At 43.2% G+C, this 109530-nt stretch overlaps 2 protein-coding genes across 3 annotated transcripts in view; both read left to right on the top strand.

Moving 5' to 3' along the window:
- The first annotated feature begins 13833 nt into the window (after window positions 1–13833).
- On the top strand, window positions 13834–86209 carry LOC308303669 (disks large homolog 5-like). Of its 2 annotated transcripts, XM_080748117.1 has the most exons (37): window positions 13834–14605; window positions 29863–29931; window positions 32617–32785; window positions 35254–35397; window positions 38274–38457; window positions 41438–41697; window positions 42199–42511; window positions 43938–44168; window positions 49396–49580; window positions 50273–50398; window positions 51474–51606; window positions 51988–52115; window positions 52893–52953; window positions 53727–53841; window positions 54402–54505; window positions 55361–55453; window positions 55894–56373; window positions 57178–57531; window positions 57978–58187; window positions 58426–58546; window positions 58857–58992; window positions 59179–59303; window positions 59789–59872; window positions 66422–66584; window positions 69806–69874; window positions 71874–72036; window positions 73723–73856; window positions 74431–74595; window positions 75497–75683; window positions 76188–76336; window positions 77869–78039; window positions 78844–79040; window positions 79736–79879; window positions 81210–81337; window positions 81797–81906; window positions 84379–84488; window positions 86079–86209. In XM_080748117.1, exons 1-37 carry the CDS (start codon window positions 14248–14250, stop codon window positions 86180–86182), a joined length of 6177 nt encoding a protein of 2058 aa, XP_080604243.1. In that variant the 5' UTR covers window positions 13834–14247; the 3' UTR covers window positions 86183–86209. The 2 variants fall into 2 exon arrangements, with proteins under 2 accessions (XP_080604243.1, XP_080604242.1); XM_080748116.1 differs by lacking the exons at window positions 13834–14605; window positions 29863–29931; window positions 69806–69874 and having other exon boundaries at window positions 32659–32785.
- Window positions 86210–102696: 16487 nt separating this feature from the next.
- The window catches only part of LOC308302668 (calcium-activated potassium channel subunit alpha-1a-like), a gene marked incomplete at both ends in the record, with an annotated part of 159590 nt that continues 152756 nt past the window's right edge, over window positions 102697–109530 (top strand). The window contains one exon of the mRNA XM_080746953.1: window positions 102697–102939. Within this exon, the coding sequence (XP_080603079.1) occupies window positions 102697–102939 (243 nt within the window). The remainder of the gene's footprint in view (window positions 102940–109530) is intronic.

The raw sequence follows: 109530 nt of genomic DNA, 5'->3' as shown, positions 1-109530 counted from the left end.
AAAACTGTTTTCCTGTTGTGCGAAAGCTTTGGGTCGATCCCCACCCCACCCCTCTGGGAATTATGGGCCATAACTTTAAGTGAACTGTTCGCCAGTGACATTGAATGACGTTTGGCATCACAGAAAGGATCATCAATATTTTAGTGAAACGGAACAAAAACAGTGGCGAGGTTTCTGCAGAGAGACACTTTAAATAATTCATGTGACTGTTGATAGACTTTGACATGGGAGGCTTTGGGAGGCACATAATATTTATCATGTTCTGGATGAAAAGTCACACTTTCTGTGGAAATCTCTGTTGTCTTTTCTTGACCTTCAGTTTACCCTAACCACATTAATCCTGGTGTCCCTATAATTTGGGAATGTCGTTAATATTTTCTTTAGTAAAGTAATGGTTGAATTTCCAACATGTATAAATAAATATGTAATGTGTGGTGAGGTGACATTTGGTGGCCAGGGACATAATCCTGCTTTAACCTTGATGAGTATAAGCAAATTACAAATCCAAGGATTACATGCACAGCACAACATTAACATAATGAGATACAGCGAGCGATCATAATTTATCTCTTTTATAGTGTTCTCCTTGGTAAGTTTCTGTACTAGAGAGACATGGGAAAGACAGAATATTATTCTCTCTTTCCAATATTTGTATAAGTATTCATAAAGTCATACTGTCAGGGGTGTCGCACCAAATTCTGGGCCCTGGGTACTTTGACTACTGAAAAATAGCAGATATACAAGCTCACAGCGCGCCACCGAGTGCCGCGCCGCGAGCTTGTAGATCTGCTATTTTTTGAAAAATCGTGAAGTTTTTGCAAGTCTTTGAATATTTAAAATCCTTCTAAGGTTTTTGGAAAAAACTATGTTTCTATGTCAGTCAACCTTTTCATGTGAAGGACCCCCAAAATTATATGTATTTGTCCACGGACCCCCATATCAAAATATTTAGTTTCAGGGACCCCCCAGAAGCAAAATTTGAGTTACAAATGTTCGCTTAAAAATATAGTCTACATATATTCAAAGATTTGCACACGTTCACAACTTTTCAAAAATAGCAGATACAAGCTTGCAGCGCGGCACTCGGTGCCGCGCTGTGAGCTTGTCGATCTGTTATTTTTCAATAGCTAAAGTATAAAATAATTCCAGGCCCTTCCACCTTGGGCCCTAGTAACTCAGTCCCACTTTCCCACCCCTTGTGACACCCCTACATAGTGTATCTGTGCATATCCTTATGCTTGTTCAAACACACATATTATATACATCCTTTACCCGAACCAGTTATTTCACTGCAAGTGTTGCATTACATTACATACTGTACTCGATACAGTTAGTGCATACACAGCACACGGAATAGTCCTCCCCATTTGTGACATATGTGTGGTATAGTTTAGGAATTTGCATATGTGAGGGGGTGGAAGTAGCGTTATCCTTTTTATTTTTATTTTCTTTAATAATTGTTTGTTTTTACAATTATTTCCTTTTGTTTGAGCATGTTTTGTATAATTTCTCTAATATGTTTCGTTGTGATAATGCTATATTGCTGTCTCCCTCTAACAACCTCCTCTCTTTCCATGTGTGAGTCTGACTGCGAACTGATAGGATAACTAGACGCCGGTGCTGGCCAATGTATGGGGGACTGACGTCATGACCAGCCAATGGGCGGCTGGCAGAGTGGGAGGCGGCCCTTTAAGAGGAACGCCAGGCTCAGTCTAGGTTGACAAGCAAGGGGCGCAGACGTGTGTGTGGAGCAGGCTGAGGGAAGTGACTCAGGTGGCCGGCTGTGATGAGCAGAGAGACAGGCACAGGCCGAGCCAGGCAGTAACTGAACTGAACCTTATTGAACTAAAGTGCTAGGACCGAGTAGCGCTTTACCTTACAAACCCAGCGGATTCCAGACGGTGATCCGGGTGTCAGCGGTACCAGGCAGGGTCCGGCCATCCAGAGACGAGCGAGAGGGTCCTGACGAGCCGAACCGGCTACCCGGCTAACGAGAGGGGTCGTTGTGACTACTGTGGTGTCGTGCGAACTATTCGCAGCGGCAGGTCACAAGCCTGCCTGCGTGTGAGTATCCAATCCTGTACACCACTGTCACTAAAGTCACTGGCCTAGAGTTGAGCTGTATAGTCGTCACGACAAGGATACTGGCGTATTCTTTGTATTCACAGAACGGTGGACTAAAGACGTAGATGACCAAAGATGAGCTGTGCGCCGCTGTGTGTGCCATCCCACCTGCTGTAGAAGTCACTATTCCCACCTGCTGAAACGATACTCTGCCTATTATTTCATATCTGCTTAGTTATATAACATTTATTCGTCCTTAAATCTGCGCTCCTTGCATTATAATTAATTATCGTAATTATTATACTATTACGATTTGAGGCCTTAACGAGCCGGTACCATAAACTAAGTGCACTTTAATTGTCACCAAGAACGTTACGATAAGAGCAAGAAGGGGGGTTTGAATTAATGTTTTATTGTTGACAGTGCTCTTATTTTTAGTTTTTAGTTAGTTGGCGCCGTAGGATTTTAGGGTTCCCTTTTATTTTATTATTGTGTTTTTGGCGTGATAGAGGCCGCTGTAACCTAGTAATAAAGATTGTTATACTTTTCTAAACTGTCGTCCTGGTCATCCTCTCCTCATGATTTATATTGCTCTGGTGTTCCGTAAACGAACTTGTGTGTCCCTAAAGGTTGTGCCTTTTGTGCACTTATTTTCCTCTTTAAACGAGGTGGCGTTGTCGGAAACTTATAATTATACAATCTGCTAATGATAATACTTAATAATATACAACAAACCAAAAAGGTGTATTTACAATTATTTATTGGCAAATTCAGTAACAAGGTAATGACAAAGGTACCAGTTTAAACACTGGCGGTTAATGTGAGTTGGGCCACCCTTACATAAATTGGCGTTTGTAGCGGCAGGATCGGACACAGAGCAATATAGAGGAGAGAGTGAATAAGTGTGTAATTGTGAACTTGTTAATATGATGATGATGCCGGTGTATCCGGGCGCCCCGTGGCTGCCCACGTTTGGAGGTACAGAGGGTGAACTTAAGTACAGGGAATGGAAAGTACAGATTAAAGGGCTATTGGGGACGCAAGATGTTAATGAGGCTAAAAAGGTTGCCATTCTATTACAAACCTTGACTGATGAAGCTAGACGGCAAGTTAATGTGTTGGATGAGGGGGATCGAGATACTGTGGCCAAAATCTTTGCTCATCTAGATAACGTGTACAAGGAAACAATCCCTGTTGCAAAGGTACGCTCACAATTTTATAGTTGCGCACAGCGCCCTGGAGAGAGTGTCAGTGCCTTTATTCTGAGACTTAGAGAATTATTTTGTGGGTTGCGGCGTTATGATGCGACTACAGCCCCCTCCGAGGCCGTCTTGAAAGACCAGTTTCTTATGGGGTTAACTGAGGGCCCACTTGGTCAAGCACTGAGAATATATGCTCGACGCCACCCTGACGAAGACTTCGCCGCGCTGCGACAGGAGGCCTTGACGTTGGACACGGAACATGGAGGTACGCCAGCTACTGAAATCGCTTGTCATGCTATTAACCCCGTAACTGTCCCTGTGCCACCACAGACCTCTGCGTGGAGAGATGAGCTGAAGCGAGAAATAATGGAGGATGTCAAGACGCAGTTGCACGGTATGACGAAAGAGTTGATGAGTGAACTCCGACCGCTCATCCAGGCTGCCGCTCCTGCTGTGCGTCCCCAACCACCGCCGTCTGAGGCGTCCTATGTGCCACCTGCGCGCCGGTACGCGCCACCTCAGAGATATGAATGGGATGGGGAGGGGAGGCCCATATGCCGTCAATGCAAACGGTCAGGACATATAGCTAGATGGTGCACTACTAATCAGCCGTCGTTAAACTAAATCGTCCTGTTGCCGAGGTCCAGGCAACAGGAGTCCCCTTATCTGTGACACATACTCGGGCCAATGATGCATTTATCGGGCAATGCCCCATGATTAAAGTAAAGATGGGAGGCGTTCACTTAAAAGGGTTGCTTGATACGGGGTCCCAAGTCACTTTAATGCAACAGAGCTTATTTGAAGAACACTTCTCTCAAACTGATTTAGGTGCAGGGCCACTTGTGTTTAAATTAAGAGCAGCAAATGGCCTTGACATACCGTACACTAGTTATGCGGTATTTGATTTGGAGCTAGAGGGAGTGCAAGTCCCAGGGCGAGGGGTCGTAATTGTTAAAGATGAACACTGTACGCAGCCCTTGATTATTGGCATGAACGTAGTGAGTGCATGCTGGCGTACACTGTTTAAATGGCCTGGGAGGGTTGCGTTTCCCCCGCGTCAAGCGAACGTGTTGTGGCGAGACGCATTCGCTGCCTGTAAAAGAGTTGAGGCTGTGACTAATGATGACGGGTCTTTGGGTTATGTGTGGCCCGTCAGTCGCCAAAGGATTCGGGTCCCCGCCCGCAGTGAAATGGTTGTATGGGGACGCACACGTCGGGGACCGGGAGGAACTGACTTTGAGGCTCTGGTCGAGGCGCTACCAGACATGAAGGAATTGGGGTTGGCGCGCGCCTTGGTTACGGTACGGGGCGGGCGGGTCCCTATTCGTCTCTGTAACCCCTTTCCTTATAGCCTGACGGTGAGGCGCTATCAGAAGTTGGGGAAACTGTACCCTGTGCATGATGCTGATGTTCGGGGAAGTCAAGATCTGAGCCTGTCCATGTCCGCTGATGGCCTGGTGGATGTTGCCCTGGTGAGCGCTGCGGAAGACGGACCCGTGCGCACCCTATCCCAAGAACTCGGTGGGCTGGCTGATCGCACTGACCTGCCCGAGGGAGAGAAAGAGGGACTGCAGTCCATGTTGCTGAGATGGGAAAAGGTGTTTGCTGTACACGATGAAGATTTCGGGCGGACGGACGCCGTGCAACACCAAATCCACACAGCGGGCGCCGCACCCATTCGTGAGCGACACAGGCCACTGCCGCCCTCCATGTACAAAGAAATGAAGGCCTTGTTAGGTGACATGTTGGCGAAAGGAGTCATCGCGGAGAGCTGTAGTCCGTGGGCCGCACCGATTGTGCTGGTTAAGAAGAAGGACGGCAGCTGGAGGTTCTGCGTGGACTACCGTAAGTTGAATGCAGTTACCCATAAAGACGCGTTCCCTTTACCTCGTATTGAAGAAACATTGACCAGTTTGACTAAAGCACAGTGGTTCTCGACTCTTGATTTGGCCAGTGGGTATTGGCAAGTAGGCATGGATCCACGTGATCAAGAAAAGACTGCCTTTACGACCCCACTGGGTCTGTTTGAATTCAAACGAATGCCCTTCGGGCTGTGTAATGCGCCTGCTACGTTCCAGAGACTCATGCAGCACTGTTTAAGTGGACAAGTAGCTGAGTCTTTATTAGTTTATTTGGACGATATTATTATCTACTCCCCTGACTTCTGTTCTCATCTACAGCAGCTGGATCGGGTGTTCCAGCGACTATGGAAGCACGGACTGAAACTGCGCCTTGATAAATGTAAACTGTTACAACGTGAAGTGCAGTTCTTGGGGCATGTGGTGGACCGGGAGGGAGTGCGCCCCGACCCAGACAAGTTAGTGGCGGTGCGAGGGTGGCCAATTCCAACCACGGTGCGGGAGGTTCGTGCATTTCTGGGTCTTGCAGGCTATTACCGCCGTTTTGTAGAATCATTCGCTGCTATAGCCCGTCCACTGAATAATCTCTTAATTGGGGTCCCCGTTGATAACAAGTCCTCACAGAAACCGATTATATGGACGGCAGAATGTCAAGCTGCTTTCGATGCGCTAAAAGGTGCCCTCACCCAAGCTCCGGTGTTGGCCTATGCTGACTATGAGGAACCTTTTGTGGTATATACGGATGCGAGCAACCGGGGGTTGGGTGCAGTGCTAGCGCAAATCCAAGATGGGAAGGAACGAGTTATCGCGTATGCGAGTCGTAGTTTGCACCCAACAGAACAAAATGATGCTAATTATAGTTCCTTTAAATTAGAGTTATTGGCCCTTAAATGGGCTGTAACCGAGAAATTTAAAGATTATTTGGCTGGGGCGCGGTTCACTGTATTTACCGATAATAACCCGGTGGCGCACCTCCAGACAGCTCGCTTGGGCGCTATCGAACAACGCTGGGCGGCCCAATTGGCTTCTTTTACGTTTGAGATTAAGTACCGGCCAGGCAAGAACAATGCTAATGCTGACGCCCTATCTAGATTTCCTGTAGACACCGGGGCGGTCGCGACGGTGGAACTAACGCCCGCAGCAGGAAATGCTGGCTGGGCTGGTGCTGAGTGGCTGCGAGCACAGAAGGATGATGAGGCTATCCAGGTGGTGACGCGGTGTGTGGAGAGGGGCATCCACCCTACGTTGACAGAGAAGAGGAGCTGGACGAAAGAGGCGGCCCAGCTGTTGCGCCAATGGACGAAACTGCGGGTGGAGGGGGGGATATTGTACCGTAATGTGACTGACCCTTACACCCAGGAAGAATATTTACAAGTTGTCTGTCCAGGTTCCAGGAGGAAGGAGGTGTGGAGAGAGATGCATGTGGCTGCGGCACATGCGGGGGTGGACCGGACGCTGGTGCAGCTCCGGCGGCGTTTCTACTGGCAAGGCATGGAGGGGGAGGTACGTCGTTTCCATGAGGGCTGTGTAAACTGTAGCTTACAAAAAACTAGGGTCGAGCCTAGAGCCCCTTTACAACCTTTCGAAGTCTCGTACCCCTTAGAAGTGGTGGCTATTGATTTCCTTACCCTGGGTCGACCTGCCGACACCTGTCAAAATATCCTTGTAGCCACAGATCTATTTACTAAATATAGCTGGGCCATACCCACACGTGATCAAACTGCTCAGACCACTGTTCGGGTGTTATGGACCCATATTATACAGCCGTACGGTTGCCCCGCCCGTTTTCATTCGGACAGAGGCGCTAACTTCGAGTCTGCGCTCATGCAACAGTTATGTAATAATTATGGTATTACTAAGAGCCGTACTACGCCGTATTATCCAGCCGGAAATGGTGGCGTGGAACGCTGTAATCAAACGGTACTTAATTTACTACGCTCGTTGGACACTGATAAGCATGGCCGATGGCCTGAGCATCTGCCTGAGTTGATTCATGCGTATAATAACACTCCTCACAGCGCCACTGGCTATGCCCCGGCGTTTCTAATGTTTGGCCGCCATCTGCGGCGCCCTGTAGACGTGGAACTGGGAGTACAGCCTAGGCAGGACAGATTTGGGGTGGGGGACTGGGTTCAGCATCACCAACGGCGGTTGAATGATGCGTATCGCACCGCAGGGCAAAGGATGGAAAGGATGGCAGAACAGCGCAAGCGCATGTATGACAAGAGGGCGGGTATCCCACCGTTGGTATCCGGAGAGCGAGTGTGGGTGAGAAATCGGAACAGACAGGGGCACGGGAAGTTGGCTTCTTGGTGGGACCCAGAACCCTTTGTTGTACTAGAAACAGTGGGCGAAGCTGGGCTAGTTTATAGGATTCGACCAGAAAAGGGTGGGCGAGATCGAACGGTGCACCGTAATGCCTTGAAAGTCTGTGTAGCGCCTCCAGAGGTGCCCCAGTGTCCCGAACCGACACCCCAGCAGCCAGTCGTGGGGCCGGTGTGGCAGCAGTGTTATGGTTTTTTCCCCGTAGCTCAACGACGTTCAGGGCGGGCTAATTTTGGGCAGCCGCCCGTACGCTACAGCCCTGGTTGAGTTGGTCGCAGGGACTGCTAATGATTTAGTAGGGGGGAGTGTGAGGGGGTGGAAGTAGCGTTATCCTTTTTATTTTTATTTTCTTTAATAATTGTTTGTTTTTACAATTATTTCCTTTTGTTTGAGCATGTTTTGTATAATTTCTCTAATATGTTTCGTTGTGATAATGCTATATTGCTGTCTCCCTCTAACAACCTCCTCTCTTTCCATGTGTGAGTCTGACTGCGAACTGATAGGATAACTAGACGCCGGTGCTGGCCAATGTATGGGGGACTGACGTCATGACCAGCCAATGGGCGGCTGGCAGAGTGGGAGGCGGCCCTTTAAGAGGAACGCCAGGCTCAGTCTAGGTTGACAAGCAAGGGGCGCAGACGTGTGTGTGGAGCAGGCTGAGGGAAGTGACTCAGGTGGCCGGCTGTGATGAGCAGAGAGACAGGCACAGGCCGAGCCAGGCAGTAACTGAACTGAACCTTATTGAACTAAAGTGCTAGGACCGAGTAGCGCTTTACCTTACAAACCCAGCGGATTCCAGACGGTGATCCGGGTGTCAGCGGTACCAGGCAGGGTCCGGCCATCCAGAGACGAGCGAGAGGGTCCTGACGAGCCGAACCGGCTACCCGGCTAACGAGAGGGGTCGTTGTGACTACTGTGGTGTCGTGCGAACTATTCGCAGCGGCAGGTCACAAGCCTGCCTGCGTGTGAGTATCCAATCCTGTACACCACTGTCACTAAAGTCACTGGCCTAGAGTTGAGCTGTATAGTCGTCACGACAAGGATACTGGCGTATTCTTTGTATTCACAGAACGGTGGACTAAAGACGTAGATGACCAAAGATGAGCTGTGCGCCGCTGTGTGTGCCATCCCACCTGCTGTAGAAGTCACTATTCCCACCTGCTGAAACGATACTCTGCCTATTATTTCATATCTGCTTAGTTATATAACATTTATTCGTCCTTAAATCTGCGCTCCTTGCATTATAATTAATTATCGTAATTATTATACTATTACGATTTGAGGCCTTAACGAGCCGGTACCATAAACTAAGTGCACTTTAATTGTCACCAAGAACGTTACGATAAGAGCAAGAAGGGGGGTTTGAATTAATGTTTTATTGTTGACAGTGCTCTTATTTTTAGTTTTTAGTTAGTTGGCGCCGTAGGATTTTAGGGTTCCCTTTTATTTTATTATTGTGTTTTTGGCGTGATAGAGGCCGCTGTAACCTAGTAATAAAGATTGTTATACTTTTCTAAACTGTCGTCCTGGTCATCCTCTCCTCATGATTTATATTGCTCTGGTGTTCCGTAAACGAACTTGTGTGTCCCTAAAGGTTGTGCCTTTTGTGCACTTATTTTCCTCTTTAAACGAGGTGGCGTTGTCGGAAACTTATAATTATACAATCTGCTAATGATAATACTTAATAATATACAACAAACCAAAAAGGTGTATTTACAATTATTTATTGGCAAATTCAGTAACAAGGTAATGACAAAGGTACCAGTTTAAACACTGGCGGTTAATGTGAGTTGGGCCACCCTTACACATAATTCCACAACAATCCAGTAGGTTTTCTTGCTAAGAGCTGTATGAATATCCCTGCAAAACAGAGGTTACGTAATTATTTGAATTGTTAAAGCTGCTCAGAACTTAAGTGGGACCACACCATGGGGGCACAGTGTGTACCGAATTAGGCTTAAAAGCTGTGCAGAGTAGCCTATGCTTGCATGGTTTTCTAATGCAGTGGTTCTCAACCTTTTCAGGCCGCAACACCCCAAATAATCATACTTTAACTGGGGAACCCCCTCCCCCCACCCTGACAAGCATTAAGAGTTGAGGCATTACATTTTGTATAACATAGTTCTATTGTAAAAAACGCAGATCTACATGCAACACAAACACAACGCCTCGCGAGCATGTTTTCACCATGTTCAGCAATTTCAGCCTCTAATATTTGACAATTTGTGACAAATGTTTAATTTGTAATTTTAGAGGTATTTAAAAGTCCTGAAATTGTCACTTTAGAAATGTGCAGATACCCTCTACTTAAACTTTATGTTGGTTTGTTTACCGTTGAGTGAGAAAACAATGTTGCACATTAAGTTAATCAACTGGGGACCCCCCAAAATAATGGGGGTCCCGACACACAGGTTGAGAACCAATGTTCTACAGCTATCAGTGGTGGGAAAAGTACTCAAATGTTTTACTGAAGTAAAAGTATCAATACTGCAATGAAACAAAGTAAAAGTCTGCAATTCACTTTTTTACTTGAGTAAAAGTACAAAAGTAATGGTATCAAAATGTATTTAAAGTATCAAAAGTACTCATTATGCAGAATGTCCCGTATCACAGGTTTTCAAATGTATAAAGATCTTTTGAAAATAGCAGATCTAAAAGCATTGAGAGTACCTCAAAATTGTACTTAAGTACACTACTTGAGTAAATGTATGTACTTGGTTACTTTACACCAGAGGTTCTCAACCTGTGGGTCGGGACCCCCAGGGGGGTCGCCAAATTATTTTGGGGGGTCCCCAAATGATTAGCTTTAGGTGCAACATTGTTTTCTCACTCAACAGTAAACATACCAGCATAACGTTTAAGTGTATAGAGGGTTTATGCACATTTCTAAAGTGACAATTAAGGACTTTTTAATACCTCTAAAATGACAAATTAAACATTGGCCAGATTATCAAATATTAGAAGCAGAAATTTTGAAAATAGCCGATCTGCTATTTTCACAATAGAACCGTTTTACACAAAATGTAATGCCTCAACTCTGGGGTGGGGGGTCCCCAGTTAAAATATGATTATTTTGGGGGCCGTGGCCTGAAAAGGTTGAGAACCACTGCTTTACACCACTGACAGCTATGTCAGTCAAGCTCACTCTGGTTCTCAAACTGTTTTGGCATCCGTACCTGCTTTCTGGAAATCTTAGTTGGAACTGTTACCCCCGCGACCCGATTCCGGATAAGAGGTTGAAGATGGATGGACCTGCTTTACCTGATTTCTTAATGCAGGTACTATACACCCTTTACACGAGTGCAACATTTTGATGAGAAAACTGCAAATGAAAACCATAGCTAGCATATGATATGAATGAATATCAACCGAGAATTCACCCAAATTCTCACATTTTCCACTTTCTCTCATGTATACCCTCTGAAGTACGTCCACATGTATGTGTGCCCCCATTTCACAGCGCTATGAATGGTATATATCAGTGTTTCGAAAACAAAGGTTTGCGCCCCATTTTTGGCCATTGCCAAATTAGTCAGGGAATATTATCAGAATACCTGTCAAAGCTGGGAATAAATTCCTTACCAAACAATTAATTCACCAACGCATCTTAATTAATCTTAATTTGACAGCTTTGTGACAGCTTTGTATCTTAATTTGACAGCTTTGTGAGGGGTCTAACTAGGTGTTTTTTAATTATTCTGAATCCATTGCAAGCATTTGTTTTGCACTTGAGCTAAATATGGACCCCACAAAACTGTGAAAAGTGATGACTCATCACCATCGTTTGTGGGACCATTTGTAGCCCAAGGAATGTTTTTCGTGCGAAACAAATGCTTGCAATGGATTCAGAATAATTAACAAAAACACATAGTTAGACCCCTCACATCCAACTTAAAGCAAATGTTTTTGAGTCATTTTTTCCTTTATAGTGTATAGTGAGTGAATGAGAAGTTACCCTAGCTGTCAAAGATTATCCTGAGGATTTTGAATTTCAAACTTAGTTAGATATGTTACTAGAAGACACCTTTACGAACACATTGGTGAAGAAAATGTTTGGTAAGGAATTTATTCCCATTAATATCCCCTGACTAAATCCGCCGGTTCTAAAAGAAAAGAACCTCTGGGAACTCAGATTGAAAATAAATTGCCCTTGGTGGATTTGGGTCAGATCCCACTCACCTCGAAGTGTTGGGTGACCAATCAGGGCCCAGTATTGGTCTGGTCTAACCAATTGTGTGTTTGTTTTTAGTTTTTTTAAACTGCCCTTTGGGAAAAATCAAACCTCGGTTCGAAGTGGGGCGGTGAATTTGAGCAGCTGTACCCTATGTGAGTGAGTGAGTGAGTGAGTGAGTGAGTAAACTGTGCCTGTGAGTGAGTGGTGAGTGTGCCTGGCCTGCACAAAACAGCGCCCCTCCTTTAACTAGTGTGTTGTGTGTGGCCACTCAAGGTATTGCCAGGCTACGGACACGGCCAGCCACCCAGCCACCCAGCCACCCACCCACATACCCACGGACATACCTGTCTATTGGGAGCGCTTTCACCGCTCCAAAAACCTTCCTTATAGAAGTACCAGACTCATATCCACGCAGTGATATAGTCTGGCTACGGCTACGTGAGGCTAAAGTAAATATGCAGTTTGTTTTCTTTTGTTTTTTTATTTTGAATAAAATAAAATAAATGACAATAAAAAAATAAAGGAAAAAAAAACACTGGCCTGTATTGCATATCAAACTGGGGGTCGTTTTAATGTAAAAGGTGCGAGAAACACTGATCCAGAGACTCTCTGTTGTCGCAGATGTAGCCTCGGAAACCCAGGCATTTTATTTTGGCGATAGGAAGAAAAAATATCGCAGATGTGACTTCTCTCTGCCTGCAGTGTGTACTCCTTTTAGATCATGGGTTATATGGAGCAGAAGACAGTGCATGCAGTGCACATGTGTCACCGGGAACAAACCAGGAAAGTGGAGAACAGTGCTTTGTAATTTCATGGTACCATAGGTTACTGGTGCTCAATGTGTGGTCTGGGGTCCCCCAGGGGTCCTTGAGGGGGTTTCAGGGGGTCTCTAGCTAAACGACTGATAGTTATATAGGCTAATAGGAACTAAATGGACCTATACAGAGTGTGTACAAATGGAACCAAATGGACCCTTACATGTCCAACACTGAGGATTTTTGGAGTGGTGAAAGCACTCCCAATAGACAGGTATATCCGTGGGTATGTCCGTGGGTGGGTGGGTGGCTGGCCGTGTCCGTAGCCTGGCAATACCTTGAGTGGCCACACACAACACACTAGTTAAAGGAGGGGCGCTGTTTTGTGCAGGCCAGGCACACTCAACACACACACACACACATACACGCACGCACGCACGCACGTACGCACGCACGCTGCTCAGATTCACCACTCCACTTCGAACCGAGGTTTGATTTTACAGTGTAGATTGAGGTCCAGAGATAACAAAATAAATAAATGTGGTTCTGGTGAAATGGCATCAAAGGTGATTATGAAAGTCATGCAAAGAAAAAGAGTGCAATGAGGACTCTATAGCTGGAGCCCTTATTCAATGTCCTTTTATATGCTTGCAACTCATGGTTCACTAACATCTCATTGTCGGCAGTGGTTCAGGGGTAGTGTGGCACCTTGGCAACCAGAAGATTCCCAGTTCGATCCCGGGCTCCCCCAGAGTTGGTGTTGAAGTGTCCTAATAAAACAGGATTATGATCTTAACAAAATACATAAAGGTTGAAATGAAAAAGTTTGAGAACCCACTGATGCAAAGCATTGGTTCTCAAAGTGGGGTCCGGGGACCCCAGGGGTCCTTGAGGGAGTTTCAGGGGGTCCCCCAGCTAAATTATAGTTAGGAACCAAATGGACCTGTATGGGTAACTCATGGGTACACTCTCAGAGTTAAACATTGTTTTTAGGCTACAATATAAATTGGTGCCTCAGAGATAGACATATCATTAAATTGGATTCCGTAGCCTAATTATGCATGTCAAAACTGGGGGTCCTTCCTTGAAAAATAAATGGTTGAGAATCACTGCTGCTATAGAGCCATAAAACTCTCAATGTGGGTTCCTTGCTGCATGGCATATCTTTTCAAATGGGGGGGTCCGTGGGCCAATAAGTGTCAATTTGGGGGTCCTTGACATGAAAAAAGTTTGAGAACCTCGGTTAGAAAAAACAGGTGCGTCTGTTAAGTCCCGCCCCCTTTTTACCTTACATGGCACGGAAAACAATGATTGGCAGCCTGGGACTCCAGCTGCTGGTGGGAATAGTAGAGTGAGACATGGCGGAGTTTGCGGCTGCAGAGAAGGGAGAGCTGGGAGAGTGGAGACACTTTTAACAACACTTCTGTCCCAACATGTAGAAAGAGAAGGAGAAAGAAGGGCAGATCTCCCGTCGGAGGAGTCTAGTCGGGGCTGTACTGAGCCGAAGCAGAGTCGGGTTTACGGGGGGAGAGTTTTATAACAGCTCTACCTCGGGACTGGGACGAAGAGTTTATAGGAAACAACATGCATTTACCAGGCTGCTGCTTCTTATTCTTCTTAGTCAACAAACAGCCTTGGGCAACAAACATGGCTACTTCTTGTGTCTCCTTCAGTTCGGAACGCTCTAAAAAAGCGTCCCAACTTCGGCTCCTCTAAACTAAAACAACGCGATCTTCGTGGGGGGAAGAAGCGAAGCGACCAAGGGGGGAGGAAAAAAGGATCTTTTCCCCGCTTTCGATAGGTTTAACAATCGGATCGCCGGGGCCGGGTGAGTGAGTGAGGGAACAGAACAGGGAATATTAATCCCGATGGAGCCCAGGCATAAAGAGTTGCTGGAGAAGTGTTACCAGAACTTGGTGGAGGACATCGCCGACGCGGGGCGCCTGGTGGAGGCTCTGGCTCACTCGGGCGCCCTGAGCCCGGCGGATTGCTTCGAGCTGGAGCACAACTGCTCCTCCGGCTCGGCCGGCGGCGGTCCGGAGAAAGTGGACCTCTTGCTGAAGATGCTGCTGGCCAAGGACCGGGACCACTTCCCCGAGCTGTGCGCGGCCCTGGAGCAGACTCACCCGCACCTGAACGCCGTGCTCCTGCAGAACGGCATGGTTGTTGGTGGGTCATCGGTGGTGGATCATCATCACCACCATCATCATCACCACCACACGTCTGGTGAGGAATCGATCTATCTATATAATAACAACCCTTATTGGAAGTGATCGCTTTCATGAGTGATGAGTCCCAGACCTGCACGGTTCATTTGCACACCCTATGATGACAGTGGTTCTCAAAGTGTATTTCAGGCACTCTCTACGTTCTAAATCGACCATTACAAGTCTGTAACTTTATGGACCCTGTTAGGGTCCATTTGGTTCCATGTGTACACTGTCAGAGTTAAGGGGAGACCTTGGAAATTGAAAGTTTGAGAACCACTGCCCCATGAGTTACTACTAGGTCCGTTTGATTCATGTAGTGGCAGTGTGCACTCTCAGAAGTTGTTACTGTGTAATAATGAATGTGTTATTACAGTCATTCTGTGTAATTAATGGTTTATTACCGTTTTATTTATGATGATGCGAACGTTGTTTTAGCAAAAGCATGTGGAAGGCTCCACAACACGTATATGAAATATGCAAACTATATATCCTACTTTTAATTTCTCCACAGTTAGAAAGGACGAGCAGTTTATGGTATACTTTCGTATTAGTATCCAGTTTTACTATTAACACATGCTATTGATAATCTGACAATTTGATCATAGGGAGGACTTTGGCTTTCCTTTGGGGGTAGAGAGAAAGAGAGAGAAAGAGAGAGAGACACACAATCATGTGACTTTGTGCCTATTCACAATCACATTAGCACTGTTGTGCTTGTGTCCTTGCCCTGCCACTAAAATCCCCTACTGTTAGCTACATGTAAAAGTACTTAATGAACTTTAAAAAAAGACTCTGACAATCAATGTAGTGACAACAACGCCTGGTGCCGTCTATGCTTTTAGTAAAGAGGGCTGGAATCAATAAGCCCTTGTCAATCTCAAAATGAATGGGCTTCTACTCAAATGAGTGGCTTGTTGTGTACTTGGATGGAAATGGTCTTTCTTGTGTTGTTGTGATACAGTATAGTGACTTAATTCAGTGTGTGCACGCACCACACTGGATCTTAAACCTTTTTTTATAAACCTTTTTAGTTTTCAAGGACCCCCGGTTTGGCATGCATTAGGACCCCCGTAACTCTAAGAGGTTCTTCTGTTTGCTTGCACAAGTTTGTGCAAAAATGTATTGCAATGTGTCACATTTGAAAATAATAATAATGAATACTTTTGGTGTTATTACTTGTTAATGCAAGTATACATTGGTCATATAGCACCAAAGTATGCATATTGGTCATACATTGGTCATAGCACGATTCTACAAATCTCTTCTAACTCTTAACAGTTTTCTGAAAAATACTTTGCTATATCAGTGGTGCTCAAACTTTTTCTTGTCAAGGACACCCCCCAAATTGTTCCAGGGACCTCCCCAAATTGTTCCAGGGACCACCAGAATTCCCTGATTCGAGTTAAAAATGTTAGCCTACAGCAGTGGTTCTCAAAGTGGATTTCAGAGACTCTCTAGGTTACGTTATGGGGGTCTAAATTTACCCTTACAAGTCTGTAACTTTGACAGTGTTACAAATGGAACCACATTTGTACACTGTCAAAGTTAAGGGGAGACCTTCAAAGGTGAGAACCACTGTCCTACAGTATATACCGTATTCAAAGATTTACTAAAAACATTTTTTCTTTTTTTCCAAAAATATGAAGTGACATGCTATGAGCTTGTATATCTGCTATCTTTGAATAGCCAAAAATGACACAGATCCTTTCCCAGTTTTTAATGGGTTAATGTGTGTACATGCGCACTGTGCATGTGTGTAGAGTGGTTCCTTTCGTGCACGCTCCCCAGTTACAGACCTGGCCGTAAGGGTCCATTTGGTTCCCCCCCGACTGGACCCCCTCAAGGACCCCCGGGGCTCACCGGACCCCTCTTTCAGAAGCATTTGGTGCTGTCGTAGCATATCGTCACTGTCGGGCATAAACCTTGTATCTCCAAGTTTCAGATTTGTACGTTTTTTCATCAAGTAAAGCCCTGCTTCGTCATACAACACTGTCGCACAAGACTAGTGAAAATAGCAGATCTGCAAGCACACCAGTAAGACTCCCTAATAGGGAGATAAGCGATGGTAGGCAATGGTAGCCAGTCAGGAGGGAATTTGGGAAACGGGACAGATCCATGTTGATGACATGACTTTAGAGATATTGTGTACCACTTTGCGTGATTTTAGGACAAAACCTGTAGGAGCAGTGTCCAAAAAAATGTGTTTTGCAAGATTCTGCCTCATGGTGGAGCTAGAAGAGGGCCATGTGAGAAATGGTGGATGTTGTGGTTTGGCAGCCAAGGAGTGTGTGTGCAAAGTTTGGCATCGATAGGGGCAACGGTGGTGGAGATATGAGTTGGGCAAAGTGTGACGTGACGTGAAACAGACAGACTGACTGACTGGCTGACAGCCGGTGGAGGTTTTGATATTAACTGCGACCTGACGGTCGCAACAATGCCTCGCGATGCGAGGCGTTGTGTGCTTGTAGATCTGCTATTTTCATTACTTTAACTCACTTTAACTCGCTGAGTACAATGTTATACGTACACACACACACACACACACACACACACACACACACACACACACACACACACACACACACACACACACACACACACACACACACACACACACACACACACACAGTCACACACACACTCACACAGTGCTATGTAGAGGGGTTTGTTTGGAGCTGTGAGGAGGACCTGGTTCTTGTTGCCGTGTGCATCGAAGGAAGCCAGGAAATGTCAGAATGACCCTTTACAGCTTGACCGAAATATTTCCAGAGCACGCCTAGAGAGCCATCAGCTATTTCTGTCTTTTTCAAATTCTAATTCCGAATCCTCTCATTGACTGAGCGCACGCACGCACGCACGCACGCACGCACGCACGCACGCAGGCACGCACGCACGCACGCACGCACGCACGCACGCACGCATCTGATCTATGGTTTGCACACTCATCCACCGCAGTGGGGTTTTGTTTTTGGTATGTGACAATATAACAGCCCACAATGTTGCATGTTAGATGGTGTCTTCTAAAGGTCAGGAGAGGTTCATGGCTCATATGCTGTAGGCCTGTATGTCAGTGGGAGAGTCTTTTTTGTTTTGCAGGTCTTTCAGTCTGAGTGTATCAAAAAATCACACCAGTGTGAACTGAGCGGTGGTGTCCATTAATTTCAAGGGTGTGTGTGTGTGTGTGTGTGTGTGTGTGTGTGTGTGTGTGTGTGTGTGTGTGTGTGTGTGTGTGTGTGTGTGTGTGTGTGTGTGTGTGTGTGCATGCACGCTTGCGTGCACATTGTTCAAGGCTGCTCGTCATTTAATGCAATCAGATAGGACTGTTTGGATGTATGGGCTGACAAGGCCAGAAAGTAGTTTTTTGCCACTCAGTAGGCGTTCCCGCATAACTTCCGGGTATGATGATGATGTCAGCGCATACCCTCTATAAAGGCATAAAGCCCCAAAACAAACAAAAGATATATATCCATCCATCCATCCATCCATCCATCCATCCATCCATCCATCCATCCATCCATCCATCCATCCATCCATCCATCCATCCATCCATCCATCCATCCATCCATCCATCCATCCATCCATCCTTCCTTCCTTCCTTCCTTCCTTCCTTCCTTCCTTCCTTCCTTCCTTCCTTCCTTCCTTCCTTCCTTCCTTCCTTCCTTCGACCACCTGGAACCCCCATCAAGGACCCCTGGGTGCCCCCTTTGAGAACCATTTCTCTAGCACAATTCTATTTGGGGATTTTACTCTTTTATGGAAAAAATATCTACTCTGTCTATAATTACATGCTCATAATTACATGATGAAAGTGCTTCACCGTATTGCAAGCTGCAGAAACATCCTTGTGGTTCTGTTTAACATGCTAATGAATTCATCACCAAAGTCAGTGTAAGTCAAATTGCATTAGCACTGTTCCCCTCACTGGCCTCCAGTGGGGTGCCAACACTTTGCGCCCTCACATAGAGAAGTGAACTATTTATACAAATGTTGGAGCGTGTCTTATGATTTAGCAGTAATTAATGCACACTGACCCACAGGCCTTGGTCCGGCACCTATGCCATGCCTTTGTATTTGAAAATACTTGTTTTTTTTGTTCTGTGCCATTGTCAAGCTATCGTGGCATAGACATAAGGGCCAATTAATAACACGACAGCGTCAATTTCCCCACCTTTAATAAAGCGTCAATTGTGCTCTTAATTCATCGTTTATTATACTTGAGAGCTCAAATGTGGGACAATATTTCGCTTACCTGTTTTTTTTTTCTCTTCTGGTGCATTTCACAACCAGGCACTGTAATACTTATTTATTCTCTTGTTCATCCTTAAAAAATATATATACGTTTTATTTCAAATAAGCTGCGTCCTGGTGTCCCTATTTTGGACGTGATCTTCTTCTTCGAAAATGTAAACAACAACAAAACGTTGTTATCATCTGATCTGGTAGAGGCTATTCTTGCCTGACATTGCCGACCGTACGACAAAGTACCATAAAACCAGGGCTTAAAGTTAACAGGGTCACAAAAGGCTGAAGTGCTGTTCGCTACTGTACTGGGCAGACAGGTTCCACTGTGGCACGCCTCCAACGCAGGCTCTGTCCTGGGACAACACTAGCACTTTATTTTACTTACTGTAAGTGAAAGTATCAATACTGCAATGTAGAAATACTCTTAAGTAGGCCTGGGACGATTCACTTACCTCCCAATTCGATTTCGATACATAGGGTGGCGATTCGATTTATATCACGTTTATAGATTCTTCTGCGATTCGTGACTCAAATCACGATTATTGCGATTCTTTCCCACAATTTACATTGCTTTTTTCTATAATTTGAATTTAAAATGTTTAGGTGGTGGTCATAGTAGGACCACAGCACTTAATTCTCTCACAACTTTTTTTGTGCAGGCCTGAGTGTGTGTCTGTGTGTGTCTGTGTGTGTCTGTGTTGTGCTGTAAACTACTTCTGAGCAACGTGTATCAAGAGGTCAGGTCACCAATTGACCTCTCAACAAGCGTCAATTAAGAGCTGTATTCCATCGGCTGTATTTCTCCTAAAATATATATAAAAATAAAATAAAAAAACGATTAACGATTCCCTTACTTCTCGATTTTTTTATTTTTTATTTGAGCAAATTACAGTCCAAAATATACAAAATTATACATAAAAGTATGTATACCTGCAACAATGCAAGCTCTTTTTAGTTCAGCTATTTTCAAATGGCCAAAGTGTATATAGGACTGAAGTGGTTAACTTAAAGGTATATTCAGTGATTGTATTTCATTCAAATAAAGTTCAAATTGGTACATTTTCCATTCATTCTCCTCACTAGAATGTGTGCTGACCATATAAGGACTTCCACCATGGCCCGTGTTACAAGCATAGCTAGATTCGGTTTTCAGAGGTGGCCAGCCAGTCCTCGACCAATCAGGGTAGAGTATGGCCGTAGTTATGTTGATGTTTAGTTATGATAGTCAAAATACAAGTTTTGAGAACCACAGTCGCTCTGAATTAAGAACATCTGCTAAATGCCTAGATTGTAAACTACTGAACTCATAAAATGCCACAGTCTCGTAGTAAATCTGTATCATACATATCCTGAAGCTGGAGACGTAGGCCTACCAATATTCAGTGATTGGGTCTGATGATCAAAAGGAGAACATTATAATGGTGTAAAAAAACAAACATTTCCACGCTGTAAGGCCAGTAAGGGACAAGATGACCCCCGGCCACTTTCATTATCACTGAATACACCTTTAATGTATGTTTTTAGTAAATGAAGTTGTCAAATAACTCTAGTGGAGTAAGTACAATATTTGACTCTGAGATGTAGTGGTCAGATGGGTGGACGCCGTGCATTTTCATTTTTTTAATGATCATATACTTTAAGTTCCTATTTATCGGTATCACTGATGATTTTAGATCAAAAAGTAATTAATATATTTTATAACAATGCTATTCACGTTATTCCTGGCCCCGCCCCCGGTTTCCTGTTCATATCCTGAAAGAGGCGGAGCTGGCCTGAAAAACATCATTTGGTTTCCTGTTGTCCTTGCATTAAAGTGCCAGTAGTTGGCGTTCTAGGCTCTGGGATCTGAATGTACATGGGTTGCCATGTCCGCTTATAATAAGCAATTTGTGTTTCTAAAAAATAGTATAGTTGCTTACTTTCTAATATTTTTTAAACCAGTGGTTCCCAAATCAAGGACCCCAGATTAACATATTTGTCCACAGTTGCAGACCCCCATCTGAAAATATGTGGTGCCAGGGACCTCCACACAGATTTATGTTGTTAAAATGTTTCAAAAATATTCAAATTTCTTTTTTTCCCCTAAATATTTTTTTAAATAGCAAATATACAAGCTCACAATGTGTCGCAATGGGTTACATGTCTCCATTCCGACATGTCTCCTTTTTGACATGTCTCCTTTCCGACACTAACCCTATGCCTAACCCTAACTCTAAACTTAACCTCTGTGGAAGTGTTGCCACTCTGACAATAAGAAGTCAATGTCGGAATGGAGATACGTCCCCGTCGCAATGTGACACATTGTGAGCTTGCTGATCTGCTATTTTCAATTGTAAATGTAAAGTAGTATAGCCTAGTTGCTTCTGTTGGGCTTATTTCTTTGGCAAAATCTGGCAACAGACAATTCCGTGTCACTTCCTTACTTGGGAGGAAGTGAAAAGATGTTTTTTTAAGTACACACCCTCTGTAAAAGAAAATGGCAGCCTCCATAGAGAGGGCCAGGAATATCGTGAATACTATAAATAAAATCATAGTGTTTTGCCAATTATTTGGGGGCCCACTTGCGGTATCCTGGTGGCTGATGAAGAGGAAGGGAGCGGATACATAGTTTTGACTGCTGACACCACTGTTCAAGGCCCAGGGTTGCACCGGGCTCGGCCACAAAGTGAGTCTGATGCATGCAGATATGTTGGAAATGACTTTTAACCGGGCATTGATGCTCAAGGGCTCACTTTTTCACTGTTAACCCATTTAGAACGGGTACACATTATTGTGTATCGTTATTTAATGCTTTAACTGTTTAAAAAATAGCAGATATACAAGCTCACAGCGCGGCACCGAGTGCCGCGCTGCGAGTGTGTAGATCTGATATTTTTGAAAAATCGTGAAAATTCGAATTTTGACCCGATTCTATAAGTGTCTTTTGAATCCTTCTAAGGTTTTTTGAAAAACCTATGTTTTTTATGTCAGCAATCTGGCTATAGCCATCGTCAAAGATGTCTGTTCTTGAAAGACTACTATGTCAGTGGTTCTCAAACCTTTTCATGTGAAGGACCCCCAAAATGATATTTATTTGGCCACGGACCCCCATCTCAAAATATTTCGTTCCAGGGACCCCCCAGAAGCAAAATTTGAGTTACAAACGTTCGCTTTGAAAATACATATATTCAAAGATTTGCACACATTTTCACGACTTTTTTCAAAAATAGCAGATCTACAAGCTCGCAGCGCGGCACTCGGTGCCGCGCTGTGAGCTTGTATATCTGCTATTTTTCACTGGTTAAAGCATTCAATAATTCTAGCCCTTAATAAACTGAGATATTCTATACTTTTTTTATATAACTGTAGAGCTGCGGGGCTTGGCCGCAGTCCCATGGCTTTTGTTTTGGGACCATTCTCAGCTTCTGTTGGGGAACAATAGCGCGATGGCAGCGAATCACAAGGGCGTGTGTGATGTCTTTCTTAGGATATGTCGTTCTCATCCCTGTCTGGCCTCGCTTTGGAAATAATTATGCTTGGGGGGCTTTTTGGGGGTAGAAATGGGCAGTTACTGGGCGAAATTCACTAACATTTCATCATCTCGTGGTTAAGGGAGACAAAACAAAAAAAGGACAAAGGAATTTATTTACCATTGTCTTGATGGCCACAAAAGCTGGTTGCAACAAGTTGTGTTTTTTATTCGTACATTTAAAAGTGTAATTAAAGTGTAATTTGGTTTTAATCATTTTAATTATGCTCATGCAAGGGCAGTTGCCTTTGTTTTGCAGAAAGGGTTTTTTAAGGGGGGGAAAAACACCAGTTAAACAAAATAGCACCCAATAATAGAAGTAGGGGTGGGCGATATGGAAAAATACAATAGCAGATATTTTCCCAAGCTGTATCACGATACACAATTTGATCAAAAAAAAATCCTCTTTGTTTTTATGGTTAATTTTCAAGTTACTTGACAAAAACTAGACTCTCTGGGTTCCTTTTGCGAGGTCTAAATTGAACTTTACAAGTATGTAACTCTGACAGTATACAAATGAAACCAAATGGACCCGTAATTTGTATGCTGTCAGAGTTAAGTGGAGACCTTGACATTTTAATGTTTGAGAAATACTGATTTTGACCAAAATGCAGGTTTAACTGAATTCTGCAATGAATCTCTCTGTATTAACGATTAAACATGGTTTTTTACAAGGCTCCATCAATTGTATCACGATATATACGATATCTCTGAAAAGGCATATCGTGGAGAGAGACATTGTATCGTCTCAACGATATTTATCACCATATCGCCCAGCCCTAAATAGAAGCTTTCACATTGAAGTTATTTTGGGCAGCCTAATCCATATTTGTGAACTGGATCGAGTGGCTTCCAAAAGCAAGGAACCAGGTCATACCAAGAATACATCTGTGTGTGTGTGTGTGTGTGTGTGTGCGTGTGCGTGTGTGTGCGTGTCTGTCTCTTGGCACCCAAATGAAATGTAACTCACAGTAGTGTGTGTGTGTGTGTGTGTGTGTGTGTGTGTGTGTGTGTGTGTGTGTGTGTGTGTGTGTGTGTGTGTGTGTGTGTGTGTGTGTGTGTGTGTGTGTGTGTGTGTGTGTGTGTGTGTGTGTGTGTGTGTGTGTGTGTGTGTGTGTGTGTGTGTGTGTGTGTGTGTGTGTCAGTCCTGAATAAGAAGCTCCTCTGGTGTGGATGGAAAATCACTGTGGATAAAAGCCCAAACGCTCACGACGTCTCTCCCATTCATTATCACTGGAGCAGCCCAGACTCTCTGTCTTGATGACCTCATCGATTGTAGTACTACTTTACTCGCTGCTCTGGCTCTCCTGTTTCTAGCTGGTCCTCGTGTTCACCCATTAGACTGCAGCACAGGGGTCTTCAACGTTTTCAGGCCAAGGACCCCTTAGTTGATGAAGCAGGGACCCCCCACAAACCATTCTCATAGATTCCATATAGTTTACTCGTTTGACAGCACAATCAACAGTTTATTTTGGATTCATGTCAATTTTTGTTTCCAGATATTTAACCACTTGAACCGTCATTACCTAATAAACTTGACCTTTCACTCTGTACTTAGTCTGCTCTTTTTCCAGTGTACACCAAACCTCTTTGCCGAAAATAGCCGATCTGCTATTTTTGGCTACAGTTCTAGGAATATGGACACTAGGCTTCAAGTTGTTAATATAAAAAGGATTGGAAGTTTTGGAGTACCTCCTGTAGTGACTCTGAGGACCCCCTAGGGGTCCCGGACCCCCAGTTGAAGACCCCTGCTGCATCATGTACTGGATGAAGCACGCTTGAAAGAATTACACTTTTTAACCCATTAAAACCGGGAAAGCCTCTGTGTAACCTCTTTAACCATTAATTTATACTTTGTCCATTCAAAAGTAGCAGATATACAGCTTTGTGCCGCGCTATGAGCTTGTAGATCTACTATTTTTGAATATAGACATGGGATGTATGCATAATTTAACAAGTGTTAGCAGCAAAGTTAGGTAATAACTAGCCCTTACCCGTTCAAAGATATGAGCTCCAAAATGATGTGCAGTGTGTGGGTTATGGGATGTGCACTGTGCACAAAGTATATGAGGGATGGAAAGTAACTTTAACTGGTGCTTGCATGATGTAGGAGCATCAATGTAAGAAACCCGTTTCGTTTAATGGCTACAGAGATACTGTTCCCCCGCCCGCCCGCCCACCCGCCTGCCCGCCCACCCGCCTGCACACACACCCACACACACACACACAGAGCTGGTTAAACATTTTGCCTCAAGCTAGATGCAGAATAGATGTGCCTCATGCTAGATGCAGAATAGATAGTAGATACACCATAAAAATGCTAATATACAGCATACGATTTGTGAAAGTGACAAACGCGCTTCACAGTTATGTCAGGTGTGTTTATATGCTAATGGTGATGCGATTTCAGATCAATTGCTCCAGCCACTGAGGAGAAACGCTGTTTCAGACAGACAGACACTCACTCAGACAGACATTCGCAAAATTATAGTATAGATTGTGACAGGCCTATGCAGGGGTGTCGCACCAAATTCTGGATCCACTGCTGGCCCCCAATGAATGTTCTTCATAGGGGGAGGGGGTTTAACCCATATAGACTGGGAACACATTATTGCACATTATTTTGTGCTTTAACTATTACAAAATAGCAGATGTACAAGCTCACAGTGTGCACTGCGAGCTTGTAGATCTGCTATTTTTGAAAAATCTTGAAAATCTGTGCAATCTGTGCTAGTTTTTTTGAAAAACCTATGTTTCTATGTCAGTGGTACTCAAACCTTAAAGGACCCCCCAAATTATATGTATTTGGCTACGGACCCCCCCCCCCCCCCCATCTCAAAATATTTATTTCCAGGGTCCCTCCAGAAGCAAAATTTGAGTTACCAATGTTCGCTTAAAAATACATATATTCAAAGATTTGCACACATTTTCACGACTTTTCAAAAATAGCAGATCTATAAGCAGTATATCTGCTATTTTTCAATAGCTAAAGTATAAAATAATTAGGGCCCTTCCACCTTGGGCCCTAGTAACTCAGACAGTCCCACTTTAGGCCCCTGGGCCTACAGTATGACCCCAGCCATAGACGGCACCGCAGTGAGGGTCCAGGTCCAGGTCAGTTAGGGTCCAGGTCCAGGTCAGCTCCACTGCTTCCAGGGATGTGAGAAGTGAGCGAAGGGTTCCACAGCCACTGTGTGACAGCTCTCTCTCTCTCTCTCTCTCTCTGCTCAAACAGACTCATGGGAAACTTAAGCTACAGCCAGAACAAAGAGAGCTTGATCCATGGGATGCCATGGTTCCTGAGGCACATCACTCTTCTCTCTCTCTCTCTCTCTCTCGCTCTCTCTCTCTCTCTCTCTCTCTCTCTCTCTCTCTCTCTCTGTCTCTCTCTCTCTCTCTCTCTCTCTCTCTCTCTCTCTCTCTCTCTCTCTCTCAGGGATGTGCAGAGAATGTTAGAGAGGCAGGAGCTGAAATGTCTAAAAAGGGCCTTTTGGTGAAAATATCGAGAAAAGCAGACCTTGGAAGGTCGGCTATTTTCGGTACTTGATACCACACTTAACTTAAGCATAATCAAGTGAATACTGGAGATGTGGCGTAACGGCATGGATCTCTACCAGGGGCATAGTTCTGCAGATTTAAAATGACTCCAATACGGAAGTAAAACTTCCTATGATTGGCCGCTAGTTGCGCTGTTTCCCCCCCCGGCCGATCGCAAAAAGAATTGTTCTCCATTGGATCCCATTCATTTTCCCCTTTCGTGTTCTAACCTTATTAACTCATATGCTGCCATTTAACAATACCTTCGTACTCTTTAACTGCCATTCGTCTCCATAGACTTCCATGTAATTTATAGTGCACGGATCATGCACACCCATGCCTAGATAATGCACCACGTGTGTCCACATTGCTCACAGCTTTCAAACAAAAAAATCCGAATGGAAATCCGTTCAGGCATTCATGAGATAGCAGCCATTATGTTTTACACTGTTGTGAGCTTGGAGGTCTGCTACCTGAGTTGTATGGGGGTTGTATGGGGGTTAAACAAGCAATTTCGCGATCGCTATCATGCCTACTAACGTTTTTGGGGTCCCAAAACATTTTTTGAAAAAAAACATTTTTTGAATTTTTTTTTTTTTTTTTTCCAAAATGGCCGAAATTCTCGGGTTCCTCGGGCGTGGCAGGGAGGGACATCGCGAAATTCTCGGGTTCCTCGGGTTTGGCAGGGTATGAGTTAACATTTTCATGAATACTTTATGGTTCCTATCGCTAGTTAAAAATTGCCTTTCAATCACCATTGTATGCGTTTTGTCGAAATTTGGTCCAATTTATTTTAAAATAAATGATAAAGTTGTGGGGGGCGTGGCCAAATAAACTGATACCAGCCGGCTGTGTTCTTCTTCGTGTGCTGTATTTCGGGAGGCTCCGACCACATTCTCCCAATTATCCCTGCGGTTGCGCGTGACCGATGGCAGCCAATAGCATCCTTTGGTGCCTTTACAATCTATGATGGCAACACCCATGCCAAGGACCCATATTGTGTCATTTGCGCTGCATAGAAACCAATGGCTTCACTTTGTCCATATATTTTATACAGTCTATGATTTCTACTGTACACAGAGAGGGAAATTCTTTCAACATAAGATGCTGCATTCAAGTTCAGGAAAGTTTGGACAAGGTTTGAATGCTGCCTTCAGGTATGGCAGGGAAAGGGGGGCATTTTGCATTTCTTTCACCATAGTAAAAACTGCGTTCATTGTCTGGAGAGGGCACTTTTTTTTTTACAGACGGGTAAAAGGGCAGGGGTTCAAGCCCCCTTTGATGTCTATATGTGCACTTGCCTGCTCTCTCTCTCTTTCTCTCTCTCTCTCGCTCTCTGTCTCTCTCTCTCTCTCTCTCCCCCTCTTTCAGTTTTGCACTGGGAAAAAGGAGGGGTGAGCCATGTTAGCTGGGGCTCACTCCCTCCCTCCCTAGTTTTAATCAAACCCCACAGTCTTGCTTTTTAGCGAGTGGGAACACGGCCAGCCAAGGATTGATTTAGGGTGCCGGGGCGATGTGGGTAAATAGAATCGTTTTTCATGCCCCCCCCAACCCCCCACCCCCCGCTCCAGCTCACCGTTGACTGTTAGACCTTATATCAGAGGCAGAAGTTGCTGATTTCACTGAACTATCAGCTGTGCACGAGGGAGCCAAGCTGAAGCTACCTCGTAATGAAATGTGCACACGCTGGCTGTTTTTTCGAGGGTTTTGCTGAATGTCTGTGGCTTCATAATGGCAAGGGGAGACAAGACAAGAGTCTCACAATATCCAGCCTAGAGCTTCCAGGATAGCTCTGAACGTGTGAAGGTGCTCGCTCGGGACTTTTACCTAGACGGCACAGGTTTTACATTTTTTTATGAAAGGGAATAAATTATTTGGATTGCAGCGAGAACAATAAAAAAAAGAAAATCACTTCCGAGATTCAATAGGCCTATGGCAGTGAGTATTTTATTTTAATATTTATTGGAAAGGGACAATGCTCATGTATCAAGATGAATTAAAATGTGAAATGTGCCACGTTTTGGCTAATTTTCATCTGCAGTCCGGACAGAAAGTAACAAGATGCTATCTGCAAATATGTTCTACTTACGTCATGTTCTTGCACTTGTTTCTGTCGTATCGTGGTGTCATTGGCGTCATTTATGAAGTAGGCTGCCAAAGCAGCATGCTTTCAGAGGAGAGGAACTATGTGGTCTGTGAGATCTGTGCTGCTCAAAGTGGGGTCCCCACTGGGGGGTTCCAGAGGGTCCCCAATCACCTATTTCAAAATAGCCGATCTTGGGATGTGTCACCTGGTGAGCTTGCAGATCTTGAAAGAATTGGGAATGTTTGAAACATTTTTAACAACGCAATCTATATTAATTTGGGGGTCCTTGGTCATGGAAAAGTTTGAGAAACAGAGCAGAGAAAAAAAAGAGCAGCTCTGATGCTTCAGTGGTGTGAGTGAGCCTCTGTGGGGCCCAGGGTTTGAGTCCATTCAGGGGCGTCACACAGGGGGGGGGGGGAGTGGGACTGAGTTACTAGGGCCCAAGGTGGAGGGCCCAATGTTTTACTTTAGCTATTGAAAAATAGCAGATATACAAGCTAAAAACTTGGCACGAGTGCCGTGCTGTGAGCGATCTGCTATTTTTGAAAAGTCGTGAAAATGTGTGCAAATCTTCGAATATTATGTATTTTTTAACCTAACATTTGTAACTAAAATGTTGCATCTGGGGGGTCCCTGGAACTAAATATTTTGAGATGGGGGTCCGTGGCTGAATACATATCATTTTGGGGGTCTGTCACTTGAAAAAGTTTGAGCACCACTGACATAGAAACATAGGTTTTTCAAAAAAACCTTAGAAGGATTTGAATTATTCAAAGATTTGCACACATTTTCCAGATTTTTCAAAATAGCAGATCTACAAGCTCGCAGTGCCGCGCTGTGAGCTTGTATATCTGCTATTTTTCAATAGTTAAAGCACAAAATACTGCGTAATAATGCGTTCCCAATGGGGTGCCCGCAGTGAATCTTTGTACCCAGGGCCCAGCATTTGGTGCGACACCCCTGAGTCCATTCAAGCTCCATGGCCTACTGATAATTATCCACACTGTGCCGTCAGGCCCACAGGGCTGTCATCTGAAGTTGGGGAAAGTCCCAACTTATTATTCCTATCCGACCCGGGTCTCCTTTTGAATAAATCCCCTGAAATGTAACCCAAGCCGCCAGGCCTTGATGTCCAACACAATACTGGAAGATACTCATCTCCGCATCTATGATGCAGGATCCGTAGCAAGCATCACAGTGGTGTTAAGTAACTTACAAGTACGTTTGCTCAAGTACCGTACAGTGTTGTTGAGGTACTTTTTACTTTGCCGGAGTATTTCCATTTTCTGTACTTCTACTCCACTACATCTCAGAGGGCCATATTGTACTTTTACTCCACTACAATTATTTGAAAACTTGAGTTACTGGTTAATGGCTGATCTACAAGCTCTTTTCTCAAGATCTTTATACATTTGAAAACTTGTGAAACGGGACATTCTGCTTCTGCAAAATGAGTACTTTCTACTTTCGGTAGTGCTGTACATACATTTGGATTCTGATAAATCTTTACTTTTACTCAAGTAAATGTTGAATTTACGGACTTTTACTTGTAACAGCCGTTTCTACATTGCAGTATTGATACTGCAATGTACTGGTCCAGGCGCATACCACTTAGGCATTGTGAGCTTGTAAATCGGCTATTTCCACTATCAATGTTCTTTTTTAAGTATAAAGTTGTCAAATATGTCAGTAATATCTTTGTGTATTTAGGTTATGTGTCATATCTACCATGTGCAACTTCAAAGCCTAAAATCCTAACAGAAATGTATTTGTCAACGACAAAAACACAATTAAATCGTTAATCGCAATTAGTTCAGTGACAATTAATTGTCATGTAAAATGTCATAATCATGACAGCCCTAACTTGGACTGACTCTTGACGTTTTTGTCTCCCTTCCAGGGTCCACCTACAGCGTCTTGTCCACGATGCCGTCGGACTCTGAAAGCAGCAGCTCCCTCAGCAGCTTAGGTGAGTCCAGCGCTCGTGGTTTATGTGGACGGTATGGATTACATTATCGGACCATCAAAGAAATGTGTTTTTTACTTGCCGATAAAGAGGTTGATGGTTGCATGCTATCAGTGAACATATTTATACTCGACTGCAGTGGAGGAAAAGTACTCAAATTTCTTACTTAAGTGAAAGTATCAATACTGCAATATAGAAATACTCTGTTACAAGTATTCAAAATGTACTTGAGTAAAAGTATTGGAATTTGTAAATACTCAAGTAAATACAAATACCTCAAAGCTGTACTTAAGTACAGTACTTAATAATAATAATAATAATAAAACTTTATTTGTATAGCACCTTTCATGACATGAAATGCAGCTCAAAGTGCTTTACAGAGCATAAAATGAAGCACACGTGCTTAACAGAGAAAAAGTAAAATAGAAATAAAAAATACATAAAAAAGAGATAAGTAAAATGATTACAATAAAGCAAGAAAAAATAAAAGCATAGAACATTGAAGAACAATTTCAGAGCCGTGCGGACGTCAATAGCAGCATAGGGATTAAAAAATTTAGCTAAAAGCAAGAGTAAAGAAATAGGTCTTGAGCTGTGCTTTAAAGCTATCCACCGAGGCTGCCTGTCTTAGGTGTAGTGGTAGTTTATTCCAAGCTGTCGGTCCATAGAAGCAGAAAGCTGCTTCACCATATTTTTTATATGTCATTGTTGGCACCTCAAGTAGGTCTGCACTAGAGGACCTGAGTGGGCGGGTTGGAACATATCTATGCAGGCAGTTATAGAGGTACGAAGGTGCCAGACCATTTAGAGCTTTATAAACAAGTAAAAGAATTTTAAAATCAATCCTAAAAACAACCGGGAGCCAGTGTAGCGACGCTAAAACTGGAGTAATATGTTCTCTTATCTTAGTTTTTGTTAAAACTCTGGCTGCTGCATTTTGAACAAGTTGTAATCTGTCAGTTGTTTTCTTTGGCAGACCAGAGAGAAGTGCGTTGCAGTAATCAAGCCGAGAGAAGACAAAAGCGTGGATCAGCGTTTTTGCATCGTTCAGCGACAGATAGGCTCTAATTCGCGCAATATTTCTAAGGTGAAAGAAGGCAATCTTCGTGACATGATTAATGTGTGTATTAAAATTTAATTCAGCATCAATGATCACCCCCAGGTTCTTAACAGAGGTGTTATTTTCTTTAGCCAGGTTACCAAGTCTATTTATTATTGATTCTCTCTGGGCAGTAGAACCTATTATGAGAACTTCTGTCTTGTCCTCATTTAGCTTGAGAAAGTTCTCACTCATCCAGCATTTTATGCTGGACACGCACGTCAGCAATGGGTCTAGAGCACAGGGGTCGTCCGTAGCCACCGAAAGGTACAACTGGGTGTCATCAGCATAGAAATGGAAATTCACACCGTGAGCGGAAATAAGTTCTCCCAGCGGCAGTATATAGAGGGAGAATAATAAAGGACCAAGAATCGAGCCCTGTGGAATACCAGAGCAGATGTTGTGTTTGTTTGACTCGAAGTCAGCTAGATTAACAGAGTAGCTTCTGCCTGTCAGATAAGAGCAAAACCAGGACAGAGCTGTACCTGACAGTCCTACCCAGTGTTCGAGACGTTGTATTAGAATTGTATGGTCAATTGTGTCAAAAGCCGCCGATTGGTCCAGCAGTAGGAGAACGGACACATCTTTGTTATCAGCAGCCACCCTAAGATCATTAATAACTTTTAAAAGTGCAGTTTCTGTGCTGTGTCCTTTCCTGAAGCCGGATTGGAATTTGTTGTGCACCTTATTGTTCTGCAGAAACACATCCAATTGATGAAAGATAATTTTTTCTAGGACCTTGCCCAGAAAAGGCAAATTAGAGATGGGTCGATAATTATCCAGCACGGACGGGTCAAGGTTGGGTTTTTTGAGTAAGGGTTTAACTACAGCCGTTTTCAGTGAGTCTGGAAAGACACCTGATTGTATAGAGCTGTTTACTATTTTTAGGATATCTTCAATAACACAGTCTACAACCTCTTTAAGAAACGGCGTGGGTATTGCATCCAGCGAGCAAGAAGACGATGTCATTTGCGATATGGTTTTACGAAGTTCCTCTTCATCAATTGCACGAAATGATACTAGGCTCCCCCTAGATTTACTTAGTTCCTTTACACCGCTGCTTGACTGTGGCTCCAGGTTTAGCCTCTTGAGCACGTGCAAGTGATTACACGGATGTGAAAAGGATTTAGAACCCCCCCTTCCACACACACACACACACACACACACACACACACACACACACACACACACACACACACACACACACACACACACACACACACACACACACACACACACACCAGACCTGTCATTCTCAGGGTGAGGGACTTGACACTGGCGCAGTCCATTGCAAAAGTGAACAGGACTCTGATGCAAAAAACTTAATTTTAACCATGTTAGTCTCAATGACAACACACAGCATTGGTTCTGGTGACGGATATTGTCCTTCTATTTTGTGAAAGGGGCTGTGATGTTTCAATTACTTTCTTCTTTTATTTTTTGGAAAAAAAAATTGAAAAAAAAAGGAATTGAAAATACACAGCCCCCTCACACATTAGAACCTTGAGTAGCCCATGCCATCAGTGACATAGTGTTGAACCCTCATGAGTAGTAAGCCCATGCCATCAGTGACATGCTGACACCCGCAGGTACCTCGGGTCAAGCCTCGTCCCCTCCCCCCGCCCACATGGAGGGCCACCAGGTCAACGAGAAGATGGACACGCTGCTGTTCCAGCTGCGGCAGGTGACCCGCGAGAGGGACGAGCTGCGCAAGAGGCTGGCCCTCTCCTCGCCCGGAACCACCTTCGACGACTGCAGGTCGGTGTCCTGAGACAGTGTTTCTCAACCTGTGGGTCTGGACCCACAGGGGCGTCCCCAAATTATTTTTATTTAAAGTTTACGTTTATAGAGGGTATACATTATGCACATTTCTAAAGTGACAATTTAAGGACTTTTTAACACCTCTAAAATTACAATGAAACATTGGCCAAATTGTGAAAATAGCTGATCTACATGCTCACCGTTGCGAGGCGTTGTGATCTGCTATTTTCACAACTGAACTATGTTATATAAAATGTAATGCCTCAACTCTTAGTGCTCGTCAGGGTGGGGGGTCCCCAGTTAATATATGATTATTTTGGAGATCACGGCCTGAAAAGGTTGAGAACCACTGTCCTAAGAAATGTTTCAGTTAGGGACTGGACGATAAGCGTTATCATTTATCGCTATAAAAATAAATAAAAAACTCTCACAATAATTGTATCGTGGAGATTTAAATGTGTCGTGAAATTATCCTCCGTCAAGTCCGTCATGCACTGGAATCAATTCACCTTTTATTTGCAGAGCTGCATATATGGTACCGTTTAAACCCTCGGTTTTACCAAACAATTGGTAAAACGGACCTGGAAATAACATACTTTATTGTCTTTTTTTCCACTCTCTACCAAATCTCTTTGCCAAAAAACATCTACAAGCTCACTCCGCGAAGATAACTTTGGCTATTTATGGCCAAAGTTCTCCAAATATGGATGCTAGGGATTCAATTGGTTAATATAAAAAATGAGAAAAAAAAGAGTTTCTATCCCACAAAGATTTGGAGGTCCCCCTGTAGTAACTCTGGGGACCCCCTGTTGAAGACCCTACTAAAGAATATATTTCAGTACAGCACTACATGTACTTTCTTTTCTGTCCGCCACTGCCCTTCGCACACAAAAAAAAGAACTCGAAGCAACCAGAGTAGGTTACTTGCCGCGAAGTGCTTTGCAAGTAATGCTCAACCCCGTAACACAGGGGGTATAGCATGCAACTTTAATGACACACCACTTACTGTAACACAGCGTTCCCAACGGCGCAACACGCTATGCTTTTATCTCACTTACACCAAGACCCCCTCTTCTTCACATGTGACTCCCCAAGGTCAAGGTCGAGTTGACTTAAGGGTGCGTTCGAAAATGCGCACTCAGCGCACTGGTGTGCCATCTGTTTGTTCTTTTATTCGGTGCACTCGGTGCGTTCACTGCGTTGTCCTTCGACCCGGTGTGCTCAGTGCACGCACTAACCGACCAGTGTTGTTTTTTACATCAAATTTTGATTTAGTTTTAGTCATAGTCTCTTGAATAAAAATGTCATTTAGTTTTAGTCAAGATTTAGTCACCTGAAAAGTTTTAGTTTTAGTCTAGTTTTAGTCGACTAAATATCATAAGATTTTAGGCGACTAAATCTACAGTTGATTTAGTCAACTAATGTATTTTGGCAGGCCTTGATGGCATCGTAATGACTGGTTTTACACTTGGTTGCGTGCTGAAAATAGCAGATCTACAAGCTCACAACGCGTCGCAGACACCTGAGAGCAACCAAACATAAAATGACTCTCTTCTCTACCAGTCCCTCCCTAAAGTTTTAGTCTAGTTTTTATTTTGTTGACGAAATTGTCAATATATTTAGTCTTAGTTTTAGTCATCACAGCTTAGTTTTTATTTTGTTTTTATTTTGTTTTCGTCAGTGAAAAAAACGCAGTCGACAAACATTTTTCGTCATAGTTTCAGACTGAAAAAGGGCACAGCTGCTTCTTAACTGGTCGTTCGTAAATAAGCCACACTGAATGCACTCTACAACATCACCGACCACTGCACTCACTACACTGAGCATTTCTTTCTGAATGCACCCTAAAGTAAACCAAATACTGTTATTTTAAATAGTTTTTAAAATAACAAAAAGGGGAAGGTTTTGGGAAGGTTTCCACCCGACAATTACGATAGAGCAGTGGTCTTCAACGTTTTTAGGCTGAGGACCCCTTAGTTGAGAGACAGATGAAGCAGGGAGCCAGGGACCCCCATAACCTTTTCATAGATTTCGTATCGTTTCATTGTTTGACAGCACAATTGTCAGTGTCATTTTGGATTCATGTCAATTTGTGTTTTCAGATATTTAACCACTTGAACCGTCAATACTTAATAAACTTGACCTTTCACTCTGTACTTAGTCTGCTCTTTTTCCCCTCTGCACCAAAGCTCTTTGCCGAAAATAGCCAATCTACAAGCTCACAACGGTGAGCTTGTAGATCTGCTATTTTAGGCAAAAGTTCTCAGAATATGGATGCTAGGGTTCAAGTGTTTATTATAAAAAAAGGAGAAAAAAAGTTTCTATCACTCAAAGATTTGGAGGACCCCCTGTAGTAACTCTGGGGACCCCCTAGGGGTCCCGGAACCCCTGTTGAAGACCCCTGCGATATAGAGATAAAAAATGTCAAACATTGATTCATCTTCCTCTGTGTGTGCTCTGTGTAGACCCAACTCCAAGGCGGGCCACGACTACGAGCGTCTGAAGCTGCAGTGCATGAAGGCCATGGCGGACCTGCAGTGCCTGCAGTCGCAGCACAGCAGCACGCTGAAGCGCTGCGAGGACGCCGTCAAGAAGGCCGACTTCTACCAGTGAGTACCGACCGCCACCGCTGCCGCCGCCCCGGCCCGAGCCTCATCAATGTTTCAGCGGCTGACGCAGCTTTTGGGGTTTGCATGTTTGTTCCACACAAATCATGCCTGCGGGGTCGTTTTAAGCTGCTGCGTTTGCATGACACGTTCGCAGCAACAGACTGCAACAAAGGAAGTTGTGTGTGTCTGTGCATGTCTATCTTTACAGTTTACAGTTTAGGCATTTAGCAGATGCTTTTAATCCAAAGCGATTTACAATAAGCAGATAATACATCACTATAATAAACAAGATAACATGTCAGAACATCAACAACATTATAACAATTGCATATCAATATCAATCTAAAAAACAATATAATCAGTAAAGAAAAAAAAAGAAAAAGGATTCTAAAAACCTAAAAAACAAATGCTATCTGTGTGTGTGTGTGTGTGTGTGTGTGTGTGTGTGTGTGTGTGTGTGTGTGTGTGTGTGTGTGTGTGTGTGTGTGTGTGTGTGTGTGTGTGTGTGTGTGTGTGTGTGTGTGTGTGTGTGTGTGTGTGTGTGTGATCTGTGTGCGTGCTAGGAGTGAAGCCGTTGTGGATGTCCAAATGCCTCTCAGTTAAGCCATCAAATCCCTCATCTTATCTTAATAAAAGAAGATTAGATTTCATATAAATATATATATGAGATGAGACAGTGTGTCTCGTACTATAAACGCTCATTATATCTGTCTGTATGTCCGTCTATTGTTCGTGAATGTATCTCAAGAGCTTTCCGACCGTCCGACTTGGAATATCTGAAGTATAAAAATGGGGTTAAAGTGTTTAACACATCATTTTGGGGGTCCTTGACATTGAACACGTTTTGAGAACAACTGGCGTAGGAACCAACAGCTGGCCTCAATGCAAACAGACTGATGAGGGATTATCGCCACGTTTAAGCCTCTCCCTCTGATTGTGTGCATCAGAAACAAGGCCTTTATTTACTGCTACCACGTTTGCCTCTGGCTTTTTAGATTAATTGAATGATAATCAAAAATGATATAATAACATCGACAATTAATCAATTTACCTCCTAAGCCCGATTTTACACTTGTCGACTTGTCGTGCAGAAATCGTCAAAATAGCAGATCTTGCACCCATAATTTCCCGGGGTAAGTGGTGGTGAGTGGAAGTCATTTATGTAATGTACCATAAATCACTACTTACACCCACAAGCCTGTTAGCCTGTAGGAAAGCAGTCATAACATAATAATCCATCTCTATAATGGTTTTACAGTTATACAGTAAGTTATCAGTTAAGCCATGGGTCTTCAACAAGGATTAATGGACCCCTAGGGGGTCCTCAGAGTTACTACAGAAAGTTTTTTTCTCCTTTTTTATATCAACCACTTGAAGCCTAGTGTCCATATTCTGAGAACTTTAGCCAAAAATAGCCGATCTACACAGCTCACAACGCCTCGCAGCGCGAGGCGTTGTGAGCTTGTAGATCGGCTATTTTCGTCAAAGAGCTTTGGTGCAGAGGGGGAAAAGAGCAGACCAAGTACAGGGTGAAAGGTCAAGTTTATTAAGTAGGCCTATTGACGGTTCAAGTGGTTAAATATCTGAAAACACAAATTGACATGAATCCAAAATACACTGATGATCGTGCTGTCAAACAATGAAACTATATGGAATCTATGAACAGGTTGTGGGGGTCCCTGCTTCATCTCTCTCTCAGCTAAGGGGTCCTTGGCCTGAAAACGTTAAAGACCCCTGCAGTAAGTTATCAGTTAAGCAGTATTGAGATCATGTTTTTACCGTTGCAGCGCCACTGACAGCAGCAATGCAGTTCATGTCGTCTGGGCATCACTGAGATTAGACCTTGAGTCAAGCAGGGAGTTGTAGCATGCTAGTAGAATAGGGTAGTGGTTCTCAACCTGTGGGTCGGGACGCCCAAGGGAGTCCCCATATTATGTTGGGGGGTCCCCAGATGATTAACTTAACGTGCAACATTGTTTTCTCACTCAACAGTAAACAAACCAACATAAGGTTTAAGTGTATAGAAGCTTAATGAACAATTGAAGGACTTTTTAATACCTCTAAGATGACAAATTAAACATGGTCCAAATTGTCAAATATTAGAGACAGAAATTGTGAAAATAGTTGCGAGGCGTTGTGAGCAAAGCATGTAGATCGGCTCTTTTCACAATAGAACCGTGTTAGAAAAAATGTAATTCCTCAACTCTTAGTGCTCGTCAGGGTGTGGGGGTCCCCAGTAAAAATACGATTATCTTGGGGGTCACAGCCAGCCTGAAAAGGTTGAGAACCACTGGAATAGGGGCAGTCGTTTCTGGAGCAGTTTCTTTGGTCTACAACAGGGTTCCCCAATAGGCGGCCCGCGGGCAATTTGCGGCCCACGGGGGGCTACTGTCTGCCCCACAGCAAGCAACCCCAGTAATAATGGTGGTATAAGAGCAGCAACAACACTGGTATATCGTCGTTGTCAGGTGGAAAGCTTGCATCTCCAAATTTGTATGTTCTTTCGCAAAGTAAAGCCCTGCTTCATCATCCAAGGCCGTCGCACAAAAGTAGTGAAAACAGCAGATCTACAAGCACACAACGCCTCGCACCCGCAAGGCGTTGTGTGCTTGTAGATCGGCTGTTTTCACTATAGTTTAAATCATTTTTAAAATGATAAATGCAAAACGAATGGTTTTGGACTTACAAGATTTTCACCCGACAACGACGAAAACTGTCGCAGTCGCTGGAGTAGCGGGAACACCGCCGTCGCCCCCTGCAATGTTGTGGCCCTCGGCTTGGTACCCTAGACATAATTCGGCCCGTGGGGAAAACTAATTGGGGAACCCTGGTCTACAATAATGGTATCCCATCCATCCCTCCCTGCCTGTCCACAGCACCCTGCACAGTCGGCAGCTGAGCGAGCAGGCGGGGCTGAAGGAGGAGCTGGAGGCCATGAGGCAGGACAACATGCAGCTGGCCAGGGAGCACAACCACGCCAAGCAGGCCTGCGAGGAGCTGAGGAGGCTGCACGACGACGACCAGAGAGAGGTGGCCGACATGAGGATGCTGCAGCAGCAGGTGATGATGAGGACCACCAGGGGTTGGGGTTGGGATGATCCATGAATTGGACGAACGTTGGGTCCAACGTTGAGCGACCGGAATCGGTTCCATCACATTTGGATGAAGCGGTCTATTTCACTCAAGTCAGTCAGTGGTTCTCAAACTTTAATTTCAAGGACCGCGTAAATCTGAGGTGCAGTACTCCGTACAAATTGTCTAATTAAAGGACAACTTTAGTTTTTTTACATCAAGGGTTCATATTTTAGATTGTAATTAAAGAATATAAAAGATGACTGTTATGACTGTTTTTATTCTTTTATTCTATTGTTTTAGAGATTCTTATTTCAATGGTTGAGGGCATGCGTGCAAGTGGCTAAATATGTAATTTTATACAGAATAAGCCCATTCCCAGGATACAACGCAAACTTTCATGGTTGGATGTGACTTATGGGGGCTAGACGTGTTACTGTAAATAGCAATAAAGAAACTGCTGGCTTATTGTGTCTAAAAAGACATATTTAGCCACTTGTGCGCATGCCCCACATTTTAGCACGGTAAATGCAATAAAACAATAGAACGAAGCAAATGAAAACATTTTAACACTCACTTTTCTCTAATTACAATCTAAAATATGAACCCTTGTTGTAAAAAAACAAAGTTGTCCTTTAACACAACTACTGCCTCTTAATCTGAAGGTTTGCTTGGTGCCTCGGTGCCACGCCGTTTCCTCCATAGGCCGCCGCTATTATTTTGAAGGGCTGGAAGGGGGTTGTTTTTGTTTTTTGGATTATCACTTGACGGCAACGATTACGTCATCTAGTCACATGACAGTGTGGGTCCAGAAGGGAAACATGGCTGCGCCCATCCCGAGTCTAGAGTGTGCAGAGTGGAGACCCCTCTTTGTATACAAATGTCTTTTATGAGTTATTGAAGTGTCTTTATGGGCCTCTCAATGGATTTACTATGGAGGAGCTTCACTTCGCGTGCACGCTCGACGTGCGTTGTAAACAAATCGCGGACATTACCGATGCGGGCGGGACCGGAGCGACGTACAGTAAGTAATAATATCTTTACTGTATATACAGTAAGATTGACAGTCCTCACCGTCAACGGCGCCATGGTATTAACCCTTTCAATGACGGTGAGCGTCGTCAACAGCAGCAGAACAGTTAAGAAAGTTTAGAAACAAGTATTTAGAAAAAAATATTAAGAGGGCCCCTTTTCTTTCTTTTTTTCCCTCCTAATTGTGTCGTTTATGCCAATTAATTTCTCCCTACTACACACGTCTGTGTAGCCACTGCTTATATAAAGACTTAATAATGTATAGACAGAAGAAAACACTGTGCTGTCTAGACTTTAGTAATTCTTTTTTGCACCCAGATGACCCAGAGTCTCTGTCTGAGAAGTGACGGCCCTCATGCTTAACATAGGTTTAAGCTTGTGAACTCTCAATAAATTAGTTAATTTAGCCTCTCTTTACCACTAGTTTATTCGTAGACATCAGTTAAGGCAGACTGGTCTCAGTCATGTCTCCATGTATAAGGAATTCTCTGAAATTGTAGACAAACGACCCTGACCATTATCAGGATCACCTCACATCAAGTTAGAACTTAGCCTAGTTGTAGCGTTTGCTGCTGTGCAGAATGCATTCTCTGCTACATTAACCCATTTAGACCTAGAAAGCCTACACGTTGTTATACCTTTCAATCCGGGAAAGCATCTGTGTCATTTTTAGATATTTCTATGTATATAGAAACATGATTATTATATATTTTTTTTAGAATAACATTTTTTATTTTTTCCACAATCTGAATGGGATATAGAAAGCTTTTTCTTGAAATAGAATGTGTTAAACTCAAGAAGGTCAGCTCATTAAATGTTTGCCATCTTATCTTATATTTACAAGTGGCTTAGAGGCCACGCCCACTTCAAGTACGGACATGAAGCCTCTTCAAGCACGGACATGAAGCCTCCACAAAACGGACATGCTTGAAGCCAAGCCAGCCCAATTCGCCCCCCGTCGCCATGGTGACCGCCCTTCATTGGCTCCCACACCCATCCCCCCAGGCTATGGGGCCTGCAGCAACATTCCAACACTCCCCCAGGCACAGGGAGGGGGATGTGCCAACAACTCCACTCATTTCCAACAACAACAGAAAGGCATCAACACCTACTGCGTCCGGCCGTCAAATATGTCCGACCGGAAACGTGCTGCGGCACAATAGTTCCGCCACAATAGTTCCGCCACAATAGTTCCGCCACAATAGTTCCCCCCCCCCCCCAATTTTTTTTTTTTTTTTTTAACTTTTTTTTTTTAACTTTTTTTTTCCTTTTTTTTTTTTTTTTTTTCTTTTTTTTTCCTTTTTTAATTTTTTTTTTTTTTTTTAACTAGATGTGAGCGGCCCGAAGGGCCGCGACCCTCTAGTAGCTTACATGGGGAATGTCTAAATGGAATTTTGATAAGGCTGGCAGGGAAGCTTGCCTCATTGTCTGAACAGGAGTGTTTATGAGTTTATAACAGCGTTAGGTAAACTACTATACCATTGCGTTGGCATTCAAATTGAGATTCAAATTAGCCCGGCGATGTCAATCCAAACTAGATCTTTATTGTGATGATGTTACCCTACAAGCCCATGTGCTGTAATGATTATCGTCCCATCCCAGCTATTTTTGAAAAATCGTGATCTTTCTTTTTTTTGCAAGTGTTTAAATCTTTTTAAAAGCGAACATTTGTAATTCAAATATTTGCTTCTGGGTGGTCCCTGGCACAACATTATGTTGAGTTGGGGGTCCGCGGCAAAATACATTTTTGGGGGTCCTTGACATGAAAAAGTTTGAGAACCACTGATTTAGAAGAAGGATTTAGAAGACATTTATAGACAATCAGGTCAAAAATATTCAAAGAAAAAAAAAGAAGAAATGGCAGTAATAGTTAAAGCATCAAATAAAGTTTAAAGTGGTTAAAATCTTAAGTGACACAGATTTAAATGTGATCTAGGTGATGCGGGAGGGCTCGTCGGACGCGGCGCTCGGCGGCCTCTACGACGCGGCCGTTGACCAGCTGGAGGCGCTGAAGAGGGACTACGAGGCCCTGCGGCAGCGCTACAACGAGCAGACGGCGGCGCACGGCGCCGACCTGTCGCGCCTGGAGCGCCAGGACGAGGAGAGCCGGCGGCTGCAGAAGCAGGCGGACGTGCTGCTGCAGCAGCGGGACGCCGCCATCCACTTCCAGCAGCAGTACTCCTCCTCGGCCAGGAGGTGAGGCTGTGGAGCACGTACTGTAGGCAGGGGTTACAGTTCTCAGTCCTGGGGGGACTGATTTCAGTCTTGAGGATTCCATAGGGGCTGTTTCTGAGATCAGTGCAGATCCGCGGTGTAGGAGTCAAAACGCTAGGCAAGTGATCTCCAAACTAAGAAGCAGTTATAATTTCAAGATATGAGTATTTGAATTGGCCAGACTAACATAGAATACAACAGAACTTCAGAAGATACTTCTATAAAATTAAGTATGGATTGGCACACACACATTCAGTGAAGGCAGTTCAGAACTTCAGGGAAACAACCCCAAATATTGGGACATATATCACATATTGGGACATGGTCTGACTCTGAATTACTCTGAAAATGCTAACCCCTGCGTAGGGCATGTAGACTAAACTTTAAAATTCCAAGGTCTCCCCTTAACTTTGACAGTGTAGAGTTACAGACTTGTATGGGTCAATTTAGCCTAGACTAGTCTGTACTCTGTTGCACCACCAGGTTCGACTCCACGCAGCAGGAGCTGTCCAAGGCAGCGTCGCAGAACAAGGAGCTGCAGCGTGAGATGGAGCGGCTGCAGTCGGAGGCCACGCGCCTCAAGACCCAGCAGCTCAAGGCGGCCAAGGACTGCGAGAAGTACAAGGAGGAGCGCGACTCGGTGTTCAACGAGTACCGGCTGATCATGAGCGAGCGGGACCAGGTGATCAAGGAGGTGGACAAGCTGCAGACGGGCCTGGAGGCGGCCGAGGCCAGGCTGAAGAACACGTCCTCGGAGAGGCGCGTGGCCGGCGAGGAGCTGGAGGCTCTGCGGCAGGTAAACCATGCAACCTGGTGCATGCCGGGAGGAGCAAGGAGGGGGGGGGGGGGGGGGGGAGTGGGACTGAGTTACTAGGGCCCAAGGTGGAGGGGCCTTATTTATTTATTATACTTTAGCTATTGAAAAATAGCAGATATACAAGCTCACAGCGGGCTTGTAGATCTGCTATTTTTGAAAAGTCATGAGAATCTTTGAATATACAGTATTTTCTGGACTATAAGGCGCACCTGACTATAAGGCGCACTGTCAATGAATGGTCTATTTTCAAACTGTTTTCATATATAAGGCGCACCTGACTATAAGGCGCACATAATAGACGATACCGTTGCGTTATGCATCAAACAGATGGAGCTGTGCTAAAGGGAATGTCAATGTCAATGAATGATCCATATATAAGGCGCACTGGACTATAAGGCGCACTATAGTTTTTTGATAAAATTGAAGGCTTTTAAGTGCGCCTTATAGTCCGGAAAATACGGTATGTATTTTTTAAGCGAACATTTGTAACTCAAATTTTGCTTCTGGGATGTCCCTGGAACTAAATATTTTGAGTGGCCAAATACATATCATTTTGGGGGTCCTTCACAATGAAACATATAGCAATAAGACTTCAAACATAGCCGATCTACAGTAAGAGCGAGATCATTTAGCGACCTACAACCGGGTCGCAACGTGGTCGGTAGTTTTCAGCGACCGGGTCGCAAAATAGAGCGACCGGGTCGCTAAATCGAGTGACCGGGTCGCTAAATCACCGACCGCGCCGCTAAATCGACCGACCCGGTCGCTAAATCTACCGACCTGCCTGCAGTTTTAGGTCGGTAGATTTAGCGACCCGGTTGGTACATCTAGTGACCCGGTCGGAAGATTTTGCGCCCTAGTCGGTCGATTTAGGGACCCGGTCACTTGCTTTAGCGGCACGGTCGGTGATTTAGCGACCCGGTCGGGAGGTTGCGTCGGCAGGTTAGCCTACTGAGGTTAGGTTTAGGGTGAGGGTTAGGGTTAGGGTTAGGGTTAGTAGCCCGGTGGTCGGTGGATAAGAGACCACCGGTCGGTGGATTTACCTACCCGGTCGGTGGATTTAGCGTCCCGGTCGGTGGTTTTAGCGTCCCGGTCGGTGGTTTTAGCGTCCCGGTCGGTGGTTTTAGCGTCCCAGTCGGTCGATTTAGCGACCCGGTCGCTGAACACTACCGACCACGTTGCGACCCGGTTGTAGGTCGCTAAATGATCTCGCCCTCTCTCCCGATCTACAAGCTCACAACATGGCGCAACAAAGATACAGTATTTGGTAGAGAGTGAAAAAATACGTTACTTCCAGGCCAGTTTTACCAATTATAGAGGGTTTAAATGGTAAAGGTGAATTGATCCAGAGGATGATTTCACAATAAATTCGATAATAACGATTACTGTCCCTTCCTAAAAACAGGAGCTGGGCTCAGCGCTGGTGGACCGGGACAGGGCCATCTGCGAGAAGAACGAGCTGCTGGAGAAGTACTGCCACGAGGTGAAGGACAAGGCGGAGGCCCAGAAGGAGCTGAGCCAGGCCAGCAAGGACCTGGAGATGGTCCGCGAGGAGCGCGACGTGGCCCGCAAGGAGAGGACCGAGGCCATCATCCAGAGGGACCAGCTGCTGCGAGAGTACTACCAGGCCAGACAGGTTGGTGCCCGAGTGTAGGGCAAGGAAGGGTCTTCAACGTTTTCAGGCCAAGGACCCCTTAGTTGAGAGAGAGAGATGAAGCAGGGATCCCCACAACTTCTTCATAGATTATATATAGTTTCATTGTTTGACAGCACAATCATCAGTGTATTTTGGATTCATGTCAATTTGTGTTTTCAGATATTTAACCACTTTAACCGTCAATACGTAACTTAGTCTGCTCTTTTTCCCCTAAAAGCTAAAAAACGTTTTTGCTGCTGCCTTTTATTGAGATAATCAAAAAGAACAATCATCATCATTCTTCTTCGTCTGTAATTTTATTCTCATCATTAGGAAAGGGCATTTTAATTATTATTAAAATGCCCTTTCCTAATGTGTTTATTTTGCTGTCTTAATGTTTTATGTGAAGCACTTTGAATTGCCCTCTTGAAATGTGCTGTGCAAATAAACCTTCCTTGTACACAACAGCAACAACAAACACAAATAGTTAATAGTTAATAGACACTTAATAGTCCAGGGGTGTTCAACTTTTTCAGGCCAAGGACCCCTTAGTTGAGAGAGAGATGAAGCGGGGACCCCCACAACCGTATCATAGATTCCATCTAGTTTCATTGTTTGACAGCACAATCATCGTGTATTTTCATGTCAATTTGTGTTTTCAGATATTTAACCACTTGAACTGTCAATAGTTATTAAACTTGACCTTTCACTCATACTTTCTTTTTTCCCCCTCTACACCAAACCTCTTTGCCTAAAATCAGAGTTCGAGTTATACTCCGAGAGCTATGGGGTCCCTCTAGCGGCGCCTAAGGCGCCGCCGAAAAATAGGGCCCCCATAGTTATGGGGGTGGCCCCCATAGTTATGGGGGACCTATTTTTCGGGTATAAAGTCGGCTAAAACGAGTATTTTCCTATATTAAATCATATTAAATCAGGTATTTTTGGTATATAGTCTGGATTTCTTGGTACCAACAGTCAGACAACAAGTGCCAGTTTCATAAAATCATTCAGTTCCCAGAGCTTTTCAGTTAATCTACTTAGTTACTTTACACCACTGTCTACAACAGCAAGCAAACATTTTAGCCCGTGAACCTGTCTACAACAGCAAGTATGATGGTTCCCAAACTTTTTAGCCCGTGAACCAAGAGACATTACTACCTTGTACCAAACAAGTAGTGAAAATAGCAGATGTACAAGCTCACAACGAGTTGCTTCGCACTGTGTTCAGTGCGTTGTGACCCATACAACGTGTCCGCCACATCGGTCCAGACCCCAGTGTTAGGAAACAGCTAGCCTCGGAAACCCAGGCTTCATTGGCGATGGTTCTGGTACACCATAGCCATTAGCCACTAGCTAGCCCAAACGTTAGCCTAGCCAGGCAGCACAGCAGCATAACATAGCATTCATTCATCATTACAAGTCTATAGCCACGAGCCCACGACTCACCAGTGAGGACGCCAGGGCTAGCAGAGGGCGATGTTTAATCCCTTCATAGCCTAGGTTGTGTTGTCTTGGTGTTCTGTATATTCCTTTATGGCCGTATTGTTATAATCCACCGAGTCCATGACGCATCAGTTACGCACGGAGAGACAGACGTTCAGACAAGTTAAAAGGGAAGTCCTTTGAAAGCCATTTCCTCTCTGAACAGTGCCCAGAAGCACATTTCAAAACAAGAGCCTTTCTTTTTTTTTTTTGTCTATACACTCGATCATTCAACACATGTTTATTTTGAAATTGTACTGGAAATAGAAGTAGCCAATAGCTCCTACTTCACGCCACTGATGTCAGAGCCTCTACTTGCCGATCGGCAATATTTTCCCCCCCAACCCCCCTTTAGGGGGTGCGGTGGGACGTGGGGGAGGGGGTGCGGCCGCACCCCCAGCACCCCTACTTCCCTCGGGTATGGTCTTGCTAAGACAGCGTTGTTTTGTTTGGTTGTTTTGTTGCTCTCCGGCGTGTCCGCCTTCCTTTGCCGTCCGGGCCGTGGCTAGAAGTGCAAAGACTCGATGCAGTGGTTCCTAGCTTAGCCTATGCCCAGGCCATGGCGAGACCACGCAGCTGGGTAGGTCTGCATCCAGAAAGGTAGGAACCATTGCAGCGAGTGTGTTATAACCCGGACGGTAAAGGAAGACTCACACCCCACATTAAATGCGCCTGATTTATAATAATAAAATTAATAGTAGGATTAAACGGTGTGATGTCATTGTTCAGTCTTACTGTCTAACATGTTTATTTAGTATATCTAGTTAACATAAATAATATAAATTCTTCCAATGGAACATAAAAAAAAAAAAAAAAACGAAAAAAAAAAAAAAAAAAAAAAAAAAACACACTTAGAAAAAAAGAGACCCCAAAAGGGGTTGTTGACTATGGGGTCCCAGACTTTAACTATGGGAGCTAAGACCCCACTGGCTCCCACATAACTCGAACTCTGCCTAAAATAGACGATCTACTAACTCACAACGTCTCGCAGTGTTGTGAGTTTGTAGATCTGATATTTTTGCCTAAAGTTCTCAGAATAAGGACACTATAGGGTTCAAGTGGTTAATATAAAAAAGGAGAAAAAACTTTCTATCACACAAAGATTTGGAGGACCCCCTTTAGTAACTCTGAGGACCCCCTAGGGGTCCCGGACCCTTTGTTGAAGACCCCTGCACTAGTCAAAGTAAAATGTCATGATGGTGACAGTCCTACTGGTTGGCTGCCAGACAGACAGATGTGTCACTAGACTCACTACCAACGGAGGGGATTGATTAATTTTCTCCACTGACCAGTTAATCCCTTCATCCCGTCTCATATCGGGAAAAAGGGAGGGTAACCTCTCACAGCTGCTGGCTTTTCACCAGCCCTTCCCACCATGCTATTCACCAGCAGCAGCACGTACCACTAGTCAGCCTCCGAGTACAACTTTGATGTGTACTTTACCTCTATACTAACTAGCTTTAGTTACTAGCTGCTTTACAGGTGCAGATCATTAGTTATTCATCTATTATGAATGAAAGTAGCTATGGAAAATAGGCAAAGTATAAAATAGGGCTTATGTGGTTAATTATTGTGGGCTCGCCTGAAAGGCGAGACCAGTTTGTTATCTTCATTATTTATAGAGTGAGTTCCGTCGTGTGAGTTCCGTCGCAGACAATACAAAGGCAGGGCCTTTAGCCAATGAGGTGCGGAAAATCTGGGAGTGGTGTTAGCTGGAGTATTGGTTGAGTTTCACATGACAGCACGCTGCAGAATATAGTACGAGTGAGCCCACACTGTTTCGTAGGAACATTATCTCTAGTCTATAATTGTTGTCCAATAACCTAATATACTGTATATGATTCTGTAAAGGCCTGCATAACGAGTGCTTTCACGTTTGCTAGTTCGAGTATATTTTGATGCTGATAACTCGTGTGCTTTGGTTTAAGCGAATGCAAGGACTTTTTACTTGTAACAGAGCATTTTATTACCCTGTGGTGTTTCTACTTACAAGTCCAATAGCCGAGTACTTCTTCTTCCACCACCAGTCAGCCACTACGCGGTACATTAGTGCGCAGACATCTGTTTCCAGAGGAAAGTAATGGGCTGTCCGCTCTGGCCGGCTGGAGACCGGAGGATCGCTGCATTAGGAAATTAACAGCGTTAAGCGGCAAACTGGCCTCTTCTGTCTGTGAGACAAGAGAGCGAGGCACAATAAAAAATTATCACTGCTGTCGGGAAGAAAGCTTGTATGTCCTGAACGTTCCTTTTTTTCGTTATAAAAATATGTATATGAAATAGAGAAAATAGCCGATGTGAGCTTGCAGTTAGTTGTATTACGAAGTAAGGCTTTAATTTACATGGAAAAAGTCCAAATATGGAGATGCAAGGTTTCTGCTCGACAGCTAAACGGAATGTGCTGCCTCTGAAGGGGATAATTAAACCTGTCCGCATTAAAACGGCAAATCTAATTGAATTGATTTAGCCCTGGACATTACTCATGCTGCAATATGACTCAGTTGTTAATCACGGAGGACTAACGGTTTCTGAGCTTGTAGAGAAATATAATAATAATGTAATATATATTTTTTGTAATATCTAATCCTTTACGAATCCAAATCCCTTTTCAGTCATCCTGGTCTTTTCATAATCAGCTCTCCCTGTGTGTGTGTGTGTGTGTGTGTGTGTGTGTGTGTGTGTGTGTGTGTGTGTGTGTGTGTGTGTGTGTGTGTGTGTGTGTGTGTGTGTGTGTGTGTGTGTGTGTGTGTGTGTGTGTGTGTGTGTGTGTGTGTGTGTGTGTGTGTGTGTGTGTGTGTGAAAAGAAATTACTTACAATGACTGTAGTGATGTATGATCCACATTATGTGATAAACATGGCTATCTTGTTGTTGCTGGTTTGGAAAGCACTCACAATAATCGTATCGCAGAGATTTTTATATATTGTGAAATTGTCATCCGTCGTCATACAATGGTATCAATTCACCTTTGATCAACGTAAACCCTCTACAATTGGTAAAACACACCTGTAAACATACTTGATAGTCTTTTTCACTCTACCAAATCTCTTTGCCAAAAAATAGCCGATCACCAAGCTCACCACACGTTGCGATGCGTGGTGAGCTTGTAGATTCTGCCCCAAAATATGGATGCAGGAGTTCAAGTGGTTGATAAAAGTGGCATTTTAAGAGTATCAGGCATATTTTGATTATCGCGATAATATCATAAATCGCAATTTCTTTTATCACAATAATCTTAACACAGGGGTCTTCAGCAGGGGGTCCGGGATCCCTAGAGGGTCTTCAGAGTTACTACAGGAGGTCTTCCAAATCTTTGAGTGATAGGAACCTTTTTTTCTCCTTTTTTATATTAACCACTTGAACCCTAGCACCCATATTCTGAGAACTTTAGCCAAAAATAGCAGATCGGCTATTTTCGGCAAAGAGGTTTGGTGTAGAGGGGGAAAAGAGCAGACTAAGTACAGAGTGAAAGGTCAAGTTTTATAAGTATTGACGGTTCAAGTGTTTAAATATCCGAAGACACAAATTGACATGAATCCAAAATACACTGATGATTGCTGCTGTCAAACGATGAAACTATATGGAATCTATGAAAAGGTTGTGGGGGTCCCTCCCTGCTTCATCTCTCTCTCAACGTAGGGGTCCTTGGCCTGAAAACCTTGAAGACCCCTGTATTCTTAATATGTCATTGTCATAATGGTCCCATCCCTCCAACCTCTACATGCTCTCCTCCACCTCTCCGCCCACAGAAACAGGACTGCGCCACGCTGGACATGGAGCGGGCCAACAAGGAGATGGAGGGGCTGAGGAAGCAGTACGAGGCCATCTCCCAGGAGCTGAAGGAGGCCTCGCAGGAGGCCGAGGTGGCCAAGTGCCGGCGGGACTGGGCCTTCCAGGAGAGGGACAAGATCGTCCAGGAGAGGGAGAGCATACGGTAAATAATGCCTCGTGGTTTGCTGCTTTGGTTTGCGCATCGGGTCGGCACCGAAAATAGCCGACCTGCAGGAACTTGCATATGCCATATACCAGGGGTTTTCAAAGTGGGTGACAGGGCACCCTGGGGTGCTGTGATGCCAGTCCAGGGGTGCCGCGAGATAATTTGATAATATTTGGAATTCATCAATATCACTACATCAATATCACTTCATTATGCTTAGTAAAACAGACCTGATTTGCACTGTACTTGATGAGTTCTTTTTCCATCTACGACAACTCTCTTCACCAAAAATAGCAGATCTACAAGCTCACAACGCGTCACGTTGTGACACGTTGTGACACGTTGTGACACGTTGTGAGCTTGTAGATCGGCTATTTTTGGTGAACCTTCCCCCCAGAAAAGGCATGCTGGGGTTCAAGTGGTTAAACGTCAAGTATAACGTTATTTTCAGTCAGTTCTGATGGAAACGGATATTTCTCCAATAGGATGTAAGATTCAAAAAATTAACAGTGCAATTCAGGGGTGCCGTGGATGAAAATGTTATTTACAGGGGTGCCCTGAGTCAAAAACGTTTGAAAACCCCTGCCATATACGATCTAACGCGACAAATGCCTTCTAAAATGTTTTCCCAAACATTTCATTAGGATTTGGTCAGACTTTAATCCATGAGCATGTGTTGTGTCCGTCAGCACGCTGTGTGACAACCTGCGGCGGGAGCGAGACAGAGCGGTGAGCGACCTGGCGGACGCTCTGAGGAACCTGGACGACATGAGGAAACAGAAGAACGACGCGGCAAGGGAACTCAAGGAGCTGAAGTGAGTAGCAGTGGTGCTTTGGGATTTTCTTTTCAGGGCGGACGGTCATTTATTGACGTCACGTGCACGCGCCTCAAGAGGCTATTTAGATATAAAGGATGTCAGCAGATCTAATGGTGGGAAAACAATAGTTTTCTAGTCTTAATTACATTTGCATTGTTACTTAAGATTTTATGTTCTACTGTCTTTTAATTCATTTAGAAAATACAGCCCTGCAGTAGTCGAGAGAAACAAAGTTTGCCTTGAACGAATCTCAAACACTAAATACCACAGTAATGGAGCCATGTATGAGGACACACACACATCGACACATGCACATGCAGTCACAGCTGGAAACCTAGGTGTTAAAGTAGGCTATATATCACACATTCACCACTAGAAATCTGTTATGCAAAGTAGTAGCCACTGATTAAAGTATAGCTTGTAGTTATCGCGGATTCGCGGGGTGGGGGGTTGTCGCGGCTCTCGCGGGGGGTATGCACTCGTTTACACGCTCGTGCACCGTTCGGTGCCGTCCGTGCGTCCGTGTGGGAATTTATTGACCACACAGCGTCCGGTCGCGTCCGGCCTCCAAAGCGCTACTGGTGAGTAGACTCGCTTCTCGAGTTCTTAATTTTTATGCCATAAATGAAGCATTTCTCACTTATGTTCGCAGAAAGAAAAATGTATTCATGTCTTTTGTAATACTGTACAACCACACAAACAGTACAGTTCAGACCAGACCGGCTCTTTGGTGCCACCCAGTGGTGGCAATGGTCTATGTCACTATAGTATGGTGTGCATATTATAGAGTTTAGGGATGTGCGTTATGACTTTAAATCAATGCCATTATTATTTCAAACTTTCACCTCGATTTTACAATTAATGAACGATTATAAAACAAAACAGCGGGAAATGGGCGAACTACAAGCTCACAATGCGTCACGCTGTGAGCCTATTGTACAATGAAGTATAATTATCTGCTTAATCAAAATAATCGATTTTGTCGTTTATAAAAGAAATTGAATGGGTTATTGGTTCTAAATATGTTTTCAGTTTACTGTCCAGACCTAACAGAGTTGTAACCCTCCCCCAGGGAGAAGATGGAGGACCAGCTGGAGAATGAAGCACGGTATCGTCAGCTCATGGCCCACAGCTCACACGACTCCGCCATCGACACAGACTCCATGGAGTGGGAGACGGAGGTCGTCGAGTTCGAGAAGGACAGAGTATGAACCGCTCCGTTATCTTTTCCACAAAGTTCTTCGATTCAGGCCCGAAGGTCATACTGTGTGACTAGAGGTGTAACGATATAGTAACTGAATCGAAAAATCAATTTTAATTTGCAGTGATCTACTAGATCGTTTGCAAAAACAAAATATCGTACCGTTTTGTCTTATATCGCTTATTATTGAAGAGATTGAGATTAGGGAGATTCCTGTCACTGAACAAACGCTATAGCAATCTCACACTATAGACTAGAGCTTTTTGAACAGAAAAACGTGTGTTAACCAAAAAATACCTCTTACACTGCCTTTAAATCTGATGAGACACTAAAGCATGATTAAACAGAGCTTAACCATGGTTGTTCTTGTTTTGTCTTGTTTCAGGAGGACATGGATTTGAAGGCACTTGGGTTTGATATAGCTGAAGGGGTAAATGATTCCTATTTACCAGGAGACTGTGGCATTTTTGTCAGTAAGGTGGACAAAGGAAGTATTGCAGAGGGAAGATTAAGGTAAAACATCATGTCACTGATTCTCAACACCGGGTCCGGGGGCCAGGGGCGTCACAAGGGGTGGAAAAGTGGGACTGAGTTACCAGGGCCCAAGGTGGAGGGGCCTTAATTATTGTATGCTTTATCTATTGAAAAATAGCAGATATACATAGATCTGCTATTTTTGAAAGGTCGTGAAAATGTATGCAAATCTTTGAATATATGTATTTTGTAAGCAAATTATTTGTAATTCAAATTTTTCTTCTGGGGGGTCCCTGGAACGAAATATTTCGCGATGGTGGACCGTGGCCGCATACATATCATTTTGGGTGTCCTTCACATGAAAAAGTTTGAGCACCACTGACATAGAAACAAGGATTCCAAATTTTCGCTTGCACACATTTTCACGATTTTTCAAAAATAGCAGAACTACAAGCTCACAGCGCGGCACTCGGTGCTGCGCTGTGAGCTTGTATATCTGCTATTTTTCAATAGTTAAAGCACAAAATAATGCGTTCCCAGTCTAAATGGGTTAAACCCCCTCCCCATATGAAGAACATTCATGGGGGGCCCGCAGTGAATCCTTGTACCCAGGCCCCAGAATTTGGTGTGGCACCCCTGTACAGACCCATAAGAGACTTAAGAGTGCATTTGGAACTCTGGTGGCCCCCAGACCCGCCGTTGAGAACCAGTTCATTACATATCTCGGTGCACGGCTACAACATGGTTCTGCCCTTTGAGTCATTTCCCTCCAAAAAACATGATTTGTTTGTTGGCTGTCTCTCTCTCTACTTTTAGGGTGAATGATTGGTTGCTGAAGATAAATGACGTGGACCTGACCAATAAGGATAGAAAACAGGTAAATATCAGGCAAAAGCTTGGCCGCTGGAAAAGGTTAATTTTAAGAAGAGTTCACATATTTATTATTAATTTTCTTTTGTGTTGAAAACGTCCAATAATGAAATAAGGTGCTGTACTTACTCATTGGTGGAACTGGAATATGTATTTGAAGTGCCTCTGCTTTGCCACAAGATGGGGCACTTTCCAAATATTTTGTGTGGTCTCACTAGTATCCTTTTGCTCTGGTCCAGAGCATAAAAGGCTAAAAGACTAGATCAGGATTTCTCTGCCCCTACGATGGCTCAACTTCAGTCAAAATAAACTAAACTACTTCGCTATTCACCAAACCAAAGTTAGTTTTGCCTTGTTGAAAGTCTATTCTCCGCGGTGGGAAACCTCTCAGCACCCCACCCACTCTGTAAAATACATTATTTTTGTCGTGAAATAAAATGCACCCATCTCGAGCCGGGAGCGAGCCACCGCAGACACAAACCGGAAAGAAGCGGCGGTCGAGTTGGATGCGTTTTATTCTGTGACAAAAATAATGTATTTTACAGAGTGCAGAGAATAGACTTTCAACAACGCAAAGCTACCTTTGGTTAGGTGAGCAGTGAAGTAGTTTAGTTTATTTTGACTGAAGTTGAGCCCTCGTAGGGGTACAGAAATCCTGGTCTAGTCTTATATTCAGCCGCCTGAGGACCAGACACCAGAGCTAAAGTCCTTATACTTTGTCAATCAATGTATGGTTATTTTCTTTTCAAATAAACTGAACTAAAACTCAACTAAAAACAGGTAATCAAGGCGGTGCTCAGCGGAGAGGGAGTGATCAACATGGTGGTCCGACGGCGGAAGTCCCTCGGCGGGCGGATCGTTGCTCCCGTCCAGTTGAACCTCGTCGGTCACAAAGGTGGGCTGACCCCATGACATTGGTTCTCAAAGCGGGTTGATACATTGACAATTGCAGAAGTAATGGCTGTGTTGTCTTCCCATAATTAAGCCATTTAGGCCTGAATGCAAATCTGTGTGATGTTAGATTTGATCCACTTTAACAATTCAAAAATAGCAGATATACCGGTACCTGTACAAGCTCACGGCGCGGCACCGAGCTTGTAGATCTGCTATTTTTGAACAAACCGTGAAACATTTTGTGCAAGTCTTTGAATATTTTTTACCCCGATTCTATCAATGTCTTCTAAATCCTTCTAAATCGGTGGTTCTCAAAACCTTTTCATGTCAAGGACCCCCAGAATTACATGTATTTGGCCACGGACCCCCATCTCAACATATTTTGTTCCAGGGACCCCCTAGATTAGAAGCAAATATTTGAGTTCCAAATGCTCGCTTTAAAAACAAGCTCACAGCGTGGCACTCGGTGCCACGCTGTGAGCTTGTAGATCTGCTATTTTTCGATAGTTAAAAGCATGAAAGAATGGGTTAATGGACAATTGTTATTCTTTGTCTTCCCAGACTGTGGCCTTGGGCTGGAGAGTGGAGTGTTTGTGGCGTCTCTGACTCCGGGCAGTCCAGCTGCCAAGGACAGCTGTCTCACTGTCGGGGACAGACTGTTAGCTGTAAGTTCACTTCACTGTTAATATTTTATATTTTATTAAGGGGCCACACCATGCTTTTCAAGATATATATTTTATATAAATATTGGTCCGTAAGACGGTTTTATACAGGTTTTAGCCTAAACAACCACTCGGATATTGAAATGTCCTGTTTTGACTTTCTCTAACTCCAAGCCGTTTTCAGATGAAACACCAAAATGCCCTTTGTTGGCAACGGGGAGCTGTCTTAGGGCTAGAATTGGCTAAAAACGATAGAGAGAAGTTTGGAGAACCACGATGAGAACCATGTATCGTTCCGATTTTGCACCACTTTACTGCACTTTATAGCATATCTGCAAGCTCACAACGCCTCGCAGCTGTGAGCTTGTAGATCTGCTATTTATGGCTAAAGTTCTCAGAATAAGGACGCTATGGTTCAAGTGGTTAATATCAAAAAGGAGAAAACATTTCTATCACACAAAGATTTGGAGGACCCCCTGTAGTAACTCTGAGGACCCCCTAGGGGTCCCCGACCCCCTGTTGAAGACCCCTGCTATAGGTAGAAATGTAACTTCATACCTGCTTCATACATCACTGTTAATCACCTTGGTGGAGATTCGCACTCTAACATTAACCTCTAGTGCCCTCTAGTGTTGTGTAAGATGTCATTTTGGCTCTGCAAAGTTGCCTTGGCCTGACTGTTATGTTCAGGAGTGAAGCACCTCGCCTCAAAGGAATGGTGCGCTCGACTCAAAGGACAGTCTTGAGGTTAAACTGGACGCAAATAATTGACGATTTACACGAAAAAAAGTGTGTGATTTAAGACATTAATTTATCAGTGTGCAGTCATCTGATTTTCTTTCCCACTGTACTTCACAGATAAACGGAATTGCACTTGATAACAAGACCCTGACAGAATGTGAAGCTCTGTTGAGGAACTGCCGCGAGTCCCTGAGCATATCCCTGATGAAGGTGAACGAAGTCTGCATTTACCACCATAGAACACTAGTTTCAGGAACCCCCAGTTTGGCATTCATTAGGGCATACAGGCAATGTTACATTATTGAACTGTTTGATAATGGTTTCTATAACCACTCAGAAATGACTAGTATTTGTTTTTGTTAGCTCTAGTTTTTGTACACTCTAACACCACAACAGATGGAGAGCAAAAGGTGGAGAGCAAGGTGAAAGCCTTGACTGTTTCTGTGTGGTGCTCGTTTATTTAGATGTGAAACCTAAATGATGTGAGTCATTGTGCTCTTAGCATTGTTTTGATTGTGTAGAAGATGGATGGAACATCACCTTTTTAAAGCTGGATGTCTCATCCTGGAATGAGTCACAGAGAGAACCTGTTAATGTCCTTCTGTAAAGGTAACAAGGATCAGTCTCTCATTTAGTGTTCTCCTCTGCAGTTCCTCCCACACAGCTGCTCCGGGCAGAGTTTATTTGAAAGCTTAAGAGACTCAGAGAAGAGCCTGAGCTGCCGGCTGCACTCGTGCGAGCTCCACGCCAAGAACTGCAGGAACGCCAAGCACAACAGCTCCACCCAGACCGACATCTACAGCCCTGACTCCAGCGGCGACGGCGTCCATAAAGACACGGCCGACTCCTTAGACGGCAGCGGCAGCTCGCCGTGCTACCACAAGCCCTTCTCCAGCGGCTCCCTGCGCTCCCGCGGCCCCCCGGTGCCCTCGCACCGGGGGGGCTCCTCCACCCCGCACAGCCCCTCGGAGACGCCCCCCCACCAGGAGTTCTGCTACAGGAGGGCCGAGATCCACCGCCGCCCGCCCGCCCTCGCCCCCGTGGTCTCCGACTGCGGCCCCCAGCAGGCCTCCCCTCCGGACAGGACGCAGGGAGCGGCGGAGAAGCCCGGCGGGGGCACGTGGCCCAAGGTGATTATTAGGGATAGATCATAGGACGATAGGAACGTTTCATATCACCATTATTGGTACCAAACAAATCGCGATTAACGACATTTACAACATTATCGCGATAATCATAATATCCCCAACATCCATTATCCTGGGGTGGAACGTTTGCCAAAAAAATAGCTGATCTACAAGCTCACAACGCGTTGTGAGCTTGTAGATCGACAATTTTTTGGCAAAGACATTTGGTAGAGAGTGAACAAAAAGAATGTATCAAGTACGTATAAGTACGCTTTACCAATTTACTGAATGTCGCTCTGGTCCCACCCGCATCGGTAATGTCCGTGATTTGTTTACAACGCACCTTGGGCGTGCACGCGAAGTGAAGCTCCTCCATAGCAAATCCATTGAGAGACCCATAAAGATACTTCATTTACTCAAAAAAATACATTTTGATCCCAAGGCTGGCATGTTTACAGTACAAACTGCACTCGGCTGGGCGCGGCCATGACACTTTTCTGGGCCCTTCACTGTCAAGTGACTAGATGACGTAAACGTAGAACTAAAGTGATAATCCATCTGCGCAAAAACAACCCTGCCTGGCCCTTCAAAATAATAGCGGCGGCCTACGGAGGAAGCGGCGCGGCACCAAGGCACCAAGCATCCCTTCAAAGTAAGAGGCAGCAGAAGTGTTAAAAGGGGAATTGATCCCAGTGGCATGACGGAGGACGATTTCACGATAAATCAAATCTCCTCCATAACGATTATCGTGAGTGTTTTTTTTTTATATCACGACAAACGATACATCACTTATCGTCCCATCCCTAGGTGATGGCGGGAGTGGGAGCCTCCTCCATACCCGAGTGCGCCCAGCTCTCCATCTACAAGAAGCCCAAGCAGCGCAAGTCCATTTTCGACGTGGACACTTTCAAGCGGCCCGGCGTCGGCGACGCCGCTCCCCCCAAGCTGGACTACCTGTCCCTGTCGCAGCTGCCCAGGCACTCCCCGCAGGGCTCCAAGTCGGAGGCGGCGGCGGGTCCGGCCGCCCCGCCCACGCCGCCCACCCGGAGTGACTCGTTCCGGTTCAAGCACCGCCAGCAGAACAGCTCGGCGTCGGACTCCACCATCACCACGGGCAACAGCACCCCTTGCCCCTCCCCGGCCCAGCCTCTAAACCCACAGGTAGACCCGTCACTGTTGGTACATGATCGACCACAGCATAATCATTAAAGATAATTGCAGTTGTTATGCATAACCGTCAGAAGCGTTTCCATTCATTGCATGAATTCATCAGTAAAGAAATCTACTAGCTCATCACATCGGGACCCGTTGTGAGCTTGTATAGATTGTTTATTGCCACTAAGTGTTTGAAAATAAATGATTATTAAATGCATCCCCTGTTTGGCCATAGTACATAATGCGGTAATTCTTATGTATATTTTATGTTTTAGTTTTTCATATATGCTCCAGTTTAATCTTCCAATACACAGGCTAAAAGGCAAACAGAAATGTCATTTCGATGTATACGTTCCAATATCTGATGCCCCAAACACAATTCAATCGTCCATTGCAATTATTTGTGCTGCAATTGTTCATCAACATCACAATCCTGACGACCCTGCCCACAGGACAGCGGCGATGCGGGGAAGCAGCACTACTACACGGACGCGTCGTCATCTCAGGGGGACCAGGCGTCCAAGAGCAGCTCCAGGAAGCCCGCCGAGGAGGAGGCCAGCAGGCAGAGGACCGAGGAGCAGGACCGGAAACGCTACCGGCCCAAGTCTGCACCGGCGCTCCGACGAAACGTCACCCCTCTGCACATCCCCATCCCTATCCAGGTACTGTATGTCAAGTTTTAAACCTAGCGTCCCTGTGCAGAACTACCGTCCCAGATTTCAGAAGGTGGCGTACCCGCTCATTTTTGATTGGCTCAACCGAAACAATGGAAACAAATTCACATTTGTGTGTTTTTTCCCCTTGGGTGACCCTGACCCTTTCCAAAAAATTGCGCTGGCTCTTAACATGCTCCCATCCTTTCCCCCTCCAGTCTACACTAAATGTCTTTGTCGTGTGCAGGTCCAGAGTTTCTCTAATGACGAGCAGTCCCCTGAGCCAGTGGACCTGGTGCGCTTCTCTCCCATGCGCTCACATCGCTACAGCATGCCCTTCGTACCTCCAGGCTACACCATGTCTGCACGTAAGTCACCCTGGACGCTTTTTCTTTTTTGACTAATCAAATAATCAAGGGCATGTTTTTTATCAGCGAATCAATGATTGGTGCCAACTTGCGCCTTGCACCGAACTGATAACAAGAAAGGTGCAATTCTGAGAAAGTGTGGTGCCACTGACACGAGTCGCGACGAATCCCCATTCGTACTGTCCTGATGAATTCCGTCTTACTATTTATATTACATTTCGTGATGTTACGTGAAGCTTGAGGGCAAATACAGTACATGATATATCATCTCTTCTCCCGTTCCGTGTGTCCTCTGGCGTGGTCCCTCCAGACCCCCCCCACCGAGGCCTGGCCCCCTGCCCTGCGGTGACGGCTGTGATGAGGAACCCCGTCTACACCGCCTGGAGCCACGAGGTCCAGCAGGCTCCGCCCCCTGCTCCAGGACCACACCCACAGTCACACACCAGGTAAGCCAGCATCTAGGGACCCCTCAAAATAATTTCGGGGGTCGTGTGTGATGTGATGACATCATCAAACGATAAAGTCGACTTCAACTCAACTTTTTACTGAGTCGAGTCGACTTGCAAAAATCACAAGTCGTTAATGCCCTAGGTTGGAGCAGCCTTAACTCAGTTCTTTTCCTCCAAATCTAGTCCCCAACATCAAGGACGCCTCAGTCTGGACCTCAGCCACAAACGCCCTGGAGAGTTCTCTGAGAACAGCCACAGTCAGCCACCACACAGCACCAACTCCCTGCCCTCCAGTGCCAGACTACTGGGTAAATAAACTGCTTAAAGTAGTGGAAATAGCTGGATTTCTTATTTTTACTAGTTTTGTGCGACAGCCTTGTATGATGAAGCTGGGCTTTACTTTACAAAGAAAGATTCAAATCTGATATTTAGGACCTACTTAATCTTTCTCATGTACTGTATTTTTTCTTCATATACATAAGCGAATCGACACAAAAGAATATGATTTTTTTTATAATCGATGGAATCAACTTAAAACTATTATAATTCGTTGTACAATGGTGGCATGCAAACCACATGTTGTAGATCACAACATGTCGCATCACAATGCCTTGTGAGCTTGTAGATCTGTTATTTTCACTTTTTAAACAAGAGCAAACTTCATAGTAATCATAGCAAAAGTTTTAAATAGATTTGCAGTCATCGCCCAGCCCTCAGCTGTACTTACTGTAAAATGATCATTTTCCTGACCTAACATTTGCTGTAAATTCGATGTGTTACTTTGCCTCCCTAGGATCTTCCACAACTTTACAGTTTAGGACGGAACGCATTAAACTCCCCACAACACGCTATCCACGCACAACTGGCTCTGATAGAGGTAACTATGGAGTTTGGTAGTGGAACACAGGGTTTAAAAAGTATTTAAAAAAAGTCATTAATGGGGTTTAACCCTCAAATACCTGGAACGCGCCCGAGTCGCGTTAGACCACTTTAACCATTATTTTGAGCTTTAACTATTGAAAAATAGCAGATATACAAGCTCACAGCGCGGCACCGAGTGCCGTGCTGCGAGCTTGTAGATCTGCTGTTTTTGAAAAATCGTGAAAATGTGTGCAAGTCTTTGAATATCTTTGACCAGATCTTTGACCCGAATTCTAAATCCTTCCTCTAAATCAGTGGTACTCAAACCCTAACCCTAACCCCCAAAATGATATTTATTTGGCCGCAGACCCCCATCTCAAAATATGTTGTTCCAGGGACCCCCCAGAAGCAGAGATTTGAGTGACCGCCCATAGAGTGACAAAAGTCTTTCTTTGAAAAATATATTTTGAAAAATGTGCACACATTTTCACGATTTCCTCAAAAAATAGCAGATCTACAAGCTCGCAGCGCGCTGTGAGCTTGTATATCTGCTATTCAACCACTTTTTGTGGTCACGTGTTCAGATTCTGATTTGCTTAAAACAGTGGTAAATAGGGCAACAACCTTGAGTTGGCTCATGGACCCAGCAAGAGCCGTTGGCCGCCGCGTCCACGTCCATGGACGCGGCCGTGGACGCGTCCATGGACGCGGCCGCGAAAAAAACGTCCGTGGACGCGAGGCCGCGTCCACGGACGCAAACGGCCGGCCGTCCCGGCCGTGGACGCGGCCGTGGACGCAGACGGCCGGGGACGCGGCCGTGGACGCGGCCGTGGACGAGGCCGCGGCCGTGGACGCAAACGGCCGGCCGTGGACGCAAACGGCCGGCCGTGGACGGGTCCATGGACGAGGCCGCGAAAAAAAGGCAGCGAAAAAGAAAAAAAAAGGTGGCTATTGTATGTATTTTTTGATGGAGATTTCAAATATGACCTTCTTTTTTGCATAGGACAACTCTAACCTGCATCAATTGGTATTTTATAATTGCCAATTGTACCCCATCCATCTAAAAAACAAATTGGATGTCTATTGTATGTATTTTTTGATGGAGAATTCAAATATTAATTTCTTTTTGGGATAGGACAACTCTAACCTGCATCAATTGGTATTTTATAATTGCCAATTGTACCCTATCCATCTCAAAAACAAATTGGATGTCTATTGTATGTATTTTTTGATGGGGAATTCAAATGTTACCTTCTTTTTTAGATATGACAACTCTAACCTAAATCAATTGGTGCATCAACCTACTTACTATCTATCTATCTGTCTGTCTATCTATCTATCTATCTATCTATCTATCTATCTATCTATCTATATATCTATCTATCTATCTATCTATCTATCTATCTATCTATCTATACTTCACCTTTAGTCCAGAAGAGAGTTCAGCCTCAGGAACTTGCACACATGGAACTGTGTCATGACTGTGTCATGGAGCTAAAACAGAGCTATGTTAAATACTCACAATGACTCTGATGGACCAATCAGGGTGGTGGTGGGGGGAGGGATCAACAATAGACAGAAACTGGATAATGCTTGTTAACTGTCCCACCTAAGTCCCTGCTAGTCTGAACAAACATCACCTTCCCTCTCATAACACTACTACTACTACATTTATATAAAGCTGCTCTTGCATTTGAATTCAAGTCTGACACAAGTTAAGGTTAACTTAGGTAGTATTTCATTTCGCTGGCTTTTAGGGTCTGTGTGAGTGTGTAGGCTCACAAATTATTATAATTGTCATTAAGTGACTCTGAGATCTATCCATCCATCCATCCATCCATCCATCTATTTATTTATACTTACTGTTTACATTTTCTATAAATATTTATTTCTATATAAAACTCAGTTGTGTGGAGTTATTGTGTGCCCTTTCTTGTTGCTAAAGAGTCCATTTGTTCACTAGACATTAAGTCAAGGTTACTATTTTGAGTTGAAGCTAAGTGTTTTATTGCTTTGTGGTTTAACATGATTTAAAAGGCAAATTCATTGTTATGGTTACTTTAGAAGACTGCTTTTGCATTCATGAGTTAAGAGAGCCAAGCTAATTCAAAGAGTTAGGTTAAAGGAACACAAAACATGACCTAACTCACAGCTGCCATTGGACAGACATACACAACATACTCTTATCTTTCACAGAACAGACAATTATCATTTATTTGATCTATTTGAGACTATGTAGCTGCTCTAGGGGAAATAGAGCATTATATCAGCCTATTCAATTGATAATGACCAATGGGTGCCAGTTTCTAAGTAGTTAAAGCATATTAACATAACAATATATGTGGCCTAGACATGGATATTGCCCAATCAACTCGTAATCTACAGAAATGTCCACCACATCACACAGTATAAAACCTAGTAGGCTTAGTGGATTACCTATGTTAAATCATGTCAGGTTAGTTTGGTTCAAGGTTCAAGTATAATAATTTATGAGCCAAAAATGTGCACAAATGTACAATCACATCTAGGCTAGAATGATAACATAAAGTCCTGACTACTCCTTGTTATTGTGGTCCTAAATACTACAATGATTAGTTTGGATGCATTGCTTCTATCATGTCCAATTAAAAATAAATACATTACATATACAGAAATCTGCCTTCTCCTGTATTGTATTAGTGACATTCATTATAAATAGTAAAATAACAGGACAGAGCAAAAAAGGCCTCTGCAAAAAAGGCCTCTGCAACTAACCTAACCTAACACACACTATGTGTTAATGTTGATCAATATAATAATGTAAAAATACAAAGTTAAGTAGACCTAAGTAAGAAATAGTAAATACATTGTAATAATACATTGAAGGGGAAATGTAGGAAAACAAATGCAACTCAGCATTGAATTTATGGCAAACATTTTGCTACTCAACCCTTTCCAAATAATATACAATTAAGAAGTGGGATGTTCCACTTAGTAAGAGAAAGAATTAATGACATATATTTTTTTTAAAAGCTAGAAGACTCACCTATTATAGTAACCATGTGAATTGCTAATAATGTTATGGGTCAGATGTGTAAAGATCTATCACATTGTATTGTTCTTTTCAGACTCAACAATAATAATGATGATGTTACTTAAATGCTGATCGATGTGTGAATCTGGCTCTTATCAGGTGTGTGTTTTCTCTCCCTGTCCTGTGCTGTCCTCAGTTAAACCAAGACAGTACTGTTGTGACCAATGTGGAAAAAGCCTTCAGCTCAATTTATTATCTCAAAGTAGACCAGAGAATTCATACCGGAGTGAAGCCATTCAGCTGTGAACAATGTGGGAAGTATTTTGCTCGTCTGGACAATTAAAAGATCATAAGCGTTCACATACTGGAGAGAAACCTTATTGTTGTGACCAGTGTGGGAAAAGATTTGTTCAAAAGGGGATTTTAAAAGAACACCAGAGAATTCACACTAGAGAGAAGCCCTATTGCTGTGACCAGTGTGGGAAAAGCTTTACTCGATTGTCTTATCTCAAAATACATGAACGAATTCACACAGGAGAGAAACCGTACAGCTGTGTCCAATGTGGGGAAAAGTTCAGTTTAACGGCTGCTCTGAAAGTACACCAGAGATTTCACACCGAAGAAAAGCCTTACTGCTGTGAACACTGTGGCAAACGTTTCACTGTAAAATCTAGCCTCGTACAACACAAGAAGATTCACACTTGAGAGAGACCTTACTGCTGTCACCAATGTGGGAAAAGGTTCACTCTGAAGACGGCTCTGAAAAGACACACTGGTGAGAAGCCATATACTGCTGTGTCCAGTGTGAGAAAAGGTTCAGTGATATTCATCATCTCAAAGCACACCAGAAAAATCACACTGGAAAGAAACCTTATTGCTGTGACCAGTGTGGAAAGAGCTTTCCTAGACTGGAACATATCAAAATACACCAACAAATTCACACCGGAGAGAAACCTTATATCTGTAACCAATGTGGGGAAAACTCTGTCAGGTACATGTCTACCGTTAGAGGCCACTGGCATGAGTGCCTTTTTAGCTCTGTTGGGGCTTGGTGAATGTACTCTGTTGTTGTTTTTTTAATTATTATCTTTGTAATGTATGGTCTTCTTACCCTGTGGGCCTTGAGCCTGTAATAAAGTATTGCTGTGCAGTGTGAGTGTCTGATTGCATGTGATCAGATAAAGACACAACAGAGGCCTTTTTTGCTCTGTCCTGTTATTTTACTATTTATAATGAATGTCACTAATACAATACAGGAGAAGGCAGATTTCTGTATGTATGTAATGTATTTATTTTTAATTGGACATGATAGAAGCAATGCATCCAAACTAATCATTGTAGTATTTAGGACCACAATAACAAGGAGTAGTCAGGACTTTATGTTATCATTCTAGCCTAGATGTGATTGTACATTTGTGCTGTTTACATTTTTGTCTCATAAATTATTATACTTGAATCTTGAACCAAACTAACCTGACATGATTTAACATAGGTAATCCACTAAGCCTACTAGGTTTTATACTGTGTGATGTGGTGGACATTTCTGTAGATTACGAGTTGATTGGGCAATGTCCATGTCTAGGCCACATATATTGTTATGTTAATATGCTTTAACTACTTAGAAACTGGCACCCATTGGTCATTATCAATTGAATAGGCTGATATAATGCTCTATTTCCCCTAGAGCAGCTACATAGTCTCAAATAGATCAAATAAATGATAATTGTCTGTTCTGTGAAAGATAAGAGTATGTTGTAACTGTCTGTCCAATGGCAGCTGTGAGTTAGGTCATGTTTTGTGTTCCTTTAACCTAACTCTTTGAATTAGCTTGGCTCTCTTAACTCATGAATGCAAAAGCAGTCTTCTAAAGTAACCATAACAATGAATTTGCCTTTTAAATCATGTTAAACCACAAAGCAATAAAACACTTAGCTTCAACTCAAAATAGTAACCTTGACTTAATGTCTAGTGAACAAATGGACTCTTTAGCAACAAGAAAAGGCACACAATAACTCCACACAACTGAGTTTTATATAGAAATAAATATTTATAGAAAATGTAAACAGTAAGTATAAATAAATGGATGGATGGATGGATGGATGGATGGATGGATGGATAGATCTCAGAGTCACTTAATGACAATTATAATAATTTGTGAGCCTACACACTCACACAGACCCTAAAAGCCAGCAAAATGAAATACTACCTAAGTTAACCTTAACTTGTGTCAGACTTGAATTCAAATGCAAGAGCAGCTTTATATAAATGTAGTAGTAGTAGTGTTATGAGAGGGAAGGTGATGTTTGTTCAGACTAGCAGGGACTTAGGTGGGACAGTTAACAAAGCATTATCCAGTTTCTGTCTATTGTTGATCCCTCCCCCCACCACCACCCTGATTGGTCCATCAGAGTCATTGTGAGTATTTAACATGGCTCTGTTTTAGCTCCATGACACAGTCATGACACAGTTCCATGTGTGCAAGTTCCTGAGGCTGAACTCTCTTCTGGACTAAAGGTGAAGTATAAATAAATAGATGGATAGATAGATGGATAGATGGATAGATAGATAGATAGATAGATAGATAGATAGATAGTAAGTAGGTTGATGCACCAATTGATGCAGGTCAGAGTTGTCATATCTAAAAAAGAAGGTAACATTTGAATTCCCCATCAAAAAATACATACAATAGACATCCAATTTGTTTTTGAGATGGATAGGGTACAATTGGCAATTATAAAATACCAATTGATGCAGGTTAGAGTTGTCCTATCCCAAAAAGAAGGTAATATTTGAATTCTCCATCAAAAAATACATACAATAGACATCCAATTTGTTTTTTAGATGGATAGGGTACAATTGGCAATTATAAAATACCAATTGATGCAGGTTAGAGTTGTCCTATGCAAAAAAGAAGGTCATATTTGAAATCTCCATCAAAAAATACATACAATAGACACCTTTTTTTTTCTTTTTCGCTGCCTTTTTTTCGCGACCTCGTCCATGGACCCGTCCACGGCCGGCCGTTTGCGTCCACGGCCGGCCGTTTGCGTCCACGGCCGCGGCCTCGTCCACGGCCGCGTCCACGGCCGCGTCCCCGGCCGTCTGCGTCCACGGCCGCGTCCACGGTCGCGTCCACGGCCGGGACGGCCGGCCGTTTGCGTCCGTGGACGCGGCCTCGCGTCCACGGACGTTTTTTTCGCGGCCGCGTCCATGGACGCGTCCACGGTCGCGTCCATGGACGTGGACGCGGCGGCCAGCGGCTGTCTCTCCATGGACCCTGCCCACTGAAACAATTAATGATTGTAACTAAATATCCTTGCTTTAGTTACAACTGTGTTTTCTTTCATTTATATGGTAGAAGTGGTAGAAAAGCAATTTACCATTCGAGGGTCGTGGGTTGTTGGCTGATTTACCACTGTTTCAGGGTTGTTTGGTACTCGGCTTCGCCTCGTGCCACAATAGTTAACTTTCAATAGTTAAAGCATTCAATAATTATATGTATAGGCCTAAATGGGTTTAAAAATGACATCTTGTGTTGTGTGGTGGTCCCAGGCTCCCTGTCCCAGTCGGAGTGCAGCAGCCCCACGCCCCCCATGTCCCCCGTCAACCCGGAGACGGCCTCCTTCACCAGCAGCCCGTCGTCCCAGAGCTCCATCTGCACGCAGCCCAGGATCTCCGTCAGCCCCGCGCCTGTTGGAGACAGGCGCAGCGACAGGTAAGACCAGGCAGCGGGGGGGCCTCGTTTGGGTAAACACAACGCAGGATCGCCCCACTAGTGTTCACATTTAACCCACTCAGAACGGATACACATTATTGTGTATCATTATTTTATGCTTTAACTATTGAAAAATAGCAGATATACAACCTCGCTGCGCGGCACCGAGTGCCACGCAAATGCATATACCAAATTATGGGGTCCTTGACATCGGGGAAGTTTGAGAACCACTGGTGTAGATCAAGGGTCTTCAACAGCGAGTCCAGGACCCCTAGGGGCTCCTCAGAGTTACTACAGGGGGTCCTTCAAATCTTTGTGTGATAGAAGATCTTTTTTCTCCTTTTTTATATTAACCACTTGAACCCTAGCGTCCATATTCTGAGAAGGCGTTGTGAGGTTTGGTGCCGACTGTAGAGGAGAAAAAGAGCAGACTAAGTACAGAGTGGAAGGTCAAGTTTATTAACCGATTTAGTGCCATTCCCGAGATATCTCGCGAAATGTACTCGAGTATCTGTAGTGCCATTCCTGAGATATCTCGCGAAAAGTAATATGTGTCCCCTCATGGTGTTTTGAGACACAACTCGGCGGTAATGGATTTCTACAATAGCACTAAATGCATTCGATTTTATTTTTTTGTCTTTTTCGTTTCTAGGCATAATAAAACAGTTTGAATGTTGATGAAGGTTTTAATAACAAGAGATGGGCGTTTTACATTCATACAGTCATCGTTTTATAGTCTTAAACATGGCTCTGTTTTAAGACATTTTCCGTAGTTATTTGGGGGTGGAACATTCCTCCGCATATTTACATAGAGTGCTTGCGATTGGCCTCGCCTATTGTTCTCCGGTGGTTCTCCCCACTGGCCGAGCACCGCCCATAAGCACACGTGTTTCTAAACAGTAAACACAACAGTATCAATGTATCTTCTTATAATGGCTAGTTTGCAACTCACTTTGTATCAGCACGCTTGCTTAAAGCTTTTAATGTAGCCTACAGGACAGCCAGTAAACGGAGGCGAAAATCAGGCGATGCGCTGATTACAGCGCTCCCCGACGCAAAATAAAACAGTGACACAGGGGAGAATCAGTGGTGGATTACAATGCCTACCAGGAATACAACAGGACGCCTTGCCTTAATCACAGCGGCGGTGACTCTATCTCCGAGTCCTCCTGCAAGTTTTAGCGTGGTGAAAAGAGCTGATCTACAAGCTCACAACGCGTTGCGAATGCGACGTGTTGTATAGATCAACTAGTTTCAGAATGCAACATGTCGTACGGCGAAGTTAAAGTCCAGCTTCACTGAGTTGTAGAGGAGTCACTTGCGATGAACATTTCTTTCTCTTTATCTTTCTCTCCCCCTCCCCCTCTCTCTTTCTTTGTCATGGCTCGGTGGGTTTAGCTCAAAGGATCCGGGGTTCAATTGCTTTAAAATCAACGCCAGATTAACTTTTTTCTTATTATTGCATGCATTTCATACGGCCACACGCTGTGACTCTGTCCCTCCATCCGTCTCCATCATGTTACAAAACATGTTGCGTCGCTACTCGAACTTCCCCGTGAGAGAGAGAGAGAGAGAGAGATGACGGGTGAATTAGAGCGACTGGTAAAGTGAGCATCACTTTGGAGAGAGAGAGAGAGAGAGAGAGAGAGAGAGAGAGAGAGAGAGAGAGAGAGAGAGAGAGAGAGAGAGAGAGAGAGAGAGAGAGAGAGAGAGAGAGAGAGAGAGAGAGAGAGAGAGAGAGAGAGAGAGAGAGAGAGAGAGAGAGAGAGAGAGAGAGAGAGAGAGAGAGAGAGAGAGAGAGAGTAGGGTAGCGCATTTTTGGGCAAAGAAATAAGAGAGTAGTGGTGGGAAAGTACTCAGATCTTTACTCAAGTAAAAGTATCAATACTATAATGCAGAAATATTTGTTACTAGTAAAAGTCTGTTATTCAGAATTTACTTGAGTAAAAGTATAAAAGTATTTCCATCAAAATGTACTTAAAGTACAAATAGTACTAGTAGCCTATTAATACATCATGAAGTAGCCATCTTTCATTTCAAATTGTTTTCAAAAAGTAGAAAATACTAATTTGAAAATAGCAGATCTACAAGCTCACAGTGTAGTAGAGTCTAAGTATTGGAAACTGGAAATACTCAAAACAAATACCTAACCTCAAAATGATACTTAAGTAGATTGCTTAAGTACATTTACTTAATTACTACTTTATACCATTCATGAGTATTATTTGATCTACTGGCTTGAAGGCCTGTCTTGTGAAATTTCAAGTATTGACAGACAGTTGACAGCTAGTGGGGGAGTGGTTGGGGGAGTGGTTAGAGGTGGGGTTAACTACTATGTCACTCCCATTGTCTGGGGCCTGGAAAATGTGTTAAAATGAGAAACCTTTGAAGGGCATTTTCTCTCCTTTGCTGTTTCTGGATCAACAAGATTCAAATGACCGTATCTTCTTCAAATATTATCCAATTTCAATTAATGATACATCATATGAAAGCTTACATTCTGTAGTTTCATAAAATGTAAAAAGTAGAAAAATGACCATGGCCCCGTTGTGTCTCAAAACAGCGGTCACATATATTACTGTAACGGCGGATACATTACCGAGTACAATGGGCGGAGGTCCGGAGACGAAATCCGTCGCTGATTTCGCATCATCACGGCTCCTCCAGCACAAAATAGTCCCATCCATAACATTGAGGTGGACGGGGGATCTCATCTTTAATGTCCATTATCTCAAAACTACACTTTAGAAGCTAGGATGGAGGCAGATGCTCGCTTATGTTACACAGTTATAAAAGCTCCCGGTCGGCCATTACACAACTCCACGTGGACAATGATCGGTTCCGGCGCACGACCCGATGACGTCAGACCGGAAGTGATTGCGCTGTGGACTTCTGGCCTTCAAAATAAGAGTATGGCCGTTAACGGGCCCTGAGTGAGGCACTCTGGACTTTATAATCCGTTAATGTCTGGGGCTCAGAATGAGTTAAGTGTTGACGGTTCAAGTGGTTAAATAACGGAAAACCCAAATTGACATGAATCCAAAATACACTGATGATTGTGCTGTCAAACAAACTATATGGTATGGGTTGTGGGGGGTCTCTGCTTCATCTCTCTCTCGACTAAGGGGTCCTTGGCCTGAGAACGTTGAAGACCCCTGGTATAGATGATAATTTCTCTCTTCTCCCTCGTTCCCTCTCTTCCTTCTCAATCTCTTCCTCAGATGTGTTTCTGCTCACAGGCTCCCCCTGCAGGCAGACAAGCATAAGTTCTTCTCTTTAAAAAGCTTGAGGTGTGTTAAGCGCTGCTGCTCGGAGCTAAACATTGCACCCCCACCCCTGATACCTGTGAAGATTCCACACACCATGCTTTCAAAGAGACCTTGAGCTGAGCACTCCTACTCCATTTAGTTTTTTGAAGCGGCTCTAGGTCTCGCTTGACGCCCCCCCCCCCGAACGTTTGATCAAATGGATGCCGTTGCCTTTGAAAGGGCTCATTCTTTGATGCGCTTCTGATTAATTCAGAGTGCTGCCGAATCTTGTATGATCGCATGCCTTTGACTTGGAATCTAGCAGGGGCGTCACAAGTGGGGGGGGGAAGTGGGACTGAGTTACTAGGGCCCAAGGTGGAGGGGTCCTAGTAACTTTAGCTATTGAAAAATAGTAGGGATGGTCCGATCAGGTTTTTTGGAACCGATCACCGAGCAGTTTGATCACCCGATACCGATCAATCACCGATCCGATCAAGTTATTATTTATATATTATTTATATTTTCTAAATGTTAATGTTTTAACTTTAATTAATTAATTCACTCATGAATTCATTTATATATTTGCCTTATAGTTATTTACCAGCATTACTATGTATTTATTATCATAGCAGTAACTAATTATTCCTTCAGCACTGTGGAAATCAATACCCCAAAATGGCCTCAAGTGGGCATACTGAATGGCTGGTTGATCGGATGCACCGATCGGATCGGATCGGTGAATTTACCTTTTGATCTAAACCACCGATTATCGCCGATCACGCTTTGATCGGCCCGATCCGATCGGTAACATCTCTAAAAAATAGCAGATCTACAAGCTCACAGCGCGGCACCGAGTGCCGCGCTGCAAGCTTGTAGATCTGCTATTTTTGAAAAGTCGTGAAAATGTGTGAAAATCTTTGAATATATGTATTTTTTAAGAGATTTTGTAACTCAAATTTTGCTTCTGGGGGGTCCCTGGAACTAAATGTTTTCAGATGGGGGTTTGTGGCCAAATACATATCATCTTGGGGGTCCTTGACATGAAAAAGTTTGAGCACCACTGACATGGAAACATAGGTTTCTTGCACACATTTTCACGATTTAAAAGAAAATAGCAGATATGCAAGCTCGCAGCGCGGCACCGAGTGCCGCGCTGCTTGTATATCTGCTATTTTTCAATAGTTAACATTCATGTGGGGCCCGCAGTGAATCCTTGTACCCAGGGCCCAGAATTTGGTGTGACGCCCCTGAATCTAGAATGTGATTTGTGCATGCAGGGCTCAATATCCATTTCTGTACATTGAAACCTTGTAACAGTACGTTATATACAGTATGTCCGTCTAGGGAGCGGCATTGCTTTTCACTGCTATGAGACCCATCCTTATTTTTTGCCTTGTATGGTATTAAGAGTCATGTTTTGCATTGTCATTCCCATCAGTCTTGTGTTATTCCTCAGAATGTGACCGTAGTTTAAGCACTTAATCCCTCAATACTTAGTCAATTTGACCGTTGGCTCCGTACTTGGTCTATTTATTTCCCTCTACACCAGTGGTTCTCAACCTGTGGGTTGGGACCCACAGATTGAGATTTTGGGGGGTCCCCAGATGATTAACTTAACACATTGCCTGCCAGGGGGTTCTATAAATGAAACTTTGGCCAAATTGTCACATATTAGAGGCATAAATTGTGAAAATAGCCGATCTACATGCTCACAACGCCTCGCAACGCGAGGCGATGTGATCATGTAGATCATGTAGATCTGTAGATCTGCTATTTTCAATAGAACCGTGTTATACAAAATGTAATGCCTCAACTCCTAGTGCTTGTCAGGGTGGGGGGTCCCAAGTTAAAATATGATTATTTTGAGGGTCGCGGCCTGAAAAGGTTTGAGAACCACTGCTCTACACCAAACCTCTTTGCCGAAAATAGACGATCTTGCGAGCTTGTAGATCTGCTATTTTCCTGCGAATGTTCCCCCACATAATTGGTAGACTAAGGTTCAAGTGGTTAAAATGACTGTCCTCTTCCCTCCCGTATAAAGGCCGTATTTGGAAGAGCCACGCAACGTGACGGTGCAGAAAGGGGCGGAGCCGCTGGGCATCTCCATCGTGAGCGGCGAGAACGGCGGAGTGTTTGTGTCCAAAGTGACGGCGGGCAGCATCGCTCACCAAGCCCGCATGGAGTACGGTGACCAGCTACTGGAGGTACTGATACACTACTACAGGGTTCCCACGGTCATGAAATATTTTGAAATTAGAAACCTTTTTTTCCAGTTCTGGAAAGGTTTTGGAATTGATCAAGGGTCCTGGAAGGTCCTGGAAAAATAGTTATGCATTGTCTTTGGTTATTGATTTTGTTAATACCTCTGAAATGACAAATTAAACATTGGCCAAATTGTCAAATACTAGAGGATGAAATTGTGAAAATAGCAGATCTACATGCTCACAACGCCTCGCAACGCAAGGCGTTGTGAGCATGTAGATCGGCTATTTTCACAATAAAACCGTGTTATACAAAATTCCTCAACTCTCTTCAAACATGATTATTTCAGGGGTCACAGCAGCCTGAAAAGGTTGAGAACCACTGGCATACACTACCTGTCTTTAGGCATTGCGCATAGGAGTAAGCGACTCGTTATTGAGCTGAATTATTGTTATATAGTCCTGGAAATCGGGTTAAATATTCTGGAAAAGTTTTGGAAATTAATTGGTAAAGATGTGTGGGAACCCTGTACACTACTACCACCCAGCCTGTTTAGTGTTTATTACGGATCCACATTAGTCCTCTTCCTGGGGTCCAAACATTCACACTTAACAATCAAATGAAAACAATACAATTCCACCTTTACCTGGTTAACACGAAACAAAATGACAAAAGATTGTTTTTTCTCATAACTCCACTAATATTCTATAAATGATTCCATAAGTATATTATACCAGGCAGCTAACTAAACCCAACTATTCGGTTATTCTATGTGGCACAAGCTTATTCCCAAATGTGACTGCTCTATTAATACATTACCATTTTCTTTGCATTAGTTCTCGATAGAGGCAGAGTAAGGTGAACATCCAAAGCCTGCCTGTTGTTTAGTTATGGCTTAAGCCCTATAATGTATTGTTTATCAACCTGTGGGCTGTGAGGGTTTGGCCCCCCAATTGGTATTCTTTTCTTTAAAAGCTTGTACTTAAATTAGTGTTCTTTGTGATACCGCTAAATAAAATGGGGATGGGCGGTTACTTAACTCATTCTGAGCCCCAGACATTAACGGATTATAATGTCCAAAGTGCCTCCCTCAGGGCCCATTCACTCCCGTTGTCTTATTTTGAAGGCCAGAAGTCCATAGCGTAAACACTTCCGGTCTGACGTCATCGCGTCCTGCGCCGGAATCGATCATTGTTTACGTGGTGTCATGGCGGCTCGGATCGATCCTTTTATCCATGTGCTTTATAAGATAGCATCTGCCTCCATCTTCGCTTCTAAAGTGTAGTTTTGAGATAATGGACATTAAAGATGAGATCCCCCGTCCACCTCAATGTTATGGATGGGACTATTTTGTGCTCGTGGAGCCGTGATGATGCGAAATCAGCGACGGATTTCGTCTCCGGACCTCCGGCCATTGTTCTCGGTAATGTATCCGCCGTTACAGTAATATATTACTTTTCGCGAGATATCTCGGGAATGGCACTCCAGATACTCGAGTACATTTCGCGAGATATCTCGGGAATGGCACTCCAGATACTCGAGTACATTTCGCGAGATATCTCGGGAATGGCACTAAATCGGTTAAAAGTGGTCGAAAGTGGTAAAAATATTGCTAGGATCTCTCAGCTTAGTGTCCACCCCTACTGTCAGTCTGATTGCTGGATTCTGTTCTTGTGTTCTTGTTTCAGTTCAACGGGATCAACCTGCGCAACGCCAACGAGCAGCAGGCGCGGCTGGTCATCGGCCAGCAGTGTGACACGGTCACCATCCTGGCCCAGTACAACCCTCACATGTTCCAGCTGGGGAACCACTCCCGCTCCGGGTAAGGACCAGGGATGGGACCATAATCCTTATTATCGTTTATTAAACCCATTTAGGCCTAGAATTATTGAATGCTTTAACCAGTGAAAAATAGCAGATATACAAGCGGTGCCGCGCTGCGAGCTTGTAGATCTGCTATTTTTGAAAAAGTCGTGAAAATGTGTGCAAATCTTTGAATGTATGAGTTTTCAAAGCGAACGTTTGTAACTCAGATTTTGCTTCTGGGTGGTCCCTGGAACTAAATATTTTGAGATGGGGGTCCCTGGCCAAATAAATATCATTTTGGGGGTCCTTCACATGAAAAGGTTTGAGAACCACTGACATAGTAGTCTCTCAAGAACAGAATAACTGAGCTCCATTTAAGTGAAAAGGACCTTTTCTTTGACGATGGCAAGCCAGATTGCTGACATAGAAACATAGGTTTTTCAAAAAACCTTAAGAAGGATTCAAAAGACACTTATAGAATCGGGTCAAAATTCAAATTTTCACAATAGTTAAAGCATAAAATAATGATACACAATAATGTGTACCTGTTCTAAATGGGTTTTAAGAAAACATAATTCCTGTTCCCTCAGTTCTCAGATAGAGTCCGGCAGCGGCCAGCTGAGCCCAGCAGACAGCGGCGCCACCACCCCAGACAACATGTCCACCATCGATACGCTCAGTGAACAGGACGAGGGCACCATGACGCCTCCGTCCAAGCAGACCACACCCGCCACCAGCCCTCAGAGCTCCTTCAGGTACCTGGGACATGTAGTCCACTGGCTGGCCTGGGACATGTAGTCCACTGGCTTAGCCTGGAACCAGACCAATCCGCCTGGGCAAAAAAAAACTTGCCCTTGGCCAATACGGGTCTGGCACCGCTCAATTGTGAATCCATTTCCTCTCCCCCAAAATTTGGGGTGAACCAATCAGAATGCCCAGCATTGGTCTGGTCTAACCAATCGTGTCCAGGGCCATTTTTTTTAACCCACCCCTTGGAAATAAAAATTCTGCTCGCGAGTCCAGACTAATATACGATACACAGTGAGGAATTAGTATGAGCAATGCCAGGCTACCACTGGCTGGCCTGGGACATGTAGTCCACCGGCTGGCAGGAATGTGTAATAGTGAATTGTACAGGGTTCCCACGGTCATGAAATTCCTGGAAATATTTTGAAATAAGAAAATATTTTTCCAGTACTGGAAAAGTTTTGGAATTGATCAAGGGTCCTGGAATGTCCTGGAAAAAAATAGCTATGCATTGTCTTTGGTTATTGATTGTGTTAATACCTCTGAAATGACAAATTAAACATTGGCCAATTTGTCAAATATTAGAGGGCAGAGTTGCGAGGCGTTGTGAGCATGTAGATCTGCTATTTTCACAATAGAAACGTATTATACAAAATTCCTCAACTCTTAGTGCTTGTCAGGGTGCCGGGGTCCCCAGTTAAAACATGATTATTTCGGGGGTCACAGCCTGAAAAGGTTGAGAACCACTGGCATACACTACCTGTCTTTGGGCATTGCGCATAGGAGTAAGCGACTCGTTATTGAGCTGAATTATTGTTATATAGTCCTGGAAATCGGGTTAAATATTCTGGAAAAGGTTTGGAAATGTTAATTTGTAAAGATGTGTGGGAACCCTGTGTCTGCTTCCAGGCTGCCTGGCACAACGGGCTCCCGCAAGGCCCCGGAGCCCCGTCTGGTTCGGCTGAAGAGAACCCAGGTGGAGCTCGGGGTCCAGATCTGTGGCGGTAACCTCTACGGGATCTTTGTGGAAGCCCTGGACGATGACAGTCCCGCCAAGAGTCCTGAAGGCCTCCTGCCTGGAGACTTGATATTGGAGGTAGCAGCAACATTGAGTATCCTCCTTTACCTGTTATCGCTTTGGACGGTTTTCACTTTATTTTATTCAAGGTTCAATGTATTTATTGTCAGACACACGTACTGTAAAACAGGGCATCTCAAAGTGGGTGCCGTCGTGGCACCCCTAGGGTGCCTTGACGCAAGTCCAGGGGTGCCTCAGAATACTTCGATAATATTTGGAATCTGTCTGTTTCACTTGCGTTTACTTGGTGCGTTCTTTTTCAGTCTACAGTACACCTAGCCTCGGAAACCAGCCTCCTCCGGAAATCTGCACTTATGTAAATCCAGATCCCCAGGAGAGCTGGTTTACGAGGCTACAGTACCAAGTCTCTTCATCAAACATAGCATATCTGCAATCTCACAACGTGTGAGATTGCACTGACATTACGGATAGCCAAGCAAATGGACAATATTGATGATCCAGCTCTGTCTGTCTGTCTGTCTGAATTATGATCACATTGTGTGACGTGTGCTTTACAAACAGTACAACGGTGTCAACATGAAAAAGAAGACAGCCGAGGAGGCTTACCTGGAGATGTTGAAACCGGCTGAAACGGCGACATTTAAAGTCCAGCGCTGTGTGGAAGATCTGACCACGGTCAAAGACTCGCCAGGAGACGGATTCTTCGTTAGGTAAACTGCTAACATAACTACACCAGGATTCGTTGTTAGCTAATTTTGTCAACCAAAATGTATCTTGGCGTCGTAACGTGTTGTGAGCTTGCTGTTTTAAGAGCGCAACACCTGAGCGCAACCACCAAACATAAAATGACCTGTCTTTTATTTCTACTGGATCTTTTCTCCAGAATCTCCACTAGTCCCTCCCTATCATTGACAGTATATTTAGTAGCTTCGTTTTTATTTAGTTCTCATTCAGTTTTCAGTTCAGTTTTGAGGTATTTGTACTTTACTTGAGTATTTCCAGTTTTCAGTACAATTACTTTTACTCCACAACATCTCAGAGGCAAATATTGTGCTTTTACTCCACTACAATTATTTGACAACTTTAGTTGCTAGTTACTTTGCAGATATAAATGATTATATCATAAAACATACATTAATCCACTTTAGCCCTATTTTATACCTAGGCTATTTGAAAATAGCCGATCTACAAGCTCACAACGTGTTGCAATGCGACGCGTTGTGAGCTTGTAGATCTGCTATTTTCCAAAAAAAATTACTCTTGCTACTTTAAGGAGTAGTTCACCCCCTAAATGACTTTTTTTTTATTGATTACTCATGTCATAGAGACTTGAGTTCAATAATATTTTTTGTATTTGTCGCATTCCTAAGCCAAAAATGTGATTATTGTAGATTTACCCTGATGGTTTCCCCATCCAGTGCCATGCATTTGGGTCCCCATTCAGAATAAATGGGGGTAAATTTACTATAATCACATTTTTGTCTTAGAAATGCGACAAATACAAAAAATTATTATTGAACTCAAGTCTCTATGGCATAGTAATCAATAGTAATCAATAGGAAAAAAAAGTCAGTTTGGGGTGAACTACTCCTTTAATTATATTTTGATGCCAACACTTTTGTACTTTTACTCAAGTACTTTTTGAATTCCGGGCTTTTACTTGTAAGGGTGCCCTCCAAAATACCTATGAGAATGGAATCCGTGTTCTGCCAATGCATTTCAATGAGAATGGTTTCATGCCAGTAGAGGATTTCTGCAAAAAACGCTCCACTCTCATTGAAATGCATTGGCAGAACGCATTCCGGATTCCACTCTCATAGGTATTTTGGTGTGAGGGCACCCTAACAGCGTATTTCTATGCTGCGGTATTGATGCTTTTTGAGCGGTGGTAGACCGCTCCATAGCATGGCCGTGTGTGTATCCGTGTATGTATGTATGTATCCGTGTATCCGTGTATGTATGTATGTGTGTATGTAGCCTGAACTACCACTCAGTGACCAGAGAGGGTGCTCTTGAGTCTAGTCTGAGCATCAACTGCAATACTCTCTCTCTCTCTCTCACACACACACACACACACACACACACACACACACACACACACACACACACACACACACACACACACACACACACACACACACACACACACACACCACAACCACCGCTCAGTTCACACAGGTGTGATTTTTGCAATTAAGACTTATCGAGGTACTTTTTCCCCCCTGTCTGTCCGTCCTCACAGAGCACTTTATGAGCGGGTGGCGGAGGTGGAGCAGGAGCTGAGCTTCAAGAGAGACGACATCCTGTACGTAGAAGACACGCTGCCCAGCGGGAACTTTGGCTACTGGGTGGCCTGGCAGCTGGACGAGAGCGCCAGGAAGATGGAGAAAGGCCAGATTCCTAGCAAATACCTGTAAGCAACACTGCTTCTCCACTGTGTGAAATCTTCAGTGATTAAGGCAGTGTTGGAAGAAATACTCAAGATAAAATTTCTTTGCTCCGTTCACACTCTCAGAGCTAAATTAAAAGCCATTCAGGCCTGAACGCAAATCTGTGTCACTTTAGATTTGAACCACTTTAACCATTATTTTATGCTTTAACTATTCAAAAATAGAAGATATACAAGCTCACAGCGCCTCGCTGCAAGCTTGTAGATCTGCTATTTTTGAAAAATCGTGAACATTTGTATCTTCGAATATTTTTGACCCGATTCTAATGTCTTCTAAATCCTTCTTCTAAATCAGTGGTTCTCAAACTTTTTCATGTCCAGGACCCCCAAAATTACATCTATTAGGCTGCGGACCCCATCTCAAAATATGTTGTTCCAGGGACCACCCAGAAGCAAATATTTGAGTTACAAATGTTTGCTTTTAAAAAGATATATATTCAAAGATATATATTCAAAAAAAGAATAATAAAAAAATAGCAGATATACAAGCTTGCAGCGTGCTGTGAGCTTGTATATCTGTTATTTTTCAATAGTAAAGCAGTAAATAATTCTAGGCCTAAATGGATAAATAAAACCGGGAAAGCGTCCGTGTCATTTTAGATTTTTGCGTTGGCTATCCAAAAATAGAAGATAATACAAGCTCTGTGCTGTGCTGTAGAAAAACTTAGAAAAATCTTGAAAGCATGAGAACTACTGATCTATTTAGAAGGCATTGGTAGAATGGGCCTCTGGTCTTAAAGCCAGCTGAACTCTTGGTTCCCCCACCAGAATGGACCAGGAGATGTACAGGAGGCACAGCGTGCCCGACATGAAAGACGAGAACGGCGCGGGCAAGACGCTGTCGGCCGCCGCCCGCAGGTCCTTCTTCCGCAGGAAGCAGAAGCACAAGCGCAGCGGCTCCAAGGACAGCAAGGACATGATGGCGCTGGATGCCATCAGCACAGACTCCTTCCCCATCACAGACGGTGAGGAATGTCTGCTATTGCAGTGGTTCTCAACCTTTTCAGGCCACGACCCCCAAAATAATCATATTTGAACCGGGACCCCCCCACCCTTCACAAGCACTTGAAATTGTAAGAGTTGGCATTACATTTAGTTTGACTCTGTCTTTTCCATGTGAAAATATGTTTGACAATTTTACCAATGTTTGGCCAGGGGTACTAAAAAGGTCTTTGAAGCCCTGGGCTACATCTGTGCAAAATTTGGCACTTTAAGACAAATTTGCACGAAATTAATATTTTCTCCCCTTAACGCCCTGCACTACCTGAGGGTCCCGACACACAGGTTGAGAACCACTGTGTTATTGCCTTTTGAAATTTTGACCATTTCTACAAAATCAAAAGCTGAGTACTTCAGTTTTCTTGGCATTTAGCCCAAGACCAACCTTTAGCCATTCCCAATAACATCGATATCCAACTCTACAAAGCTCAAGGTGTCTGACTGTCTGTCTGCGGGAAGATTATGCCCGATGTCAAATCGTCATCGATTATTAACCCATGCAATAATCGGGCCAATGCTGTGTACCAAAACATTTGTGACACGTCAGTGTACCGTAACCCCGGCAACAGCCGCCGTGCTGATAATGCTGGGAGGAAAGCACCGCGTCATCATGGGCTTGTATACTGAGTGATTGAGGTGTTTTCTGTGTCTCCGTGTCCAGACGGGGTCAGCCTGGCGTACCAGCGGGTGCAGAAGGTGGAGTGCTCGTCCCCTAGACCTGTGCTGATCCTGGGGCCCCTGGTGGAGGCCAGCAAGGACATGCTGGTCAAAGAGGCCCCGGAGAAGTTCTATCGCTGCCTGCCTGGTGAGCCCCGCTCCATTTACAAGTTAGGCATACATCCAGGACGACTTACAATGAGCAGGAACGGCACATGGTAACACATCAACATTAATACATAACATGCGTAGAAATAGTTATCCAAAAAATGTAAGTAGACCAACAGCCTATTCAATGAATTTCAAAAACAATCAAAACATCAATAATCTGTTCATAAAAGCTATGCACACTATGGCTTCGATGCACGATAGAATGCCAAGTCGAAAATGGCCTGGCATCGCTCTACTGCAATGCTATCTAAATTGCATGTATGGTCATCGAGGGTGGGCAAGTGCTACAGTAAGTGCTATGGATTAAGGTGGAGTCTGAAATGAATTCAGGCATGTCCCTGGTGGAATGCAGGTGGATGGATGAGGTTAGAGTGGTTTCTGTGACTGGGAAAGTATTGTCTAGGGCAGGGGTCTTCAACAGGGGTCCTCAGAGTTACTGCAGGGGGTCCTCCAAATCTTTGTATGATAGAAAAAAAGATCTCCTTTTTTATATTAACCACTTAAACCTGAGCGTCCAAATTAACTTTAGGTAAAAATAGCAGATCTACAAGCTCACTGATTTACTATTGATCTACTATTTTCGGCAAAGAGGTTTGGTGTAGAGGGGGAAAAGAACAGGATAAGTTCAGAGGGAAAGGTCAAGTTAAGGATAGACGGTTCAAGTGGTTAAATATCTGAAAACACATTGACATGAATCCAAAATACACTGATGATCGTGCTGTCAAACAATGAAACTATATGGAATGTATGAAAAGGTTATGGGGGTCCCTGCTTCATCTCTCTCTCAACTAAGGGGTCCTTGGCCTGAAAATGTTGAAGATCCCTGGTCTAGGGCGACAGGAGCAGGACAGGATAGGGATGGAAAGCACACTGTACAAGGATATAATATTAATCTATTAACTCTTTTACTGCATCGGACGTTCCCGTTCGCCCCAAATCTGAACGCAGTCCCAAATCACTTCCTGGCTGTTTTCTATGGACAGGAGCTAGACAGCGTGATATTGAAACTGGACCACGGCGAGCAGCGTGGGCCAATTACATTCCATTCGTTGCATAAGGCTGCCCTCTGCCGCCAGCTAGGCAAAAGTACACATATGAACGTTGTATTGTAAAAATATATATTTTTTTAAATATCAATAGATAGTTTTCTATAACATCGCAAAGGTAAGCTGCTTTTTGCTGGCACCAGCCCCAATAAATAAATTATAACACCTGGCAGTAGAACTGTTAAGAAAATACAAAAATAAAAACATCTTGGGTAAAGGTAGAAATATGAGTTTCTTAAACTTTATATATTTTGCTTCCAGAGGTGATGAAGGCGTCTCAGCAGGCAATTGAGCGAGGGGTGAAGGATTGCGTTTTCATCGACTTCAAGCGAAGGAGCGGCCATTTTGACGTGACAACTGTTGCTTCAATTAAGGAAATCACAGAGAGGGTAGGCCATTCTCACTGCATTATAGCTGTGTGCCAGGCCTGTGTGGAGTGAGGAACTAGAAAAATATACATTTCCAATTTTTTGGGAAAGGATTACACACTGTTGATACAGTTATAAAACAAAGTTTTATAATTGTCTATAATACCCAGTTGTATATTAGCTTATTGCATTTATACATTTACTATAATACAGTAATCTTAATTAACACTAACATAACATGTACAAGACTAGCATAATTTTCATGTGGAACAACCTTAACCACCATTTTCTTGGGGGAACATTAGTTGAGTTGCGACTCGTGAACATTTGGATCCCAATCTTTTTTTAAAAGATGTTGAAAAACGTCTCTATACAGCTGCAATATATGTTATTATCTATAGGAAAGCATGCGTCTGCGACTGTGCGTGTGTGTGTTATTTTGCCACCCCATTTCTCATGTTTTGTCATTTTCTCTCATAGAACTGTCACTGTTTGCTTGACATTGCTCCTCACGCCATTGAACGACTTCACAGCGTTCACATCTACCCAATCGTCATATTCATTCGCTACAAAAATGCCAAGCAGATAAAGTGAGTAGTCACGCGATTATGGATCTTTGTATTCTGCCTTTTTTATTTTCTTTTATTTTAATATTATTTATACTTTATGTCATGCAACTGTCAAGTGCTCACGTTTTCGTGGTTGTTTCTCTGACGTTTTGATTTCATGTCATTGTTCTGGAGAATGTCCCAAAGGTGTGTTCTTGAGAGTCACTCCCCCCAAAAAATCCTTGTCGGTAATCGGTATTCAGAAAATCAAATCGACATTGAAATTCATGGCAAAGGCATATTGTAAAATATACATACATGCACATTCTAAAATACTTTTGGTATTATTGACAATCTCAACAAAAAGACACTGGTTTAGACGACAACGGTCTCTAGAGAAAACTGCAAAATAACATATGTGCCTTCCATTTAGACGACAACCGCATTTTCGTGCATTTTTAACCGCAACAAAGTGAAACCCCCTTCTCCAGAGTGGAAACCTTTGAAAACGCTCCGCACACGGGGGAAACGGCTAAACGTGAGATGTCATGGCTGGCGCTGCGTATGGTATTACATGGATGTAAAGCAGTGGTTCCCAAACATTTTAACCCGTGACCCAAAAGAAAAATGTGGCGTTTGCCGGGGACCCAAACTAGTGAAAATGGCAGATCTACAAGCAGCCTCCATGAACCTCCAACCCTGCCCTGTGTGCTTTATCCATTAAACCATTATACGTTGTCTATTTATCCCTCACATGTCCGCTCTAAAATGCATTTTCTGAAGGCAGCATTCAAGAGAATTGCCTTGTCCAAACGCTCCTGAACTTGAATGCAGCGTCTTATGTTGACAGAATTGTCCTCTCTCTGTTGATTATGCTTATAGTTCAGTGTGGTATCACGCACCGAAAATAGCCGACCTCCAAGCTCACAACGCATTGGAGGGCTGCTATTTTCAGTATTTTCACCAAAAGGTCCTTTTAGAAATGTCAACCCGTGCCTCTCTAACATTCTCTGCCTGTCCCTGCTACACACACACACACACACACACACACACACACACACACACACACACACACACACACACACACACACACACACACACACACACACACGTACACACTACACACAGTTAAACATAGTGGTGTGGCAGCCAGTCAGTGAGACTGATGGCTGCTAAGCCCCACTGTCATCAGCAGAGTGCCAGCTGTCCCAGGGACAGGCTGGCCTGTGGGCTCTGTGGCTCCACTGTGTGGCGAGGGCAGCTAAAGCAGTGGGTGTGGTTTACTGGTGCCGCAGCAAAATCTCCCATACATTTTTCCCATTTACTTTTGAAGTCTAGAATCCATCCATCCAGGATCCTGTCGAATCATGACCATAAAACCTTTGATTCTGTGAAAAATGTTAATATTTAATTATGTGAACTACTACATTTAATAGATACCCTTTGTTTTAGTGGTTTTCATCTTTTCACAGAATCAAAGGTGTTATGTTTGTGATTCGACAAGATCCTGGATGGCTTTATTCAAGGTTAAAATAATCGATATAAATATTTTTGTAAAGGTCTATGGGAATGGCCTTTTTCTTCTTTTTTTTTTTGCACCTGTAAACCACGGTCACTGCTATGCCCTATGGTTGACTCCCCCATCTCTCTCTCTCTCTCTTTCTGTCTCTCTCTTTCACTCACAAGCACACTCACACACTCACACACAGAGCACCCAGTGCCTCAAGCTACTCTGTGTAATTTCCCTTCCTCCCTCTGGAGGGCATCAGCAACCCATTATGTCAAGCGCATACCTAATGTGGAAGATGGAGCATAATTCTAGATCACTTTAGGTCAGACCCAGATGCACAATACATAGATTACGTAGATGCCATTAATAGTAGCATTCATTTCTTGTTATTTATATTTTTCCAGTCGTTTTAGCCAATACTTGAGTTTGGAAGTCCTACAGCAGGGTTCCCCAATAGGCGGCCCGCGGGCCATTTGCGGGCCGCGGGGGGGCTACTGTCTGGCCGACACCAACCCCAGTAATAATGGTGGTATATGAGCAGCAACAACACTAGTATATCGTCGTTGTCGGGTGGAATTCTCGTATCTCAAAATGTGTGTCTTTTGCAAATCATGCAAGGCCGTTGCACAAAAGTAGTGAAAACAGCAGATCTACAAGCACACAACGCCTCGCACCGCGAGGTGTTGTGTGCTTGTAGATCTGCTGTTTTCACTAGTTTAAATCATTTTCAAAATGATAAATTCAAAACGAACGGTTTTGGACATAAAAGATTTTCACCCGGCAACGACGAAAACTGTCGCTGGAGTAGCGGGAACGCCACCGTCGCCCCTTGCAATGTTGTGGCCCTCGGCTTGGTACCCTAGACATAATTCGGCCCTTGGGGAAAACTAATTGGGGAACCCTGTCCTACTGTATGCTGCTCATTGTCGTACAGTGTCTATCCAGTGCTATTTGCTACAGTCAACAGTGTTTTTATATTGTGTATGATCTCGTTCCCTCCCCAGAGAGCAGAAGGATCCTCTTTACCTGCGGGATAAAGTCTCTCAGAAACATTCCAAGGAGCAGTTTGAGACCGCACAGAAAACAGAGCAGGAGTACAGCAAGTTCTTCACAGGTAAATTGGCATTTTCAGCTTTGCACTCAAGATATCTTCAAATCCCAATGGGACGGATTAGGGGTGGGCGATATGGAAAAATACATTATCACAATATTTTCCCAAGCTGTGTCACGATACATGATGTTATCACGATTCTTTTTCATGTTGGTTTTTATGGTTATTTTTCAAGTTACTAGACAAAAACTATACTTTCTGGGTTCCTTTTGGGAGGTCTAAATTGAACTTTACAAGTATGTAACGCTGACAGTATACAAATGAAACCAAATTTGGTTTCATTTGTATACTGTCAGAGTTAAGTGGAGACCTTGGCATTGTAAAGTTTGAGAACTACTGATTTAGACCAAAATGCAGGTTTAAATTTAATTCTGCAATGAATCTCTGAGTCTGTAATGTATTAACGTTTAAACAGGATTTTTTACAAGACTCCCTCAATTGTATCATGATATATATATATATATATATATATATATATATATATATATATATATATATATGATACCTCTGAAAAGGGATATCGTGGAGACATTGTATCGTGGAGACATTGTATCGTCTCAACGATAATTATCACCATAACGCCCACACCTAGGCCGGATTACCATGAAACGTGCCTGTCCAACACTTGGGTCCAGTTGTTTCCAAAACAGTGGGATCATACCTAGCGTGTTTGGGTCCCTTTTGAGTCTCAAGCTAAAATGTCTGGAAACCCTTGCTTTAGTCCCCAACGAGATATCTTGAAAACCATTACCTGAGGTGTTGGGAGCAGTCTACGCTCTAAGGGCCACTGGCAGGGCTTTTGTACGCTGTCTGTTTGTCTCTTCTCTTCTTGTACCTTTCTGCACACGACCAATATGTCGCCAAACTGTTTTCATACTAGTTCTTGTAATGATCATATTTACATAATGCTTTACCCACGGCCTAAAGTAGAAGTGTTCATTGGTATTGCCCAGCAGCGCTATCCCCAGGGGACTTAACTCACACCAGGCCAAGTTCTTTAACTCTTTTACTGCTTCGGACATTCCTGTTCACCCCAATTTTGATCCAAGTGCGCTGCCAATACGGCTCGTTCTTTTTACCTTGTTTGATGGCTGTAAGCTGATAACTGGTCGCGCCGCCGTGTACAGTAAAAACATCTCCCGTAACGCTGCTCTCAAAAATCCACCTTCCGTAAACAATAATGGAGTCCCAAATCACTTCCTGGCTGTTTTCTGTGGATCTGATCTAGAAATGCATTTCTATGCTCTGAATGGATGGCAAGCGGAGCAGCCCAATTCACTTCCATTCTTTGCATAAGGCTGCCCTCTGCCGCCAGCTTGGCTAAAGTACAAATATAATACATCCAATGAAAAAAAACATCGCAAAGGTAAGCTGCTGGCACCAGCCCCAATAAATAAATAATAGAATAAATAGTAGAAATGTTAAAACCCATCAGCCATCTTGGCAGCTACATAACTTGAGACTAAATTAAACCACTATTTTATATTTTATATATATTAAATCATTGATTATCGCTGTGTTTTATAACCAGTCAAATTGATCAGTTCTATTAAACTCTTGTTGAATTTAATGATGCCTCGGTGTGCTTTGCAGGTGTTGTACAAGGAGGCAGCCTGTCCTACATTTGCACTCAGATCCTGACCATCGTGGAGCAGGAGCAGAACAAGGTTCTGTGGATCCCCGACGGAGCGCCGTAGCAGAGAGCGTCCGCCTCTTCCTCCTCGTCGTCGTTCGTCAGCCGTCGCCCCCGGCTGCCTCAGCAAGAGCTCACGCACAGCAGTGGTTCTCAACCCCCACCCCCCCTCCCCTCCAGTTTGATAACTCACGGCCCCCCGTCCTAATCCTTCATCTCTGGGAGAAGAACCCAAATCTCCACCGTAAAAGACTGCGTTAATTTAACTCTTGAGAGTGTCGTTCCTTTTTGTTGGCTCTCGGGAGTAAACGGATACACAAAAGGTCCATAACGTGGACCGGAGGACCCCTTTAGTGGTCCACGGAACTGATGCTGAGAACACACAGTGACGTACAGTATGGTACACCATGAGGGCACCGCCCTGGACTAAACAATGCTACTGTACTTTGTCCCCACACAATTATAGCAAGATCCAGTTTGCAAATAGCACTGATTCTATTAATCCCACTCCAGTAGTGATGTACAACAGGTAGCCATTTGTTTACACTAGTATTTCATGTAACGCATACTTGAATGTTTTGGTTTCCTTCTAACGCTGGCATCTCCTTTATTCTTTTTTATATTCCAAGAATATTCAGGACCACAGGTAGACGGCATTTAAGTCAGTCAAGACTTAACCACTTAAACCCTCTATGCTTAGTAAAAGAGACCTTGGCTTCATAGCAACTGTACTTGGTACGCTTTTTTTTCCCAATTTCCAATGCCAATACCAAATCTCTTCGACAAAAATAGCCGATCTATAAGCTCACAACGTGTTGGAGCGGCCCCTTGGGAATCGGAAGGTTCCTGGTTCTATCCCTGGCTCCCCAATGGTACTGTCCAAGTGTTCTTGAGCAGCACACTTAACCCCTGTGAGCTCCCCATAAGGAGTTTGGGGCCAGGGTGTGAATGGGTGAATGTAATGCACATTGTAAAGCCCCTTGAATAAAGGCGCCGCTCTATATAAATGCACCATTTACCTTGTAGATCTGCTATTTTTGGCGACTCCCCACCCCACCGCAGAATAGGGATCCTGGGGTTCAAGTGGTTAATACAGCTAAGGACAGAATGGACCATGGCTCTCCCCTCTTCTTATATTCCTATGTGTTTTTGCCACAATTTAATTTGTCCAGTCACATCAAAGAATGGTTGGTTATGAATCCCTTTTTTAGTAGACAAATGTATTGTTATACATGGTTTATAGGAAGAGGCTGTGTGTTTCTTTTTTAGAAACACGTTTTGGGCAAATCTAAATTATCCACTTGTTGCAGTCCAAGCATGTGCGTGCATGCGTCCTTAAAGGGGCACTCCACCACTTTTCAACCTATGTTCAAATAATTGGTCCTCACTCAAAAATAGCGTTTTATTTTATTTTTTTATTTTTTAGAGGAGGGCTGTGGGCAGGTCAGAAACCCATCGTCTTGTGACATCATCGATTGCCAATCCAGCTTATAGAAACTGCAGGCTTTCTATTCCTGAAAAGTTGCAATTTTAAAGTGGAAGCCATTGTTCTCGCGATAATAAAAATCTAAATATCTTTTTCAAAAATATTGATTAATTTTCTTTTTTGGAAAATGATGATGTCACAAGACGATGGATTCTGAACTTCCCACAGCTCTCCTAGGAGACTTGGACTGAGTAGAATTTCTTTTTTTGATATTTTATCATGAACATTAGTGAGGACCTATTATATGAAGACAGGTTGAAAAGTGGTGAACTACTCCTTTAATCTGCCATTCTGTCCTCAAGCTTAAACTCATTGTGCCAAAAGAAGTGTCTCTACTTCTTTCTACAATGTCCTTCCAGTCATTTATTTACACAAAGATATTAATTTTAATTAACGTTACAGGTACGTTAGTTTTCACTTTATAGATTAAATTGTATCTAAGTATTGTGCTCATATTACCAATATTGATTTAAATACTGTCTGTTTCTGAAGTGGATTATTTAAGAAGGGATCTTTTATTTTGTTGCTGATAGAAACCTATCTCCATATTTTTGTTTTTTCAAGTTTTATATAAATGAATGCCCTACTTCATCATACAAGATTGACACACAAAACTGCAAGCTCACAACGCGACACGTTGTGAGCTTGTAGATGTCTGTCAACTGTATTTACAAGCACGACTTTTGGCTTGTCCGTCACATTGTCAACATTTCATCTTTTCAGCTTGGATGAAGCAGGCCTGATTGCTTCCGAATGAAATAAAAAAAATGTGCATCAAATGTTATAAGAAAAATAAATACTGTTAATATAAAGGAAGTGTCAGTGCAGTGGATTAGCTCTCTTTATGAAACAAGCAAGAACGATACATGGTTGAAGATACAATACATGGACGATATTGGTTCATTCACAGCGGTGGTCACACCGTCTCCATAGCGTGGCCGTGTGTGTAGGTATGTATGTTTGTTTGTATTCATGTATGTGGGTTTGTATGTGGGTCTGTATGTAGCCTGTGGTGTAGTACCTTTTCTGTCCACACATGTTAAGGGAGGGGCGCTGTTTTCAGGCCAGGCCAGACCAGGCACACACACACACACACACACACGCACACACACACACACACACACACACACACACACACACACAGGGGGGGAGGGGGGGGGGGGGTTGGTGGGTAAACCACCGCTCAGTTCACACGGGTGTGATTTTATTGTTAGTTTTCATACAATCAATTATTTGCACTGCAAAACGATTCGATACCGATTATCTGCATTGTAAAACAATATGATACAAAGCCAAAACCGTACAATATATGCTTTTGCATATCGATATAGATCATTACAAATTTAAATGTTTCGATGCAGTTATTATTGTTACACCCCTAATAATTAGTAAATACCACGATTGTTTTTTTTTTTTTTTTTTTTCAGGTGTGGAGAGAAGTCAGATTTGACCCCTGAGGACAGAGGTTTGATTGATAGAATATTTCATTTTACAGAAGTGTAAATACAGTAATAGATATGGTTCTATTTTACGTTCTCAAGAGTTAAATTATTGTTAAACATCTGCATTACTTAATTTACAAGACGTCTACACAATTACAGAATGTAGAAGAATTCTTATTTTGATCAACGTTTGCCTGTTATCGCTCTGTGGTACCAACATCAATACAGGAATGGAATTGTGAACATTTGATCTCATCCAACGCTAACGGAATAATCTAAGGTTTGGGTTTTAGAGGCTAAATCTCATCAAATGGTGGCCTGTGGCTCAAATGCCCAATAAATAATCTGCCTTGCTATGAAAAAGGTTAAACCACTGGTCTAAAAGGATTACACCAACATTTTCCCACCCATATTTTAGATACCAATATACTCAAAAATGAAAATTATTAACTTAAAAATGTATAATTTTATATGAATAGGTGGAAGGCTAGATACTTTCTAAATAAGTCTTAATATACTAAACATGGTAGTAACATCACCACTTAAGAGCTGGAAATTATTCAACCCCTCTGACAAATGTGTTCATTAGTGTTACTGTACTTTTTGGAACATTCAGTGTCATTTGCATTTGTTTTATATTATATCCTTTTCCTTTTTTGTACAAAGTAATAATTTCTTCTCTGAACTTTTCTGACCATTCCTTAGACTTAACCATGTTTTCTAACTGCTCTAATCACAGTCAACAAGTCAACCAACTTCTAGTCGGGCCAGATTGTACATCTGATGCAACTATTTAAGCCCTTGATTAGTCGATTGCAGTTGATTACAGATGTTTTCAGGTGTAATTAAGAGTTGAATAATTCAAAGTCAAAGTGGTGTTGAAAATGGCATTTAGCATTGAATTTGGAAAAGAACACAACAAATGTTACTTTTGTTGAACTATTTACATTGTTCTTGTATGATTTATTTATTTCATTCAGTTGTCAGTTTGTGAGTTTAGCCAATAATCCAGATCTCCAGTGGGGGGGTGGAATAATTTTGAACACAACCGTAGAGTTCTACTGTAGCAGTGAAGGAAAACACTAAAGCAAAAGTGTTCTTGTACAAATTTATTTCCAGTCAGAAATCTTAAGTGCAATATTCGATCCACCAGGTTAACAGCTAATGGGGATCCAAAATAAACCCAACTCAACTAAATCACACAAAGAAAAGAAGCCCAACTGGGCGATGGTGATAAATATAACAATTGCAGGACCCTGGATTTAACGCCTGAAGACATGTCCCACATCACTTAAGGCCCTTCGTCTGGCCAGAGCATCTGCCATGTTTCTGCCCGTGTTTCCAGCCAGCAGGTTCCTGGTGTATGTTCGTATCTGTGCAGCTAAAAAATAGAGGGAGAATAAAGATTACACTACCAAAATACATAGTAGGGATTCATATATGGTTTGTTCATCACTTTAAAATACACTAGCATAAATGTACCTGCAACAGTTTATCAAGATTTATTTGAAAAGATTTATTTGAAAAAAAGGCATTGGCGAGAGCTGCCGGCCAAGACGGTGAATGTTCTTCGACAGCCTTTATGGCCCTTACTTTGGCCTCCTCTTCTGCAATGGGTAGACCCTCCGCTTCACTCAGAAGGTTGTTTGTAAAGGTTATCTGTGCAGCTAAACAATAAATGGAGAATAAAGCTAAGCTTAGGCCAAAGCCTCCACCTGATCCCTGGACCCCATGCCTACAGTATTGTATTATTTACAAATTTCTAAAAACTCTCTAACCTGTCCTCCAACTCTCGCCATTTCTGCCACTGCGGGAGTGGTGGAGATCTGCGTTCCGCAACGGCGCACCTCGTCTCCGCCATCTTTTTTTTGGATGAAAACCCAGATGAAAGGGTGGTGTCTGTCCACCCTGTTATTCCATCTGTGATGTAAACCTGAAATAATCATAGATTTATAAGAACTGTATATGCCGGACACATGGACATGGAAAAAAACACAACAAATGTTACTTTTGTTGAGCTATTTACATTGTTCTTGTATGATTTATTTGTTTCATTCTGTTGTCAGTTTGTAAATTTAGCAAATAAACCAGATTTCCAGTGGGGGGCTGAATAACTTTGAACACAACCGTAGAGTTCTACTGTAGCAGTGAAGGAAAACACTAAAGCAAAAGTGTTCTTGTACAAATTTATTTCCAGTCAGAAATCTTGCAATAGTGCAATATTCGATCCACCAGGTTAACAGCTAATGGGGATCCAAAATAAACTCAACTCAATTCAATCACACAAAGAAAAGAAGCCCAACTGGGCGATGGTGATAAATATAACAATTGCAGGACCCTGGTTTTAACGCCTGGCGACATGTCCCTGAAATTTTATCCACACATCACTTAAGGCCCTTCGTCTGGCCAGAGCATCTGCAATGTTTCTGCCCGTGTTTCCAGCCAGCAGGTTCCTGGTGTATGTTCTTATCTGTGCAGCTAAACAATAGAGGGAGAATAAAGATTACACTACCAAATGAAATACATAGTAGGGATTCATATGGGCAAAGCGCAAAACCTCCTATCTGCAAATGTCATGATTTTTGGATTTCACTTGAAATGAGGACAATAGGGTGTGCCAAATGTAGTTCTAAGAGTGTCCATTTCTTGGGTAAACACAGCCTTACACAGGTGTTCTGATTAGACTATAGCATTAGTTCTATGCAATCAAACAATTGAAACACCTGTGTTTTGACCCAAGAAATGGCCGCTAAGGACTATACAATGACGTACCCGCTGGCACACACTATATAGGCTATGCTTCACATGGTCAGTCTGTCTGCAAGATCGTTCTGCCCCTCATTTTGCCAAAAATGTCATGTGACTAGAAATAGTGGATAGGTTTTAATGTTGAACACACATTTTCTTTTTCATTTTCCCAACAAAGTGAATTTTTCAGATATGAGGTTTTGCGCTTTGGCCATCGAATTAATAAATGCTTAAATGTTACCTGCAACAGTTTATCAAGATTTATTTGATAATTTAACGTGGGAGCGTGCGTGACCTTTTGATTGATCAAGCATTGATAATAATAAATATTTAAATGAATGATTAGGCTACATTTCATTTGACTGAAAGGACGTTTTATGGGAGAGGGGTTCTAAAACAGCACCACCCTGTGTAGTTTATTTTCTTGATTGCCATGTGTGTCTACACAGTACACCTGTGCTGCCTCTAATAATTGCAATGTATAACACCTGTTAGTCAAAGCCTTCAGCTCCAGTCTACTGCTGTTTGTGTTTCTCTACTCTCAAGCTAAACGCAACGTCTGTAAGTAATGAATGTTTGATATAATGATAGCAGGTTATTTTCAGGTTATGTTATGCTGTATTTGCATTCATATAAATATATTTGACATCAGCTTAAGTTATATTTGCTTGTAGATAGACCCTTTTGTCACATGCTTGTATGTATGTAGATCAGCACTTTTTCCTCAAATGCTTTTTTTTGTATTTGTTTTATGCTGTACTGTAACAGTAATTCTGAAAATGTCTGTATTGTTGTTGCAGTTTCACAAATATTTCCAGTAACTTCATTAAGACCAAGCCTTCTCTGCATGGAGTTTGTTGGGAAGTGTTTGCCTGGTGGGCTACCTGGCTGGCAGCCTTAGCTAGTGAGGCCTACACAGTGAAAAGACGGCATCACAGCCTGCGGTGAAGAACCAGACAGCCATCAAATGGAGCTATGCAATCCTAAGAGCTAAGTGGCAAACAAAAGGACATTCAATAGCCTTCACGCCAACTCTCTTTCTATCGTTATTAACACATCTTCATAATGGACAAATTCATCAATACAATCAAAAGAAGTCAAGATAACTTCCGTTAACAGCACTTCTGACACTTCCGCCAGAACCAACGGTTTGACTTTGACGAGAGTTTCTTCTCCGTTTTTTTTTTTTTTTTTGCACGGAAATGTCTTGGCCTAACAAGAAAGAAGACTGGGTTAACATGATAACCTCTCTGGGACTCCAGTTTACCGAACAGGAAGTTCGCTACAGCCCATTAATCCGTAGAGGCATACGCGATTCAGTTCTTACCTACACAGGGATTCGTCCCCGCCGACTAGGGGGCAATTTTGAAATGAAAATAGGCCTCCCCCTTGACCTGCTAGCCAAGTATCTAGGGAAAGACTCTAAAGAACAGGTCACGGGCACGGATCAGAGCTGCACAGAATGTAATGGAATAGTGGTTACTTACGGACATTACGGTTCTTCTGTGACCCGTTCGACCTTCCTCTCTACATGGCGGAGGACAGACCTGTACATCTCCTCGGTCTTGCCGCTCATTAAGTCCCTTGAATGTGTTTGTTGGCCAGGTGGACACTGAACCCACTAGATGTCCATCAAGCCTCATGCCGGGACCCCACATATGGTTGGAGTCCTTTCGCATCCACATTCTATATCTATATGTAGAGCCTCATGCCGGGACCCCACATATGGTTGGAGTCCTTTCGCATCCACATTCTATATCTATATGTAGAGCCTCATGCTGGGACCCCAGATATGGTTGGGGTCCTTTCGCATCCACATTCTATATCTATATGTAGAGCCTCATGCCGGGACCCCAGATATGGTTGGGGTCCTTTCGCATCCACATTCTATATCTATATGTAGAAGTACTAATGTGCCCAGTCCTCCACATCTGAAAATGAATGAAAATTGGGGTTGTAATGACCAACGTACGATTCGATACAGATTATCGGCATTGTAAAACGATACGATACAACGCCAAAACGGTACGATATATGATTTTGAATATTGGTATAGTAGATCATTACAAATGTAACATTTTAGATGCAGTTACTATTATTGTTACACCCCTAATAATTAGTAAATAAATACCATGTTTGTTTTTTTCAGGTGTGGAGAGAAGTCAGATTTGACCCCTGAGGACTGGGAGGTTTGATTGATAGAATATTTCATTTTACAGAAGAGTAAATACAGTAATAGATTTGGTTCCATTTTACACTCAAGAGTTAAATTATTGTTAAACATCTGCATTACTTAATTTACAAGACGTCTACACAATTACAGAATGTAGAAGAATTCTTATTTTGATCAACGTTTGCCTATTAACGCTCTGGTACCAACATCAATACAGGAATGGAATTATGAACAAAATCTCATCCAACACTAACGGAATAATCTAAGATTTGGGTTTTAGAGGCTAAATCTCATCAAAATGGTGGCCTGTGGCTCAAATGCCCAATAAATAATCGGCCTTGCTATGAAAAAGGTTAAACCACTGGTCTAAAAGGATTACAACATTTTCCCACCCATATTTTAGATACCAATATACTCAAAAATGAAAATTATTAACTTTTTAAAATGTTATATGAATGGGTGGAAGGCTAGATACCGTCTAAATAAGTCTTAATATACTAAACATGGTAGTAACATCACCACTTAAGAGTTGTGCTGGAAATTATTCAACCCCTCTGACAAATTTGTTCATTAGTGTTACTGTACTTTTTGGAACATTCAGTGTCATTTGCATTTGTTTTATATCCTTTTCCTTTTTTGTACAAAGCAATAATTTCTTCTCTGAACTTTTCTGACCATTCCTTAGACTCAGCCATGTTTTCTAACTGCTCTAATCACAGTCAACAAGTCAACCAACTTCTAGTCAGGCCGGATTGCACATCTGATGCAACTATTTAAGCCCTTGATTAGTCGATTGCAGTTGATTACAGATGTTTTCAGGTGTAATTAAGAGTTGAATAATTCAAAGTGGCGTTGAAAATGGCATTTAGCATTGAATTTGGACAAAAACGTTTGAGCTATTTACATTGTTCTTGTATGATTTATTTATTTCATTCAGCAGTTGTGAGTTTAGTCAATATACCAGATTTGCAGTGGGGGGTTGAATAATTTTGAACACATCTGAGTGCAATACTGTGGCAGTGAAAGAAAACACTAAAGCAAAAGTGTTCTTGTACAAATTTATTTCCAGTCAGAAATCTTCCAAAATCCAAAATATCCAAAATAAACTCAGCCATGGATAAAAGCTCACACAGCTTGTTTGTAAAATATTTGCACATTAACTGGTTATAGAACATTTCCTAAATGCAAACAGCAACAAGTTTCTCTCTGTGGCTCCACTTAAAACAATATGCCTGCATTACTCGGCCCCCTCCCCACAACAGCAGATAACCACGCCTACAGTTTTCTTAAGTCTGATAAAGAGAAAAACAAATAGAGGCGGGGTTTCTGAGCCCTTTAACCCCTGTAGCCACGTGTCTGAAATCTTATCCACACATCACTGAAGGCCCTTATCATGGCCTGAGCATGTGCAATCTGTCCGCCCATGTCTCCAGCCAGCAGGTTCAGTGTGTAGGTTTGTATCTGTGCAGCTAAACAATAGAGGGAGAATAAAGATTACACTACCGAATTAAATACATAGTAGGGATTCATATGGCCAAAGCGCAAAACCTCCTATCTGCAAATGTCATGATTTTTTGGATTTCACTTGAAATGAGGACAATAGGCTATATGCTTCACATGGTCAGTCTGTCTGCAAGATCGTTCTGCCCCTCATTTTGCCAAAAATGTCATGTGACTAGAAATAGTAGATACGTTTTAATGTTGAACACACATTTTCTTTTTCATTTTCCCAACAAAGTGAATTTTTCAGATACGAGGTTTTGCGCTTTGGCCATCGAATTATGTTGTTTGTTCATTACTTTAAAATACACTAGCATAAATGTTACCTGCAACAGTTTATCAAGATTTATTTGATAATTTAACTCATTTACTGCTATTTAAAAAGTCGTCCAATGTCGTTTTCTGCCACGATGTCCTTACCTTTTAACGTGGGCGTGTCCATTGTGCACGACGGTTCACGGATCGCGCACGCTCTACGAACATGCCATGATCAGCTCTGGAAAACAACAGTCACATCTATTGCAAGCTCACGGAGCATCCATTTTGAGCTTGTAGATCTACTATTTTCAAAAGTATACTAGTATTGTTGAATAGGTTTTAAGGTTTCAGGGCTGGTTTACAGGTGGGTTAAAATCGCCATGGGGCTTCGTTCAGAAAGCAGGATTCCAGTGATGTATAAAGTTATGGTTTATTTGCTAGAACACAAATAGAGAAATACAATCAGTATATAATTCAATCTACAAACATTTCAGCAATAAATACAAAGTTACACCAATAGTCTCTAGTGTCCTGCACTAAAGTGACTGTGCATTTGCATTACTATTTAGTTTCAGGCATACAGGATTACACATTTCACAACCACCAATAAAAGGGCAATAAAACATACAAGGCACAAACTTACTCAAGTGACGCATAACTTCTACATAGGACTCAAGGCCAGGGCTCTGGTGCTAACCTGTCTCCATCTCTGCCAAACATGAACTGAGAGCAGAGCACAGAGGCAGTATATATGTCATAGTATATTGGAGAAACAGCACATTCGAGACGCGGAGCACTCGTGGTGCGGCACGGGGCGGAGCAAGCGGTCGCCAATACAACGTACTCCAGGCGGTGCGCCGCTCTATTGTCCACGACACTGCGAGCGGCTACCGAAGCCCCCCTGTATCCACGAAGCCCAAACGAGTTACGAGGCCCCCCTGGGTCCACGAAGCCCCAAGCGGCGCGAAGGCCAGCGGACCTTGGTCCTGCTCTTCGCCCCCGAGCGCCGCAGGCGCGAGTGGCCGCGAAGAGCGGGCCAGGGCCGCGCGGCCGGCGGAGCGCCGCGCGAGTTACGAAGCCGTGGTGAATGCAATCGTTATATTTATGCCCAGGCCGTAAGGCCTGGGCAAGCGCACGTTAAACGCCCTGTCCAAGTGACTACAATGGAGCTAATGGCTAGGCTAGGCTAGGCTAGGCTAGGCTAGGCTAGGCTAGTAAATAAAGAGTAAACACTTCCGGTCTGCGGCGAGTTCAAAGCGTGACGTAACTCTCTTATCCAGTGGCTGACGTCGCCATCTGGTGGTGATTAGTGTGTGGTGAACGTCAAAACGAGTGCTCCTTGACAACTTTTACTGGTTTCTTGAACATACTGTAACATATATACTGTACCTGGTAACCAATTATCAGTGAGTGAGTTCAGGTGTGGGGAGTGCAGGTGAGTGAGAGGTGGAGTCAAACTAAGGAGAGGGTGACTTTTGTACAAGTATCTTTTACACAAAAAGTTGTATTATTATTATAATAAAAATAACAATTATAATTGGCTATAGTACCCTACATTTTGGCTTTATCTGTAACAGGAGCTTACATATAACCATGCTATACTACAGCAACACCTCAGAATTATTTGTTGTGTTCTGTTCATACTGTACATCATCACTAACCTGCCAGGCCAAGCTCCGCTCTAAAGGCGTTCATCATTGCCATCTCATAGTCCATAAGGACTTTCTCAGGGCTCCATCTTACATTTATGAATGGAGGGATGGATGGACAGACAGACACATGGACAGAAAGAAAATTATAATAATTATAGTCTCCATAAAATATTAAAAATCTAGGTGCTGTGAGATACATGACCGTCTCTCTCTCTCTCTCTCTCTCTCTCTCTCTCTCTCACATACACACACTTGAAAGTGAGTGATTAAATGAATGATTAGGCTACATTTCATTTGACTGAAAGGACGTTTATTGGGAGAGAGGTTCTCACCTGGCCACACTGGTACTCTTCTGCCCCTACAATACCTTGTAGAGGTAAATGTTTAGTTTAGTTCATGTAAAACAGCACCACCCTGTGGTAGTTTATTTTCTTGATTGCCATGTGTGTCTACATACAGTACACCTGTGCTGCCTCCAATAATTGCAATGTATAACACCTGTCAGTCAAAGCCTTCAGCTCCAGTCTACTGCTGTTTGTGTTTCTCTACTCTCAAGCTAAAAGCAACGTCTGTAAGTAATGAATGTTTGATATAAGGATAGCAAGTTATTTTTAGGTTATGTTATGCTGTATTTGCATTCATATACAGGTACATATATTTGACATCAGCTTAAGTTATATGTGCTTGTAGATAGGCTCTTTTGTCACATGCTTGTCTGTAAATCAGCACTTTTTCCTCAAATGCTTTTTTTTGGTATTTGTTTTATGCTGTACTGTAACAGTAATTCTGAAAATGTCTGTATTGTTGCAGTTTCACAGATATTTCCAGTAAACTTCATTAAGACCAAGCCTTTTCTGCATGGAGTTTGTTGGGAAGTGTTTGCCTGGTGTTTGCCTTAGCTAGTGAGGCCTACACAGTGAAAAGATGGCATCACAGCCTGCGGTGAAGAACCAGACAGCCATCAAACGGAGCTATGCAATCCTGAGAGCTAAGTGGCAAACAAAATGACATTCAATAGCCTCCACGCCAACTCTTTCTGTCGTTATCATCATAATGGACGAATTCATCAATAGACCTACAATCAAAAGAAGTCAAGATGCTCGCTCTGTAGGCTGACGATCAAATCTCAGGACTCACTCACTGCATATGATGACCAGCCGATGAACTACTGGGCGTGGAAAACATCATTCCACAGTGCCATCGCTGGTTTAGACATGTCTCCTGAAGAGGAACTTGACCTGCTAGCCAAGTATCAAGGGAAAGACTCTAAAGAACAGGTCACGGCGCGGATCAGAGCTGCACAGAAAGTAATGGAATAGTGGTTACTTACAGACGTTACGGTTCTTGTGACCCGTTCAACCTTCCTCTACATGGCGGAGGACAGACCTGTAAATCTCCTCGGTCTTGCATAATGAACGGCACCACGCGTTCCATATAGGCCTAGAGACCGTGGATGGTTGGCCTCGCCTCGGGTCGTTCCTTGCGACTTGGGTGCTGAGAAAAATGTTAGATTGTTGAGAAAAGAAGCCCAACTGGGTGATATGGTGACCCTGGTTTTAACGCCTGGCGACATGTCCCTGAAATTTTATCCACACATCACTTAAGGCCCTTCGTCTGGCCAGAGCATCTGCAATGTTTCTTCCCGTGTTTCCAGCCAGCAGGTTCCTGGTGTAGGTTCGTATCTGTGCAGATAAACAATAGAGGGAGAATAAAGATTACACTACCAAATGAAATACATAGTAGGGATTCATATGGCCAAAGCGCAAAACCTGCAAATTTCATGATTTTTGGATTTCACTTGAAATGAGGACAATAGGCTATATGCTTCACATGGTGAGTCTGTCTGCAAGATTGTTCTGCCCCTCATTTTGCCAAAAATGTCATGTGACTAGAAATAGTGGATAGGTTTTAATGTTGAACACACATTTTCTTTTTCATTTTCCCAACAAAGTGAATTTTTCAGATATGAGGTTTTGCGCTTTGGCCATCGAATTATGTTTGTTCACTTTAAAATACAGTAGCACAAATGCTACTCCTAACCCTAACCTGCAACAGTTTATCAAGATTTATTTGATAATTTAAAAAGATAATTTATAACATTTTCTGGTGTCAATATTTTAATGATTAACAAATATTTATGAAAAACATACCTGGTGGTGGTACTGCACCTTGTACCAGAGCTGGAAAACAAAACATTGCATTACTTTACAAAATTATTTTTAATACCAAAATCAGTGGGCGCATTCCACATAGACTCTGAGTCAGTGTCGCAGGTTCGAATCCCGATCCTGATGACCTTTGCTGCATACACTCTCGAATGGGTATACTATGTACTCTACTATTTTGGGCATTTCTGCCACCCATGCCAATAAGAGTTAGTAATGACCAAGGACTAGAATACACAGGAAATCAGAAGTTTTAAGAGCTTGTTGTTATATCTGCTGCCTTGTGTTAGCATGGTAGATAGTGAGCTAGGCTAGGGTGAAAAATCAAACCTCGGTTCGAAGTGGAGCGGTGAATTTGAGCAGCTGTACCCTATGTGAGTGAGTGAGTGAGTGTAAACTGTGCCTGTGAGTGAGTGGTGAGTGTGCCTGGCCTGCACAAAACAGCGCCCCTCCTTTAACTAGTGTGTTGTGTGTGGCCACTCAAGGTATTGCCCAGGCTACGGACAGGGCCAGCCAGCCACCCACCCACCCAGCCAGCCAGCCAGCCACATACCCACGGATATACCTGTTCATTGGGAGCGCTTTCACCGCTCCAAAAAAAGGTATTGGCGAGAGCCGAGCCCACGCGAGCCCATGGCATCTCAATTCTCACCCCTGCTTATGGCCCTTCGTCTGGCCAGAGCAGCTGCAATGTTTCTGCCCGTGTTTCCAGCAGGTTTCTGGTGTAGGCCTATGTTCGTATCTGTGCAGATACACAATAGAGGGAGAATAAAGATTACACTATCAAATACAATACATTGTAGGGATTAATATGTTGTTTCATCACTGTAAAATACACTAGCACAAATGTACCTGCAAACGTTTCAGGCATTAGCCTGGCCCGCTCACTCCAGACGTGATTTTACAGCTGAGCTTCCTAGGGTGGAATGTGCCGAACATCGGCCGTTTGTGCAACAATTTGGTCACTGGTTGGGTAGGATCAGCCCGGTGGCGTCAGTTCAGCAAATGCTAGGGTTTTGTCCGGTTTTCCCCGGGTTTCTACGGTTTCTTGGGCTGGATATGGCAGGCTGAAACAGTTGTTCAAGCTAAACTTGGCATGTTAGTAAACGTGCCACAATTAACAATAATGCATTGCACCTGTGCTGCTGACCTGCGGAACCTAACCTATACAGTAGTCATATACATTATTTATTTATTTATTATCATTTTTGCACTTTTTTTCCCTCCTGACCACATCTACTGCATAGTAGGCCTACTGTGGGTTACACACCTCTACTCCATTATTCTAAATAGAGGTGTCACCTAACCCTAACCTCAGTGGGGGTATTTCTGAATAGAGGTGTTTCTAAGTAGGGGTGTTTCTGAATAGAGGGCTGCCCCCTGTATGGTTTTCTATCCGTCTGTCATTCAATGTTATATGAGATACTTCAATGGTTTCCTGTGTAAATAAGCCAAGTGCTTTCCTAGGATCTCCTTTTAGTTGACCTTGTACGGCGTACCAGTGAACTGTGCCGTCATGAAACTGTACTTTTTTCTATGCAAACTTCTAATAAAGTCTTCAATCAACCAATCAATCAATGTGTACAGTGCACCCAATGTGATCCATAGTAGGCTATACTATTTGTCCACAAGGGGGAGTAAATCCCCACTGTAAGTTGTGACTTTTCAATAGACTAGCCTAGAGGATTGACTCCTGACAATAATAATTGTCCTACCCCGAGTTTGCGTTTCAAATGAATGTAGCATACAAGCCTAGTCTATTTTATTCAGTATTCCCACATCTTGGATAGCGTATTCGTAATTTTGATAATGATATCGATACTGATCGTTTTCATTTTTTAGTGATTATGAATTTATTCTCTATTATGTTAATTATAGGCTATACTTTATGTAAAATATTGAATCGGGCCTTATATCAGACGGCAGTGCGGCTAAGCAGTTCTGCTCAGTCGCAAGGAACAACAAAAATGGCAATTTACTGAATAGATAGCCCTCCATCCATGATCAACAGGTTTTGACACCTGTGCATCGCCGCCTATGGGGTTCTTCATGTTTTCCAGTAATAATAGGCCTGCTTTTTGTTGATGTTACATAATGCACCCTAAAACGCACAAATGAAATAATTGTATTTCATATTCAAAACTGACAGCCTCTACTCTATTCTAGGAATTATTACACTTCTGTTCTGTAGCAAACAACACAACGACGCCCATGCAGTAGCCTTCACTAGTGTAAATCATGATACAGTCGGGATCTGTGCTGCTGTCTGATATTGTTGATGGCTCCACCCCCGCTACCTGTAAATCTGCGATGCCATCTTCTTCCAAACACAACTGACAGCCGCGATCAGCTGGTAGTAGGCTATTATAGGCGGAGATCGAGGATCACGAAACTATAGCCTACACTGTTCCCGATTTTAAAACGGACGCTGTTATTAATCATTTCAAAAAGGAGGAGCACCACTAGTGATCCTACAGGACAAGGAACGAAGGGGAGCCGCCGCCGCCTCGATCGGTCGTATATTATTCCAGGATAGGAGTATTCAACAGTGCGCTTTGTGTTGGGGCACAAGTAACGGATCATCATCATCATCATCATCATGACAGCTGCGCTCTTTCAACAAGGTGCACGGGAGAAGCATCGATTGTCGTCAGACTGAGGCAGACGACAGCGGACGTAAATAATCATTATAATAACCCTTTGCCTTCAGTCGTAAACAACAAACCGGGGGACCGTTGATAATAACTGTCGTCAATATAGAGTTTACAGCCTTGTGTGATTTGTATTTTATTTTACGCACTTAGGAAATATACGCGCAATTTTAGGACATGAAGAGGCGTCGTGAGGGCTGACAGCTGAGATCCTTTTATTTTATTGTTTTATTATAATTGTTTTCCTTTTTCTTTTGGGAAGGAGAGTTTGGCTACGTTGTCGACACCTCAATTCCTATCGATAATAAAGAGAGAGAGAGAGATGAGAACGCCGATGATGGGAAGGTGGTTGACACAATATGGCTGAGCCGCTTGGCAGGGGGCGCTGGAAAGAAGCGATCCCCAAAGCTTCCCAATGCTAGTTCTCTCACTGGGCATCGTGCACACTAGTAGACTATAGCCCTACTACTATTACTACTACTACAGGCTATATACTACACACAATGCAGAGAAACAGAGATAAATTCAACCCGGACTCGTCCGTCCACATGTCCAAGATGAATGTCATCAAGATCCCCTTCTCGCCAGATGTGCCCTGTGACAGCAATGGCCAGCGTATGTGGTGGGCATTCCTCGCCTCGTCCATGGTCACTTTCTTCGGGGGTCTCTTCATCATCCTCCTGTGGAGAACTCTCAAGTACCTGTGGACCGTGTGCTGCCACTGCAACGGCAACGGCAAAAAGAAGGTATGTTTCCCATTATTATTTATTATTATTATCAGTGGTGGAAAAAGTAGGCTACTCAAATGTTTACTTAAGTAAAAGTATCAATACTGCAGTGTAAAAATACTCTGGTTTACAAGTAAAAGTCTGGAATTCAAAATGTACTTGAGTAAAAGTATAAAAGTGTTGGCATCAAAATGTACTATAGCCTACTAAAAGTAAAAGTACAAAATCTTTGAAAATAGCAGATCTACTAGTTGTGAGATTGTTGATTGGCTATTTTCAAATAGCCAAGGTATAAAAAAGGGCTAAAGTGGATTAATGTAGACCTATGTTTTATAATATAATCATTTATATCTGCAAAGTACTAAAGTTTTCAAATAGTGGAGTAAAAGTACAATATTTGGATCTGAGATCTAGTGGAGTAGAAGTAAAAGTAGCCTACTGAAAATTGGAAATAAGTAAAGTACAAATACCTCAAAACTGTATTTAAGTACAGTACTTAAGTAAATGTACTTAGTTACTCTACACCACTGATTATTATTAATTATTATTATTATTATTAGGCCAGTGTGGTTTTCAACCTTTTTCATGATATCAAGTCCATTATTTATTATTGTGGATTTGAGCCACAGACCACCATTTGATGAGATGCAGCCTCTCAGCCTGTCCACAATTCCATTCTGTATAGATGCCATTGAGCGATAACAGGCTAAACGTTGATCAAAATAACAATTAATCTACATTATATAATTGTGGAGACTTCTATTAAGATTTTTAACAATTTAACTCGTAAGAGTGTAAAATGAAACCAATTGGACTTGTAATTACACTCTGAATAGTTAAAGATCTAATATAAGGGTCCATTTGGTGACCAACTCTCCATCATTTAGCTGGGGACCACCTGGAACACCCTCCAGGACCACTGGTTACTGTATGAAACAGGTTCATTCATACAACACGTCATACTTGTGTTTCAAAGTTGCATCTATTAAGACGACATTTCGTGTCTTGTTACTGTGTAACCTGTGAATGTGAATGGATAGGAGTTGGAGAGTATATCGGCCATAGCTGCAAATAATGCAGATGACACCTGTTGTTAGTTCCATATTTATCTGGTTCATCTAAAATTACTTGAACTTGCCCTGCTGTGGCTGACTAACTATAGAGGGTAGCCTGAATCTTCTATCTAGGCCTATATTAATTATACACCTCTAGCATTAGTTACATTTGGTTTAAATATCTATACATTTTTTACTTCCATTGATGACATGTTGGTGGCTGTCTGTCATATGAACATGTTGCTGGCTGTTTTCACTTGTTTTCTATAAGCTGTCAGTGCCACTAATATGTAGGTCTTTGGGATCAAATCAATGTTTTTACATGTGATGTCTTATTTGTCTTACTCTCAGACACCTGACATTTTCCATTGGATTGAAAATTACGAATTTATTTTTTTACTAGGTGTCACAAACATTAACATTGCATTTTCATATTTGAACTTCATGTGATGCACTGTATCACAATGAGGATCTTCTTTCTGTACCTCAAACAATAGGCTAGTAATGACCCGCTGAACTTTGGTATTGTTTGTCAGGCGTCCAGTGTCAGAAATAGTTTTTTTGCCAGTCAGAGGCTGTGGGCACATGCAGTGCAGCTGCTAGCTGCTGCTGCGTCAACGACGAGTCAAACATTGTTGGACGTCTCAGGGACATTGTTTTGCCAACAGTGTGCGCCTCAATAGCATTGGGTATAGTGGTCGACGCTCATGCCATATCATAAATAACCCTAGACTTAAGGGAGTGTGATGAGTGTGGATTTAATCTCACTGCTGACTTTCTACAAGAAAATAATAATAATCAGCATAACTCTGAGTTGGGTCCATTTTACACACTCTCAGAGTAAAGCTTAAGGACATCAGGACAACAGACCATTTTACATTATGTGGAAAAAAGGGTAGCAATATTATGTTATAATTTGGCATTCTCACAAATAATAAATCTTTTGGAAATTGGTGTTGGAAGAGTTGAATAGGCCCCACCCTAACATTCAAGAAAATATCCAGTATATAACATGTTGTGATGACAGGAGTGGAAGAAGTAAACTAACCCAACTCTATATAAACAAATGCTACAAGGAAACGTACAGTAGGCCTAGATCGAATATACACTTAATTTCACAGGTAACAGTGCAGGCTTCCTGGGCAATGCAAGTATAGCTGTTTTTAAATCTGGTAACAGATTTCTTTCTTTCCTGTGTGTGAGTGCGCTACCTTTACACAACCTATTGCCCATGCGACCGAGTATTTCCCGGTGAGTTTAAGGCAGCGCAACGGTGGGGGCCGATGGGCAAGGAGGGTTGCGAGCTTATGAGAAAGAAACAACTAAAATAAGACCTTAAACCTGGCGAAAACAGTTGCGTGCATTAGCGGAAGATGACGATGAAGGAAACCATTAAATTGAGAACATTAAATTAACTTCTGAAAAGCCTACACGGCCTTAAAACATGGCAAAAACAGTTGCGTGCATTAGCGCAAGATTAGATGAGGAGAAAGGAAATCATTAAATGGAAAACATTAAATTAACTTCGGAAAAGGCTTCTAAGCCTACACTATTATAGGCTACTAAAAACTAGTGAACCGCGATCTTGCCACACGTGAATAATTGTGGTTGTAAACAATAACACAGACAGACAATATAAATTCTTAGTCTAGTTGAGGGAAGAAAAGGATATAATCATGGCCCCAAATAACTTTTAAATATCTTGCAATTGGCGACGAGTCTCTTACTAAATCGGCAAGAGTGCCTCTCAAGCTATATAACCTCTCCATCATCAGCAATAGTCAGTGGTGCGTGTTCCCCACACTCCCAAGCCCCCACCGTTGCGCTGCCTTAAACTCACCGGGAAATACTCGGTCGCATTGCCCATAGGCTGTCTTGGTGTCACATGGTTGCTGCTTCTTCTTTTCTTTGGGGTTTATTGGTGGTTGGTGTAACCTTAAAGGTGCATTACCGCCACCAACTGGACTGTACTGTAGGTAGATCAGGTGTCAAAGTAGTTAAATATGAGAAACTGCATGTAACTAGTGCGTCGCTCTTATGTGATAACAAAATGATATAGGCCTACGTTGCCTTTTCCTAAGATACCTGACATTGTGAAGTCATGATGTTATGTGGTAAAAAAAACATCATCATTTGGACATATAGCCTACAGTAAGTTAGAATATTATGAAATATACATGAGAAAGAACACCAACACTAACTTCAACACACCAATCCACCAGATTTTATATTGACTGTGTGTCAATTCTTGTTTGAATGCAAGACAGTCAAGTCAATACACTACAACTTGCAACTTCCTCCACTCATGATGTCATGATTACTCGTACCTGGAAAGCTTTTTCAGCAGCTTTTTCAGCAGTTGTGAAGACATTTTTTAACTCCCACAGCTTGCCAATGCTGTTGTACCGTGGCTCAGTTGCCAGTGAGGATCCCCCACTGGGAAGACATAGCACCTCCCATTTCCACTGACAGGCCCAGCTCATAGTGTAGCGACAAAGTTCACCATCCCTGCCCAGCTGGTGCCATGTCATAGTTCCGACCTTCCATTATTCCGATCCGACCACCTAAACCTAACCTTAACACTGACCCTAACCTCAGTAAAACTAATGCTGGTGAATGCTAACCTGGTGAAATTCGAACCTGCCAACATTGGTGAATGTTAACCTGTTCGGACCAACGGGAGGTCGAACCAATGCTCAGTCCCCGCCCCGCTTCCCTCCCCCAATCACGTCCATTTTGTCTTTCCATACAATACATGCTTGGCAAGCTGGATGCACCACAGTGGATTTAAATCCATAGTCCTTCCATACTTATGATGTTGTATGGATATGATCTAGCAGTGATGTTAATAGGTTTTTAATGTAATGAGTCCCGGGACCCAAGAGGGGTCTTTCGGATGAGTCCCAGGGATATTTTATGGGTCCCACAAAAATTCAACGCGTCATGTCATTTTTGACAAAGTGCAGCATTTAACTTGAATTGGTTATTATATGGTTATGTTCATGTTACGTAGAAATGTGTATGAAAGAAATTAACCACAATTCCAAATCTTACAATTTGGAATTGTAAGATTATTTTATCGAAAAATAAAAACATATATTTTCTTTATTTTTCAAAAGTTTTTCCCCCAAAAAAGGTTTTAATCGTTCAAAACGTTGTGTGTGTGTGTGTGTGTGTGTGTGTGTGTGTGTGTGTGTGTGTGTGTGTGTGTGTGTGTGTGTGTGTGTGTGTGTGTGTGTGTGTGTGTGTGTGTGTGTGTGTGTGTGTGTGTGTGTGTGTGTGTCGGAGACGAGTGCATGCCTGTGTTGTGCATTAACATGCATGCGGCGCTAGTCAGGTCCGCGGACTACTGATTGAGAAACACTGCTGGAACGGGCTGATGCGAGCGTCATAGCAGTGCGCGAATGCGCGTTGACTTGCCTGACTGTATCAACTCTATGGACTGGATGCTTTTGTTTACCTCCTGCCTCTGCATGCATGCTTGACACGAAAAGCTCGCTTGTTAATGGCAGCGTCGCCGTCGTGTGCGATGATCGCAAAATACACGTTAATGCGACACCACCGTGGACGCGGTCGGGGAGAGAGCGAGGCAGACACTGCTCCACATTTAATACACTAACACTAGCCTTAGCTACACTAGCCTGGGGTGCGCTAGCCTGAGCGCCCCCACTACGTTCCATGGACTCTGTAAAACTCCGCTTCTAGTCTCTAAAGAACAGACTCCATGCTAACGCAAGGAAGAGCAATTATTTATTATAAATATTATCAGGGCTTTGATGCAAGTTCTGATGGGTGCAGCTGCATAAAGTGTTGCTTGCTTGTTGTGTCGCTGCAGTGTAGAGACGTCAAATTTCAGCGCTGTGCCTTGCACACGTTCTGTGGGGGAACCCTTTTCGGTGTATCACCAAACATGCTGTGCCACTATGGTCAGAGAGCGGCCCGGTGCTACGCTAAAACTCAGGCACCCATTGAATTCTGTGACCATCTACGGTCGCCCAAAATGGCATCGGTGGACGATAGAACGCACTGTCGTTAGTTCTATCGTCTGTTTTAAGACCTTCTACGCGGATTTCATTTGTGTTAACATAGCATTAAGTAGCATGCCTTCACCCATGAACAATGGTGGCGTCTGGACTTTTTAAAATATATTTTTTTCGCGACGTGGTAAATTATTTTAACGTGGATGCGTCCATGGGACCCAAGGACACTGACGTGAATGCGTCTTTAGGCAACGTGAATGCGTCAGAGACGCGTGACGCGCACGTATTGACGTCACTGATCTAGTATGTAGACAACAGACGTACATTATTTGTTGCCCCATCATTAATTTTACACTTCGTTGTTTGTTTTAGTTTGAGAATTCACATGATGAAATGGGTGTACCTTTAAAGTTTTTACAACTTTCACCGTTGATTAAAAATAAAACAAGGTTGTATCCTTCCTCCTACCTAGAAGGACAAAGAATGTCTCATAATAATATAATGATGCTTGAGATAGGCCCAGTTTCTCATCCCGACCTAATGCATTGAGCATTCATCTCAGGCAGACAAGCAAGGTAGGAGGGAAATGGCAAAGGGCTACGTCAAGGATAAGGCTCTGACCTTCGAAGAGAGAGATGTCTCTTTCATATTAGTCCGCTTCCTGTGGCCTAGCTTTTACAGGGTTCTGTCAGCTTACTGCCACAATTTATGCACTATATTATATTTACTCTAAAGGGATACTATGGGATAGTCGACATAATCATTGATCTAGGATCTATTTTTCTTTTCTTATTATTCATTAAATGAGTCAAGTCTTCTAGAACTAATGTTTCACGTATTGATGGCAATTATGTAATTGTCCACCGTCTGTGGTCACTTATTTGGCATGTTTTTTTGTCAAGACTTTGTCACAGGAAGCTGGTGAATTTCACCAACCTGTTGTTGTGTCTCTCATGGGGCCAGACAGAGAGTGCTTCTAATCTATTCCTCTCGCATCAAATCTTACCCTCCATGCTTTGTCTTCTTTATTTTATTCTAGTTGTTTGTATTGTTGGCAGCCTCTGCCCCATCTTCCTTTTCCGACAATAACACCCCCTCAGAATGTCAGAAATGCAGTGTCAGGCGCATACGCTATAATATAGACCATATGAATCAGGCTTTTTTTTTTGTTGCTAAGCAACTACATGTAGCTAAGCAAAGTATTAAAAACAAAAAACATCTCCACTCATGCAATTGTCTCAGCTCTTGGGCTGTGTTGTAGGAACACCCAGTCTGCGCATGGCATTATCATCCCAAACATAGTGCTTTTAGTGCATTGTTCATAGATGGAAGCTGATAATCAGTTTCCTGCCCTTGCTGTATTCCGTCTCTGCTGGTTAGGCTATGGCCTGCAGCTGTGGGAAGCTCGCTGCCATAAACCACTGGCTCTCAACCTGTGGGTCGGTCCCCAAATTATTTTGGGGGGTCCACTCCCCAGATGATTAACTTAATGTGCAACACTGTTTTCTCACTAAACAGTAAAACAAACCAACATAAAGTTTAATTGTATAGAGGGTATATGCACATTTCTAAAG

This window comes from Nannobrachium achirus (genome assembly GCF_963921795.1).
Source record: "Nannobrachium achirus genome assembly, chromosome: 18".
Lineage (NCBI taxonomy): Eukaryota > Metazoa > Chordata > Actinopteri > Myctophiformes > Myctophidae > Nannobrachium > Nannobrachium achirus.
Note: the sequence above shows the minus strand (reverse complement) of the source record. Positions and strands in the feature narration are given on the sequence as shown.

Coding starts and splice junctions, on each gene's coding strand:
- LOC308303669 (XM_080748117.1), top strand. CDS start 14,248: ATGGAGCCCAGGCATAAAGAGTTGCTGGAGAAGTGTTACCAGAACTTG. Junction 29,932..32,616: donor CAGCTCCCTCAGCAGCTTAG/GTGAGTCCAGCG, acceptor TGACACCCGCAG/GTACCTCGGGTCAAGCCTCG. Junction 84,489..86,078: donor GTACAGCAAGTTCTTCACAG/GTAAATTGGCAT, acceptor TGTGCTTTGCAG/GTGTTGTACAAGGAGGCAGC.